Source organism: Hydractinia symbiolongicarpus, chromosome 1, assembly GCF_029227915.1.
Source record: "Hydractinia symbiolongicarpus strain clone_291-10 chromosome 1, HSymV2.1, whole genome shotgun sequence".
Classification (NCBI taxonomy): domain Eukaryota; kingdom Metazoa; phylum Cnidaria; class Hydrozoa; order Anthoathecata; family Hydractiniidae; genus Hydractinia; species Hydractinia symbiolongicarpus.
The window spans coordinates 5260755-5404933 of NC_079875.1; the positions used below are offsets into that span (position 1 = coordinate 5260755).

The window sequence follows — 144179 nt, forward strand, 5'->3', positions numbered from 1 at the left end:
CACCGACATATGTATACCTGTACTAGAGTGCTCCACATGAATTTACGGTTCTTATTTATTGCGCTACAGGGTTTTTAAATGATGGGTAACCCTTTTACTTGTGGCTTACCTCAGCGTGCGACGCCGGGTCCCCTAGCTAGTTTTACAAATTACTTTTATATTGGTTTGTTTAAGATAAAGGATATTTAAGCTGATTTCACAAAATATATTTGTTAAGCTACCATTTTTCGTAACGACAGCCAAAACCGCTCCATATCGGCCCGTCGTCAAGAAGGCTAAGTCAATCAGAATGCCTGAAATCCCGTATTGACTGCTTGCAAAATCTACATGGTTAACAATGGTTAATAATGTTGAAGATTTATCTATTAGCCACCGGCCAATTTATATTTAGGTTTACACTATTCTTTCTATACTTAAAGCCTCGCAAAAACAATTTAATTTCTCAAAGCGAAACTATTCTCGAAGGTTTGAAAAACGATATTCCCGATTTTTGTGCTATTTTTAGAATTTGGTCATTTAAAATATTGAAAACCGGAAAATCTATATTTTAAATAACTTTTTTTGTCTGCCAGACTTTTTAAAAATTGTAAAAACTTGTTCTAGGCCGATGAAGTCACAATAAAAGTGCCGACATTTTTTGTTGTTTCGATACTGTTTTTGTTTCGTACTGCGCCAAATTAAATCAATATGAGAAATCTGTAAAATGTTATAAAGAGGTCGAATCAATACCTTCCCTCTGGCAATAATGCGTTCAAGAAATCCGTCGAAATAGAGTTAGGATTAGTAAAATCGTTACATTGTACCTATATTCCTGCTAATAACCTTGAAACGGATGAAATTACGTGACATCACATTCAGCATTGGTTACAGCAAGCTGACTAGAACTTTCTCAGGACCTCATCGAGTCATTCTCGAAACCAACAAACTTTCTTTCTGGTATTATATGTTTTCCAAATCAATTGAATTTCTTACTGGCCATTTAACTAGTTTCTTATAATAAGTACGATAACTTTGACTGTGCAGTAGTAATTCCTGTCTTTCTTCGTCATATAGGCCAGGTATAATAAAAGCAAAAATATGTCGGAGTGATTATTGCTAATTATGTAGGCTGAACTGAAAATTTATCAGATATTGTTTTTATAAAATATAAAAAATATGGTTTTTGGTGCAAGCTAACATTTTATAACCAACTGAAAGGTTTAGCATTAGAGGAATGGTAAATAATTATTTGATAATGATAGTTTGATAATGATGATGATAATAATTTATTTATTGTACAAAACTGTTGCAATGCTTCCTCTCGTAAATAAGACATGGAGACTTCTATTGGTAAATTATATTTACTAAAAGACATACCATCAAACGATGAGTCATTACATTCGCTTAAATCTCTAAGAAGAAAGAAAAAAGTTAGCAAAACATACAATTTGTGTTGGTATTACAATGTCTTTCAAGCATATTGTAAACTTAAATTAGCATGCAATAAAATCCCAAGTAATAAAATCATTTTATTTTAATCGGATAATTTGTCTAGCCAATTAAAATTGTAAGCAAAACTTTTGTAAAACACAGAAGATATTTTTGGGGATGTTTTATAGACACTTTTAAAAATAATTGTACAAAATATAATCCACTTGGCCTGTTACAGAGAGACAGGCGCAGTTCTCGTACACTTAAGCCTTTTTAAACGTCTATTGTTTCTATTTTTAAAAATGTAATAGAATTACCTACTTCTGTTCTGAAAAACATTTATCAGTAAATTCCCAATAATTATTACAAAATAATTTTTTAAATATTTTCGATGCACCTTAATACAACATGCCTTTACTTCTGGGTGAGAAATAAATATCAACTATCAAACTTCATATCGCTGTATTGCATGAAAGAAGTTTGGGCAAAATGTGTCACTTTTTATGGAAAATTTGTGCATCCAAAATATTAGCTACCTTCGGCGGATTATGTCCGACAGATTTACATACAAAATTGACACAGTTGAATACTACTTCCGTTAATAATAATTGCTTTTCTAGATTTTTTCCTGATTGCATTTTATGTTAAATAAAAATTAAGTTTTTGATGATTTAAACTAATTTTTATGATATTTAGGTACGGCAGAACTGTACAAGACTTAGTTGGTTTTAGGTCCGACAAAAAGATCAGAAAAGGCCTTTGTTATGTTTACAATGAAAGTATATTTTGCCTCGAGACACGAAAATGTCAATAAAAGAAATTCTAACTTGTTTTGTTGTGCTTCCAAATCATAATTTCCATCTCCAGACGAACATCCCTGTCCTATGAAAAAAAAAACACTTACAGGGATAGCATGGAGGTAGAAATAAAGAAGGAGATTGAACTCTTTTGTTTCTATTGAAATCATCCGTGATGCAATCAGTTGCAAACCTATTCATGTTGTCTTTTTTAAATTCTAGCGCGTGTCACATTTAGTAAATTTCATTGGTCGAAAAAACAATCGAATGGTAATAATCCATAACATTACGTTATTAATTAGCGGATCAAACAATAGTTCATTTTAAAATGGCTGATATGTGTTTTGTGTATCAGTAGAAATGGAAATAGGTCAAACAAAATTTTATTAATGAAATTACACCATTTAAAAAGAAAAATAACTATTAACTCTTTTACTTTTTTCCATATTTGACTCACTTTTGACTCACAACATTGTCATGATAAATTTTAGTAAATCTTTGAGCATATTCTGCTTCATACAGATGGTAGAAAACCGGTTAAAAAAGCTGTATTTTTTTAAAGAACGAAAATAATTAAACATTGTTATGACAACTCACTCGTCCCCTGAGAGATAAAAACAACAACATCTCCAGAGTAGTGGTGCTTTGCCTAAAAATCACGTTTTTTTACATGTAAACAAACGGCATGATAAAGGATTACGTAATGTTTTTTTGGTAAAATCCAGTGAAATGCACATCGCGCATGGATATCAAAGGAATGCCGAATCAATAGCAATTTGAATAAAATTTTAATTCGCACTAAGATGAGTTCAATCTCCTTCTCTATTTCTCCCTCCATGGGGGTTAGAAGATGAAGTTACAAAAACAGAAATGTATATTATCAACACTTACCTTTCAAACTTTTTTCAAGGGACGTTGAATTATTAACTAATCGTGAATGATTGGCATGTGTATCAGTTTTGTCAACCAGGCAAGTAAAAACAGTACATTCACTAGGGTTCGCACCATCAGTACTGATATTATCAACTGATATGTCTAATTCTCCCAATGGATTTGCAGAGAACTCCTTATCGCTCATTTGACATAGATGTGAATAAAAATTTGGGACGGTTAAGTGAAAAGAGGAAATACAGCTAAGTTTCTTTTCGATTTCCAATTTTTCCGAAACTAATTCAAATGAAGATTTTGAATTAAATACTTTTACGTATTCTGAAAACTCCTTTATTTTGGTATTGTCGACCAAACCAGCGGAAATTATTTTCTTTCTAAAATCTGCTGATCTTTCGTCAAATGTTTGTAACAGACATTTACTTTCTGTATTTAACAATTTCCGATACTCTTCCATTTTTTTCAATTTTCTGACTTCCAATTCACAAACAAATATTTCTCTGCTACTTTTAAGATTCTTCAACGCTTCGTCATACTTTATTGTCAAGTTCTCCATTGAAGCTTTTGTTTCTTCAAACGATGTTATAAAGGATTGGAACCATTGCTTTGCTTCTTCTCCAAATTCAACAATCTTTTTTCTTCTGTGGTTTTTGTGATCTCTGTATGTGCAATACACGCATACTAACGCATTATCACAATCAATACAGGCTTCTATTGCGAGCGATTTATGTTGTGTACACAATGGTTGGATTTCTTGCAATTTTTGATTAAAAATGACGTTGATATATGACTTGTTGGCGCAAGAATGTATGATTTGACATTTGCCGCAAATTTTTGCACTGCAGGTTGTACAGGAGTAGCTGATACTTTGTTTATCATGATTTATCGATTGACATAAGTAGTTCCCTTGTTCCGCATTTGATCTATAAAAGAAAAGCAATACGATAGTTCTTTACTGTTTTTTACAAGAAAGTCTATTAAACTTTACATTCACGAAAGTGGCAAACTGGTGCTTTTTTAATAACATAATTTTTCTAATTTTTATCTAAGTAATAGTTGTCTGTAAAGGCTGACAAATAATGTCTTAATCCTCCGCCGTGTAAAGAAAGACAATAAAGAGTCTTTTGAGAAATGCACTGAGTATTCTCTACTAAAAACATAACAAACCAAGATTACTGATTAATGTTGACGATAAGCATAGTCCAAAAATATTTGCACAACAACTTATCATGGTCTTTATTTTGACCACCTTCCAGAAATCTGAAAATTGGGACATTCCACACCAACTACATTACTCTCCACCGTTAATTTATTTTCTTATCTTGCATAAAAATAGACTTACACCGCACCCAACATGTCAACCAACGGATAATTAGTAATTAATGATGATGTTGTCTCGTGTTGGTCTAACTTTGTCTTCTTGGGACATCTTAATGGACAGGGCATTTCAGCATTTCCATCATCTTGAAACACAAGGATACCATCTAGACAATCCTGACAATACGTATGTCCACAATTTAATAACTTTGGATTGTGGTAGATACCTAAACATATCTTGCATTCCAATATTGTTGAAAGTTGAGTTATTGTTGGTATTGATAAAGCCATTTCACTTTATACCTTATATGTAAATATATCTTAAAAAAAAACATAAGAAATAACTTCTTATATTGGCTTTAAGAAAGAAAAGCAAACATGAGGACAGATTGTGTAAATTGAAAAGAGAGTTGTTGAAATAAAATAGTTTTAAAACGATTAAAGAGCAATAGATATGCTTAGTAAATCACCAATTCCAAGTTTTGAGTTCCTACATAAACTCGCGAGTTACTTTTTAATTTCAAAACACTACTTGTGAGTTGTAAATTTACGAATTGGTACAATAATTTTACGAACTGGTACATAAAATCAATGATTTGCAACAAAACTTTCACGAGTTTCTTTAAAGTGCGAATATCAAATTTAAAGCGCAATTTGTACATTAAAAGTGGAACTTAGAATTTTATATTTAACGAGAGAAACAGCAAAATTTCAAGTTGAAAATTTGAACTTTGATTCATTTTAAAAGGAAATGTGTTATATACTCAAATTAATGTTTTTCCAAACCGTTTTCCAGTTATAACTTCATATTTTTTTCTTATACATGAAAGTGTACTTAAAAATATGGTATCGTTTTAATTAATTTTAAACATTACCTTTCCCGCGGAACAATTAAAAAACGCTGTGGTTTACATTGTTAATATATCTTTAAAATGTTTCGCAGCTAATAGCGTTAAACGTTAGTGGATTTACTATATCCTAGAATGATTTAAGTGCGTTAATCTACAGACAACCGCAACCTAAGAAAAAGAATCTAACAGTCGAGAAGAGTTTCGCGTATCGAAATTAATAAATACAATATACTGTACCTGGAAATACCTAGAAAATATTTTAAAACCAAGAAATTAAATGTACTATTTTGGAATCAGAACTAAGGAAAAACTCACAAAAAAAGTGTATATATAAAATATATGTTTCTAATAGAAAAATCACACTATAAATTCCACTTGCACTTGCAAAGCAACTCGTGAATTTTATGTACCAATTCTTTGCATAATAACTTTCTATTTTTACATGCTTTCAGATGGACGTATATTAGCAGCATTTATAAATAGAACCAAAATCTTTTCCATTATTTACAACACTGTAACTTCAATCGATCATAAACATTAACGTATCGCTAGTTTTTGTGTCTAAGCATTAACGTATGACTCGGTGTGTTGTTGCGATATGAAAATATTTTTTAAAAGTGCAAAAGAATAAACATTGTTGGTAGTTATTAAATTCCTCTCTATTGTAAAAACTTTAATCCAACTCTTTAGTTTTTCATGATGTGCTTTAAAATTTTTGTCAAATTGCCAAATTGCAAATTCCAACTACATTCCTTCTAGTGTATTCATTAGCATCCCATAAGATTAAAGATGATATCACTTATTCTTTTGCAATAAGTACTAGTTATCGCACAGTGCCGAGAAAAATATCGGCAATATTTTTTAAGTGTTTTTATGTTCTTGTTACATATTTCACGAGTCTTTAGGCGAGTGAAATATACAAGAACATAAAAAACGAAAAAAATATCAGCCGATATTTTTCGAGAGCATGTGCGATAACTTGTTTATCATATACTCTTAATTCATGTTAATTTCACATAGTCGGTTGCACACTGCTTAATTATGTTCACGATATTAACAAGCATTGTTATAGAGGCCAATAATAAAATCACTGAAGGTAAGTTATTTCATTTATATTTATGAACTTATAAATTATTTGAATTTATGAAGTCACATGCGATTTAGATCATTATAACAAATTATGTTCATGACACGCTTGAAATAATTTGAATGGAAATAAAAACTACGAATTTTCCAAAAAATAAATTGCCATTGTGAAGCCAAATAACACAGAACTCCATCGTCGTGCTTTTATATTATTCTTTAGAGTTGACTGATATAATTCCATTGTTTTTCATACCCGGTGGAGAGCGCGTGCTCTATGATTAATGAAAATTTTCGAATCGTAAAGTCTATATTTGTGAAAATAAATTTACCGACAAGTTTTCGTTGTTAAGAACACAATAGGCTTTTCCTACGAATTTTCAACTAATCAAGGTAAAAATATAAGCTTTTTGCACGCTAAATCAGCCAATCAAAGGAAGAATATCATTTTGCACTCTGTATAAGTAAAAATTGAACTCGTTTCTTGGTTGAAAAACAAAATACAGCATATATTTCGTGCAGATTAGCCAATCAAGTTGCGAGAAAAACTCAAAGTATATGATAACATGTGATATTATAATCTCAATATTAAGGATGTTTCATGTGACGACTGATTATATTTATTTATTGTTCATTTAGATCAGATTTTCATTGATTTCAGCCACATGGGGTGGAAATCAATAAATGTATAAATCATGTGAAGAAGGAAGATATATAGAAACAGTCTTGACCTTTGACGCATAGGACTGGTTGTTAAGACTGTTTCATTCACCTCGGGCCTTTGCAATTATCATTCTATAGGAGATCACTATAAAACATTAATTTCAAATAAATTTTACAGCGTGCTACAAAGAGATTGTAATATCACATGTTAGTATGACTAGTAGCCAGAACATAACTTAGTAAAAGTTTTAAAAGGACTCATTAAATCCATTCAAAAGATGTTTGAAGATCTATTGTTGAATCCGAAACATATCTGGTAATAATCCCTAATTCCAATTGTACAGTGCAACAAGTATTTAGTGGGGTTATTCTGTCACCATAATTGTGTAATTAAGGTATGTAGTTCTTTTCTTGAGATTGACAAGGGTACGATTTCTTCTAATTTTTTGTTTTTTTTAGGGAGCACAAATAGTTCGCATTTAAGTCTCAACAAAGATGTTTTCCCCAGCTTTAATTAATTTTCTACAGATATTTCTGAAAATAGGTGTTTTGTGGTTCTATTAGCGCTTCTTTCGATATGGGATTTGATGACGTGGTCACCAAAAATGCTAATGTCAACAATTTTCTTTGCCAAATTGTTTATTAATACCTGGACACACTTATGGTAAGTTTCAATCCACAACAATTACACAAATTGCAGGAATCGGGTTAACACAAAAATAGGAAATGTCATGAACATAAACCCAATGAAAGAGTCCTGGAAATAAGGTTAAAAATAGATCTTGCTTAAACATACGTGGTTCTCAAAAAATTAATAGGTCATGTGTAATATTTGAAGTGTAATTTCCAACTAATTATAATTTATAATTCTAAGAAGTGAACAAACATGTTAAGTTACTCATTTTCGGACATATTAAGATATGCATTGTAGTATAATAAACCTCACAAATAATTTAAAATCTGAATTGTAAAATTGGAATATGATCCGTTTACTTAAAATAAATGGTATTTTCTTTTTCCCAGCCAATCTTTATAATTACAAACCAAACCTTGAGTGCCCTACAAACAAACAATTAAGCAAAAAAAAAAGACGCAAACAAACTAGAAAAAAAAACGAGCAAAAAGTACTTAAAAATGTTATTTGTTTACATCTAGTACATTTTGTCTGCATCTATGATTGTTTCAAGAGTCAAGGCCATTATTTCGTCAGATGCTTTTTCTATGCGATTCAATTGACTTTGTAACATTCGGTAAGTTGTTGCAAAGGATATTCCACTTGCGATCAATGTACCTAAACCATGAATATATCTAACAACCTTTTCCGCTGCCATGGTTTTCGAAAATGTGACAAATAAGCGTTGCAATAGACTCAGACTTCCTCAAGAATGTGTCCTTTTCCCGAGACTGGATAAAGTTTCCTGACTTATACCTAACTGCTCTTCGTAAAACATAAGTTCTCTTACTATTGGTGCCGTATCAATAGCTATCGATACACCACCGAATTGTATAAAGGGACTGGTAGCTGAAATAGCGGACACGTACCATATTTGTTTGTGCAGGATATTTCTCTTTGCAACAACCATCCTGTTAGAAAATGCATGTAGTGAAAGTGTCATCGCTTCTTTTTTTAAGTGTGGCATAGCATCAATTAACTTTATGCAAAAAGACGGAGAATCGAACTTTTGTGGATAGAAATTTTGATATTAAAAAGACATCAGGCTTATTAAACTCGGGTTGCAACTTGTCAACACAATCTCTTTGTATTGCTTTCAATACTGCTGCTTCACTGAAGTTGTTACGACATCGTCTTTCATTGAATAAATCTTGATCAATTTTACTTCGCGTAAAAAAGAAAGATTTGCCTGACCTTCGAAATTGTGATGCATGCCAAATGTCATTTTCCAAAAAACGAGTGCCTGTAACAATCAGGAAGAAGTCATATCTACAAAAACGAAAGGTATATAAACAGCAAGATCAACAACCACGGCAACAAAAACAATAACAGCAATAACAACAACAACAACCACAACAACAACTACAACTACAATCCTTCGTAAATAGTTTTCATCTTTTGAAATTCCCGGGGTCCCGACACCTGATATGTCCCAATACTGCATCATCGGACTTTTTGGGTCCGGATAAGATGTAGGTTCAGTTGTACATTCTACAACACCCACACTCGCTGCATTTTCATCACGAAGAGTTAGACCCCGAATTGTGTTTATAAAGCTGGATTTTCAAGGGACAGAAGAACCAGTAATGCCACAATTTAGAGGTTAAGACTTCCAACCATCTAGCTTAATTTGATGTCAGATTTTACATAGTCCAAGCCTTCTGTTTCCATTTGGCGTTGCATTTCTTCCACTTCTTTCCTTGGTGTTATCTCCCATTCCCTTTCATCGTCTTCAAGATGTAAATCAATGTTGCTCTAACGCTATAAAGTTTGTCCTCTAAGTTTATCCTTAACTCTTCTCAGTTTGAGTTACAATAGCCAAAACAATGAGTCATTGCTTATTTATAAGTTTTTAATCTTCTTGTTTTGATTGTAAAACTACAATTAATAATTGATTATTTCAATTTCCGAGAAACGGTTTCAAAATTCAAATGCACAACAGGGAACAGAAAAAGGGTAAAATTAGCATTATTTATATTATTTTATTTCATTTTATTTCAGTTGCTATAGAAACTATTAACTTGATCTTTGCTCCTGTTTCAATCACCCTACAAAAACATATTGCGTGCTCCATCTTTGTGATTTTACCGCTCTACTAGATTCAAGGTATGTAACTAAGGTATATAAGCACAACATTAAGGCATTAAACACAATACTCGTACCAAACGTTCATTACCGTCCTCATGCCAGATGCCCTGGGAATGAGGTTGCTAATTTGACATATGAAGACATCATTAACCATGTTTGTTTATGCTGCTATTGAGCTTTTTATTGATAGTTCATAAAAAGAGATTCCAAATTTTAAGCTGGTAATAAATAAGGTGTTACTTCGCGCCATCAACTCAAGCGTCGGTTACAAACAAATAAAATCTCTGCAATGGAGCAGAACCAATAACAAACAAACACTTATAGACACAGACCATATAAAAATCAACATTACGCACGCCTTCCTTTCACGCACGATTTGTTCTGGCAATAAGATATCTATTATGGTAAGAATTTTTTTTAATAAGATAGTTTAATCAGCCAAGAAAATGCTTTTGGAATGTATAATATTTTATTGACTTCCTTTAGACAATCCCTTATTCAATTTCACGAATAAAAAAATATATATACTTATACGTATATCCGAAACCTGCATGCGAGAAAGTGATTGTTTTATAAAGAACCTTTCTATAACGGCCACATTTCGTATTTTGCAATATCAACCGTCTTAAATGACTTCGCATTTTCATCGTGTTGACATCTCCAATTATAATAATAAAATAATGACCGGACACGAGTCCGTTATATTGCTTTTTTGCGTACCTAAGTGACGCTAACATCTAAAATAATGTCAAAAAACGTCGCTGGCTTCCTTGTTTTTTCAGTAAAACAAACTTCATCCTGGATTATTGTAAAAAATTGTATTTCTGCATGTGACACAAACTCTGCTTTTCAAAAGTTCGCCGTGATATAAAATTTTAATTTGCGCTTTTATGCTTGACCGCTGGCGGCTTACGGGGAGGTGGCCTTGTGCAGTAGCATTTGCTTAAAAAAATGGAGAGTAGGCCACGTCTTTATAAAGGAAATACATGTACGCACAAAGCAACCTCATTTCGACCGTCAAGAAGAATAATTAAGTCGACGCCTATTCTATGACCATAATTAAATTGATAAAAGTTAATTTTACGCAAAAGTACTCTCTTCTGGAAGTATTAGAAAAAAAGCATCAGGTTCCAATTAGACGCGTGATCAGTTTTAAAGCAGCAATACCATTATAAGTAAGATATAAATAAGTTCTCTTTTAAAAAAACTCGAAACATTTGTGTGATAATTCTGCATGAATCATTCTAATTCAGATGAAGTGTTGTGTCCTGATACTGTGTATACAAACTTATGCTGTGCTAGCAAATAGCACTGACCGGTTTGTTGACAACAACAACTTACAAATTAGTTTCGGTAAAGATTGTTACTTATTTTGGAGAGCAGATTATGGCTATCGAAAAAACGGGGAGTTTAGATGCGTTTCTAAAGTCGGTGATACGATGTACGTTAAGAAGGCGAAGAATGGTTATTATTACATTGGAAGCGACATTGGTCCTTCGTTTTGGAATGGAAATCGCGGAAACACAAAAAAGGTCAATCGCCCAGCGATATATTTTGGATAAGAAAGCAATCAGATGAACTTTACGCAATAGGTTATGAAAATTGTTCTTTATATTGGCGTGGAGATAAAGGCGACGTTAAAAATGCTGAATTTCGATGCTAGGAAGCGTCGTCTTTCACCGAATACATGATTTCTCTACCCATTTATATGAACATATAAAAAAACAAAACAAAGCTTTTAAAAATACCTTAATTTAATAAGATAAGCTTTAATAAGACAAAAAAAGTGAAGAAAACCAGACTTACGAACATTAACGCCACAACGCCAACGCCACAAAATCTTTCTTGAACTTTTAGGATAGTGTGACTCATTGTTATGCCCATAGAGTAAACTTTACAACGGGACCACATGCAATATGACAAGTGGAACAACTTTTGTAGAATTTAAAGTGCGTGTATTAAGTTATTGCTTTGTTCCTGACATCCTGTTAAAATTTTCTCGGCCTACGTGTAAAATGTGAAGTAATTTTTACAGGGTTTATTGACATTAGATTGAAAATTTACGTAGGTTTATGACTTTGGGTTAAAAAAATTATGATAGGATGATATGGTTTTCTGTTTATATTGTTTGTGTTACACAGTGCTGTTATTTTTAATTTTGTGTTAACTTTTATGGTAATAGACCACATGCAATGTCCTTACTCTTGCATGTAATTTTTTTTAATGAAAGGGTCTTTTTGTTAAATTCTCATCAACACGAGAATGTGTTCGAAAAGGTAGTTATTCGTCCAAAACAATGGGGTCCTAAACTTTAAAGTTTACGTTTACAAGAGACACCATCCGCCCCGGATTTTTAAAACAAAATGCAGTAATAACATCTTACGAAATAAAATTTGGTACAAATTGCTTTATGTTTACAGAGAAATTAGGCGTATGCAGCAAAAAAGGGTCTGTTACATTAAAAATTTTTAAACTACAGAAAATGTGAATAACCAGGCTTACATTAAACACAACGAATTATGCGGCATTTTTTGCGTATGGTAACAAGTCCGTGTCGAGAAGCTGTTAAGGGATTTTAGGTCGTTTTTTAAAGTAAGAAAATTTTTTTACGTACTTTATGGTGCGCATTATTTTTGTTTCTTGTTGTCTTTTTAAAATATATGTACTTTATTCAAAATTGATCTCCGGTTGTGTTTAGCCGCGAACTTAAAAATATGGTGGCGCGCGGTGTTTATAAACAAATTACTTTATTTTCTTTTTCTTCGGTACTGCAAAAAAGTGCGCTGACACTTTGACAATTTAAATGGGATATCGATTTGTGCTTCTCTAAGTAATAACTCGTCAGAGGTTTGTCGTTATTAAATAGTGCTATTTTACGGCATATTCTCCGAGTGAAACTTTTCAAAGCTTACTTGCTGTTAATTTGATGTAATGTGACACCACATTTAGAAAAAACAAAGTTCAAAAAGGGACATTTACAATGACTACCGCTACACTGATTTCCCATCTAGTAAATACTGTATCCAAGATGCGATTCCATGCTTTTGATTTCAAGTGTATTATTATTATTATTATAAACAATTTTTATACAGGATATAGATTTTCAATATATATAATATTGCTATTAACAAACGTCCTGTCTTTAAAAATAACAATCAAAATATAGTAAGGTAAAAATATATATTATATTAGCAATAAAAATGAAACTAGTTAAAAAGTCTTAAAATTAGCTAAAACTGCCAGATTGTGTGTGACATGATAGAATAAACAGCAAATGTCTGTTTATGAAACTAACAGGCTACAAATAAAATATCACAACTGAAGTAAAGTCTCCGCAGAAAAAATAAGCACGTAAATCAAACAGAACACTCTGTATTATCAAATGGAGTATGGGACTATCGGATATAATCAAATCAAAGGTTAAAAATCTTCAAAACATTTTTCCTAAACAAATTAAAATTTTCAATTTTACGAATATTTAATGGTAGCTCGTTGTAAAGTGTTACACCCATTGAAAAGAAACCAGATTTTGCATATTTGAGTTTTGTGAATGGAATTTGTAATCTATAACCATCATTTCTTGTCCCCCTACCATGGGACTGTACTTTGAAGTAATCAATAAAGTTTGCACACGTTTTCCTTTCTAAACATTTTCGCACAAGTAGAATTGAATGTTTCTTCAATACGTTTTCAACAGGTGGTTGGCTTGTTCCAGTGACCGTTTCAGCTAGATTATCAATGGATTTAAGCTTATTTCTTTGCGTTTGGCTTAAATTTAGGTTTACCGTACCGTATATTATGCAAGGAAGAATCATTCCATTATAAATCTTTCTTTTTGATGAATCGTCGAGATAAGTTTGAAGAGAAGACAACATACGTAATTTGGATACTGAACGCTTGTAGATTTTATCAAAATTAGTAGAGAGTGAAAGTGAACTATCCAACGTAGTTCCCAAGTATTTGTATGTTTCAGTAGCCTGTATCTCAGTGTCATCAAACAACAAGGACATATTTTTACCACAGGATGATAGTTTTTTCGAGGTACCAAAAAGCATACTTTCGGTTTTGCCTTTATTCAAGTTGATAACTAGCTGGTTGATTTGGAAATATGTTGAAATCAACTTCAAGTCCTTATTTAGCTGGTACTCGATTGATTCCTTGTTCTTTCCCTCGACATAAACCACAGTGTCATCAGCAAAGTTCAAAGAATGCGTGTTTTTTAAGCATTTCTCAAAGTCATTAAAATAAATCAAGAAAAGAAGTGGTCCCAAGATCGAGCCTTGGGGCACTCCACAGGTGATCTTCATACGTTCTGATTTACACTTCTCAACAATACAGTATTGCTCCCTATCGAAAAGGTAGTCAGCGAACCAATTTCGAGCAGAACCTCTGATTCCAACACTTTTCAACTTTTCCAGGAGAATTGAATGGTTTAAAGTGTCAAAAGCCTTTGATAAGTCAATATAAAGTGCACCTACCAAGTTGCCTTTGTCTACAGCTTTGCGAATATTGTCTGTCAGCAGGATGGTAGCTAGCTCAGTTGAACGTCTTTTCCGATAACCGAACTGATTTTCTGATAAGATGTTGTTATTCTCGAGGTAATCAGATAGTTGTTTATGGACAGCTTTCTCGAGGATTTTTGATAAGGAAGAAAGTACGGAAATCGGTCGATAATTGTTGTTGCTGTCAGTTGCACCTCCTTTGTGAATTGGGGTAATTTTCGCAATTTTCCACTCAGTTGGAACCAGTCCAGTGGAAATCGACATGTTGATGAGGTGAGTTAATGGACTCGATAGGGGTTGGGCATCATCTTTCAGGATTCCTGGAGGTAGATTGTCACAACCAGCAGCTTTTCTCCGTTTTAGTGATCTCAGTTCTTTTTCCACAAATATTCGACTAACGTAGCCGAAAGTAAACACTTTTTTTGACGTAACAAGTTTTGGTGGTATCTCCCAGACGAAATTTCTTAGCTTAAAAGCTTTGGATTTAATTGATTGTGCAATGTTTGTAAAAAACTTACACAATACGTTTGCAGTATTCAGGTTCTTTTCCTGATCGATGCTCGTAGTTGCAGAAGCTGGAGGATGTTCTTTTGTTGGAAATATTTCTTTGATGCATTTCCAAAACTTAGCCGGGTTTTTACAATTCTCGTGTAGAAGATCCTATTCTAGTGTTTTCTTGTGTCAAATATTTCTACAAATATAACATTCCTGCCACTTTAGCCATAATAAAAAATATAGTCTAATAAAACCTATTATTACCCCATCATTGCAAAAATAATCGGAAAATTATTTGGAGAAATAAGTTTCACTGAATGTTCCAAAATTAATGGAGATACCGGACTGAGTGCTTCCTGCTGGTAAACCGTATCGCACATGCGTATAGGCGTAAAAACTTTATCGGTTAAAATTAATCACAGAAAACCGCTCGTCGTAGTCCAGCTAAAAAATCAGTCAACAATTTTATTTTGCGGAAAAACGTTTTTGTGAAATTTGAAAAACTGTCAGTTAAAACGTAACCACATCCTACAGGCTACGCTTACAGAATTCCAGTAAAATAATAAACCTCAAGTATCACAGCTTGTTCTTATATGAATCAATAATATTTAGATTTTTGCCAAAAGTTATATTGCAGTAAGGGGTGTAGCTACCAACCTGCCTGATTTAAAACAATTTTTTGCAACCAACCGTATTCGATATTTAGCTACTTTCCCTTTTAACCAAAGGTAGTTAACAGCTAGCTACAATCCTGGCCAAAATTGGTTGAGAAAAGGCCAAACACATGTGGATTTATTATCTTTATTATAATTATTTTTGTTTCTGTTGTCCCATGTGTAGAGATTCTCTGTTTTGTTGACATAAACTAGCCAGCAAAATTGTGGTATGTGTATACTAAAACAGTGCAGGTTTTCACTTATAGAATAGTAGCTAGTTTCCAGTCCCCTCTCCCCCATTTCAATGTTGAAGTCATTGTCACATTGTCACAGTTTGAAAAATGCAGTTGGCCACTCAACCCACAGCCAGCCATTGGCTTCAACATTAAAATGGGGGGAGAGGGGGCTTGCATCTTTGTTTATCTTATAAGCTTATGTTGCATTGGAAATTTTATCAACAATTTTGGCCAAGATTGTAGATAACCCCTAGTTGCCGCTTAGTAATAATCCAATGGAGAAAATTAACAGAATTAGAAATATGCTGACTAAGAGCAACAGCTGCCATATCAAACATAATGATAAGGCTAGCTAGCTGGCTATTTTAGTATGCTTCCTCGAAATCTACGTTGGTAGCCAAATTATTAAAATTGGTGGTTTAGGATGTGTACAAGGCTGAAAAACGTTACAATATATTTATCTGAACATGTAAAAAGACATAAACAAAAATAAAAAGCTTTAATAAGAAAAAAAGTAAAGAAAACCAGATGTACCACCATCAACGCCGCTGCTTTCAAAATGACCGTAGTTACGCTGGCTCAGATTGTTTCAAAGTCCGTTAAAATGGCGTTCTGCGGGAATTTTCTGGATTTTACAGAAAATGCTTTTAAGCACATAATGTATAAAAATGCAAAATAAGTTTCAACAACTCTAAAATTGAACTAAAATATGATTCGCTGTTTTGCAGTCTTTATCAAATCAACCATCTCTTGTTTAACCACCCGCCTATTTGCTTATTTTAGTAAAACAGCCAAATATTAGCCTACTTTAATAATGAAATAATCATAATTCGGCTCTCTCTCCTTTCACAACATTCACTTTTAGTATTTGACCATTCTTTAGATAGCTAACTTTTAGTGCTACACATATGTGGCCCACTAGCCAGGCTGAAGGGTGAAGGGAGGTGGTCTCTAGCTAGCTAACATTAGGAAAATCGCAAAAATTTATATATTTATATCATTGCATTTTTATTAAAAGTTTTTTTATGCAAGAACCAAAAATTGTGGCAGTAAGATAATTTATTTGAAAATAAAATTAGTAGAAAATGTTCAGCGAAATATAAATTATATATATATTAAATTTTTTTACAAAAAGCTGAATTGAAACTGGAAATAAAGAGCCTAAATAATTATTTCATAAAATGAGATGATTTTTCATCGTAATATAACTATAAAAAGATTAACGCTATAAGTCAATTTTAGAATGACTGTGCAACAATTATATAAATTTTAATAAAATAAAATTGAAGAGAAACAAATTTTAATAAAAAAGTTAAAAATATATAAAAGTTTATGTCTTCACTATTTTATTTATTTTTCTTTTTTTCAAGAGTGTATACATTGTATATTGCATTATAATTTATCATCCGCAAAAGTAGAAATTTTTCAAATCTTTTGTCTGTTACTAAAATGTATGCTCTCATACATAATACTAAAGTTATTATAAATACAAAGACATTTTCGGGTATATCTGCGAAATTATGTTTCAAAACATTTGCAGAAATACATTCTACAAAACAAGATGAAAATGTATTTTTCCCATATTTATGGCATGTTTTTGTTTGATATAAACATTCCAATACTGAAAAATTATATAAAAAAATAAAAATAAACATTTTTCTGTCATCATTTTTCTTTTGAAAAAATATCCAAACTGTAATTTTTTACAAAAATGCCTTATGATCTCAAACATTATTTTTTTTATGGCATCCTGATTACAAAAGTGTTTCACAAAAAAAATTTCATGCACATCGGTCAAAATTTTGCACATCGGTTATTGAATCTAACTTTTCTGTCAAATGTCAAATTCAGTCAGGCTAACAAGTCTATTGTGTATTACGAACCTGATTATACGATGCAGGTTGGCTTCGTATTAACTCAGTTGGCAGGTCAACCTGCTTTGAAAAAAATCATTCTTTATGGGAAAAGTCAAACCCAGGAAATGATCTATATCTATTGTTCTATGTTTTTGAAAAAAAGTAGCAGATCAAAAGTGTAAACAAATCAGCAAATAAACGAAAGATTGTCATTGCGTATTTGGTTTAGCTACCAACGGTTAAAAAGAATTTTAAAACATAACATGGTTGTTTCTTTTTTGTTTTAGCTTGCAATGGGCATTCTTTTGCTTTTTCAACCTAACACTGGCTTAGCAAGTGATATTATATGAATCGAGTGAAGTCGCCGATTCAACTCATCCTGAGTTGGAAAACCAGCCAGCTGGCTTTAGGAGAGTTGACTTGATTTATATAATGTCAAAGAAGTTTTTAGTAATGGTCTATTTTATGCCAGCTGGTTAACTTAATCACAAATGGGTCAATCCATCTTATATAATCAGGCTCCAGGCTGGTGTAACAAAACAGTTTTCACAGAACTGACTAGCTAAGCTATGCCTATATAGCTAGAGAGAGAGATACAAATGCCATCTTTTTCGGAGTCTTGCAGTAGTAGCAGTCACTCTGGTTAAACTTATGATTGAAAATATCAGCTCGTGATTGAAAACGGCAATATACTGGATAAATAGTTAGCTAACTAGTGTGCTAAATTTGTACGTATAGTGGCAATTTTTGCCAATTTTTTATGCGATCCACGAAAAAAACGAAACATTTGTTAAATAAATTTCATTTAGCTTTCATAAAATTCAAACAGACTACAAAAATTCGCTTTGGAACAAAAGTAATTAAATTTTAAGCAGATAGTGGCATTTTTAACAAATTTCAAGCTTCTAATGACGTCATAGAATATGTGCTGACGCAAACAAAAAATTATTGCTGCCATTTTGTTCCTTCTATGACGTACTATAAGTGTGCAAAGTTTGAATTAATTTGAACAACCGTATGAAAAGTTATTGAGGGGGGATGACCCCCGGTATGTTCGAAGAACCCCGGACCGAATAGGGTTAAAACAGTTTTAATGGAACTGACAATTGCTGTACATTAAGCGTGGGACTGTTATCACGAATATACATGGCCTCAGCTATTTCTCTCTCTTTAAAGTGGTGAACATTAATATATCATTAATATTAATATATCATTTTACTTGTGTTTTTTTTTGTTTGTTTTTTCATATTTTATTGACAAGATAATTTGTTTTTAGAAATTGTTTAAAACCACATCATTAAAATTTTCAAATTAAGTTCTTAAATGACCCAGACATAATCAAAACAATATTTGCGATAATTAATTAGTGTTATTATTGTGAAGCGTTAAAATTTTAATTTTGCATTAATTTTATTATAATGGAATGATTACAGAGATCAAACTGTATTCAAAAATTTAAAAGTTGAGTGAAAAGGATGTATCTACTCTCGAGTACCCTAAAATCACCTATTGGAGAGAGGTTTCTCTTGAATTATCAATTTTTTATTACTTTTGATATCCTGACTCGTTTATTGCATGACTTAAATTGGAAGCACACTCTGGTCATTTACTTATGGAGTTCGTGTATTCAAACTTTAATGATATGTGAAATTATAAGAAACTATTCCTGCTTCTCTGTAATGTCTTACTGAGAAAGTTACCCAATTTTAAAAATTTTCTCCAATTTGTTCTGATACCAAGTCTTCTAGTTAATGATGTGTTTTCTGTCATATCTTCAGAGTCAGTGCTTAATTAAGGACAAATTGTTTTCAAGAGAACCTTTAATAGTTGTACTCCTGCACGCTTGGTTTGACGTCATTCCATATGTACTAGTAACCACATTAAATGTCAATCACAATGTTTTCAACATCATTTAATAGGAAATAATAAAAGTAATAATTTATGGAAAGAAAATTATATAAAACAAAAGTAAAAGTTATTTCAATAATAATAAAAGTAGTTTTCATAAAACGAAAGATTGATAACTATGATATTATCTCAATACATTTTAACCATATAAACACGTCATCACATTACTTTTTTCACTGGTAAGTACATGCGAACGTTTTGACATTTTTTTATTTATTTGAACGATATTACAAGAGATGGGACAGGTGTCACTATTAAAGTTTCCAAAAATTTCTTTTTAGACTAAACTTTTAAAACGAGGGACATGTTTCTAATTTTACTGTCCCAGTCCCACTTTCAACTTTAAAATTTTTTTTTTTGTTCATCAAAAGAATTATATTTTGTTTTTGGTTTTTGAAAAAAATCGAATGTTTTATCTGTCTTTCCAAGTGATATACTGACACTGTTGTAAGTAATGTTGTTCGTTTGAAAAATTTACAGTTAATTTAATGTTTTATTTACCATTGATATTTTACAAAAATTAAACCCATAAAAGAATATTTATATTTTTTCACTTAAACATTTTGGTTTATAAAGTGCTCAAACTTTAACCTTTTATACCCTATTTTATAGAAAGATTTTTAGGACCACTTTTCCGGCCCTTTGAGCATCCTAAATTATTTTACCTTAAGTTAGAATCCAAGCTACTCAAGCTGCTCTCTAAATGAACGAATGTGAAGTGTTCAAAAAAAAATAATCTTTTATGCACAGAATTTTAAAAAGAATTATTTCTTTCGGAAATGGACTATCGCCACCAAAAGTTATTAAAAAACCTGGCATTTTTAATAACAAATACACTACATTGCATGAGCATCTGATTGTCTGAACTCAGTCACTCTTATATTAAACACTTGTTGCTTCTGTGATCGTTAAAACAAGTTCAAACCAACGGGGAATTAAAATCTATTTCTTTTTCTTTGTAATTAAACCTTTTCAGACAGTAGTTGATTTTCTAGCTTCATTTATAATCGATGAGAATTTGCGAAGAGGTACAAAAGACTAACACAAAGGAAATCATTTTATTTGTTATATAGAATTACATTTATCTATGGAATTTTAGAAGCACAAGAAAATGGATTTACCAACAGTTGAGCTTGCTGCGATATTGGAATGCAAGATTTGCTTAGATACATATTACAAGCCGAAAATTCTTAATTGTGGACATGCTTATTGTCAAGATTGCTTAGATGATATTCTAGTGTTTCAAAATGATGGAAGTGCTGAACTGCCTTGTCCATTAAGATGTACAAAAAAGACTATTCTAAGCAAGGAGGAAACAACATCGTCGCTAACAGCTGTATATACTTTTGCTGTCCTTTTGGACAAGATGTAAGTTAAATTTTGTGCAGGAATTTTGCTGAACGGTACGCAAAACATTGTCCGGCAAACATACTCGGTATAATATGCTGCCAATGATAAATCTGTTTATCAACACTTTTAGAATGCTATGTTAAGTTCATAAAACAGTCTACCTAGCCACATTCTCAGAGTAAAAAACAGAATCACAAATAAGTGAGAATTCTTTGTCTTGCTGTTTTTTTTTTTTTGATTTAGGTAGCTGAAAATCACAATTAACATAGTTAGTATGTTAGCTAGGCTTATTTTAGATCATAAAATGAAAGAACCTCTTGTTTTCTAACATATAAATAAAATTGATTTCCTGGGTGTGATCAAACCATATTTAATTTCTCGTGGTTGCGTGTTCTAGCAATCTTGCAAATACCCTCGGTTAAAATTTAGATGCACATGAAAAGTAAGCAGTTTTAGATTGGTTAGGAAAAAAAACAGCTCAGTGCAAAAACGCAAAAAAAGAATGCCTGCCGGATTAGGATTGTGGGATCCGCAATAACAGACGGTGACTATGTTGCACATGCGAGCTGGGGACTTTTAGTAACATAGTGTGCCACAAATAGATTGGAGTGTTTACAACAATAACACACTTACAGCGATACAGGGTTTCGAATGTAATACATTACAGGTTAGAATCTGTTTTAACCCTGTCATAAAAAAAACTGTTGGCCAGAATTTTTATTTAATTTAAGGAATAAGTTCCCGTAATAGTTTAAAAAATACTTGCGCTAACATGAAAACCGTGTTGCACATACGTGTTTCGATTGCTTTTACCAGCAACTTCTACAGTCGCAATACCCCTTTTTTTTAAAAAAAACAGCTAAGCTTTAGTTTACATAAAAGCAGGAAACAGGCGCGGTTACGCTGTGCAAGTAAGATAAATATGCAGCAATTTTAATTTGTAGAATAAGGTTCATCATCGTTACTATCATTGTCAGTTTAAATAAAAGCGAATTGGTAAGACTGACGTAGACCGCTAGGAGCCAAATTGCATTCCTCCCCTTGTTGTTTACAAATATTATTCAATTCAAATTAATTGTAAGGGAACAAATAATTGCTGCATATTAAGCGTGCATCACGAACCTATATGGCCTCAGTTTTTTGTCTCCTTTTATATTGGTGAACATTACCTATTAAAATACTGCAGTTCTTTAGTTTAGCAGGTGGGCGATTCTCATTGATTGAATTTCTTAGGATTTCAGCGTGCTATATTTAATTTAGGTTACTCAATGGAAAAGAAAAATTACTGTGTCAGCAAAGCAAAGAGTGCAAACAGATTATAAGCTGTCACTGTACCACATGCGGTGCAAAGATCTGCGAACAATGCCGAATCATGCATTCCTGTGCAGAAAACAAATATGTTGACATATTGTTTAATGAAAAGCTGCAAGAAATTCAACCATTTTGTAAGCAACATAAGTCATTTGCCAAGTTTGTCTGTACAGACTGCGATAATTCCTTCGTGTGTGTGTATTGTATACAACGAGATCATAAGACTCACAGAAAAAAAAAGATTGATGAAGTTGGAGAGGAAACAAAGGAATGGTTTAAATCGCTTGTCACCTCATTCCACAAAAAAAAGTTTATGTTGGAAACGTTAACAGGAAAATACAATGACGCTTTAAAAATTTTTAAAACTGATAGAGAAAAATTTGTTCATGAATTAAAAGTGCGAAAATTGAAAAGAATAGAAGAGTATCTCAAAATGTTAAATGCAGAAGAAGAAAATTTGTTGAAAGAATTTGACAAAAAAACAGAGCAGTTTAAAGCAAAATTGATATCTACTGGTTTCGTCGACGATAGAAAATTAAGAGATTTTTCAGATTACGTGAACGTTCTTAATTTAAAATCTCCTTTTGAAATAGTTTCCGAAAAAAAATTACTTGAACAAAGATTTTGCCGCCTATTTTCTTTTCCAGCAAACATTCCACATTTTAAATCACAATTTTACGGACTGAATAAACAGGAAGATTTCAAAAATCCATTGGGGCAAATGCAAGTCTCTATAACAGATGTAAATGTTGATGGTCTAGATCCAAACACAATTTCAATTTACAATAATTTGATCGTCAAAACTCAAACACAACCTAACCAAACACAATTGGAAGCTGATTTGATGAACTTAGTTGAAGATGTGAAGGGTATTTTTGATACTATTTTGAATTTATTTGCTGCAATGTTAAGATTAAAACTATGTTTTATAAATATTGCTTATATTTATAGAGTACGGACAACATCATACATATGTTAATCGTCATTCTGAGCAGCAGAAAATCTGGTATGGATATGCTCACCTTGTTTTTATTTTTTGAACATATGACATTTGACTTTACAACAAAAAGTCTAACAAGTTTAAAATTATAGTATGTTATTGGGGGTATTCAGTTGACAGCAAATTTATTTAGTTGGGGCACTCCCTTTATATTACAAATAATTAGCAAAGAAATTAATTTTGTGGGTTGCTTTTTAGGAATGTTGAGAAAAAAACACGAAGTTCAAAGTATTACACTTTCGAAGGTATTTAGTTTTTTATCCCATTTCTCTGCATTACATTGCCTGGAACAAATACATGCTAGGATTTCTCACTCGATGTAATTTTTGTTTGTCGCTAAATCCTTTTGTCTCTGAAGGAGTTTGAATGGAAATGGTTCTTCTATAACAGTTAACAGTTATGTAAACATACATTATTTTAACACATTGGAAACTTTATTATCTAGAAAACAGTTTTCGGTATATAAAAGCTTAAATAGTGTTTGTCTGAACACTAAATAAAATGCAAGCAATGAGGTAAAGATAATATGCAGACATATATAGCTATAAAACCCTCAGCATGCTAATGTCATTAGTGGAGAATCCCGCAATAAAACAATAGACATTGTCTCGTGATTTAAGCCGAGAGTAAAAAAATTAAAAATAGTGGAATGTTGAAACACGATACAGAACTATGAGAATAAAAACATTCAAAGAGCTTTGCTTAATAAGCAATTACAGAAGAAGAGAGAAGTGATATACTTTTGAATATGGAAAATATTTATGATAAATGTAGTTTAAGAAATAAATTTCCAGTTCCAAATCTTTAGAATATTTTTTGGGGTAGCTAACCAACTTTTTGCACATGTATAGCATCTTTTAAGTTACATGTTGATGCTCGTAAGTGAATAAACAGTTACATTGACTGGTTTTTATTTTCCTTGTAACACAGATAGCCTGCTTCGTGTTGCGTTCTGCTTTTCCTGCCATTTTGATTTTCCTTCAGGGGAATTGTCGTTGTCGTGGTTAACGCGGATTGTTTTGATAAAGAAAGTTGGGAACATTTCCCTAAAAATATAGCTGACTCATTTTTGCATTGCCCGTATATAATCGTAAATTATCTTTAAAGGAAGATGCGTGCTTCTTTGTCATGTAAGATATATAAAACTATTGTCAGATTTTCTTGCTTACATTTGGTTTTTAGGGGAAATAATTTTTTTTTTTTTTTTACTTTTAAACTCTTTCCAACTGTTCTACGTTGTTAACGCTTCCCATTGATCAAAATTATAATAATATTATCATGATATGCTTATTAGAACTTGTGGAAATCATTAAAAATGGTGAAGACAAGAAATTTCGATCAATTATTTGCAATGACCCAAATGTTATTTTCCTGAGAAGTAATCATGGAAATACACTATTGATGGAAGCTTCCAGGTACAACAAATTTCCAGTAGTTAAATATTTGATTGAAGCAGGCGAAGATGTAAAAGATGTTGATGATAGCAAATGGAATGCATATCATTACAGCACACGCTATGGTAGCCATGATGTGTTAAAGTTACTAATTAATCATGACGACACTAATATAAACGACGTAAACAATTACAATGAAACACCATTACATTTTGCATGTCGTAGAGGACTTCTCAAATGTGTTAATTTACTGCTGACTATATCACATTTAAATGTTAATGTCCAGAACGATAATGGTAAAACACCATTGCATATGGCATCTACTGGTGGTCATGTTGAATGTGTTAGGTCACTGCTATTAGCACCATATATCGACGTCAATATGCGAGACCATAATAATAACACGGCGTATGATATCACTCAAAACGAAATTATCAAAAATTTACTGGTGGAACATCGAAGAGAATAAATATTCGTTAACTTTTGTTCCAGCTAATCAATAACACAGACGTACAAAGAAGGCATCTATTTTATAGTATAAACTCCTTTTTAAGAATTTTTAAAGGAAGCAGGTCGTTATTTTTGTTTATTTCTTGATTTTTATATCGTTGAAAAGCTTATTATTCTTAGAATGCTTATTTTGAATAAGAAATATAATTTTTTGCACAAAAAAGATGAAAAAAACAACAAACATTTTATTCTAAGAAGATTAACTTGTTTGCAGTGTTTGAAACTCGATATTTAAAGAATATTTTCTGCTCTGTTAGTTATTATCACATTTTAAAAGTAAATAATACAACTGAGAAGCGTGAAATGCAACTTTACGATATAAGTTCAAAACTAGACCTTAAAAAAAGAGTCAAGTTATAGAACTCATGTAGAGTAAATTTAAATATTGTAACTTTTATGTCCTATGTTTCAGATGTCTGCATCTTTTAGGCTTGACTCTGAGCACGGATATTTTTGAAGAGAGTAGCGTAGCGAGCGCCAGCATGCGAATCCTATTTCCTCATTAAATAGCCAATTATAAGTGAAAAGTAAGTACGGTGGGGATTATAGCATTCCTATACGATTTCGTCCCTATACATCAATTAATCTACAAAGAGTTGCGGAGCGTGTGAAAAAATCCCCTAGGTTGGCAAGCGAAAAATGTTAAATGTCACTTTCGGTTGAATCGTATAAAAACCAAGTTCCCACGTGTTCCATGTTATCCGATCAAACGGCTTTATATTCGCTAAAATGAAAAAGGTTTAATTTGATGAAATATATTCCGGGGTTTCTGCATTACCAGTACCGCAGTGCGAATCTGATGTATCAGAAAATGATAAAAAATGTTAAATGAAACAAGAATGGTATCCAGCATCAGTGTAGATTTCGGTTCAAGTTACAGACACGGAAAGTATTTCTTTATCAGGAAATTAATTGAATATATATCGGGAAATAATTTCACAATGTAGAAATTTATGAGATTTCCAGATTTTGAAATTCTTTTCTCTTTCTGATGTTGTTCTCATTGAATCCAAAAAATGAATGTTATAGATATGTTTAAAGATTTTCAGTACGTATTGACGATTGCACAAGAACCACTCCTTGGAAATTTAAAAAAAAAATGTTAATAAAAAATATACATTTTTATGTTAAAAATGTTTCCCGATATAGAAATATAGAAATAATTTCTGTTTCTGTAACTTCACACGCACTGGTGTGAAAAAGCCAAAAAAGGCTTGATTTCAAGACAACAGCAATCTGTTCAGTACACAGAAGTCTATGAGTCTACCTTTTGTTCAGAATCCGACGACCAAAAATTGTGAGCATGTGTTAAAAAACATGGTATCCATCACCGTGGTGCCCATCCGTAGGTAAATGTCTACTCCCCTGGTGTCGGTGATGTGTCCTAATTTCTTGGAAACAAGATATATGGCTAGTTACCTAGCTAAAATCACTGACAGAAAATATCCCTCTCCCTCACATGCCCTTGTCATTCAGTTTTAAAAAATAGCCTTTATCGTCCATACCATATGACCATGTCAATGTCACCTCATTGATCTTGAGGTAACAGCACATATTATCTGTGGGAAAAGTAGCCATTTGTTTTGTTGATTTTGCTAAGTTTTTTGGTCCTTATCTTAAACTTTCCCAAGACCTAACGGATGCAACTACCAAGCATAAGCTATGCGATGGACATTCTTAATTAGAGCAGGATTATGTTACTCACTGTGAAGTATGATGTAGCAGCTAGCTATCTCAAAAATCTGTCAAAAGTTTGAGAATTGCTTAGTTTTCCCTACATAATTGCTTTTGTAGGGAAAGCTTTCGTCTACCGTGTTTTCGATTTAAAATTTTAAGTATTTAATTTTTGAGTATTTAATTTTTTCAAGGCGCTCATTTGGACTAAACGATTTTTTGGCCACTGAGTGCTTTTTATAAAGTTTGAATAATAAGCATTCTAATACACAGAAGTAATTTGAGATACGGATCAAAAAACGTTTTTTTATCCTATTAAAAACAACAACAACAAAACCAGCGCACAGTACACACGAAGCATAATGCCTGACCTGCAATGTAGCATCTTCGAATTTGATAAAATAAACATTCGAACGTTACAACACAACGAATAAACATCGTTTTGAGTTTGATTTCTTTGTCATGTTATCATTAGATAAACCAACAACATCAAACTACACTGCACTTGTTGCCTTTGACAGTTACCAATCGATAACAATGAAAATGACATTCTATTGTTTTTCCGCTAAGCTAAGTAAAATTACAAATCAAGGAAACGGTACAAGAAAAAGAATTTTTTAACAGGTTCATTACCAGTGAGTAAATTTAAAATTCTTTACATTTTATGTTAAAGAATATTTTTAATCACCTATTACTATCGTCATCGAATTCTAAAGTATAAACGACATGGTCTTATTGTTGTGAAAAAGGAAATAAAATGCAGGTTCAGTACTTTGTTGGAAAATTTTGTTAGCTAGCTATAAAAAAGATAAAACAAAAGAAGATTAGCTTTTCATCTAAGAATGTTAAAGTAATATCGTTACAAACCCGAGTTCATATCTTCTTTCTCCCTCTTTAAAGCACAGACTGTTATTCTATAAACTTAATTCAAGAGCCATGGTAAAATACGCAAAAATGTTAAACTTTATTAATATTCTTTTAATTCTCCCTACTCAAATAACAAACCTTTCTGCTCTTGTGCTTCACTTCTCTTAAAAATATTTGAACGTCGTTAGGTGTCTTAATTTTATTTGCATATTTCGAGCAGAAAAGTCACTTCAACCACAGTACATAGAATCAAAACAGGTACAATTTGTCAAAAAATCTCTTCCTTGAATTACGCTTATAGGTATAATACTTTTAAATTTGGAGGTCATAATCGGAACTGGACTAAAAGTCCTAAGTGGACAACGGATTACCTTTTTAAACAAGTTTCTTTATATATCAGATATATTTTCGCTCCCTTTAATGGAAAATGGACTTAGCTCCGCAATTAACAAAAGAAAATGGCCACAGATAACACTTTCTGTCAACCCCAACACCAATGTTTACATAGACATTGACATGGTCATATGTTACCGACACCAAAAGTCACATGGGAGAAAGGAGAGTCATATTTTCTATGGGTGATTGTAGCTAACTAGAATAATGACTGGTTTGTTCGTTGGGTATTAATAGGAAGTTGATTGCTTCTTCGTTGTCTGTAAGTCTTATTGGATATATTATATTTTCATAAGAAAACACGTTAATAGATATATTGTTCTGTTTCTGGAATTTAATGATGTCTTTAATGGTTACTGGGAATTCAATGTTGTTGAAGTTGAGGTCGACGAAGTAGTTTTTATATTTCTTTTGTCTTTGACGGTTTCTCTCTTGTGATAATATCGCGTACATAAAACATTTGTTGTCGGTGTATATAACGTTTGCTTTTGCCATGGTTTTGTTTAGTTTTTGTGCTAGATCGATATAAGTCGATCCTCTTAGTAGTTTAAACATATCGACTTCCATATCCATGCCTAGGATTTTTGACATTATTCAACCTGATCCATTAGAATCACCTAGTTTTTTTAGTCTTTCTAATATACGACGTACTAATTCCTTCAATGTATCATCAAATTGACTATTGTTTAAATATTGTATCGTGTTCGAAAATATTGTTTGTCAATTACCCGTGCTTGGGTCTAATTTTTTCAATTCTAGTATCACAATGAGGGCTACTGTATGTTCATTTTTCATAATTTTTCGTAAGCCTCTTTTACATACCCTTATATAACGATTGACATTGGGCCTTTGGTAGCATCAAAGTTGTAGGTTTTCACAGCATTACCTATCGCTGTTTTTACCAACCTCGGTTCGTCCCAAAAAAATATCTTCTTTAATCCCTTGATTAATCCTTTGTGATATTTTTTCTCTATTATAAAAGGTTTCATTGCAGACCAGACGGTATTTATGCTGTTCGGTTCGACGATTTTTTCAAGTGTTGATTTTGCGGCTTGTTGCATTTCCTTTAACCTAGAATTTTTACATTCGAGTGCAGTTTTCTATTATAGACTTGTCATTTTTGCTCCTTTCCTTATAGGAAAGCAGGGTGGACAAATCCAAACCCTTAGAACTCTGAGTAGGTGTGGTATAGGGGAAGGAGAGTAGAGTAGAGTGGGAGGGACTGAACTGTTCGAACACATTTTTCTCTTTAGCTATTAACTCACCGATTTTAGCGCATCTGATAACATTCTGGAATTATGATATCCGAGTGGGTGGAGGGAGGAGTCGATGTTGGCCTGACCTATGTTGTTTCTAGGTATAAGCATGAAATGTTTCTCCATAATGGTTTCGCCGTAAGACTATGCTTTATAGCGCACAAACCCTGTTAAGGTGGTTTCTAGGTATTGATAAAGTTTATAGGCGTTGGTTATAAGTATCGGTCGCACATGTTCGGAAGGATCTTTCCGTTTTCCACCATGTAACAGCTTGCGAGAGCGTGTGAAGTTGGTTTTCAAATGCGCAAATTCTGATGAGATACATGAAATATATGCCGAATTACTAGAGAAGATTAAATCCAATTCCATGTTACCACTTCTTGGCGTGCTACAAAAACAAGTTGTTGCACGTCAGGAGAACTATCTTCATGCCCATGTAAAAACAAACAAGGATCGCTTCGGAATAGCTTTAAGATGAGTTATTTTTGTTACTTTTTTTTTGTTTCTATAATAGCGTAGACTATGTGTTTCTCCTTATTTGTTGCTATGGCCAGAATGTTTTGTTTATAATCTTAGCTAACCAAAACGTGCCGAATATTGGACTGAGAAGAGCACTTTTCTGTCAATTTAGTGGCGAATTTAACGATATGTGGTTTCAGGCTGCCACATTCTTTGTTTAGCTAATTTTTAGCGTTTAACTATAGTCTAATAAACTGAACTCGGCATTTTTCCCTTTTTGATATTTTTGATGAGAGCGGAAAAGAGAAATACGTATCCTTTCTACTTATAACTACTATTCACAAAATTTATGAAAAAAGTTGTATATTGTTGACATTTTAAGTAGGCATCAAGCTAAAATATTTGTTGAGATTTTATTGAAGTCTTCTTAACCGAACGGGTTAAGCAAATCATTTGTTTTTGTTAGCTTTATAAGCGTTTGAGAGATTCTATTTTCCAAATAAAAATGACTTTAGTTATCAGAAAAGTTTACTTCGCCTCACATGTCATTAAAAAATTTGTTACGATTTTAAAATCCTGATAGGTTTAAATTCTCGCAAATTCAAGCAGATCGGGTTAAGAAACAATGCCATAGCGATCAACCGTGACTAATGTAATAAATAATGTTCCTATTTTTCGATCGTTGATTTGGCATTTCTGTACAGAAAATGCAGCAAGCACTTGCAACATTAAAAAATATGTTTTATACTTTTAGCTGTAACAACGAGAAAGGTGCCGAAGAAACCCAACTCTGCAATCAAAATGTTCAAGAATATTTTTTAGGAGTAATATGGATTACTAAAGCTTAAATAGAACTTAACCTCCATACGGCTTGCCCGTGTGTCCCGACCTTTTTGAGGAAAACAACATAGTTAATTAATGTATGTAAAACTCGTTTTAGTAGCGAAAGGTTCTGACGCTATGGCGTAGAACATGCCAAGACCCCAAGCATTATTTTTATATAAATTTACCGCTCTGACAAATTTGGTTAGATCCGCGTCTGATAACCTCTTGTTTCAGTTGTTATAGAAACTATTTATTTTTTCCTGCTCCTGTTTCAATAACCCTACAAAAACATATTGCGTGCTCCATCTTTGTGATTTTACCGCCATTCTTCACGAGATTCAACCTATGTAACTAAGACATATAAGCACAATATTAAGACATGAAAGTTTGAAGAGAAAATATCTCGTGTGTAATGCCGTATATGAATATTAAACACAATATTCGTACCAAACGTCGATCACAGGGTTTTCTTGCTCAGGTAACCTAATCTTGTCACTGTCCTGATGTCTGATGCCCTGGGAAGAAGGTTGCTAATTATCATTTATATAAGACATATTGAAGACATCATTAACCATGTTTGCATATTCTGCTATTGAACTTTTTATTGGTAGTTCATAAGAAGAAATTCCAAATTTGCAGCTGGTTTATATAATCTCTACGATGGAGCAGAGCCAATAACAAACAAAAACTTATAGACACAGACCACATAAAAAACAACATTACAAACACTGCCTTCTTTTCTCGCACGATTTGCGCTGACAATAAGATTTCTTCTACGGTAAGAATTTTTTGACAATTTTAATAAGCCAAGAAAATGCTTTTGGGATATATAATATTTTAATGATTCCTTTGGTAAATCCCTTATGTAATTTCACGAATAAAAGAGAATAGTTAAAGAGATTAGAATAAAACCTGCATTACTGTGGAAACATAGAGAGAGTGACTGTCTTATAAAGAACCTTTATATAACGAACATTTTCCTTTCCTTCACCCTAAATAATTTTGAATTATTTGTAAAACGTTAAATTTTTGCCTCAAAAGTTCAGCGTGATATAAATTTTTATTTTGTGCTTTTATACTTGACCGCTTGCCGCTTGAGAGGAGGTATCCAGTAGCATTTGCACAAGGATATCAATTTAATTAAATTGATAAAAGTTAATTTTACGCAAAAGTACTCTCTTCTGGCTTCCAATTAGACGCGCGATCAGTTTTAAAGCAGCAATACCATTATGAGTAAGATATAAATAAGTTCTCTTTTAAAAAAAACTCAAAACATTTGTGTGATAATTTTGCATGATTTATTCTAATTTAGATGAAGTGTTGTGTCCTGATACTGTGTATACAAATTTATGCGGTGGTAGCAAATAGCGCTGACCGGTTTGTTGACAACAACAACTTACAAATTGGTTTCGGTAAAGATTGTTACCTATTCTGGAGAGGAGATAATGGCTATCGAAAAAACGGGGAGTTTAGATGCGGTTCAAAAAACGGTGATCCGATGTACGTTAAGAAGGCGAAGAATGGTTATTATTACATTGGAAGCGACATTGGTCCTTTGTTTTGGAATGGAAATCCCGGAAACACAAAAAATGCAGAATTTCGCAAAGGCAAATCGCCCAGCGATACATTTTGGATACGAAAACAATCAGACGGACTATACGCAATAGGTTATGACGACTGTCCTTTATATTGGCGTGGAGATAAAGGCAACGTTAAAAATGCTGAATTTCGATGCGGAAAACCTATTTCTGACACTTTCTGGATCAAAGGTGATGGTTGCAAAATATCAAAGATACATATCATAGACAACGGGAATGATGCATCTCCCGATGGGGAAGAAATAGTTGGCCTAACGACAGCAGGAAGCTGCTCAGCTGGAAGTAATACCTTAGCATTAACGACAACACAGGAAGTTACGGAAGAAGTGGGTATAGAAATATCGAGATCCGTTGAACACAACTGGCAGGTCAGCCAAAGTGTCACTGTCGAAGCAAGTGCTAAATTTCTTGGCTCTGGTGGATCTGTGTCGGCTACGGTTGGAACTTCTATCGGAGGATCAGTAAGTTATGGTAGTTCGAGAAGTAAAAGCACTTCGCACAGTACTTCGTCTCGTTCGAGTCACGAGGTTTCTTATTCTACACCTGGTGGAGCGTTAATTGTCGGCTTCGTGAAGAGATACACGTTTGACCGATCCAGAATACCTGCAAAAGTCACTGTCTCCTGTAAAGGTGGCTATCAATTTAAATACAGCACAGAAATTAAATTAAAATCGAAAACATATAGCCATGCGTTCTTCAAGTCCTCCAGAGGAACGTTTTTCCCTGGCAAATGTAACGAGAATCGCGTTCATTGTATCTACAGTGATTCTTACAGAAGCTACAAAAGTTTAATGGAAGCTGGAAGAAAATTTTCACAGTGTTTTGAAAACAGAGCTGGAAAAATGGAAAAACAAAGTGTGTTGTAAAGTTATATTAATATATTTCAGGTGATAGAAATACCTTCTATTTGTTACTGTTTCGTTTTAAGCACGAGGATATTTCTCGAATAATGTTGTGTAAGATTTTGCTTTTCAACGAAGTCCAGAATACGGTTCTTGTGCAGTATTGTGCATAGTTGAAAAGAATACGCATAAAAAGCTTCTTCCATGTTTGCCGTCTTGATTCATTAGGATAATGTAAAAAAACACTTATGATCAACGGGAAATCTTTCCGCTATGCCACTTTTCCAATGACAATGTTTTTTTATCGTGCTAGAAATCGTCGTTTCTTACCGAATACATAATTTCTTTACACTTGCATGTAATGTTTTTTTTAATGAAATGTGCGTTGTGTTGTAGTAATAACATCTTACGAAATAAAATTTGGTACAAATTGCTTTATGTTTACAGAGAAATTAGGCGTATGTAGCAAAAAAGGGTCTGTTACATTCAAAATTTTCAAACTACAATATGAATAACCAGGCTTACATTAAACACAACGAATTATGCAGCTTTTTTTTGCGTATGGCAACAGGTGCGTGTCGAGAAGCTGTTCAGGGATTTCAGATCGTTCTTTAAAGTAAAAGGGTTTTAAAATAGAAATTGTATCTACAGACGCCCCATTACGAAGCAGGGCTTCCTTTGATCGAAGATCCATTCTGCCACTAGATCGGCCGCTAGGCTGTCACTGTCTTATTTTAAGGTGCGCGCATTACAATTTGGAAATTTTTTTGTTTCTTGTTGCGTTTTTAAAATATATGTACTTTATTACATATTGATCTCCGGTTGTGTTTAGACTCAAACTTACGTAAAAATATGCTGGCGCGTGGTGTTTATGAACGAATTGTTTTTTTTCAGGTACTGCGAAAATATGCGCTGATACTTTGACACCTTGGAGGGGATAACGATTTGTGCTTCTTTAAATAATAACTCGTCAGATGTGTGTTGTTTTTAAATAAAATTAATACACGGTTTATTCTCCAAGTGAAACTTTTCAAAGCTTATTTGCTGTTAATTTGACGTAATATGACACCACATTTAGAAACAAAGTTCAAAAAGGAACATTTACAATGACTACCGCTACACTGATTTCCCATCTAGTAAATACTGTATCCAAGATGCGATTCCCTTCTTGTGTCAAATATTATTACAAAAATAACTTCCCTGCCACTTTAGTCATAATCCAAACATAGTTTACAACCTATTGTCACCCCGTCATCGCAAAAATAAACGGAAAATTATTTTGAGGAAAAAGTTCAAGTGAAAGTTCCAAAATTAATACAGACACCGGACTGAGTGCTTATTGCTGGTAAACCGTATCGCTCATGCGTATAGGCGTAATACCCTTTTGAAAACAAACACTTTATCGGTTAAAATAAATCACAAAAAAATCACTTGTCGTTGTTCAGCTAAAAAACCAGTCAGCAATTTTATTTTGCGGAAAAACTTTTTCGTGAAATTTGAAAAACTGTCAGTTATAATATGAGCACATCCTACAGGCTGCGATTGCAAAATTCCAGTAAAATAATAAACCTCAAGTATCACAGCTTGTTCTTTAATTAAATCAATAATCTTTAGATATTTGCCAAAACGTATATTACAGCAGGAGGTATAGCTACCAACCTGCTCTTAGCATCATGAAGATTTAAAACAATTTTTTGCAGCCAACCGTATTAGATATTTAGCTACTTTCCCTTTTAACCAAAGGTAGTTAACAGCTAGCTAGATAACCTCTAGTTGCCGCTTAGTAATAATCCAATGGAGAAAATTAACACAATTAGAAATATGCTAAGATCAACAGCTGCCATACCAAACAGAATAATAAGGCTATTTGGCTGGCTATTTGAGGATGCTTCCTCGAAATCTACGTTGGCAGTCAAAATATTAAAATTGGTGGTTTAGGATGTGTACAAGGCTTAAAAATGTTAAAATATATTTATCTGAACATGTAAAAAGACATAACAAAAATAAAAAGCTTTAATAAGAAAAAGAGTGAAGAAAACCAGATCTACCACCATCAACGCCGCTGCTTTCAAAATGACCGTAGTTACGCTAGCTCAGATTGTTTCAATGTCCGTAAAAATGGGGTTCTGCGGGGATTTTCTGGATTTTAAGGAAAAACTTTTGAAGTTTCAACAACGCTAAAATTGAAGTAAAACCTGATTCGCTGTTTGGCAGCCTTTATCAAATCAACCATCTCTTGTTTAACCGCCCACCTATTTCCTTATCTTTAGTAAAACAGCGAAGTATTAACGTACCTTTATAATTTTTTAAGTAGCGTAATCTCAAATTAAAAAGGATAAAAACGAAGTAAGGACCTCAAATAACTTTTAGTTTGTTTTACGCATAACCAAAAATTTTTTGAAATAACTAGATGAGTAAACCGGCATTGAGCGCTAAGTTACTTAAGTGCAGATAAACCATGTCGTGCTTTTTTAGTACAGATTTACAACATGTCGCAAATTCAGTGGCGCACTCACAGCGTTTTGGGTGTACTTCAGTCAAAATTAAGACACTAAGAATAACTTGTCGTTATCCTGTCATAGCATAAAAATCACACATAACTTTCTCTTTTGCGAAAGTTTAAAAATTAATTATGAGCAAAAACAAAGTAAGAACCATGTTACATATTCAAGTGAACTTTTAGTCGACTTTTCCAAAAATACCTTTTTGCAACTTCAGTTTAAATAGAAACACGAGCAAGACCCGGCTTGTCGTTGATCTCTCTAGCAAAAACGGTCACCTGGCACGTTTTCTTTACGGAAGAATTTGTCATTCCGCAACCAAATTTGCGAAATATACGTATAGTTATAGTTATATATAACTTTGGTTAAAATAAAAACATAACTTACAACCGGTCGTTAAAAATATATTGTGGGTGAAGAATATGTGTTAAAGTATCAGAGCTTAATCGTGACTATTGTTGAATTTTGAAGTGAATATAGCTGTTCTTTTACTTTTAGCTAGATGATTTTAGTAATAATATTTGATCAATAAAACCGGTAACATTGGCTAGGGAAAATGGTACAGGTACCTAGCGAAATACATACCATAAGAGAACCTCATAAACACAGCCAGCTACCTAACTTAGCTTTGGACCGTTTACGCATCATGTAACCTTCTAGCTACATTTTTAGTCAAAATCTTAGAATGGAAAAAACATTATAACGTCATATAGAAGCGAGTATATTCTTAGCAACGTTTGAACAGCCAAAGCTGTCATCGACGGGTAGCTATATGCGGCATTTCCGATGTCGCAAGATTATTGTAAATAGAGTTTCGTTTCGGCTCTACGAGGAAGGGTTATGGGGAGCAAGCGTAGTAGAGTAAGGGTGGGATATTAAAGAATACTTAAGAATACGGTCTTTCGGGATTTGACTCACATGTACATCAAATTGACTGACTCTTTACAATCTCTTTTCTTAATTCTCTTGATGTAATTGTTCGGAATGGTACACAAGGCATTGTTAACGAAGAAGAAGAAAACGACAGAACGAAGACGCTAAACAACAGATTGGCCTAAAAAAGATCCTTAGTATATTTAAAGTCCGGGTTTTTCCAACTGGAAAATAGCTACGAAGATGAACTTTTTTGGCCACTTACATTCAATAATTATTTGGTGAGACGAATAAAATACCAACCAGACAAAAACGAAGTATAGCGAGCAGTTTTCCATGACATAATGCTACTTTACCCTAAGAGTTTTGACATAATTGATAAAAAGAAATATAAAGAAATTCAGGATATATGTATTTTTAGTACTCTTTGGTTTAATGAAAGGTTACTGTGTTGTGTTTAAGGCTGGAATTAATATAAATTAAAAACATCTTTAACCCCTCAAAAAAAATTTAAAATGCGTCTTCACTTTTATTTTTAATAGTGATGATGTGACTGATGTGCACAAGTTCACAGTATTGTCAACATTGAAGTATGAGAAGGACGGAAATCGTCACGCAAATTGAAAGACAACTTCTCAATTTCAATCTCAATAATATTCGTGAACTAAGAAAATTGTTGTTAAACGCTCTTATCATAGCATAAGAAAAATGGTTTGTACGTGTAAATAACACACAGGTTAGGCCAAAATGAAAACAAATGAAGGTCGTAGTTACACCTTTTGATTTTTACATTTTTTATATTTATGTTAGCCTTAATACTGTAATGTTTATATGTCGGAAAAGATTCATGTTGGAACACTTTCTTTGCCCAAAATCGTGCATTTCGGAAACTCATTTCTGCTCATATTAGGCTAGGCGCCCGGATAATTACTTGACTTTGTGGGAAATTCAGTTACCATTCAGAAAAACCGATGTAGAGCGTTTAAAATTCGCGAGATTTAAAGGTAGAGCCTTTCCAAAATGGTAGCCACGATCACCCAACTGGTCAAAGGTAATAAAAGAATTAAAGACCATTTTTCGCATTATGGTCACCGTTAAGTTAACCTTTAAACGTTTTGATGCACGAGATGATTTTTAGACAAACGCTGTAATTGAAGCTGTAATTTACACAATGAATTACCACTGTTCTTACGAAAAACTTTTATTATAATGTGTTTTCTGTCATTCGTAGCTATACTTTTTTTTTGCTATAATTTACATATTTTTTTATTTTATTTTTTTTCCAATTTAAATTATCTTTACATTTTATATTCAAAAAGAAAAAAGTTTCGCTTAAAAATAAACATTTTGCGGAATGCAAAATGTTAAGCTGTTTATCATTGTTTCTGTTTTCTAGCTATATAAACACCAAAATTGGTTTTTACTTTGTTGAGAAGTCAGAGTAGAATTAACAAGAACTTTTCAAAGTTATAACAAGAACTTTGTTGCTTTTTTTCTCTTTGTGTGAGAACAATATTGCGATAATGAATCAATATTGTTGTTTTTGTGAAGTATTGATATTGTTATTTCGCATTTATTTTATTATGATAGAATGTTCACAAAGATCAAACAGTATCCAAAAGTTTACAAAATTAAACATTTTGTTTTAAGTTAGGTGAAAAGGATGTATCTACTCTCGAGTACCATAATCATCCATTGGAAGAAGGTTTCTTTTCAATTTTCGATTTTTTTTATTACTTATGAAATTAACATCTTCTATTTTAAAAGTTAAATGGAAAGCACGCTCTAGTCATTTAGTCACGGTGTGCGTTTATTCGGAGTGAAATCAAAGACACCTTTTCTGCATTTTTTTAATGCCTTGCTGAAAAAGTTACCAAATTTTCAAAATTTTCTCCAATTTGCATCTGGTACTAAGTCTCCTAGTTAATAATGTGTTTTCTGATAAACGAAAAAGGACTCGTATCAGCTAAAAGGCTGCGTTTGCTTTTTAGAGTCATGTCTTTCAAAAGGTTAGTGCTTAATGAAGGATAAATTCTTGCGAAAAGAGCAATCACAATGTTTTCTATATTAAAAATGTTATTTTCGGAAAGAAAATAACATTTTTCACTTTTTTTTCGTAGTTTTAAAAAAACGAAGATTGATAAAGATGATATTATCTCAATAACTTTCAAATATTTACACTCGTCATCACATTACATTCTTTCGCTGGTAAGTACATACGAACATTTTGACATTTTCGCACGATATTACAAGAGGTGGACCAGGTGTCATCTATGAAGTTTTCGTTTCAGACAAAAAAAATTTCAAAATAACGGAAGTATCTTTAATCTTACTGTTCTAGTTTTAACTTAAAAGTTCATCAAAAGAATAATATTTTGTTTTCTTCTTTAAAAAATGGTGCTATTGATTTATTTTTTTATTTTTTGCAAATGTTATATTCACACTGTAGTTTGTTTAATCTTAAGTTTTCATTTACCCTTGATCTTTTATCAAAACCTATTCCATAAAAGAATATGAATATTTTTGCACTTAAATTTTTTGGTTTAGAAATAAAGTATTCAAACTTTCCCCAATTTTATAGAAAGAATTCTAAAACCACTTCCCCGGCCCTTTAAGCATTCTAAATTCCATTTTAAAATTAGAACCCAATTACTCGAATAACTTCCGGAATAAACGAATGTGAAAATTTCCAAAAATTTGTTCTCCAATGCACGGAATTTCAAGAACATTGAAAATGACGAGCACTTTTTGCGCGAAGATTCCTTAACTATTTTTTCCGAAAATGACTTTTTGCATCAAAAGTGCTTCAAAAATCTGGAATTTGAAATGAAAAATACACTTTTAAATGCGCGAGCATCTGATTGTCGTAACTTAGCCACTCTTATTATAGAAACTTGTTACTTCTGTGATAGTTAAAAAATTTAAACTAACGGAAAATTATAATATATTTCTTTGATTTTTTAACTTGATCAATAATCGATGAGATTTTATTTGTTATATAGAATTATAATTTTATAGAAGGACAAGAAAATGGATTAACCAACAGTTGAGTTTATTGCGATATTGGAATGCAAGATTTGCTTAGATACATATCATAATCCAAAACAGTTATATTGTGGACATACGTATTGTCAAGATTGCTTAGGTGATATTCTAGTATTTCAAAATGATGGAAGTGCTGAAATACCTTGCTAGGATTGTCCTGTATCAGTATATCCCAACAAAGTCAGCTTTATCTAATTACACGTTACCACATTTTGATCATGGTATGGCAGAACAGATATCTCAGTGTAATTTTAATTTCCACGCTGTCTCATTCAAAATGTACATTTGGTGAAAGTTTTACAACATACTTCAATAATCAACACAAATTTCCATGTAGATTTCATTCCGAATAAACCGTATGCAGCATAGCCGTTTAGCATCAGCTATTGCGTTTTTTACTTCTTATAAGAATCATTAATTCTTAAGCACTTTTTAATGCCTTTGTGCTACATATAAATTCAGAAAAAGCTTATTAAAGTTATGCACTACCTAGCTACATATTTACCCTAGGCCATACTTACGCAACAAACTTCAGGTAATATTCACAAAAAGTTTTTACTTTTTCTTTTTGAATAACGCACAAGCTTATTCTGTGAAATAAAAAGAGCTCAGTGATATTTTAGGCTACATCAGTGTAATGACAGGCTGCGACTTGTGTTTTAATCCTCTCATGCGCGTACAATGCAGTGTCATATATTCAGGGCAGAAATAAACCCGCTTTCAATATCTAGGCAACCACTTGACCTAAGCAAAGTAAATCTTGTACAATGTTGACCCAGGGACAAGAAATTATATAATGTACAACTGACAAAAAAGATCAGTGGTTTAAGAAATTTTTTGTTTAAAACGGTACGTTTTACATAAAATACAGCTCATATAAGCTTAGTAAAATTTCAAGTAAGTCAGATAACGCCTCAATAAATATATCATGGTTGCGTTGTGTCACTTTCCCTTTTGTTAACATTTACATTGTTTGAAAGATTTTCATGAGGTGTCTCGCATCTCTCTCCGTCTGACCCCAACATTTCAATCGTGAGAATTGATACATCTTTGTTAAAATTGATATTGAGACGAATGATAATAATGAAAAATGTTTTTGGTATTCATCAAACCGGTCTAAAAATATACCATACCAAAATTTAATTTATTTTTTGAAAACAGCGAGGTTTAACCTGCTGAAATATGTGCCGGGGATTCTGTTGTAGCAGTACTGCAGTCTGTTCCGGACGCAATATATCGCGGGACAAAGATACATTTTGCTTAAAACCTGATGTATCAATAAAAGCTAAAAATGTTCAACAAAACAACAAGTCAAGTCAAGTTTAAGAAACAGAAATTATTTATTATCGGGGAAGTTATTGGTATATCGGTATATTATTTTCTGTTTTAGAAATAATGACATTTTCCGATTAGAAAATTTTTTCGTTTTTCTGAAAGTTGTTCTGAGTGAACCCACAAAACGAGTGTGTACAACATGGCAATTTCTTCCACCACAGGTCCTTTGTAACTTACATACAATATAACTACAATCGACCACAAACACATGGCTTTTCACCCCCTTCCGTGTCATTCAATGTTGACAAATGTTAAAAACGTTGTGAAATATATTGAAAGCTAAATTTATTTATTTTCCAGGTACAATTAAAAATAATTAAAATTATTAAATGTTTTCCCAGTCGTGCGATTATACTTTGATCTCTTCTTTCTTGTTCATTAATTCGTAAAATTATCGTCTCCCCCGAAATTCGTTTCTTTCTATATAAGCACTGCTTGTATTTAATTTCATTTATGAAGGCAAAGAGTTTGTTTAGCTGAACATAGAAATTTAAATTTTTTGGATAAGGTATGTGTAATTTTCTGTTTTTTACACTAACATGCACTATCACGAAGTTCTCTTTTAATAAAATTAAAACATTTGTGTGATACTTTTGCACTATCCATTGTAATTTAGATGAAGTGTTGTGTTCTCATACTGTGTATACAAATTCATGTTGTGGCAGTAAGTAGCGTCAATCGCTTTGTTGACAACAACAAATTACAAATTGGTTTCGGTAAAGATTGTTACCTATTCTGGAGAGGAGGTAATGGCTATCGAAAAAACGGGGAATTTAGATGCGGTTCCAAAAACGGTGATCCGATGTACGTTAAGAAGGCGAAGAATGGTTATTATTATATTGGAAGCGACATTGGTCCTTTGTTTTGGAATGGAAATCCCGGAAACACAAAAAATGCAGAATTTCGCAAAGGCAAATCGCCCAGCGATACATTTTGGATACGAAAACAATCAGACGGACTATACGCAATAGGTTATGACGACTGTCCTTTATATTGGCGTGGAGATAAAGGCAACGTTAAAAATGCTGAATTTCGATGCGGAAAACCTATTTCTGACACTTTCTGGATCAAAGGTGATGGTTGCAAAATATCAAAGATACATATCATGGACAATGGGGATGATGCATCTCCTGATGGGGAAGAAATTGTCGGCGTAACGACAGCAGGAAGCTGCTCAGCTGGAAGTAATACGTTGGTATTAACGACCACCAAGGAAGTTACGGAAGAAGTGGGTGTAGAAATTTCGAGATCTGTCGAACACAACTGGCAGGTAAGCGCAAGTGTTACCGTCGAAGCTAGTGCAAAATTTCTTGGCTCAGGTGGATCTGTTTCGGCTACGGTTAAAACGTCTTTCGGAGGATCAGTAAGTTATAGTAGTTCGAAAAGTAAAAGCACTGGTACGGGCGTCAACGGAACTTATTCTACACCTGGCGGTGCGTTGATTCTCGGCTTCGTGAAGAGATACAAGTTTGATAAGTCTAGTATACCTGCAAACGTCACCGTCTCCTGTAAAGGTGGTTATCAATTTAAATACGGTACACACATTAAATTAAAATCGAAAACATATGGCCAGACTTTTTTTAAGCACTACATGGGTACATTTTTTCCAGGTAAATGTGACAAAAGTAGCATTAAATGTATCTACCCTGACTCTTACGGAAGCTACAAAAATTTAATGGAAGCTGAAAGAAAATTTTCACAGTGTTTTAAAAACACTGTTGGAAAAATAAAAGAAAAAAGCTTGCTGTAAAGTTTAATCGAATATAATTCAGTTGCTAGAAATTAATTCTCTTTGTTAGCATTTCGTTTTAACCTTGTCGATATTTCTCGGACGACGTTGCGTAAGACAGCGCTCTTTAACAAATTCCAACAAGAGATTTAGCGTGTGTGTGTAGCCAAAAAAGGGTCGCTTTTATATATAGGTGAATATTTATCATAGCACATCCGTATTTCATTCTCAACAAAGAATGCTTCACTCCGATCAGACCTCTGATCATGACGGGCGAGTATAATGCGTGTAAGTCATTTTGAAGAAGAACTACTTTGTTCATCACTAACATACTGCCAAGAAGTGAGCGGGATTCGATCCGCGGTCCCCAGAACTGGGAGCCGCAGACGAACCCACTACACTACGTGCGGCAATATGTTAGTGATGAACTCAGATAGTTTATCCGGATGGTGTGTATACATATAGGTGAATATTTATCATAGCACATCCGTATTTCATTCTCAACAGAGAATGCTTCGCCCCGATCAGACCTCTGATAATGACGAGCGAGTATAATGCGCTATTTTACTTATCCCCTGTTGAAAAGACCCGTACCTGGCGTGCCGTGCCCATTACAAATTAACTTTTTTTTTGTTGTCTTTATAATATATATGTGCTTTAAATTGATGTCCGATTGTTTTAATACGGAGACCTACTTGAATATATGGTGACGCGTGAAACTAGTTGCTATAGTTCTTATTATGCCACTTCAAAAATTTGCCCAGACACTTTCGAAGCGATAACAATTTGTGCTTCTCTGAATAATAACTCGTCAGAGTTTTATCGCTATTAAGATTGCGCTTTTGTACGGTATATTCCCCGAGTGAGACCTTTCAAAGCATTTTGCTGATAATCTGTCACAAAACTTAAGTACTTTGGTATTTGGTGCTTTAGAGATCTAATTATTGCCAATGTACCCTGTTGATCGATTCGCACATTGCGCATTTTCGAATTCTTTTAAAGAATATAGTCCTGCTTAAATTCGAATAACAAAACAAAGAAGAAATCATAATATTAAAAGAGTTATACTTTACAATTTTATCTGCTGTTGCGTTTCTTGTAGCACATAAAGTTAAAGCGAAAATTACTATTGTGTTGGAGTTTGTGATATTCTACTTTAAGGACCAGATAGTTTCTCCTTCTTACCCATTTTCTTTCTTCCAATTGTGCCTCAATATCGTGCAAGATGATTTAACCTCCGAAAAACCCGTTTCGCTGAATTCACAGCTGCAGCTATTAAAGAAGATAAGCGACCTATAATGGGTTGGTAGGTAGGCGTTATTTAGTCATATTCCTTAATTTTTAAATGATTCTTTGATCCAACTAGTGAAACTTTGTGACGATTTTGAAAATAATCTTTATTTAAGGCGTTTTCTCCTAATCCTTCAAAATTTTAAAATGTCCGATTTTTCAATCCAATTTTTTCACTAACTTTGCCAGCCTTTTAGATGGTTATTTCTACCAAATATTCCGTAAAAATTCAACCAATCGAGACAACTTTATTTCTGCCTTTTTACGGTTACCCAAGTCAGCGTACAGTTTCCGTCACGTGATATATTAAGGAGATTTGCTAATATCACGTGGTCTTTTCGCAGATACATAACGCGTCAAACGGAATTTGCCGTGGTAGTATACGTGACGTTTCCAGTTAAGATGAAGTTAACATACAGTTCTAGGTACGGGATTTGCAGGTTTCTTTTACTAATTTCACGTGACCTGTCTTGAGATACATGGCGCCTTAAAAAGTCCATGTATTAATACTAGCTACTCGCAATGGACGGAAGGGCAATTTTAGGAAAACGAAGAAAGGCTATGTTTAGCTAGTATATCACTATTTTCTTTTACATGTAATGAACTTCTTTTTAGACTCACTCACACCTAACGCTAGCTAGAATAAAATTACCAACATAGCTGGCATGAAACTGGCTGATTAGTTAGAGAGCAGAAAACTACCAATTTAACTAGAAAAAAATTTGGCTACTTCACCTAGCATAAAATTAGAGCAAGATGTTTGTATTACAGAGTTCTTTTGGACAGATTTTCTAGCTTGCTAGCTTTATACTTGCCAGTGAGTGAGATAATATTATTCTGTAGGAATATCCCATAAAAGAGCTTGTTCTAGTTAGCTACAATCGTCCATAAAATATGTTGACTCTGGAAGTTCAATTACAAGGACCAAAAAGTTTTGCAAAATCAGAAAAATCAAAATAGCTAGCTACATATTCTACAGATATTACTTGTATTGTAGTTATATTGTAGGCAAAGGACATAGAGTAGCACATCATGTTTTAAACATTCGTTTTGTGGGTATAATCAGAACAACTTTCAGAAAAAGAAAACGATTTCTGATCGGGAAATGCCATTATTTTTTTACCACGAAGTAATATACCTATGTATCAAAAATTTCGCCGATAATAAATAATTTCTGTTTCTTTAACTTGACTTGACTTGTTGTTTTGTTTAAAAATTTTAGATTTTATTGATACATCAGGTTCTAAGCAAAATATATCGCTGTCCCGTGATATATTGCATCCGGAACAGACTGCAGTACTGTTACAACAGAATCCCGGCGCATATTTCGGCAGATTAAACCTTTATCGCCTTTTTATCAAATGATGGTTTTAGACTGGTTTAATAAAATGGAGCATTTTTCACTACTATCATTCCAATGAATATCAATGTTAACAATGAAAACAATAAAACCAATTCGCACGATTAAAATGATCGGGTGAGATGGAGACAAACATTTTAGGAAAATCTTTTACACATTCTAAATATTAACAAAAGGGAAAGTGCATTACACAACCAAGACACATTTATTCAGACATTATTTGACTTACTTGAAACTTTACGAAGCCTGTATGATAACTCATACAAAACGTACTGTGTTAAACAAAAATTACATTCCTTTAACTACTGATCAGTTGTACCTTATATCAATTTCTCTTCTCTGTGTCGACATTGCGCAATTTTTTAATTTGCTTAGGTCAAGCCTTGATATTAAAAGCAGGTTGATTTTTGCCCTGATTATAAGACCGTGAATTTTCCATGCATAAATAGCATTAACATATATGATTTCACAGAATAAGCTTGCGCATTATATAAAAGTAAAAAGTATAAACTGGTTGTGAATATCACCTCACAGTCAAACAATTGTGTGGCTGAAAAGCCTTTAGGATTTGTTCACAAGCTTTATGTCATTGACACTTAGTTTATCAATACCTAGTCATAAGTGACTAAATCGATTAAAAAACATCTACCTATAACATTATCGGTAGGAAATAACACACTAATAAAATATGCCAAACCTGAATAGAACATGAAACTGCCGCTACAATCCCAGTCAAAATATATTGGCAGTAAGCTACAAAAGTGCAGTATAATCCTTTCCTACCACCTCTCCCACATTATCAATGTTTGGAAACATGTTAGCACAACTTTTGAACCTTGATACTGGGGAAAAGGGGGCTTTGTACTTATCTTGCTCTTGTTGCACATGTAAAAAGGGTTTACTGCCATTATTTTTGACCGGATTGTCTGAATTTCAAGAAAAAAAATTGAAAAGAGTTGTGGTCTTTTTCTTCCTAGAGAAAGTCAAAAAACACGTAGACTTGAGCCTAGTGTCTATGAGACTACTATTCTGTAACAAATTCAGTGAAATGATGAGTAAGGTTAGGTACCAAAATTTGAAGAAAGAGAAAAGGAAATCAAATAATATTCAACACAAGAAATAAGCTCTCATCCTAGCCTAAAATAACGTATTAAATAAAGTATAAAATACCTGTCAACGCCTAAAAACCAGTTTGCCACTGACATGGTTATAGGCAAGGACAATTCCATGCCAATTTTGGCTGCAAGCAAAGGTTCAATTACACATGTTGGAAAACTTAATCAGAGAAACCAACGCGAAACAGATATGATGAGAACAAGGGGGCGAGAATTCAAATTCATTGAAATCCCAAAGGAATCGATGAAAGACAGAACATTGTCCGCACTGTTCTTGCACAACCGGTTATCCAAGGTATGGATGCCTAAAATGTATTATATATATATATAAAAACTATGTTCGTATTTAAAAGTTCTTATATTCCATGAGTCACAAGTGTGTCACATATGCGTCACAAGCTATCTAGTACTATGTTGTGAAAGAATTTAATGCGTCACATGCGCCACTTCCAAATTTTTAAAAGAATAGTATATATATTAGCACAACTTTTGAACATTGATACTGGGGAAAAGGGGGCATTGTACTTATCTTGTTCTTGCTACACAAAAAAAGGGTTTACTGCCATTACTTTTGAAAGGGATTGTAGTAGCCTAGATTCTTGCGTAAATATGGGCTAGCACAAACAGGTAGCTTGGCAGTGCAATACTTTAATAAGCTTATTCTGAATTTATATGTAGCTCAAAAGCATTAAAAGCTGCTTAAAAATTAATTATTCTTACAGGAATTAAAAAAACCAAAACAGATGATGCTAAACGGCTATGATATACACCGTTAGTTCGGAATCTACAAGGAGATTTGTATCGATTATTGAAATATATTGTACAACTTTTTACTAATTTACGTTTTGAATGAGGAAGGTTTGGAAATGAAGATCACACCGCAATATCTGTTCTGCTATACCATTGTTTAAATATCTCAAGCTTCAACTATGTCTTCTGTTTAAAGCATCTAACACATTAATGTGCAAATCGTGCATGAATTCTCTAGAAAACTTTCTCCAAGTAGTTAACAAATCCCGCTTTGCAATGGATTTTGTAAAATACAAATTTTATTTTAAAACTCCTTACTTTTGAAAGTGCTCAAAAATCCCTGAACAGCTTTTATTTAACTTGTCCCTGAACAGCTTCTCTTTTACGTAAGAATTTATAACAAAAATCTTCCTGTTCTCCAACACACAAACCTGTCGCCATAGGCACAAAAACTGCCGCATATTTCGTTGTGTTAAATGTAAGCCTGGGTATTCATATTTTCTAACGTTTCCTATCACAATAAAATAACATTGTGTCTACGGCAGAGAAGCCAACGGAAATATTACACGTTAAACATAAATGTTTCATATATTCCTATTGAATTTTGACTAAAAACAAAAGATGCTTTTTATGCTTATTTTCCGCAGCTATGCACTAGCACACAAGAATAGTATGTAGGACTTTGTTAAAGAGCGCAGTCTAGGCAACATGCACGAGAAAGTCCTCGACTTTAAAACGAAGTATTAACAAATAGAAGTTATTTCTAGCACCGGAATTATATTACATTCAACTTTACAAAAAGTTCTTTTTTGCCATTTGTCCAACTCAGTTTTTAAAACACTGTAAAAATTTTCTTCCGGCTTCCATTAAACTTTTGTAGCTTCTGTAAGAATCACGGTAGATACAATCCACGTTGTTTTTGTTACATTTGCCTGGTAAAAACGTACCTCTGTAGTGCTTGAAAAAGGTATGGCCATATGTTTTCGATTTTAATTTAATGTGTGTACCGTGTGTTGTCTGGCGCTACTGTTTAATTGGATTTTTATAATTTACAAAGAAGTATTGCAAAGTATTTCGACTGATAGCCTTGTGGTAGAGCACTCGCTTCCAGTGCGGAAGGTCTCGGGTTCAAACCCCGGACGGGTCATGTCAGAGACTATAAAAGCGTGAATCTGTCCTTTCTGCTTAGCGCTCAGCATGAGAATAGGATTGATATCTTAGGCAGTTGTCTAGTTGAGCGATTGCTGTGCTTGCTCGACTTTATTGCTCAAATGGAGCTTTAAATACTTTAGGACCCCCTTCGCAGGACTCTCTTGGAAAGCAGTGCCAGTACGAACTAAAGAGGCTATCCTGGAAAAATAATTTCAATACTAATAATAATAATAATAATAAGGTAACATAGTTGGTTTCAATTTACGAAGTCGCAGTGCTGCATTTCACTTTCTTAAGTTAGCTCTGTAGCAATTACCCATACAAGTGAAAGGGAAAAAGATATGGTTCGTCGCCGTATAAGTGTAGAAACATTTGCATTGTTTCAGAACCAAACTACGATTGTTTCTGACAGATCAATTTCCGTATAATTGCACATTATAGAGTGAATAATTCCAGTCCTGAAACTGTTATCAATAAAACAAGGTAACATAAGCTTGTATATTGCTATTTGTCACTAACTTTTGAAAACATTTTACTTTAAGTTTGCATAAGAAATAATTAAAAGCATTACATGTCACGCAAATGGATTTGGCGCACGCTAAGCAGGTGTGCGATGACACAAAACTGTGTTTGAGTGATTTTGCGCTGCTTTAGTGGCCCGCGACATGACCAGCAATCTCAGACTTGGAAAAATTTGGAGAGAGAATTTTTGAACGAATTATTGTCTTAGAAGGGCCGACATTTCACGAAAATGAGCTTTTTAGACTGCAGTTACTTCTTAAAAGGCTGTGCCTTTGTCTTACTACTAGATCTAAGCAAGACCATTTTGTTGAAATTTTAAAGTAGCTGGGCGGGCCCTTTTAATATTTTTATTAAAATTATTTCTTTCTTTCGTCCATTTTTCTTCTGAAAATTGTGCATCAATGCCTTGATCATTCAATTCAAATAAACGACCAGAAGATGATTGGCAGCTGCAATCAATGAATACTTTTTTAGTTTGACACCCCCTAAGTTGAGTTAAAAATAATGAACAGATGAAAAACAAGATAGAAATTAATTTTATTTAACACACTAAGATGTAATTAAATTAGTATAACTCCAACCTGTGGCGTTATTTCGTTAATTAGGTAAAAAGCCATTTGCGTTAATTTTAAATTACTTTTTATCCAAATATGAGAGACTTCGTAAAGAGTGGAGAATCAGCTTCATTTATTGTTGTGTATTAAAATTCATTCTCTTTAAAATAACAATAAATGAGTAATACTCGAAGAATGGTATCTAGAGAATTCATGCATCATTTGTACCTCAATTAGCAAAATCAAAATGGTATTTTTCTTTTTATGTTCCCCCACTAAAATGTGGCTTAGAAAAAAAGTGAAAATACTTAGCTTGATTCAAGCAGACCTGATGTTTTCAGAAGGTGCTTGTATTTCTCTAACTTAAACATTCCTTGACATTAGATGTGTCAATTCTGTTTGCTAAAAAAACAATTAATTCAATTTGTTATTCAGAAGCTTCATTGTAAATCACAAGCTTTTCTTTAAATAAATATATCGACTAGGATTCTGTTTGTTTAAACACATTTTATCGAAAAATGCACTTTTTCTTTGATGAAGTAAACACAATTGGTTATTAGAAGCTACATTATAAAATTTATTTTGAAAAAAAGAAGTTAAAATGAACCTTCTGAATTAAGTTTTTCCAATTAAACTCAGCAAAGTTTAATGCCAAGAAGGTTAGAGATCCAGATTTTCGGGACGGATTTCAGACACTATTTAACTTTAAGAATGACCAAATCATTCAGGATTCTGTTTGTTTAAACACCTTTTACACAATAGGACACCTTTTCTTTGATGAATTAATCACTTAATTCTTCTAAGTTCGCTTGCTCCTGCCAACTGATGATGAGTATAATGAGTGTATTTGAACGAAAAATTCCTGTATCCTGCTATGTTCAACATTGAAATACGCAAATCATGACGCAATGAACAAAGTATTAAAGTAATTAATAAATAATATCCTAATATTTTGAAACTTTTCATTGGCTTTGAGATTTTTCTTTCTTTGCCGTAATAGAACATTTCCATATTAAAAAATCTTCCACCATTAAAAGTTATGACAAGACAATTTTTTTTTGCCCTTTTAAAACAATAGCTAAACACTATATGGAATATTTATTCTATTCATCTTTTCTCCATATTTTCAAGCATTGAGACTTAACTTGACATAAATAAATCTTTAGAATACCGTACTATTTATTACAGTGTAAACAACGAATTTAATAAACTTACATCGTCAAATTAAAAGCGCACAAAACATTATACAATATTTTATAAAAACATTTATAGATGTTGTCTAATAATTTTTACATAAAATCAAAGTGGTTATATTTATTAAATACTAGCTTAGTGAAATATACTAATTGTCAGAAAAAATGCTTACCCTGAAGTTGGAGATGAAACGGGTAACATGTTAAAATGTGTTAATCAAAAAAGATGTGTTTTTTATGTGTAAACTCTCTGCTTTATATTTTTAAGTCTTTTGAAGTTAATATTTTTCAGTTTGCTAAAGAATTTCTAATTAAAACAAAACTGTTAACCTTTTTAGAGCATTGGAATAATAAGAAATATATTTTAGGTTAGACTAAAATGTTCCCAAACATTTCACTGGCTGTTTGGTGTCATCATCTACCTAAATTTTTAAACAAAAAATTGCAAATTTTTAAATTAGCTCAAATAATTCGTCGGTTAAAAATTTATTGCTACGTAAACTATTTTTAAAATCAGTAAAGAAAATGTTTTTCCATCGATAAAGTAGGTTACCAAAATATGCACCATGGTATCATAATCTTGAGACACACCTTTCTTGTATCACCACAAATTTAATATCCCCATGCGAAAACCTTCTTTAAAACTCCATTTACCGTAAGATAAACGCCGTGTGAGGAAACTAGAAACAAATAAATCAGAGTGATAGATATTATTACAAATTCCAGACTGAATTTACCAAGCCGTTCAAAGTAAGATCTCTGTGTCACTGATGTGAACTCCATCCTCGCAGCTTTTGAATAACAATGTAGTAAACAGACAGCTCGAAAGTTAAAGAAACTATATACATTTTACAAACTATATAGACAACATCTTTACATCTTTGTAAATTATTACTTTTTTATAATGAATTTGCTACTTTTTTGTTGCGACCTTCTAAAATATAGAAATACTATCTTTTTAATATTTTTATTATATTATCGGCGCTAAAATTAGTCACGGTCTGCAAATTTTAGTAGTAAATATAACAGTAAATAACAGTAAATAGAAAGCTTGTTTTGATAAGAAAACATCTGCAACACGAATAGCTCTACTTAGTAGAAATATCGTATTACTATCTTACGTAAACCTCTAAAAAAGGATTTAGAAAAGGATAAGTTATTTTCTCGACTTTCTTGCATATTTATATCTAATATTATAAGATCTAGCTAGTTTAAGAAATAATCGAAGTTCAATTCATTAAAAAAGATAAGTGCTTCTATTGAGAAAATCATGGATGTTAAATAAACGCATGCCGTTTTTCCGTCATTTTCTGTTAGATTTTGCTGTTTTGCTTAATTTTAAGGTATTTTTTTAACCTCAATGTTCATAATGTTCATTGGTTTATCGCAACTAGTTTTTGTATAAGTCAAGAAAGTCAAACATCCGATCCGTATCCGCGTAGAATAATTTCTGACAACTAATGCTTAAAAGCCTACCTTGAACTTCTGATCCAAACTGAGTCTCTGTTTTAACAACCGTTAAAGCCATGTTATTAAACGACTGTGTGTGAATGTTGCTTTCTTGTGAAAACACGGAATTGTAATCAACATCACTGAGTGGTTTAATACGTGCAAGCTCCCCATAAGTTAGTTTTAACTGAAAATAACTTTTGCCACGATTCATTGTGCCATAAATGGATTCAGAAATGGTGGAGTAAAAACGAATGTTTGTAATCAAGGAGTCCATCGCTAAAAAAATCATATCACAGAACGTACTTAACATCTCCTGCGATAGTACTTTCAAATTTCCCTATCCACAACTCAGTTTTAAGGCATGGAAACATAAAGAAGTAATTTACCTGTCCATGACTTTCCATTGTTGTTTGAAAAGAAGCAGTTGTACGTATTTCCTCTAAAATGAAAAAATTAGAACTATTTATCAATCTAACAATATGATCTATTAAATATATATCTATTAAAAACAGCATAAGGTGAGCTAATGCTCGAAGAAGAGATAATGTTGCTGTAAAAGTTAGAACTATTAATTGTTATCATTTGTGGAAGAGGGAAAAGTTACCAAATTCCTTTGCAACAGTAACTTTCAATCAAGTCCATTTTAATTAGAACATGTTACTTTTTAACGTCTACTATTTCTGAAATAATTGCTTAGAACTGTGCTTTAGAAGCAGATATTTGTGTTTGTTCGTGTTTATTTTGTTCAGTTTGGTAATTCAATTTTAAATGGAGGGGTTATGAAATTTTTATTTTTGTACTTTTTTTTGTAATTTTTCTTTTTCTTTTTTAAGTTTAATATGATTTTATCGTTGGTTGTGGTAATTTGAGAAAATGTTTTTTTTCCTTAATTCGTTATTTCAAAATTATCGTAAGGGAACTTACTCCCATCCGACTTCCGCCGACCACTTCTGGTTGCAACGGGCGTCTACTTCACCCCTCTTAAAAGCCTCTTTTGGTCTTCCTTATTCCATATTATTAGTAAAGTGAAACATAAGAAACTTACTTATCGCCTCCTGGATTGCAAATAAAAACAGTGTCACCCAGTGGTGTTGTTGCTTTGAGTATAGATCTCACGTCAAGGTTATAATCATCCCAACCTGTTGTCATGAATATTAAAAAAGTTTCTATTATCTAATGTTTCGAACAGACATTTGTATAAAGTCTTATATAGCCTCTGATTTTCTCGACATATTTACTGCAATTTTCAAACATCCTGTCACAAGAGTGAGAATATTGTGTTGAGGAGTACTTGTAAACATAACGCCAGAAGATTTACCAATAATAGAATACAGCGAGAAAGCTTAAAAAACGTAGACAACCTTGGAGGGAGAAGTGAACAAAACTAATTAATCTGTGTGTATGCTCCCAAGGTGCCTGTTTTTAGCTTTAGAAATATTACTGCTTACCATCAATCTCACTGAATAATATAAACATTATAAACAAGCAAGTTGATACTAGGCTACAGCTAATGTAGGGTAATATTAATTTCCCCATGACATGATAGTATTTATGTTAATTAAGGATGTTTTGTACTTTAATCTACTGAACGGAAAATCGTAAAATTTACTATGCATTTTTTTATGGCTGGATATTTCTGTTTATTTAGTGACCATTTTATTCTCTCTAAGATTAATAAATTGATTGATAAAAAAGCATTCTAAACATTATTTAAGGAGTTTAATTATGGGGTCATTACTGACATCAATAAAATTGTTGATAATCTCTCTTAAGTTTGTCTGTCAAGCAATTGGATTTAGTCACAGGCCATATAATTAGTCTATAATAAATAAATAAAACAAATAGGACAGAAGATGCTACTACCTTCCAGTATCTTTACTGTAGTTGGCATAACTCCCCTCCATGATGGACAATGAGTGCTCAATCTTCTACCATTGACAGTATGGAAAATGAAAGATTCGTTTTCCATTAGACAAGAGATGCTTGATTCATGACTGTATTGAACTATGTGATTGTCTCGTAAGTAATACAATTGACTGCGTTTAGTGGTATCAGCGAAATAACTATATTGCTGCTTGTAGATAGTTTGCTTGGAGTAGAGATATCTACCAGTGTTTTCATGAATCAACAAAGCATCCTTGGTATACTTAAATCCACTTTGACATTTGCTGTTGGTTGTCACTTTCAGATCGTTCTCACGCACATCCCAACATCTCCCGCTGTTCACATTTTTTATTCGAAATTTCTTGTGTTCATCTTAAGACGTTTTATAATATTCAAAGTACATAATAAAACAAAAAACAACAACAATAACAAAAACAGCAATATTATAACAGAAAAACAGCAATATTATAACAGAAATATTATAAAAACGATATTCTGGTGTATTAATAGTCCAGTTGTGTTCTTTTTAGTTTTCTTTAAGGTCCTTCTTAACATCCCTTGAAATTTACCATAAAGGATTTTGAAAGTACAAAGAATACAACTACTTCGTTTTAAGACGTTTACTTATAATAAATTGTATTTAATTACATTTACAACAATCATTTTGTAATAAGAAGCACAATCAATGACAAAGTGGATCCTTGTACGGTGCAAACAACTGGTCTAACACACTAACATTCTGCTTCTGTCTGTACTTCTGTCTGTGTTTGGTTTTTAAAGTTAGTGAAGCTATTGTAATTCCAAATTTGAGGCCAAATAACTTAAAACGCATAGAGATAACTGAAATCATGTCCTACTTAGGTAACTAGCGACAAATCGGGACAAAAAGGATAATTAGTCGAAACTTTACGACGCTATACATTAGCGTTTCCAATCCTGCGTAATAGTGGCAAAGGGTTAACGTATTTCTGTTAACTGGCTTACATATCAGAAATTAAACCTTCGTATCTCAGAAACGCGTTCGGTAAAAGCACACGTCAAAATAATCTCTTGACTTTATAAAAAACTCCTTGTACAAAAACGTCATTAAAATGTGTACAGTTAATATCTTTTGCATTCTTCTATATCCTAAGTGGAATTTCCATGGTTCTATCGACTTGTATTAAAAATAATAATAATTATAATTACAATTGTAATAATCCTCTATTACTATTTTTAATGTATGGTTATTCGTTATCAGCATACATATCAACAGAGCCTCGGTAATCTCTTTTTTAACTGCTAATACACAAACCTTATTCGACCGAGTTACAATTTTATAATGCCTAGCATGGATTAAATAAACAATTTTTTCGCACTGAAAGCCAATAAGGTTTTTAACGATCGTTTTTAATACAATTTTTCCTCTTTAATTCCCAATTAATTCTTTTTTTTTTACATCATATTTACATTTTTAATGCAGTACGATTAAGGGAAAGATCAAAATAGGAAATAGATGAAAAAAGATAATGTTTTTGCTATGCTTGTCTCTTTGCAGCGTGCTTTTTGTGTGATAAAATTAGAACATCAAGGTTGCTTATCATTAACCCACGTGATTGCTTACTAATATCAGTTTCTATTGCACTAAATATCACGTCGTTTTCATAATTTTTATTGTTTGTCGATACCCGCATGCAACAGCTAGCCTGAACTTCGAAAGCAGCAATAATACAGACGTCTTTATGAGAGAAAACTCGAATGTACAAGGCAACAGACTTATAACGCTGGGAATTGCGGAAAGGAACACCTTAACATAGGTTTAACTTAAAAAAAGTACAAAAATTGCCTTTGCTCAAATGATTAAATTTAAAATGAAGTTTCTTACTTAGTTTGCTTCGTCCGAAAAAAGTAAATCCCCATTTGAATTCCTTCATTTCAGCACGTTTGCCACTAACATTGCATTCTTGATAAGGACAGTAAGTAAGAAGACCATGAATATAGTAATCTATCTTTCCTCGTATGGTTCTTAGTTCTTCTACATTCGCTTTCCACTGTATGTTAACAAGACAGAGGCGCATTGCAGGATCAACTTGCGTAAGCTAAATATAAAAAATGTTCTCACATCGTTAAGATGAAAGACTTTCATACACTTGGAACCAAAAACGGAGAATGTTTTTGTAGCTACAATGCAAAGGTAGAATCTGATTTTACAACTACCTTCTTAAGGTTTGCATTTTCACGAACTTTTTTAACATATGTAGCCATTTTTAGTTGTTTTTCTTTCTTTCTTTTCTTTATTTTTTTTGATTGACTATTTTTTACTTGACTATTTTTATAGAGGTATTTGTTTTGCAGAAAAGGGAAAAATTTCAAAGTAAGCTTTGTCTTTTTTAAACAAATAATATCAACCTTCACCAAAATAATGTTCACTATAAAAACCTCATTATTATTTTGCACAAAATAAAATAAGATTCTAAACTATATAAAAAGAAATCGTCTCTATTTTAACTAAAAACCATAATTTTAATGAATTTGAAGTGATCAACATAAGTTCTTTCTACCTTAATCCGCAATACATTTGTGTCTTGATCTGTAGTTAAAAAGTTTGATCCACATTTCTCTTCCAAGGATTGCATCTCATCATGTGCCAATGTGACAAATGGCGGGAAATAAAATTCGAGTTTATAATTTGTTGCTGTTGCATTTCCATCGTTTACAATTTTAATATTGCGCACAGTATTTAAGTATCTAAAACATCATGTTATTAGTAACGGAAATTTATTTTTTTTCTTTCTGACGGTTACCTTAAGGGAAATAATTGTTGTGAACTAACATTTCTGTCAATGTCACAAATGTCCCGCTAAAATTATTAAAGAACTTGTGATTTGAAATTATCGGCAAGTTTGGATTTTTTTGTTCTTTTCAAGAAATAATTTTTCTTCTCATTTAACCAGTACTTGTGTCATTTTTTTATGACTCTTATATAGAAAAACCATAACAAAGAATGTCTCTAATTCATTCTTCGCTAAATTCGTGATATTTAATCCTCGCGAAATACTACGAGTTGCTAACTTGAATTAAAATTAATTCACGAAAAAGTTGATATTCTTACTAAATACTGGCTTGATACAACATGTGACAAAAGTATGAACTACAAAATATGTAATAATGTGCATATAAAATTTCTTATTTCTTATTATTTTGTGAACATCTTGGCAGCTTCAGAGCTATTGACGTCAGTTTTTGGCAATGACCCCAATATTTTCCATATTTGTTATTTCATGGTTTAGTATTTTGTTATGTTATGAATAAAAAAAATGATCCTTATTTTTTTAATAAAATATTATCTGCTAAATTGGACAAGTGAGGTAAAAAAATTCACTAATCCTGTTCAAAGGACTTATGGAATTTTGTAAGGTAGAAACTAAAGCCATTTCTGATACAAATTTAAAAATAAGATTTGGAAAGAAAAATAATTTATGATGTTTAAATGTAAAAAAGAATAACAAAAAAAACTTTCCGACAGACATTAGTTCTTTCTAGGATAGTAAAATTATGGATAGTTACCCAATCGGTTGTGTGGCATGATCAAAATTGATTGACGGAAGTGGTTTCAGTAGTAAAGCGCGAGAATAGTTATTTCCTTGTTTCTGCTGAATGAATGCATGACGAATGTATATACCATAATCATCTTTGTGATTTACAACAAACGCCACAAACAATATATCATTACTTTCCGAAGCATCTCCCATCTAGTGTAATTGAAAACCATGTTTGAATACTATTGTGCTAACTGTTTATCTAATGCAGTGATGTTTATTTATTTATTTTTGGATCCCGCGCATGCGAATAAACTTTTAAAAGTGACACCCGATTGTCTGCTTCACTTCAGTTTAGTGAATTCAACAGATCTTTCTATGCATTAGCGACATTGCTTTGAATTTCATGCCTTGACACTGCCATACTGTTAGATGCTGTAATCAAGCGCACCCTGTTATAATTCAAAATATAACTGTTACACCCTGTTATAACTCAAAATACAAGATTTTTTATACTTCTTTAATTTTGTTACGAATTTAATTTTTATGAACTTTAAATAATTTTTTATATAAGTTTTATTAAATATCATTAAAAAATCATTTAGTTCTCTTTTCGTTTTCCCTTTCACATTTTTATACTCGATTAGAAGAGCACCCGTAGATAAGCGCCCCTAAGATAACGCAAATCAAATTCATACCTGCGCAGCGCTTAGCGGTACGCTTGATTACGTATTTTCAGTATATGTATATGCTATCAGTATGTTTGTGATGCTTTATTTCGTATGAAATTTTCTTTATAATTCTTTAAACATTTTTTAAAACAAGAATGTATTGTTTTTTAAGAAATGGAAGCTTTAATTACAAGAAGTTATGACATCACAAGTAACTCCATAACAATTAATTGCTTTTATCAATCATAATTATAATTTCTGACTATAAAAATGATGTAAAATGTTAAAAACGCTATCTGAAGAGTTAAAAATACATATAACCAACCATGAATGTACTAATAAAACTGTTGAAGACAACAATTTAATGTCCGAACTGATCAGGGGTTTTTCAAGAATATATATAAAATTCTAAACATCATTTCAAGATTTTTTGTATGAAATCAACTTTTTTCAAAGTGAAAAGTAAGCTTTTATTCTGAGATTGCGGCTGTGTTGTCGTATAAAGAGAGTCTAGCCGACATTTCAACTGTTACAATTTATAGAGAATTCCAGAGACATGAAATTGCCAGAAAATCTGTTACAACGGGTTCAAATTAAAGAAACTTAGCAAAACAACAATAAACTCGGCAGATTTGACTGCATTTTCCGACATATCATAAAATCATGCGCAATTTGAAAAAAAAATCCAACTGGTTGAGAAAATTCTTTGTGCTTTTAAGCAACAAAGTTAAATTCATACTACTTTAGTGGCATTGCTTTTCTTTCCAACATCAAATAGCCAATGATATTCGAGTATTTTGCCCTATTACGGGATTTCGCCAATCGTCAACAAAAATTAAAAAAATCAACAGAAAGTTTATACCTTAATGTTGCGATAAAACATGCTTGCTTAGAAAAGTTTTCTCTTGATAAACCACGTTACCTTAAATGTTGTTTTGTAGTGAAACTGATTATTTGTAAGACGTGTTTTGTCCAACAGGCGTATCTCACGTGGCGCTCCCGAAGATTGATATTGTATCCCAAATTTATCATAAACATTAGACCATGATATTCCTGTGTTTGGAAGGTTTAATCCGTTACCATTTATAAGCGAAAATCCATCCAAACCGAAAGCTAAATTAAATATAAAAAATGAAAAAGGAGAAACTTAATTGTAACCTATTCGGTCCGGGGGGGTTTCGAACATACTATGAGGGGGGGGGGGTCAATTTGAATCAAACTTGGCACACTTATAGTACGTCATAAAAGGAACAAAATGAGAGCAAAAAATTTTAGCCTGCGTCAGCACATTTTCTGTGACATCAGCAATAGCTTGAAATTTGTTAAAAATAACCCTATCAACCTAAAATTTAATTACGTTAGGGGGGGTGCGGAAACCCGGCCCGCCCCCGGACCGAATAGAGTTAATGTATTACTCGTTTGTTCTTAGTGGACCCAACTTACGTCTTTTTTCTTTGTTTGGAAGGGCTGTCCTGTATAAGCACTGGTACGTTCGGTCGAAGAGGTTAGTGTAGGAGATACTGAAAACATGCTCAAAATTTTTACCAACTTCTACATGATGTTGATCAGGTCTTTTAATTAAAGTTAATGATAAGTCTAAAGTATACAGAGTAAAAAATCAAGTTTATATTCACAATGTTTTTCTAAATGAAATAAAACGAAAAATAATATACATATTGAAATATATGGAACGGTTTTTGTTACACGGCTTTTGTGAGGACAATGACCTGAAAATTTTATTCCTTCTTTTCTTTCAAGATAAACAAAGCCGTATCCAAACCTTACAGAAAATAACAGATAACACATCCTGTTTGGTTTACTCTGCTCTTCTGTTTTAAGGAAATACCTCTTTTATCCCTGGTACACTTAGGTTAAAGAGAAAGCATAGCAATAACTTCATGCAGGAGTTTAGATATTCCTCTACATTTTACAGGAACTTGTTCATTAATCGTTCCAAACTTCAGCAGCATATCAACCCACTGAATAAGATTTTCTGGTAGCGGATTTTTAAAACGAAAAAAGTTTGAAATATTTCAAGCATCAGTTCTTGTCATGCCTATTTTCAAAGACACCACATCATTATTATATGATTTATTGATACTGATAGATAAATGAGATATTGAATAATATAAGATACTGATAAATAAGTAAATGCAGCCTGTCTTTTGTGTGTTTTTCGTATCCAGCCGATAAAACTTCCCGCCGTCCGAAGAAGAAAAGAGACAACAGGCACGGGGCAAAGTGCTTTAATTTATTTAAGATCTTTAACTATGGATTTGCATAATGTACAATTTTAAATAATTTAACTCCTTTTAACGTATCCCCACTACGCTAGAGGGCGTTAATGTTTTCAAATTATTATTTTGATTGGCATCAGCAAAAGTTATTTCTAACAATCATTTCAGGCATAATTTTGGCAGACATCATGTCTTTTTTCTTACAACACAACATGGAAAGGTAGGGCACCATAGTTTCCTTGTGTTGGGCTGTAACACAAGGAGGGGTCCTTGCCTCAAACTCCAATCGCCCCTTTCCCATACCCCGTCTAAATCAACTTAAATTGCATTCTGACTTATTCTTTAGGGAAGAACTTCTAGATCAATATTAGTAGGTTCCTCAATATTTTTCCAAACACCATCAAACGAAATTGGAAATGGAGAAACGGCAAGTACAACTGTCTAAAAAAAAGGTGCACATAAAGGAAAGACTTCGTACTACTTCATTGTTGTGATACTGTCGTTCAATTTCATTTCATAATTTTATCTTTTATTTTTTTATTTTCAATATATTTTCTGTGTTTTTATTTTCTTATTTTTTTTAAGCTTATTTAGAACTTCGTACCTTCGACAAAACGTCCAAAGAAGCATGCCTTTCTTCCGTCCGGATTAATCCCTGTAATGTCTGTCATATTAGCGACACAACTGCAATTTCTGTTATGGTAAAGAACGCCATTGTAAAATCGTTTGTAGTTTTCCATTTGATACCGAAAACACTTTTTTACACACTCCAGCATGTTTCCGACATGCATAGCATATGATGATACTGATGATCCAGCTGCGGGAATCCCATCTACCTCAACACACTGAGCTAGAAATTGCAAAAAATGCCATTAAATCTATGTTTACTGAGGTGTACTCCATCACCACTTTTGAAAAAATTTAAAAAAAACGCTGCTTTAAAATACTGCTTCTATAGGATTAAAAATTTGAAAAAATGAGATCATTAAGCATGGTCATTCCTTAAAAATATTACCACGTATCTGTTTAGTCATTGTCACTAAATAATATACTTATTATCGTGTCATTTAAGAGCAAGTACACATCATAATATCTATATCATTCACTGGTCATAATTTTAGTATTGTCACAAAATTATTATATTGGCGCATATTCAGTTATTGACATCAGGTTTGTACACAGACCATTGGCAATTGATACGCATTCAATATCCGGTTTACGCACAAACCAATGACAATGCATATGCAGTCAATATCCGGTTTATGCTCTAACCAATGACAATGCATGTGCAGTCAATATCCGGTTTATGCTCATACCAATGAGAATAAATATGCAGTCAATATTCGGTCTAAGCACAAACCAATGACAATGCATATGCAGTCAATATCTGATTTATGCTCGAACCAATGACAATGCATATACAGTCAACATCCGGTTTATGTTTGAATATATGACAATGGTTATGCAGTCAATATCCGGTTTATGGTCATACCAATGAGAATAGATATGCAGTCAATATCCGGTTTATGGTCATACCAATGGGAATAGATATGCAGTCAATATCCGGTTTATGCACAAACCAAGGACAATGGATATGCAGTCAACATCCGGTTTATGTTTGAATATATGACAATGGTTATGCAGTCAATATCCGGTTTATGGTCATACCAATGAGAATAGATATGCAGTCAATATCCGGTTTATGGTCATACCAATGAGAATAGATATGCAGTCAATATCCAGGTTATGCACAAACAAATGACAATGCATATGCAGTGAAAATCCGGTTTATGCACAGATCAATGACAATGAATATGCAGTTAATCTCTGGTTTATGCACAAACCAATGGTAATATATATACAGTCAATATTACGTTTATGCAATAACCAATGAATACTAGTCAGCACTTGTTATTTTAACTGCTCTTATCTCGCACGTTTATAATGACGATTTCTAATCTTGACCCTCAACCATTTTTTAGGCTGTTTTACAACCCCTAATCTCCAAATAACTAATATAATTGAAATTTATTCAAATGTTTTATTTTTCCTTTCGACACAATTAGTATAGAAACAAGCTTGCATGTTAGTTATAAATTAAACATCCCGGCTTTAACCCTATTCGGTCCGGGGTTTTTCGAACATACTATGACCGGGGGGGGGGCGGATTCAGCCCCCCCTCAATAACTTTTCATAGGGTTGTTCAAATTGAGTCAAACTTGGCACACTTATAGTACATCAGAAAAGGAACAAAATGGCGCCAAAAAAAATTTGCTTGCGTCAGCACATTTTCTGTGACGTCATCAAAAGCTTGAAAATTGTTAAAAATGCCACTATCTGCTTAAAATATAATTACTTTTGTTCTAGAGCGAATTTTTACATTCTGTTTGAAGTTTCTGAAATTTAAATTAAAGTTATTTAACATATCTTCCGGTTTTTACATGGATCGGATGAAAAATTGCCAAAAATTGCCCGAAAATCCGTTTTTTTCCGATTTTCGGGTAAAATCCGACAAAATCGGGAAATCGGATAGTCACGTGTTCAAATTATTCCAAATGATTCTTCTTGATGAAACAAAGTTGTGTTGCAAGTTTCAAGTTCTAAGGAGAATCCTAACAGGAGTTATTATTTTTTCCCCATTATAAGGATTTCATAGAGATTTTTAGGGGTAGTTTCGAGTAATGGCCAATATCATAGCCTCTGAAAGGTATGGGACCTAAAAAATTAGCATGCAGGTGTCTAATAGATAAATGTTGAAACTCAGTAAGTATCATAGCCATATAGCAAAGCAATCAGGAGTTATTAAAAAAAAACCGTCAGGGGGGGCGGAATCCGCCCCCCCCCGGACCGAATAGGGTTAAAAGCCTTAGAAAGAAATCTCTTTTTAACAAAAACATTCTTGCAAAGTATGGTGTACACATTCTGTCAAGAAAAAACCCAAATATTTTAGGCATCATTCAATATTTGTACATCATAAAGTTTGAGGTAGCGGATATTAAAAATTCATAGATACTGGAGTTTAAATTTCGATCATGAAAAAAAGGTTCTTCCGAAATGGTATATTGTTGCAATGCGTCAGGACTCTTTAAACTGCTTTGGAGTAGCGGATAAACAGTAGGACGGAATAAATGTGACAGAGGTAAATTTATTGCAAATTAATAATTATTGTTTGTCTACTTAAATGACATGCCAAACAACTTGGATTCTGATAAAATGGTACGTTTTAATTTGATAACAAACTAAAAAAGGATGGCTGGGTGTATTGAATTTGCTATTCTTTTTATATATCGGGGGAGGGTAGTAACAAAAAACATCTGAAGTTAGAAATGAGGTTAGGAATGATTCAGTATTTGTTTAGTGTCTATACAAAAACATTGATTTCTTTTTCTTTACCCCTGTCACGTATGTTTATGCGTTTTTTTAAAAAAAGCATCTAATGTTTCTAACTTTTATACCCAGGGGACAAGTCTCGCCTTTAACTGTTGGTCATAATTTATCTCTGAAACGTTAAAATTATGGTGAAAAATGGAAATTCAGTAAGCAAATATTATCTTGAGTAGAATTTGCGCAAATTTTACAAAGATAACTTACGATGAGCATGTAGTAACCACATCACATGTATCTAAAACAATAAAATGAGTTGAACATAAAAAGTTAAAAAAGTTCACTAAAGAAGAAGAAGAAGAAGAAGAAGAAGAAGAAGAAGAAGAAGAAGAAGAAGAAGAAGAAGAAGAAGAAGAAGAAGAAGAAGAAGAAGAAGAAGAAGAAGAAGAAGAAGAAGAAGAAGAAGAAGAAGAAGAAGAAGAAGAAGAAGAAGAAGAAGAAGAAGAAGAAGAAGAAGAAGAAGAAGAAGAAGAAGAAGAAGAAGAAGAAGAAGAAGAAGAAGAAGAAGAAGAAGAAGAAGAAGAAGAAGAAGAATACTTACCGTTAAATAAATAACAAACAAAATCTTTTGTAAGACTTTCATGCTTCTTTCTCGACTACTTGGTTTAACTGATTAAAAAATTTCACCAAGTGTAATTTTGATTCTATTTTAAACCCATTCACCATTATACTGTTCTTCGATCCAATTTATCTGGCACAGAGTAGGCATGTTGCAACATTGAATACCCTCAACTAAAAACAAAAACAACATCAAATAGTTGTTTACAAAAAACGTGAAGGTGTTAAACTGGTTTAAAGAAGCAAGCATTCATGATAGATATGAATTTATTTTAAATTGTTTACGTTTTAGTGGTCACGAAGCTTCACAATTTCGAAAGTTTTAGTCACGAAGTACAACTTGTTTTTCATTCTTTATTCATACGAAACGTGACGCTGTGTAAAGAGGATTTCGTCACAAATATAACTTTTTCTATTTAGCTTAAAATCTGAGTAGTAAGGTGAAAGGGTTGGAGACGGCAAAAGATTTCAAGAAAAAAACTTTCCCACAACGTCTTATTTTCAAAAATCCTTGACAGTAAAACGGCACTTTCCTGGTTACATCCAGCAAAGCTGTGGCAGCAACCTCGATCCTAGGGCTTTTTTTCTCGCTGTCACTTATATCAAAAATGAAAAAAGCCCTGGAATCGAGGTTGCTCTAACAATTAATTTGTTAGACTAACTTTGGGCAGGGCGTATTTAGTCACTACCCCACCACCAGAGTGTTGTAATCTTAATTATAGTTCTATGATAAGTAATATTTCGTAGTTGTTTTCAGACGTAGTTAAGTTTTGTACCCCAACATTTTCCCTCTATTAGAAAAGCATTGTGTCGCGAGCGCTTTTTGCGGAGCTAAACCAGCGAGCAAAGCAAGCTGAGCGCGAGCGCAAGCGCAATATTTATTTATTTATTTATTTCCGAATTTATATACAGGATGAGTATGTCAGTAAAAAATACTGTTATAAATATACGTCCTGTTTATGCATACGTTAAAATCTAGTTAGTAATATATATTAAAAATGCAAAGAAAAGTATCAAACTGAAAAAAATATAATATCAAAAACTGATGGGAAACGCAAAATTAGCCAAAACGTGCGAAAAAGTAACGACCAAAAGAAACAGTGGCAGGAAAGAAGTAGTTGCCATCGAAAAGAAATTAAAAACTAGTTTACACATACACACAATCACACAAATAAATCAATATAACCAAAAACTAAAAATTCGACGAACTATCTCGGCAAGTGTAACTTAGAACAAGTCGCCATGAACAATCTAAAAGGTGTATTACGAGAAAACTTAAAGTATAAAAAATACTCAAAGAATTTATCTAAACTCAAAATTTAGTAACTTGTTACTAAACTCATGTCCACTCTGCCGGATCTCCTTGGGCAAGGAGTTGAAAAGCCTAGCTCCTTGAAAGAAGAAACCCGACCGAGCAAACTCAAGTTTTATTTTAGGAATTTTTAAAAGAAAATTCTGATTTCTAGTTGAAAAATTATGGGAGTTTAAAGTAAAATAATTATCAAAATTCGAGCAACAATCACCATCCAAACATTTTTTTACCAACTTAACAGCATGTTTTTTAATCATGTCTGATGTGTTGATACTCGCATCTTTTGTTATCGTTATTGCTCGTCTATCCAACGATCGTAATTTTTGTGATTGTGTTGCTGTTAAATTTAAAAATGACAAGCAATTATATCGAATAACAGATTGTATGATAGATCGATAAACACGTCTGATAGCTTCTTCGTTCAAGAAATACTTGAGTTTACACAACAACCTTAACTTTGACGAGGACTTTTTGTACATACTATCAAATTGCGGACCAATATTAAGAGTGTGATCGATTACTGTACCAAGATATTTATAAGATGTAGTCACATTGATTGGTACTCCGTCAAAAAGCAATGCAAAGTCAGCTTTTGACATTGCTAATCTTTTTGCTGTCCCAAATAGCACGCACTCAGTCTTTCCAGGTTTTAAATTAATCACAAGTTCATTTTCACGAAAGTATGAGCTGATGTTCTTTAAATCATTATTTAACAATTCTTCTATCTGAGAAATTTTGTTTGAAGAAACGTAGATAACAGTATCATCAGCGAATTCCACAACGTCAGCTTTTTTCAGAATGTCCGGAAAATCGTTAAAGAAAATTAAAAACAGTAGAGGTCCAAGGATAGAACCTTGTGGCACCCCACACAAAACCGGATAAGGATCGGATAACACATCGTCAAAACCAACAATTTGTTTTCTGTCAAACAAATAGCTCTCAAACCACTGAAGTGTGACATTGCTTACCCCATATTGTTTTAACTTTGCTAGAAGGGTTGCGTGTCCAAGGGTATCGAAAGCTTTCGATAAGTCAATGAATATCGCGCCAGTAATTTTTCCTTTGTCTGCAGCTTTTCTTATATCATCTAACAATAATGCTGTTGCAAGCTCGGTCGATCTCTTTTTACGGTAGCCAAATTGCTTCTCTGACAGTAAATTGTTGGATTCTAAATATTCACTCAATTGGTTGTGGACAGCTTTTTCCATAATTTTGGACAGCACAGGCAGTATTGAAATAGGGCGGTAATTATCAGGATTTGCTCGTTCTCCAGATTTGTGAAGAGGTTTGATCAAAGCAATTTTCCATTCAGTTGGCATAACTCCGGTCTTTAAAGAAAGATTTACAATGAATGCCATTGGTTTTGAAATCATCTCGGCACTGTCCTTTATCAAGTTAGGAGGTAAATTATCAAATCCAGTTGCTTTGCTACGCTTTAACGATTTCAGTTCTTTTTGGATGTACACTTTGCTGACATACGAAAACTCAAAGACTTCCTCAGTTCTAGAGCGATTCTGTTGTTGACGTTTCCAAGCGAAATTGACGAGTGGTATAAAACGATTCTTCAAATCCCGAGCAACAGTACTAAAGAAATTACAAAACTTGTTTGCTTTCGAACGGTTACTGGCCTGGTCGTCAACAGGTTTTACTAACGATTCAGGTGTTTTATTGTTGGACGGAAAAACTGACTTTAAAGCTTTCCAAAATTTTTGAGGATTGTTTCGATTTTCGTACAATAAATCTTGATGGTAAGTTCTTTTTGCTTTTCGAACTAAATTGTTGCAGTGGTTTCTGGCAATTTTAAATGAAGTCCAGTCGTTTTTATTTTTAGATCTTCGCGCTTTGCGTAACAATTGATCTTTATGATTAATCTGCCCTTTTACTTCCTGTGTGAGCCATGGACAATGTATTCCCTTTACTCGTTTGGTTATCTTGGGAGCATGCTTGTTATATACCGTTGTTAAAATATCTTTGAAAAATGTCCATGCACGATTTACATCAGTCATATCATAAAGTGCATTCCACTCTTCCGATTCAAGATCACGGCACATATGCGATTTGTTGTATTTTGAATAATTACGACATGTAATAGTTTTGAATTGGTATTTAACGTGATTCATTTTACGCACGCATCCTATCATGTCATGATCGCTGAAATCTAATGGTGCTACATCAACCGTAGATATTAAACTTTTGTTGTTAGTTAAAATAATGTCAATTATAGTACTCGTATCTTCAGTCACTCGAGTTGGTTTAGTTATCAATTGAACAAAACCGTGCAAAGTAATCAAGTCTTTTAATTCTCTGCATATATTTCTATTTCCGTAGTTAACATTGAAGTCCCCAAGGATTATAGTCTCAAGATTTGTACTGTTAATGAGAGTTAACATATCATCGAAAATGTTGTTAAAATGTGCGTGAAGATAATTTGACCCATCCGGGGGTCTGTAAAAACTCCCAACTAAGAAACTTTTTGAGTTTTTCTGGAATATTTCTATAATGATACCTTCAACTTCATCTCTTTCAAGATCTTTTCTTCGTTTCCAACTGATTTTATTTGATATATACATGGCAACACCACCGTGGGTACCATTTGTTCTGTTCTTTTTAATGAACTTGTACCCCGGAATTTGATACAAACTATCGTCATCGTTAAAACTGTGAGAATGAATATGTGTTTCGGATAGTGTTAATAAATCTACGTTTTTATACAAACCAAAAAACGATTGGATTTTTTCAAAACTTTGTAATAACCCTCTGATATTTTGATGAAATATGCGTATTCCTTTTTTCTTTATCAAATTCTCCATACATGGATTAGGACCGGGACATGTCTCCACATCTCCACATATGATCAACAAAATGTGTAACAACGATCTCGGTTTGAATTTCGAATAATTTTTCTTCTGTGTAAATAAAGATGATAAAGCAAAGTTCTCCTGCTCATACATATCTTCTGCATTCATCGTAATGCTAACACCATCGTTTGTACAAAAATTCTTTTTGCTCACTCGGAAAACCGTAAGCCAAACTATGAAAATAAAAACTGCTAGCCACAAGCCAGTGACCGCACGTTCCGCCATCTTAGAATGAAACCCATTTGCCATTTAAGCAAACGAAAATATTTCTTACCGAGGAACTTTTTTAAAAAGTTTGTCAGGTGTCCACTTATGAAGTTTAGTTCAGTTCCGCTTATGACCTCCAGATTACAAACTGGCCTATTTCAAAAAAAGATTTTTTTTTTCGTACTGGGTATGAAGTGACTTTTCGGCGCGAAATGTGCAAATCAAAATAGGAAATCGAATACAACGTTCAATATTTCTTCTTTTAAAGAAGAAAAGTGAAAAAAAAAACACGTAAACAATAAAAACTGAGGGAAGTTATAACGAGTTGTGATGTGAGCAGGGGAAAAGAAAAGAAAATTACAGTTGACTCCCTCTATTTCGAAGCTCTATAATTCGAATATTTCTATAATTCAAACGAGTGCTCAGTCACCGTTAATTTTCCTTGAGAAACTCTTATAAAAAAACTTTCTACAATTTGAATTTCTCTAATTCGAACACTTTTTCAGTCCCTTCAGCACGATTCTCTCCCAATTCAAACAAAACAGCATCAGACGATTAAAGAGGTTATGAATTCAATTTCAATCGTACAGCATTTTTACATTGTGTAGTGTCGACCAACCTCGTTCCCAGCGCCTGTTGTCTCTTTTTTATCTCGGGACGGCGAGATTAACATTCTGGCTAGCTACTTTTTTAGTTATTAAACATTCCCATCTATTGATTGAAATATTTCCATGCAAGCAGCATTTCTTTGATGTTTTATTTTGTACTCTCACTGATTAGTGATGCTTTTTATTAAATTTTTCACTTAAAAAAAAAAACATGATTCTAATACAGCTGTATAAGTATCATGTTTTCACCTCCTCCATTTTAATACGAACAGCTTCCTCCTGTTTGTCACAGAGTCGCCGCCTCGCCAAAATGTTTTGTATGATGTAATAATGATGTGACATATCCGCATCAATCAGGTTTTATAACATACCAGCCTCCTTCAGGGCCATGTTCGTATCGCCATCTGATGTTAGAAAAGATACAAGATGCCCTGGGGACGAAAATGTGAATAACTTTAAACATGCTTGCCGCTAAAGATTTTTAATTTATTCTTTTTTACTGTTATTGATTGATAACTGTCAACAGTCAACGCATGCAGGGTACTTCAATGTTGTTGCCTTTATCAGATGAAAACGTAACAAAGAAATCAAACCCAAAACGATGTATATCCGTTATGCAACTTTTGTATGTTTAATTTAGCAAATTCGAAGACGCTGCATTGCGGGTCAGTGTATACTATGCACTGTTCTTGATGTTGTTGTTGTTGTTATGACTAAAAAAAAAATTCCGATGTTTATTGCAAATAGCTCTGCGTAATAGAATGCTTATTCTGAAAACTTTTTAATAAGCGCTTAAGACCTAAATAATCGTTTAGTCAATATGAGTCATACTATGACAAATAGTTCAAACCTAAAAACATGAAGTACAGAAAGGCGCAATTATTTGTAGTATTTTCTATAAAAATTTTTTGCAACGTGTATGTCGTTTGCACTTTCTGAAAAAGGAATCTGTTTATAACAGAGTCATGATTTTTAATAACTTGCACAGAACACTCTGGCACCTCGACTCTTATTGTAAAAAGAAACCTGGAGACCAACCATTATCGAAAAAGACCCCTAGGGAGTGGTTGTTTGAGGACTTGTAAATTGCTTTAAGTATTTCTTGAGAGCACCGTCGAGCAAAATATTTTGCTTGCCGACTGTTCCCGCTCCGCAAACCTTTTGCCGACAGGCATCCGGCGGGGGCAAAAGTACATTTTAGCAATTCGGACGTATAGGTAAGCAACGGCGGCAAAACTGTCATAATGGCAGCCGCATTTGTAAACTCTTTTGATGCTGTTTGTTTGTTTTTTATTTTAGCTAGCCAGCTAATATCATTTTTCCTTATAGTTTTTTACAATTAGTTTCAGAAAAAAATATATATATCTCAAGGTTCGACTTAAAAGTCTTTTCTTAATTTTTTTGCTAGACAAACTATGTTTCTTTTTCCAACTGTAATATATATATAGCTAGCTAGCTAGCTAACTAGAAGAAAAGCCTCGCAAAATTGTATGCCATAAAATGAGGCATTCTCCCTCAAGTGAGCTTCAGACACTTTTCTTATTTTGCATCCTACTAATTTGGTATATGTGATTATGTTTCATATATAATTGTTAAGTCTTTCTTCATTTTGTTTACCCATTCCTTCTTACATTTATAAGAGACGTCCTTTACCAAACTTGCCATGCTTTCGACCTTTTGGTTAAAGTTTCAAACATGCATATATACTTTTAAACTAAAAAAAGGAATGTCAGGAATTGCAATTTGTATACTGCTAATTCAATGCTGAACTGTTTTAAAACTTTTACCTCTTTTTCGAGTGGTTTCGTTTCTGCCTAATCTAGGAGACTTAAGACTGGGCACGGTGTTTTACGATGGGGCATGAGGAGCCCAGGTTAGACCTATCTTTAAACACTTTTTTTTAAACTTTTTAGAAAGCGCTGCACGCATGTGTTCTAGCTAGCTATATTGTTTGCAAAAGCTTAGTGAAAATTCTAATTTTTATATGTAGGGTCTATAAACAAACACAAATTCGCTACAGTACTGCCCTAGGACCAGACTGATTAGAGTGAAAAACTGTAGCTTTTGTATATATGATGTATTAAACGATTATAAATTTAGCACTTACATATAATATTTAGATAGCTTTTAGTAGCTTAATCTTTTTAAAGAAATGTTTATATACCTTATCATTTTATCAATGTTTACGTTTTTCTTAACCTTTGATTTGACTAACTAGTAACTGAAGCCAACCAATGATGTGGTTAAATATTTTCAGTTTCTTGTACTGTGAGCTATATAGTTTTTACCTATTTTGTGATTAAAATGGTTGCAATACTTGCCAGCTGGTCTTATATGTAAATGACTGCTTCGAACATCAACATGTATCTTTTTCTGTTACTTGAAAAACAGTAATATTAGGAAAAGTGAATTATGAAAAGGATGAGGAAAGCACAAGTGGCTATGAAATATTTTTCTTAAAAGTATAATAATTAGGTTTGTATGATTGATTACAAAAAAAGAATATATACATTAAAAATGTCATGGCCCTACTGTGCCTACAATTTTTTAAATTGTTGTGCTACTCTAGCATTGTTTGAATTGTCTATTCTGTAAATTACACTAGTTTCAGTAGCAGTAAAATTGGTAAAATAGTAGATCCTAGACTTAGGCTGGGGCTATTATGCCACATCCATACAGTGTTACAGAAAATACGTAACTCTATTTACTCTCATATTGCAAAAACTAATAAATTGTAATCTCTGTTTTTCAGACTGTTAGATGCAAAATTATGGATTTTTTTCAAAATTTTAGAAATATATATATATAATATGGCATCAGCTAGTGAAATCCAGGTTCCAATATTGGATGAGGAATTAATACTTTCTGTAATTAAAGACATTACAAATGAGCAATTTACCGCAAATGATTTGAAAACTCCAACTGTAAGTTTGGTTTGGTTTCTATTTGTTTCATTGAATTGACATTGAAATTTTTATGAAAGTCCTTATTTAAAAGTTGAGTTTATTAAATCACACATACGGAGTAGTGTGATATGTTGGTTTACCTTTTTTTCGCGGCGGTGGCGGGTGTCTTCGGTAAAGTTTTATCACACTGGATTCGAGTCATTGTTATTGCTCATTTCATGGGATAAAAAAACTCTCTACTATTTTCTCACCTGTAAGCAGAAAGCTGTTGTGCTTTCTTGATATAAAGTTAAAACACAAGACTTTTTTTATTGAAGCATGGTGCTTAGTTAAGATTAAGAAAGAAGCTGTTGTTGCTGAAATTTTTCAAGAAAAAGTGAAGTAAAGTAAAAACGTGATTTAAAAACCATTAATTTTATGATGACTTGAAGGAACGCATGTTTTGAAGTGTTTTTATGTTACAATACGTAATATAATAACAAGCAAACCAATTTTCATTATTGTATGTAGGAAAATTATGAAAAATATAAAGTTTATGTTTTTTATTTTATTTTTTCACATGGAATAATTGAAGTGTTTGGAAAGGTATACTGAATAATATAATAAAATTGATTTTAGTATAACAAGTTGTATCCTGTTTACAGTGGATTTATATGCCATCTATTAAACGTGTCAAATGAACAAATTTCCCAGGTACATTTTTTGTGTTTTTGAATTTAATATCTTGATTTTGTTTTGTGTATTTAAGCTGAAATGATATTTCAGGTACCTCTACATGTTATGGAAACTGTTGCCCATCCAGAACTGTGTATTGAAGAAGCCACTGGACAATTACTGTTTATAAAAGCTTTGTAAGTTTACTTCTGAAACTTTGTTTTATTACTATTTTTATCATTGTGAATAGATATTACTAAATAGAATATTTCTCCCAGTAAAAATATCTATGGAAATTCACCATTCGCCTGTCATTAATTATAATAATTTCTAAATTAGCTGTAACGTTTTTAACCAATTGCTATTATTTCAAATTCATAACATATTTATAGTGCACTACGCTAAAAAAAATATTTTCCAATTTCAACTGTTTAATAATCCAACGCTCTAAATAACCTTTTGTTGATTATAAACCATTTTCTAACACTAGGATGGATAATTAAATTGAAGTTTTTACTGTTTTTTTTTTCTGTCTTTTTTTTTTCGCATTGACAATATTGTATATATATATAAGTTGTTTTTCGTATTTTATTTTAGGGAATATCTATTCAATGCATGCTGTATAAACAATTTTTCTATGAGTGATTTGATTGCACCCAGTAAGTGCATTTTTTCTTTACACATTTTTAAATACCTTTTTGCCTTGTTATAGAAGTTGTTTATATTTTCACTATGTGCTTAAATTTATGTAATTCTTAAGTTAGGAATGCTAGACCTTGACCAAAACCACCCTGAAAAGTTTGAGAAAAGATGCACTTAGCTCGACAAGAAGTAAAAAAATTTTAATGATAGCCTGTCTCTGTAAAAATAATATTTATTTTCCTGTTGCATTAGTAGGATAGATATATTATCTACTATATTATCTGAACCCAATGGTTTGGCTCTATCTTAGGGAATATGAACAATTTTTGTATCCATTATGTGTTGTTTTTGTAAATATGACATTTGTTTATTAATCTATTTTTTTTGTATGTATTTAAAATTTAGCTAAAAAAAGAACTAGAAGGCTGCTCAGGTGTGTTGTTAGCACATTATTTTCCTGTGTGAGAGCATGTTATATATGTTATAACTGTAGTTACACAATTACTCTGTATACTCAGGTTCTTATCAAAACAAACTTAAGGCATTATCTGTAATTCCAGAAACTATTTTTGTTGTTTGATTATATTTGTATAGGCTTTTTAATAGTCTTCTAATATGTTCTACTAATTTTTGGTGAATCGAAATGCCATTTTTGCTAATCACTTTGCGAAAAAAACGATAAAGTTGCGAATCGAATATTTTTAGTGGCAATAGAAATGCTTTTTTAGATAGCACTTTAAAGGCTTGAGAACGAAGAATTGTGATAGAAAAGGTTTTTTAGGTCACATTTTAAAAACTTAAGAACGAACAACGGTGACAGAAAGGCTTTTAGATTGCATTTTAAGAACTTCAGAACAAAGAATGACGATAGAAATGCTGTTTTAGATCGCATTTTAAGAATTTAAGAATGAAGAACGGTGATAGAAAAATGGTAATTGATCTAAGGTGTTCCCAGGTCACATCTAGATGGTGGTTTACTTCGTTACAGAGTGCAGAAATGTTTGCAAACCGACTTTACTTTTCTAATTCGAACCCTGTGTAGCCTGTCATGTGGTTTAAATGTGTACTTAATTGATTTTGTGACTCCATGGAGGGAGCTGTAACCACATAGGACCACTGAATTAATAAGTCTTTCATCCTCTCTATGTTGATTTTTTTCTTCTTTAGTGCAATTGTCAACTTTGCGCAATTTCACTTGCAATATGAAAGTGTGAAAACTGAAGTGTCAAACAAGTTGGTGAGATCTTTGTTTTGAATTTAGTTTTTGCTGGTGTTGAGTTTTTGCCTCCATGAAAGTGGATAATGTATTTCTATTATTTCTAAGGAAACTTTGATAAAAGATCAAGAAATATATGCTAAAAGAAGAGATCATTTAAAAGAAAAAATTGCTCTACTCAAGTAAGTCAGCCTTTAAAGTTTTGGTAATTAAACTTTTCATCATACAAATACTACAGTACTTCATCATGCAAATACTTTAATGCAATTTATTTGTTTCGCTAATATTAAATCTATATAAAATTCATAAACATTCTTTTACTTTACCCTAACAAAAACTTAAGTTAATGACATCACTATGATATCATTTTGATTTTTTACATGCAACGTGTAAATATCCACTGTTGTATTTGGAAGAGAGTGTTTATTTCAGTTTGTTAGCATAGAATTTTATATTAGAAAACACTTTTCTTTGGCCACATCTAAAATGCCATTTTGTATTGTCGGTTTGGTTATTTTAGCATTAAATAGGTTTGAAAAGTGCCAAAAAAAAAATTTGCATATATAAAAGTGTTGAATATACTAATTTTTGCATGTATTAAATTTTTTTTTTTTGAAATTGCATCTTACTTTGTATTTCTATTTCAATGTGCGCGTCAGTTTCTTTGTTCTATATGATGAGTCAGCAATATAAATTCTGCACGATATGCATTTTGTATTTATTTTTTATATTAATATACTATCATTTATTTAAAATATAGAGCTCAAAAGATTGAGAAACAGAAAGCTGTCCAAGAGGTTTGTATTACCTTCTTTGGTTTAGTGTAGCAGTCCTAAACTTTTGGTCGAAAAGTTTTAGTGTATATATTTTTGGATAATTCTCTAAAATTAAAAATTATTTCCAAGCAGTGCAAAATGATCTGACATGTCAATTACATTTGGACCAATAAGAACCCAGATTTTTTTTTTTTTTTTTTGCTAAAATCTAAAATGTTTGTTTTTTGTATACTGCAGTCTTAATGTCTTGTATTTAGATGAACTTGAGTGCACTGAAAGCTAAACAGCAGGAGACAGATGCCCTGAAAGTAAGCATGTTACTGCTTATTTTACAACTTGTACCTCTGTGAACATGTTGTGGTGCAGAATCATCACTTAACTCAACTCAACAATTCGACTCATAGCACATATACAAACAACTTGAACGACATTACTTAAAGATATTTTCGAATAAAAAATTTTTAAATTGCTGTAACTGTGGATTAATTTTTCAGCAGGATATAAGCTCTCACTTGGCTGTAATACAGTCACTTTATATCATCTTAAGAATCCTCGAATTCTTTAAATCACATTTAAAAAGCATTTAAACATTCTTCGAAACTCTTTTTGGAAGTGATGTTGAGGGCAAAAATCTAAATCTCAGTCACTCTTTATTTTGAAGGAGCAAACACAAAGAAGTAATCTCGCAGTAAAAAGTGAAGTGGAAGAATTACAAAATGTTTTGGTAAGTTCTCTTCCTCGATTTCTTTTTGGAGTCATGTGAATCCTTGTGTAAATAACGGTTATATAGGTTGTTTTTCGGGATTTAAAAACAAAATGTAAAGCATAAGAAAACCAACTTTTTTAATTAAAATACAAAGTAAATAAAGTTTTTTTTTTGTTTTCCCTACAGAATTTACTTTTTTTGAGTAGTATAATTCTGCTTTTTTTTCTTTAAACATTTCGTTTATTAAACTAAGATCTGACAAGCCTAGGGAAAATAGATAGATTTATTGTCATACATATTCTGGAGATATTTCATCTGGCTACCATCTTAAACAGGATATAGGTATTGTTAGAGGAGTAGCTGTGGATAAATCTTATTCCTTTTTCTGCAAATCCCAGCCAATTTACATTTTTGTGTATCTGTAGCACGACTTTGAAAATCGTGCAGAGACAAACAAAGAGTATTATTTGAAGAAAATAAGAAGCTTGTTTAAGGCATGCATTTTTAAAGTATTCATATTTACAGTAGCATGTGATGTGGAGACATTTTGGAAGCATACTGCAAGCATACCACAAACTACTTCTCATACAACCCATATTTCTATGTGGACTTTACCTCGATTATTTATAATACTTCTAATTTGCTTTTATCTTGCTATATTAGACTGTGGCCAAAGCCTCGAAGTTAATTCGTCAAGGCAAAGAGGCTGTAGAAGAGCATCTTAACCGTGGTCACACGCTGGCTGTAAAAGAGAAGATATATAATGGCTTTGGTGAGGTACGTAATGGTTTGAACATGGACTTTTTTTACTCTTACAGTTTGATTAGTAATGATTTCAAAGTAACTTCTGTTGTTGACACTTGATATAAGCATGTGTTTTGATGACCAGATTGCTGCAACTCCTTGAAAGCCTTTACAAAACTAAAGGCTTAAATAAAGGGTAGATATTCTGAAAAATTAAATTAAAATTTCTACCGTATTGTTGTGTTCAAATATTTTACTATAAATTCTTTTATATTTTCTTTTGTGCTGTATGAGACTGACTGCTTGTTTGCACAACAAAAGCTAAAAATGCATTACATGCACAAAATAGTTCGAAAACCCTTTCTCTCACAAGTTTCACTATTTTTTTAGGTTGCACCTTCGGCTTTGAAACTAATCACCAACATAAACGAAGATACAAACGCTTGCATGTATGTGTTTTGATGTGATGCTGTGTTTATCTTTGTCTTGCAACTGTTGAAATATTCGATTGCTCACAAGGAGTGGGTTTCTTGTAATGTGACTGAAGGCGATCTAAAGATATTTTATGTCTATATTTCCATCATAATTCGATCACTTTTGAATTACATAATTTTTTTCATTCTGCTGTCACATTACAGTTACAGTTTCTTATTTATCACAGCAGTGTTTTAAAAAAATGAACGACAAAATTCTGGATCAATTACCTTTACAATTTTTTTGATGAAAACCAATTTAACTCATTTCCCGAACAATGTTATTTCTGGTATATACCAGTTTGGCTGTTCGTTCCTTCTAATGAAAACATTCAATCTAAGTTGTTTAATGTCTGCATAAGACGAGCACTTCTCTACAGAGTACTCCCAACTTTGATAGTAATTTTTATATGTTATATTGTTTTGTTTTTTTATGTATTATTTTTTAAAGGGTTGCCACAAGCGAGATTGAAAAAATTCGAGATCGAACAGTTGAACAATCGATTAAGTTGAAGAACTTATCAGCTGACAAACAAGTGAGTATACAACTATGATGTATTGTTTAGAATAATGATTTTTTAGAATGTCATGCTAAATTTTTGTCATTCCCAATTTATTGATACATGCGTGTTGTTTAAAAATAACTCATAATATGATTTACAGCTCATTTTTGTTAGCATTTTTTAGCAGGCAATACGCAAAACCATTATTAAAATGTATCTCACAATGTAAACAAATACCAAAAGAATAAATTTATAAAATGAGCTAACCTAGATTTTCTTTTGGGATTCTCTTTGTAAACAGGTTTTCTGAGATGGAATGTATACCACCCATATGGCATTGGTCCGTGTGCCATTTAAATTTCACAGGTTAAAAAACTTTCAAACTTGTCAACAATTATATAGTTATTTAAAGTTATTTTAACTTCTTATTTTGCAGATGTAGTCGAACATAGTGTAACAAATACAAAGCAGTTTTGATGTGCCACTGTAAAAAGAAAAGTTGCTAGTAAAAAAGTACTGCCCTCACCAACTCAACCTGTAATATAGAACACATTGTTGTAAGTAAGAGTGAAAATATAAAACGATTTATTAAAAAATGAATAACAATATATTATTATGACAAAATCGAAAATCAAATCAGACTTTGTATTTGGACAGCTCAGCACCACAAATTGTTATTTTGTTATACCTAATTTTTACTAAATCACGGCAAATACAGTTTATATACCGAGGCTTGTGTTCATTTATATGGATATGGTTATGAGATGTTGTTGTTGTTTTTCGTTGTAGAATCTTCAACGTTTAATTCAAAGTCATACAGAGAAACGAGATCGTTTTACTTCTAAATACAACAAGAAAATGGAGATCTGTAATGAAACTCAAAAGAAACTAAATGAGTAGGTTTTAAGTGTGATTTGTTAAAAAAAGGTTTGTCGTACCTTGACAACCTGGTATTCAGACTTGTTGGTCTTCGATAAGGTTCGACAAAAACTCATGCCTGTTTCAAATTTTTACTTCCAGATCTTTTGTATCATAATCTTTGTCATATCTTTTGTTTTAAAGGTTATTTTTCTCATTATTTAATATATTTTTTTTTAAATTTATCATCTTGTAGACTCTCTGAGAAACAGAAAAAAATGAGAATTTAGTTTAAGCCAGGAAAGGGTTATACATTCTTATAGAAGTGTTCTTGAACTGTCTATATTCTCACACTTTTGATGTGGTTGAGCAACGATTGGTTAAGATTTAACTTTTAACCTTACTATGTGATAAATTGGACTTTAAAAGATGGACGCTGTGTGTCGTTTCGTCTCGACTGTAGGTAACAGTATGCGCGTACAATGATTGCTTGTGTTTTTATTTTTTTAGAAAAGAAGCTAAAGTACTCTCTGATGTAATGGAGAAAAATGAAAAGTTGAATCAAATTCGAATGGAAATGAAGAATTTAACAGAACAGGTTGAATTTTTGATAGGATCGAATTTGTTGTTTGTTTGTTTTTTGTTGATGTTGTTTTCTTGCAAATTTAATACTGCATAGATTGGACAATTTTTGGACCATGTTCACATTATACCGGATATATTTTTATGCCATTATGAAAATCTACCCGGTATAGTGTGAACAGAATCGTTGCATGTCGACATGTGTCGTTTATAGGTGGTCACATTACAATTTTATGACTAAATCATCCCTTGTGGCACAATTTTAATTCAAAGTTTGTGGGTTAGGAATAAAATGATCACTATTCCCTTTTATTGCTGTTTGTTTTTTATTGTTGATAAAAAATTGTGTTACATTGCGTTATGAAGAAGTCATCTTAACAAAAATCTCCGCCACAATTTTTTTTAGGAATTACTTGAGCAGAAAGAGCACAAAAGTATCATGAAGATGATGAAGGACAAACAAATTACATTGCAGAAAAAGGTATACACCTTGCCTTGCATACAAAAGCTAACTCGGTGGTATATAATGTGTTGTGCGAAAGAAGTCGTGAATGATAAAATTTGTTGCAAGCGAAGGTTTGGACATGACAAAAGTTTTTGTATAAATTTTTGAACTTTTAATAAAACAGCTCCCCGTTTTCGTACTTTAAATAAAACAACTCGCCATTTTCGTATTTGAAATAAAACAACTCGTAATTTTTGCCAAAATTCAACTTGATTACGTTATCAAGGTGCCTCCCCAACCTTGAAAAACTTTGAATACTTTTAGAAATAATTCTGTGTAGTTACAGTACGTGTCTTCTATGTTTTTGTACGCTTACTTTCCTTTCTATTAGTCTAAATCCCGCTATCTCATTTTTGGGATTGTTTTACATTTCCCTTGATTCTGCTTAGGGATTTTCGTTGTATCTGTGTATTAAAAAACTTAATTATGGCTAAAATTAAGGCGAACCTTAAAACACAAGCAATAAAAAAATAAAATAATAAAGAAGAAATTGCAAATACTTGACAGTCACTATGTCAGGCATGTTGATTCACAAATTAATTTTCATGAACATTTAAGGGACTACTTTAAGTTGGCTGCTATGTTGCACTATGTTTATTTAGATTGCTGTTTACCATGACAGTATAGCAACAGAATGTGGTGAAGTCTCGTACAAACTGGACCAATTAACAGTGTGCGATGTAAGTTACACTGTTGTGTGATCGAAGCCTGTTTACTTCATAATACCGTTAACAGTTTCACGTGTATGTATTTACCACGCCAGAGCAATCTGTACCTATGTAACCTTTACCTTGCCCACCGAACTAACACACTTCTACCCCACACTCGCGCATCTATATTTATCCGTGAACGCGCGCGCTAAAGTATTAACACGCTGTCATTAGCATGCGCGAGTCCAAGTTATCTCTAACGTGTCCACCCACCCAGCGTGTTAGCCCGTCTTGCAATGTATATATTTTGTATTTTAACGTAGACAGCCACAGTATCGTCATGAATTATCCCTCAACCAATCGTATGTGAATGAAAGGCGTGTTTGACCAATCATCGTGCAACTAAGACAAAGCGTGAACCCATCATTATCCAAGAAAGAAATATGTATACAGCAGCTATTACAAATGTGTTGAGACAATGTGATGAGCAAAAGAACTTGTCTTTAATCAGAATATGTATGTATATATAAATAATTCTTTCTTAGTAATGTTGATAACTAAATACAGTGAAATAGTTTTTTTCCGTTGAAAAAAAAACTTTAGAGTCTGCTTTCCAGTTTTGTTAGTTTAGATTTTTAAATATTCCAAAGCATTTAAGTATTCAGGCAAAATACCAAATGCGTGTTTTTTACTAACATCTGGCTTTACAGTTGTAGGCACAATTAAAAGTTATTTTCACTGCATATTTATATGTATATTTTATGTTCTATTCATGATTATTTATGTTACAACTTTTGTTACATATTATATATTCTATTCATGATTATTTGTGTAATACAACTTTTGTTGCAAAAAGATCAACCTCGCGCTTAGAGGAGTAATGTAGTTTTTTTTATTGCTATGTATCAAAATGGCATAAAATCATTACCTATAAAACTACCGTAATGATCTGATTAAGCGCCCAGCATTTTTTAAGCGCCTCCCTCGATTAAGCGCCCAGGTAATTTCCTCAATGTTCAATAAGCGCCCAGCACTTATTAAGCGCCCCCTCGAATAAGCGCCCACCCGATAAAAGGGGGCGCTTAATCGAAGACTACCCTGAGAAACTGAGCGCTTATTTGAAAATTTTACTTTCTTATATTGAGAACCCTAGAAAGCCTAAGTTTATTTTTTTACATCATTTGTTCAGTTTTATTTTTCAGGAAAAAACAAAATTGAAAATTACCGTTTGTACAAAATTAGGAAAAATTTATAAGCGCCCAGCATTTTTAAGCGCCCTCCTCGATTAAACGCCCATGCAAAAATTCCAAAAATCTAATAAGCGCCCAGGTCGTTTGTTCGGATCATTACGGTATTTGAATATATTAATACATATAATATATATATATATATATATAGTGCTGTTTAAGCATATGCTGCGATATATATTGTGATATATGTTGCGTTTGAGAGGTTTTTGGATACAGCTTGTAAAACTAAGCAGGTTGTTTTTTTGAAAAAGATGTATTAAATAAAGACAGTTATTGGAGGGATATGCACCAATAGTTGGCAACCTTGATTCCAACGTCAATGCAGAAGATACTGGGCTCGAGGTTGTAAGTGTACATGGAGCACTCCCATAGTTACTCTAATACTTTCAAAGTTACTATTTGCACACTTCTGCTATTCCGTTCAGACAACGGTCTAATAATATCACACATACAGAAACCGGTTTTTTTAAATGGAAAGTTAATTGTTAAAAGAAATATGTTTTTCACATGCAGATATTAAATTTACTCTACTCAATAATTATTTGTTAATTGTATTTTGTTTCTTCTATTTATTGTAGATTTAGTATTAGTTTGTTTTCTCGGTTGCCATATAAACTGTGAAGATGGGAGAAAATGATATTAACTTGGTCACATATCTATGACCCGATATTTGCAGGGTAATCATTGGAACTCCTGAAAATAAACATACTCCTTCGAAGAACTCATACAAAGTTTAACAAAAAATATCTTATAAAAATTATTTTTCGTTCAGGTTATGGGAACCAACCACGTTTGAAAATAAAGAGAAAAAATATCAGAAGTGTCCTAAAATTTACTTTTTAAAAATAAGCGGCAATCTTGATAGAGGATTTAAGGGTGGTCGCAACCATTTCGTCATGCCGTCATCATAATAACATTTTATCGCCTAAGTGTGCGCAAAATTAGATATTTTGATTTCAATTCTATAGGCGCGCCAAGTCAGCTACTTCGTCTCCAATCCATTCCATTTTAGCTTGGTAACACCTTTTACCACCCATATAGTGGCTACTTATGCGTAGTGTTCACAACATATCCTTTTGTTTTGCTTAGAACAGATTTTCGTGAAGTTGAGATCAGTCTATGTTTATCAGCTTTCTTTGAGCTAAGCGGGCCGTCCTCTGTTGTGAAATAAACATTCTCTGCTGCTAGTATAAATGACAACGGCCGTTCTTTTGAGTCTGTACGCGTACTGTAGGACTTCATACTAAGCTATAAAGTAAACACAGTTGTTGACATAAAAATTTGATTAAAGAAACGCACAACAGCAAACAATGACGTAAACTTAGTTGTGGCTTACCCCTGGGGTTTCAACTTAATATAATAAATCTTATGAAAAAAGAGGTTGAGTATGGCTTAAAATTGCAAATTGGTTATTAGTCACCAAATACAAAGATATTATTAGTATGATATTAGATATTCTTAGATTTTTAAACTTCCATTTAAAAAAGTTTTGGAAAACAAAATAACTAATTTTTCTTCCTAAGAACCAGTTATTACAACTTTTCTGGATTGTTATTCTTAAGTGCTGGGGGAGATTACATGAGTCGGTTTGACTGGTTGCAACCGTTTTTTTTCAAATGTTTTTTTAGATACTGCATCTACCATAATTCATTCAGTTTTAATTCATGCAAAAATCAATGGTTTTGTTTTCATCAACAATACAAAGCCAACCCAGGTTGTTATTACTACATGAATCCAGCCAACTTGCTATATTGAGAAGGCTAATAAAACCAGCCAGCAGGCATCCTACTTTAAATGGTGCCATAGCCCCTGAGCTGCTATTACGGCGCCACACATCAAAATGCCCTAGAAACGAGGTTGTTCAACTTGTAAACTCCAAACATGTAATTGCATAGGATCGGATATAGTTGGTCTTTGACTTAAACGATGCCTTGGGCTGTCATTACGGAGTCACACATCAAAAAGTCAAAATACTCTGGGGACAAGGTTGTCCTGCTTGGTTGACTCTACACATGTAATTACATAAGACGGGTACAGTGGTCTTGGTTTTAAGTTGACAGACTCACTCGACTGCAAGCGAGTCAGCACCAAGTCAACCCGCACTACCTGATCCACTACTTTACTAACTGGTTTTATCACGTCATAGTGATTACACGAACCAATAAGAATACTTACAATAAGTAAATGACCAATCAAATAAACCAACAGAACAATACCAATAACAATAAGAATTGTCTTTGTGGAGTAGATAACTTTTTCAACACCTGAGGTATTTTTCATCGTGAACGACAGGATCTAGAGAAAAGTGATTTTTTTAACGATGGCAAAAATTTAAATTCAGTTCGACTGGATTTACTAACCGCTAAAGCTAGTGAAAGTATAATGACTTGTGACAAGCCTGGGGAAAAGGGGACTTTCAAACATCTTATGGTCACTTCTTTTTCGTTAAAACGTATTAAATTTCCAAACAAATTTTCAGTCTTTTTATTTGAGTGTTAAATTTATGTTATCACGAAGTAAGCAGCGATTTTATGTAAAGAGAATGGTTTTAAAAATGGAGGGGACAGGTGACTAAGTTGGTTGGTTGGTTAAAATTGGCTACAGATCCAATATAAATCCCAAAGCGTTGCTGCTTTAGGATGGATAAAAAAAGTGTTGGAAGCCATCTATAATGTTACCTCTGAAAAAGCGTAAGAGGGAAGATAGGGGACGAAAAAAATCGTCAAACCAATTAAATTTAAATATTACCTTTTGTTCGCATCATTTAACCTAGAAATAATTATGAATGCCACTGGGTTTTCTTAGATTTCTTCTTAAAAGAATTGTCAATGTTTATTTAACGAGATTTATGGATATTATAAGAACCTTTCTCGTCCCCAGAGCTCTTTCAGATAAACCTCGAAATTAAGAGCTCTGGGGCAAGAAATAGTAATAATAATCATTGATTTGCTGTCGGTGTAGAACTCAACCTCGTCCCCAGGCCCATTTTTCTCTTTCTGACAATCTCGGACGGCGAGAAGAAATGACCCTGGGCCACACTGGTCAGTTTCGAGATCTGATTGGTTTCTCAAGTTTCCGTTAATTATGAAGATAAATTAATTTATGCGTAAAAAATTTAATAATAACAGAAAAACAATAATGGCGGCTAAGTTTATGTGCGAAAGGGACGCTGGAATGTTTATGTTCTGCTGGACTTAATTTATTTTTGTGAAAATAAAATATTCCGCATTGTTAGTATAGCTTAATGTGTAAACAAAATTAAATAGCGTTTAGTTGTGTTCAGAGGCTGTTAAAGTAAGCTTCTGTTTTTTTTTGAAGTGCAGTTGAGGAGGTAGCTACTAGACTAGAAAGCTAGCTATGCTAGCTTTTGTGCACAGGGTGTAGTAAAAAACACAATGAAGGTTTCCTTGAAGACATGTTTAGCAGCTATCTAGCTAGCTCAAATACAACACAAGGTATATACAGGTATACACAACTAATCCTATTTCTCCTGAACAGACCTTCTTTTACACTCTAGCTAATATTCTTTCGAGGCAGAACACATAAACAAAAAAAAATCATATGCTGTTGATTTGGTTGAAAAAGATTACTAAATAGTTATACGCTTAATTAAATCTATTTTTCAGATTAAATAACAATTTTCTCTGACTGCATGAAATGCAACATCCTATGTTTTATGACTTTTAATCTCTTAGTAAAGCAACAAACATAAATTCATTGAAAAAGTCAATTGGTTTGACCATAGTGGCCATTTAGTTGTAAATGAGTTTCCAGGAACGCGTTTCGTCAAAACCGAAAGTGTAATGTGATAAAAAAGAAGGATAAAGAAAAAAAGATATTGAGTTAAAACTTGTTAGTAGATGCTTTTAGGCTGGTCTGATGGGATTAGCATAAAAAATGATCCTGTAATAGCTATACTTTTTGAATTTAGCCAATTAAAAGCAGGGCGATAATATTTTTTTTAAAGACAATTATAAATTTTGACCTAACAATTGTAATTTTTTAGACAATACAATTTATTTAGGTGTATATGCACGTTACGACAATGGCTTTAAATGCGCTAGGACTCCCTTCGCAGGACCCTTGTTGATAGTAGTACCAACAGGAACTAAAACTAGATATTCTGGGTAAATAATTTCAATAATAAAATAATAATAAGCATCTTCAGTAATTCTAATCACAAAACCCTCTGAAAATTCTGTGGCTTGGAAGCTAGCTATAGCTAGCTAAAAGTACTTTTACTCCTAAATATAATATGAAATAAAGATACCTAAAAATCATAATTAAAAAAGTGTATAGCTAGCTTGGTTTGCACAACCTTTGTAGCTACAAAAGTACGTCTTGGACCTTTGCTAGTTAGCTAGCATAGATGGCTGAAAACTTTAAAATAAATATATATTTAAAATTGTTTGTAGCCAAAAAAAGCGAAGGCAACACTGCAATCATGTTTTCTTGAAGCAAAAACTCAAAACACTTTAGCTAACTTGTTTCTGATTAAAATTCAAACTCTATCCATGATTTCGATCCAAGATTGTTTTGCATAAATTATTGCAATACGGTGTTCTCGTCGGTCCGCATGCAATTCTTAACAAAATGACCAAATTTTGCATAAATTAAAAATCAGCACGAATCGTGCTGATTTTAACCAGCCTGGCCCAGGGTCATTTCTTCGCGCCGTCTCGGATATCAAATAAGCGAAAAATTGCCCTGGGAAAGAGATTGTGTAGAACTGATATTATGTTGCATAACCACTCATATTTTAAAAATTTATGTTCTTCCCTTGTTATATATTGGTTCTGTTATTGGATGCTAGCCTTTTTTCGCCCGACCACGTTTTCGCATTTTATACCAGTTTAGATATTAGTCGATTTTTAACAGTTACTTCAGAATCAATCAATTATTTTAGGCTCTTTACACTTACCGTATAACGCCCAATCAATGCGCCCTTATACAGTTTTTTCTCTGCCGCCAGTGTCGCTTTGATATCCAGCGTTGCGCCTTTAGCACCTTTTGTTATCGCAAAGTAATCCAAAGTTACTTGTTCCGTATTTTGTTTTGCATCAGCACACATTTCTTTTTCATTAGCAAAAACGATATTGTTGTAATCCTGTTTTATTAGATGTGAAAATCCGTTCCGAAATATATCCATACTCGGGCATAGATCGACCCACGTTGTATTTACGTTGATTGCAATGTGAAAATGATTTGGAGCAGCAAAAATACCTGTAAAAAAATCATTTTATTACAGTCTCTTCCCCAGGTCTTTTTGCTCCTCGTCTTCGTTGGTTTTTCTTGTTTCCTCGCAGTAAAAGGTATTGGAATGGGAATGGTATTGGTCTTTTGTCGCAACTGTTAGGTTAGAAAAGAAAAATTTTTTTCACTCATGCGTGTTTCTGTAAAACTCTTAGTTAAAAAATTCAAAATACGTCCCTAGAATTTTTTTATATTTGTTTTCAGTTTTAATCGATGTGGGGACTTGAGGCAGTTTCGTGACTGATACAAAACTTCGCAAAACATTTGAAGTTAAAACAAACATAAATTCTCGATTAGCAAAAAACAGAATGTGTGTCAGATCTTACTTAACCGAGAAAAAAAGGTGGCGTGGTAAAGAAACAAAAATACTTACTTTTAACTTGCAGAAGAAGAAGAAGAAGAAAAATCCTAGCGTTGTTTCCCATTTGAATGGCGAAAATTATTTAACCTTTGATGCAAAAAATTCTTTAAACTAAATGTTATTTTTGTAATTTGAGTTTCGCAAAATATGATATTCGCAATGAGTAAGAGCAAAAAAAATTATTTGATAAACGTGCAAATATTTGCTTCCAACAGAACCGGTTTTTACTTGCTTTTGTATTTAACTAATACGGATTTTAGAACTACTTATATATCTATGGACTTTAGAAAAGAGAAATTAGTTCCCAGTGTTTTTTCATCAGCTAATAATTATACTCTCCGCGACGGAGTGCAGAATTTGATGACGTAGACATTGTTTGTTTTGACGCAGTGTGCGCACAAAATAAACATACGCTGTGTATAATTCATTTCCAGAGAAGTTAAGTTTCATTTTGCGATTTACTGAGAATGAATTACATCTATCTTTTTGCAGTTTTTATTTTGGTTATTTATCGAGTTGAGGGAGAAACTCGTTTAAATCCTAGAGGGTAAGTTCTTTGTTACCGTTTTTTTTGCTCACTGCAACCTTGCAATCCAAACATTGAAACACTCTACTTATTTGACGTCAATGTTCCAGACTTCAAAGCCGGTGAGTTTGAAACAAGGAAATCCCGCCAAAGGGTTTTTAAGCAGGATGGTGGTTGTCTAGACTTTCTACTTTTTTCCGAACTTTGTCACCAAGAATAATAAATAATGTCGAAGAGAGGCCAGTAAATCTAAAATGAAACGGTTTCATAATTCATTTTTGAGGAAAGAAACAGTTGCTTTTCTGATTTGTTTATTTATACTTTTTTCCACCTTGTAGGAGACTTTTATGGTTTATTTTTTTCAAATTCTGCGTCGCCCTTATTTATAATGCTGTGTCACGGCATCTATTATCAAAAGCCGTAATGTTCGAAGCAATTTCAGGTGCGAGGTCAGTAAAATTTATTGTTTGTTTTTAGCAACAATGTTTGCAAACTGGTAACTTCGTATACTGCTCTAGCAAGTACGAAGACATCGTACAGCATTAAAACACCGTATAAAACATGTTGCAAGAGAATCGTGTTTTGTGTGAAGAGGTGCACTAAGTTTAGGTAGGTTCATGTTTCAAATACGATATAGGCTTGTCTGAGATGTGCTTTTTTGCATAAGGATGGGTCAGAATGTGTAAACATAGTGTGAAGTTGGACATGTTTTGTGCCGGCAAGCTGATGTTGGCATTTTGAACAACTAAACAACACGTGCTCTTCGATAAACTCTTTCCCGTACATTTCTGTGTTAATGATGGCGCTTATCATTATCGTTAACAGAGCTCTTTAAAATGAAGTTTTATGGTTTAGCTCCAAAAGCTATTGAAAGAAAAATGAGTATTAGAGCAACCTCAACCTCGTCCCCAGGACTATTTGCTTCTCAACGGCGCTCCGCTTTCTGATAGTTCTAGCGAAATATATTAAAGGTGCTGGGGTCAAGCTTCGCGCAACCTCAAATTTTTAAAACGCGCATAAATGATATGATTTATCAGGTTGTTGTTATTGTTTTAAGAAATAAGAAGATCTATTACAAGAAGACACGTATTACTGCGAAGTTAAACACGACATATCGTTGTTGTAAAGGTTATGAACGAACGCACCCAAGTCATACACAATGTTTAAAACGTAAGTCTTGAACGGCGCAAAGAAAAATATTTAAATTTAAGATTTATTCTTTTGTTAGATTGCCACAGCAGTAAGTTTAATCCGGAATGTTTGCATTTTCTCTAACCACTTACGATATCCTTAAGAAAGCTTTATATTTTAGTTTTTTTGTTTTTGTTAGCAATATGTATAAAAGGATGCGATGTGGGATCGTGCGTCGCACCCAACATATGCCAGATGACGTATGACTCCAGACTTGGATTTAAAGAAAGCGTGAAATTGCCAGGTAGAATCCACTTAGTCTTTATCCTTTTTATACTTTTCCTTCTAACAAAATTTCACATGATTTAGTTCCAATACCACCATCGTTAAAAAACAAGCACATATTCCTTTAGAACGATGTGGTGGCCATTTTGAAAAAGCGAGCGGAAAGATTGCTTTACATGGGAACACAACTCATCCCATTTATCGGACACGACTATGCCGGTGGACGATACGGATTCAAAATGGTAGCAAAGCCACGTTCCAATTTATTAGTTTCCATTTTCACAACGGGACAAGTTGTGCCGAAAGCGTCATAACTGTTCGACAAGAAAACGCGAGAATTTTTTTCTTTTGTAGTATCAACGCACCTAATAGTCAAAATAAACTTGTTCTTGGGGCCGGAGTTTGGACCATCGAGGCAGTTCAAAATAATTGGAAAGAACGTGATGGATTTGAAATCACATTTGAATCCAAAAAAAAGAACGGTGTTTAACCATAGCACCATAACTTTGACCTTTCTCTACACAGGGTTCCCAATCTTTTTTCAAATCAAAACAGTAGGAGAATTTTCATTGGTACTAAAAAAACAGGCGCTCCACGAAGGTTGGTGATATGTGGTCAAAGCACAAAAAGAATTTACTTACTCGACCATTAAACTTTGAAGAAATTCCAGCCTGATCTTCTCTTTCCCTTTGACGGGGAAGAGGTATGAAAATCTTTTCAGTTTTTATCATGTATATAATTTTCCTCAAAGTTTCAATTCTCTTTAATTTTGACATTTAAAAACAGACCGGCAACCCTGTATAATTTGTAACAAACATTTTTTATTCTCAAACACAGAATTTGATATCGTAAAACATACATAACAAAGACAAGCATTCTAGTTGAAGAAAAACATTTACAATTACAAAATATTAACCTGCTATGTACAATCCAACTTTAAAATTATAATAAAAGATGACGACATTTTACAAATGTCCTATTTGCTTCGAGGTTGAATAAAGCTTTTAAAGAATCTCTCGATTCCGCCGCCATGCGAAGTTTTCACCAGATTGATCCATCATTTCGCTACTACAACTTATTATATATTCGACAGCAAACGCTAGCTCATTTCCCTTAATTGGTCTTTGACCCATAAGAGTCTTAATACGTATTTACAATCATAAACGCCACTTCTCGCTTGTTTTGTTTACACAGCAATTCGTGCCCACACTACAAGTGATGCGTAGAACTAAACGTCAAGGAAAACAACCGAACATCCGCTCTCCACCACACGTTCTTTACTTTTAGGCGCATAATCACCCTTTTCAGAAAAATTAACACATACATTTTTATTTATTTTAATGTCCAGGACAAGTTTTATCCTGAAAATTTGAAGATCTAAAAGTTACTAGAACTGGAAATAAAGGTACTTTGTTTTCACGCGTTCTACAATTTTTTAAAATGTTTGGCCAGATTGATTGCACAATTTTTCTCAACTTTAAACGAGGGAGAGTGCCCAAAGTGAGACTTTAAAGATAGTTAGATAAATAATTTGAAAGCGTAAGATAGGAAATTCTGAACACAATATATACAGGCGATACTTTCTCCATAAAAAGCAACAAACTCTTTGAACAAAGGAGCACCATTGCAATTTTTTTATAAAAAGCATTACGATGGAAATGGCAAGCTAGCAAGCACGTGGTCGATTTTGCAGTGCGTTTATGATCGTGTGTATATAATTAGGGTGAGTTTGCTATTTCAGTAAAACATTTGAACGTGTTCTGATCTTCAGTTTTCAATAAGGTTCCAGGATAATGTTTTTTCATCTATTATCTGTCAGTTTTTACAATAAAATAGGGATCTCAAAAAATTTGCCAGCAAGATGATTACGCGTGTTTGATTTGTTACTATACCTGCTTAGAACAATTTGGCTAAAAAACTTTTTTTAAAAAAAAAACAAGCAAAAAACGTAAAAAGACATATTATCCCGCTAGATTTTAACATTTTTTTTAATATTTTTGTATGTCGTTATATTTCAATTAGCCAAAAAAAATATACTTTGTTAATAAACAAAGGCTTAAAAATTAGTGAGAGATCTCTATTAAGTTCTAACGTACATTAACCTATTCATTCTGACCTACATTGAGTCAATTGAAAAGATATAGATTCCATTCGAGTTCTTGCTTCATTACTCCTGATAAGATTAATTCCACGTTGTAAACATCTGAAATTAAAAACAAAATACAATTCGAACATGACGATTCGAAGATTAAAAAGTACTTCTCACAATTCAATGATGCGTGAAAATTAATACACTAAAGGTTCGACCTTTTTTTTACCGCTCGAACAAAATCTACTACTACCGCCACTACTCTCTTTTGGGAGGAATGCTGAGGGTGACACTTAAATTAAGTATGGAGGAACGCACCGTATCCTTCTTTTACGACATCATTCCATAATTTTTTATCGTCCATGCAAGAAACGAGGTAGCTGTTGTACGTCTGGTCCTAAAACAAAAGTATGTCAAAAATTCAAGCTAGGTTAAAAGGGCGTTTTAAGGCTGTTATCTGGCTGGGCAGAAATTTCTGTCGGTCTAATGGGAATTTGGATTGGCATGGCATATCCTACAAAATTAGCGAGGTTAGCCATAAAATATACACGCCACACTACTACAAATAGTATATGGAAAAAAAGACGTTATGAACGTTGCGGAATAGAGTGTAGTTTGACGACAAAAATAACATACCTTCAGAACGTTCACCAAAAATATATTTTTTATATCCTCTACTGTCTTCACCTCCGTCATCTAAACGTGAAAAAAAAATTATTATAACAATGTTGCAAACTATCCACTAACGCCAACTGAAAAACTTAATGCAAAGTTATTTTGCATTACATTACCTTTCCTCCAGCACACTCGATAATTTCTTTCATTGCATTCGGAGCAGGTAAGATGGAGGGAGTCACGTGGAAATGAAGACCCTGAAAAAAAGTATCAAAAACGTTACCAGTGTGAATAGAGGTTAAGTAGAAAATACGTTACCAGTGTGAATAGAGGTTAAGTATGAAATACGTTACCAGTGTGAATAGAGGTTAAGTATGAAATACGTTACCAGTGTAAATGGAGGTTAAGTATGAAATACGTTACCAGTGTAAATGGAGGTTAAGTATGAAATACGATACCAGTGTGAATAGAGGTTAAGTATGAAATGTCGTCAGTCTCCAAAAATTGACCAAATTTGGTCAAAAATAGTTCAGCCAATATGTTTGCATTTTTAAATTCATGTAACCGACTAAATTTAACTTTTTTTAAAGTTATTGCAATAGTTTTATTAAGAGTCAATATAGAGTTTTACCACAAAAAATAAAGTTAAGATTTATTCGGATTAGATGTCGAGATATCATGGCTCAAAATCGCCATAATATAATTTCTGGTTATTCTTAATGTCTGCAGTGTGCACATGATTGTTGTTAGTTATTTTAAAAATTAGCAGAATTATCTATAAAACAATAATAAAAAACTATAAGCGTTAATGGGATAGGCAGGAATTTCAGCCTAAAAATCACTTTTTACCTAATCTCAGCACAATTGAGCAATCCATAATGGTTGCGGCCTTGGGTCACCCATTATGACTTTAATTTTTATTTCTTTAGTCTATCTGATTGTCATATTCATATAACATGTGTACATTATTAAAATCACAACCCAGCCTGAAGGGTGTTGAGTATTTAATACTTAAAAGTATGGAATACGTCATAAGTGTGAAGAGAGAGTATGGAACAAATTTGATTGGCTATCTGCTCATTATTCTTTTGCATTATTAATTTCGCCGTTCTCGACCGCATGATAAATTAAAACGATTTCAACTTTCACCATGAATCGGTTTTATTTCGATTTTAAATGGAAATTCACCTTCTCTGCGAAATCACATTTTCCAGATTTTTCAGCGCCGACTGTGATAGATAATACGTCGTGTAAAGGCTAGAAAGTTCTTAATTTGTTCCGATATACCTTGCAAACCTGTCTTGTTTGTGCACGTTGTAAAGATCTTGTTAGTTTGAAACCAAACAAATCTTCAGACTCTGGATCAACCAAAGTGTAGTTCGTTTCCTCTAAATTGTAAAGAAATTAGAATAACAAGTAACGAGTAACGAGAACAAGAACAAGAACGTACCGACATAAAAAACAAGAAAGGCTAATAGGCTAAAATAAGAAAAAATAAGCAACGAGAAAGAAACGACAATACAACGAAATAAAAGAACGAGAAACAGAAAAGAACAGAACAGAAGACGTGAGGACAAAAATATGAAAACACAAACCAAAAAAGAGTTAAAATACCAAAAAAAAGCGACGAGAACACGACACGAGCAATGAAACTACACCGAATATCAAAGAACGAGAATCAAAAACCACTGATATTGAAAATATAAAAGACTAACAAATCACAAACTCTAAACATATGATAATTTTTAAACTTCTATTTAAACATACAACCTACCTAAAAAGTTCCTCGCCTCAAATGACTCGTCTACCCAAGCAGGAGCTACAAGAAACTTGCAAATAGAAACAGCCGATAAAAACTTCACCGTTCGAGTGATCTAAAAGAACAAATGACGTAATGCTACCCTTTAGTTCCTGAATGCCTCAGATCTCCTATTTACGGGTTGTTTAAAAAGCAGAACGTAGCAATGACATTCATAAATATCGGTGCGTTGCTTAGAAGATTAGAGTTTTTAGAACATTGTTGTAATCAACGATACATGTTATAATTAAATTCTAAACTATTGTTTATCAATACCGTCAGCTTACATTTGAGTCTTTTTAAACAAACTTGAAACCAATTTTAAAAAAGAGACAAGCGACTTTAAGTGATAATAAAATCACGTTTATACATACCATACTGAAAAGAAACGCCTTCTTTTTTCGACATAAACAAATCATTAACTTATTGAGGAAGATGCTTCACTTGTAAAAATTTGACAACAGAATCATCCTCTCTTCCTTGCAACCAATTATTACACACAAAAACAACAATCAAAACTAACGTAGACAATGTCACACCGACCAACAGTATGATCAATTCAAGTAATACCATTACTTAGCAAAAAAATTCCGATCCTATATTAATTATCTACGAAACAAAAATACCTCGGTTCGTTATGAAGTTGTGTCCGGTTTTTGTTTCAGTTTTTGAGGCTACTTAAGTTGAAGATGATGCACATGCTCACTTTGTGAAAGTGGCGTGTGAAAAAAATGAAGATTTTGTTTATTGGTTGAATAAACAATAAGTATAATTTTCTGAATGATTCGTTGAGTTTTCTTAATCAATGTTTTCTTTCCACGATAAACAGAAACAAGTTAAAATGACATACATATCACGAATACAAACAAACAAGTTTTTATAAAGCTTATGTTCTTTTGAGTAAATCCGAATTTATCTTTCCTCAGAACAAATATTTTTTTTAAATAAGAGATCAAGCGAAAAACCTTGTAATTCACAATCGTCTTTTGAGAGAATGGAAAATAATAATGTTTTAATTCCACTAAATATGAGAGAATATTATGTTTTAAATGATAGGTAATATTTAAATTTCCTAACACAACGACTACAATCACAACCTGTAAAATGGTGAAACATCGAACATCGATTACGAAGAAACATCGACTACAAAAAAACAACGACTACAACGAAACATCAACGACGACAAAACCACCACACAACATAACGTGAACAACAAAACAACGACTACGACGAAAACATCGATTACGACGAAAAAATGACGACAAAACCACCAAACAACTATGACGTCAACAACAAAACTACGACTACGACGAAAACATCGATTACGATGAAACAACGACGAAAACATCACCAAAGAACTGACGTCAATAACAACACTACGACTACGACGTCAGTAACAAAACAACAACCGGCTTATATGCTTGCCGTATATTGATACACCATGATACGGAGCAAATTTTATAACTTCGTATGTGAATTGCAAAGCTATTGTCATTGTTACTTAATGTATTCTCTCTTATAATAGTAGCGCCTTTATAGAAAACTCACTATTATCCATTCTTTATTTTGAGTCTGACAATTATATTTTTGTGTTTTTTACATATGTACAGCCCAATGTTCGCCTCATTTCACACAAAGAATATTTATTGTGGTTATACATTCACTTTTAAAAATTTACAGTACCGCAAAAATAGGATAAATAACTCGCAGCGGTACAAAGAAAAAGATGACGGTCATATACTAGTCGAAGGTTATGATCAAAAGTTAAAAAGAAACGATTGATACCTAATATTGTTTTTATTTGTACAGTTTTATCGTTAACATGTATAGCAGCTACTCTCGCTATCATATACTGTCAAAATTATACTGTACTGCAAAAAAAAAAACTGATCGCCTCTTAAGATAGCCACGATATCAAAAGAGGCATCTCATCATCAACTTAGAATACCATACCATAAATCCCCCGGGGAAAGAAAATATTGCAGCAAAGTTGACATTGATTTTACTCCTCTTATGGCTACCAATTTAAAAAAAACTTTAATTTTTTTATAAGTGCCATCAATTACACAACAAAACTGTATCTACTGCAGAGGCTTTTTTTTACTGCGAGGGTTGGAGTAAAATGCGTTGAAAAAATTCCTTTGCTCGGTATAAATAACACTCTTAAATAAAAATGACAATCATACCTTCGGTGCAACAAGATGGGTGCAATCATTAACACCCTTGGCCAACTCGCCTTTCAGTTTCAATACATTCTGAAGAAAAGAATCAGATATTTCTAAGTAAGTCCTTACTGAGCAAATGTCACTATAATAAAATAAGTATAATTTGATCATGTATTTTCATGTTTGAGGATCCCGATAAGACAGAGAAATAATGTAATGAACAAGAAAATTTCAAGAAGTTTTGTTGAGATTCTCCATCGTTTCCGACGTTTGAGTGAAAAACAAAAATGTAGGTTTATGGTTGGCTGATAAAAAATTTAAAATTCATATTTATATTATCTTATAGATAATTTCATTTCTTTTATATCCAATAATTTTATAATGAATATATTGAATTTGTGTGTGAACCATTAGAGTATCCTTTAACCGCTTACACGGTTTTATTTTATTGTGAAAATGTATGTTACTCTTTCTCCTCCAGTTTTTTTGAATCAGTGGTACATTTCAGAACGAACACTGAGCTTAAGGGGAAGATTTTGGAACTTTTGTATTCGGTGTGATGAGATTTAAGTTGAAAGATAAATAGGTTTTGACCTCGCAATCTTTTCATAATTGTCAGCATTCCATGTTTAATTTGTTTGTTTTAACATTTATGCTACATATAATTTATTTTCATCGTGTAACTCTTCATACTAAATTAAAGATTGTAGAGAATAAAAAAAATACCTGACGAAGACGATGTACTGTCGCTCCTGTTAAACCAGTAAATAAAACTCTCTTCACGTGTGGAGGAAAATTCAGTTTTCTAAAAAAAAGAAAAAAATAAGTTTTAAGATTCAACCTGGTAAATTAGTTCAACGCTCAACTGGCCTTAAAATCTTCCAAAAAACCCAAAATGGTGGAAAAGATGACTTTTTTACCTTCTAAATAATGTGAATATACTTTAAAATTGTGTTTTTATTAGGTATAAAAATATTATAAGAACCCAGCGTACAAACACCTTTATTATTCCCAAGTACGAGTTGTTAAGAATCAATGTATGAATTAAAATTTAACTTATAGTTCTTCAGGTAAATTTTTATATAAACCACTGCAAATGTTACTCTTGTTCGTTCAACCAACTCACCCACCTTTGTTTCTCAGTAGGTTGTAATTCATTGCTTTCCCCATCCTAAAAAAATAAGCATGTCTTAAAAAATAAATACCTTATAATGTAATTTGTGAAGTCCTGTAAATGTTTAATAAATATGTGTTATTCTGGTCGCAGTTGTGTAACACAAAAAACACTGACTAGCTTTATTAACTTTTCTTGTTGGACGTGTGAAATACGCCTTGCCCCTTTGCTGAACACTGAAGCTTAAATTTTTGTGTTAACATACTTGAATTTCGGACAGTTTTCTCTTTCCTGATGTCAACAATTGTTCCTAAAGAAAGAAAAAATCATTACAGCTTACTACTACTAGCAATTTGGCTTCCAGAAAAAAAAAAGAAAAGCACTAAAAATGCAAAATTATTTAAAAGAAATACATTTAGCCCAAAAGATTTCCCACTACAGAAACACTTGCTCAGTTTATTATGCACGTGAAACAGCTTTTTTATGCAATGTTTATGAAAGTGAAACGGTGCACATAAACAAACGTGTTCAATAAGAAAAATTCTTTTTTAGCTTGTAACAGTTAAGAAAGTTATTAATACGAAAATGTTTTACCCCAGAAAAATCTTCATTCCAAATATCTAAAACAAGAACAAACAAAAATAGATTCATCGTACAAGTGTAAAGTAATGAATTCAAAACAAGGAAATTCAATGAAACTTTCATCTAAAGGTTGGTTTCCAATAAACTCAGTATTGTCGCGCAACAGTTGTGCAAATGTCGGGCAACTGTTGTACAACTGTCGTGCAACTGTCGTGCAACTGTTGCTCAATACTTATGCTAATCAATGAAAACCGACCATAACATTTTCTGGACTTTTAAGTTATCTACTAATTTACCCTAATTACTGGCGTAAAAAAGCAATCATAACCAGGTATTGACTTTATTGGTTTTTTAAAAATTCGTAACAAATGACTGCTGTGCTGCGACTGTTGTGCGATTGTTGTAATTGTTGCACAATACTTTTTTTGTTAATGAATGGAAACCGACTATAAAAATTTGTGGATTTTTTATCAAGGCCAAGTATTGACTTTATTAATCAGAAAAATAAAACAAATCACCATACCAGTGATATGTGTTGAAAAGGTTGGGTTTAATCCAAGTTCATCAGGTGTATTAAGGACAGCATATTTAGATTTTCCTTTACATGGGAACGCTTGACCAGCTATAAAAAAAAAATATGATGTTACACTTGACCACCTATCAAAACAGAGATATGAAGTTGTTATTGGTTTTGCATAGCCTAAAGTTAACACTTTGAATGTTACTCCTATAAAATGTCTAATACATTAACAAAGAAAAACAATAAAAAGTCACACAAGAAACACATACTCTGTATCATGTCGCCTAACCATTTTGGACTGGTCACGGGTATACCCCATTCAATGGCTTTCTTGTATTTTTCTCCACTCGGACTAAAAAAACGACATAAAAAAAATTAAAATTCGGCTTTTTTTATGATTTACACAGTTAAAATTAATTAAAAATAACATTTAAGACTTGCACATCTAGGTCATAATCTTTAGGTTTAGGTCAACTATTTTGCTTTACGTAACTTACGCTTTACATATAACTTGCGTATGTGCTCGAGCCATATGTCCAGTGTACTGTGCTCCGAGAAAATTAATCATGTGCTTAATGAGAACACGTTCACGCCCATCATAACCGCTTACTGTCATAAGCTAAAATAATAAAAATTATGTGATTTCATAAGCTAAAATATAAACAATGTTTTGATCAAGCACAACGTATTTTAGTCCTTTTTTAATTTATTTACAATTATGAAATGCAGCATTTGCAGTCAACGCAAATTTGATCAATTTGCTGGCAAATTAACTCTTATTATTATTCAACAATACACACATATACCTCGTAACATATTAATACAACTAGTCACTTATACTTTTACAAATTTATCTTTTCTATGACTTCGTTGTCTTAGAGACTTGTCACAGCAATGTCCCTTGCTTTTATTCATATGAAACAATGTATTTATTTTACAAGACTTAATTAGTCTAAAGTGAACTTCTAAATATAAAGAGAACCTGAACTATCACATATTTCCTGCAAAGGCTTACTGCTTTAGATTTTACTAGGTCAAGTTAAAAAAAAACAGAACAAAGAAAAGGAAGGGAGACTAACAGGTATTAAAAAAAAGAGAACTAAATTATTGATGTTAGATTTATAACTAGTTGCTTGATTTGAGCATTTAATTCTTTTTTTTTTAATGTGGAGTGCTTCCTTGATCCTTAAAAAAAAATTCATCGCTTGTTAGCCACGTTGATATTATAAAAATTTAAAATTTAGGCTTGGATAATGGTTTAAAATTTAATCTCCTGTCCATTTTTAGTATCTTTGTTTTATTATTATTATTTGTCATTTCTTCTTCCCCTAATTAGTCTCTCGATATTTATTTGTTTTATTTTTACTGCTTTCCAAATAAAAAAAAAGATACCGAATTCTTCATCCCTGGTATAGTATCCGTGAATGGGACAGGTAAATGAAGTGGTGTCCGTGGAGGAAAATACTTCTTTGCTACAAGAATATCGTTCAACCAATATGCAGTCGCAATTTTCTTCCTATCTTGAAGTGCCTATAAACATAGAAGATCAAATTATACTGTGAATTAAAATATTACTTTGCTATATTAATATTCCTCAGTTATTGTACTAAATTTTTTAACAGATTTAATATTTTGACAGAACTTTTATAAAAAGCATTCCACAATTATTTGGCATTTTAAAGACAGAACAAAATTACGGAAGTAACAAGTTTTAATTTTAGCAACACTAGTAGTAGGTGCCCAGATTATAACTAAAAAAACAATTAGTATGAAAAAATAAAGCTTTAACGGGAAAAACAACACTAATTCTTTAAATGTGATATATAAACACAAACCTTTTTAAATAGAGCACTTTGTTGATGCAAACAGATTAGATGTGTAACATCTGATGTGTAAGATTCTCGAATGATTCCTGAGGACTTTTTAATAACCTGCAATGACAATATTTTCGTTACATACCAAAATAAAATGCTGAAAACCTCATCGATAATGAAATATTTAATTACATGCTTCATAGGAATACCAAGACCCTTGTTAATTAGAAGAAATAATGTTTAAAAGAAATTAATGTGTTAAATGCATTGCTTTTATTTTTGTGATATGAAAATAATACTTTAAACAAATCACTACTTATGCACCTCTTCCCATATGGCAAACGTGTCTGGTGGTAAACGTTCTTCGTATCCAGAAAAAAGAATGACAAATCCTTTCAACAAGTCAGCTGTTCCTGAAATTGATCATTTAACATCAAAACAGATAAAATTAATTCTTTTTTAATTGTATAGGTTAACTTTGCAATGACGTTATGACTAGTCTTAACTCGACAATAAAAGGCAAGAAAATGTTGCATATTCAGCAAACTACAACAAGTTTCTTATACTTGCGCCACACTGATTAGGTGTACTTTCCTGAATGATTTTTGTTTCTGCTGAAAGTATTTTTCACCTTTGAATGTTAAAGGTTGCATCATGAAAGTTGCCTAGAAAACACTTGATTTAGATGAATCTTTACCTGATACATCTGAACCACCAATTCCATTATTTTCTTTGTTTTCTGACAGCATTTTCTTGTCACCTTTTGGTAACTCATTGTTATTTGGTGTAACAGGTGTCATGAATGTGCTAGCAGTTGAATTCATAATTTCAGGAGTCATTTGCACATTTCCAGATGGACTGAATGGCTTCAGAGGACTTCGTTGTGGAGAACCACCACTGACGGGTTCATATTCAGCCTCGGGAAGAAGGCGGTTAGCAGAAATGCTGTCTACAACCCATTCTGACGTTACAATTTTTATTTGCGGTTGAAACTTTGAAGCAAATTCATATTTCCGCTATAAAAAACACAATTTAATGTTAGTTATTACTTGAAAGTGTACTTCAGAGTAAATAATTTGATATAGAGGACCAGTAAATAAGAGAGCCATTCGCAGTGCAAATCAGATTGAAAAGGAGATCACTTCTAGTTTCTGCATTACTTTTTTTGTACCACTTACACTTCAACATAATTTTGTTTTTTCTTCCATTACGTTCTCTTACTATATTTTGACATGACATGACATGATATGACATGCATAGTTTTCAGTCTAGCGATTAAAGTTACCTGCTGATTAAATGGTAACAGTCAGTTAACTTTTACCACATGCCTTGTTGAAAAAAAAACAATTCTCTAAATTATCCTTATACAGCTGGAAAAGTTCAACGGTTGGATAAGGGGTGAGTTACAGCAATATTAAAAAACTCACACCAACTGGTTTGCCAACAATAAGATGAGTACAACTGGCATTCAAGTTTGTTTTGTATCTACCACCATAATAAATAATCATAGCTAGCAGAGGGTCTCTCTCGACAGTTGGTATCTAAAACAGAGAACAGTAATTATGAGAACAATAACAATAACATATAGAAATTTTTGTTGTCCTGAAAAATATTGTTTTAATAATACATGTTTTGAATCTAATTTGCCCGTCCCTTTCCAGCCTATAATGGAGTTTAATTTAATTTTATAAAAAAACTCTTTGTGGTGTTAGCTAGCCTTGCATTTTGTTTGTTAAACAATTTAAAATACTAGTTGACAATTATTTTAAATAATGAACAAAGCTGATGTTTTCGCTTCTTAAAACCTACATATGGCAAAGTCTGCTAAAGATTCATCCATTTACATTCTATATTTTCTATTATTCATCAATGAAATAATCGAGGGCTGTTTCGGATTTTTTTTCTGATGCCATCATAGGCTTTCCTCTAGGAGACTCGAAAACTTCTTAATTGGCGCCAAAAGGCCCGATTTGTTAATTTCTAGCTAACATCCTGCATACTCCTGGATAACTGATATCAATCCATCAATGACCAAAACTTTAACACAGCTGGCACTGTTGCAATGTTTTTATTTTAATTTTTGACATTCATGCTTTATCACAGTCATCATTTTGGCAGGTATAACCAGTGCTACCATTCTCTATAGAATGTGTCTGCTTCGTAATGACGACGACGATGATGTATATTGTATTAATAACATTTACTTTGCTTTCCACGTGTATTTTTACAATGGTTAACTTTTGTCACAACAATGTGTATCTATTACAGGTGCGTGATGCACCAGGTGAAAAACTTATGACCAGGCCTGATTATAAGTTTTTTATCATTTTAGCATCCTCGTGGTGTTGTACTTTAAACTTTTAAAAAACATCAAGTATGTTTGGTGTAGAAGTTTTATATTTAAAATATTTTTATGAGTCATTTTTAGCCATGGTAACATTTGACAATTGTCTCAAAATCAAATGTTTACAATGCGTTGGTAAAGGAAGAATTTTTGCAAAGACTTACTGCATATGTGAAAGATTTCGCTGCAGATAAACTCAATTTGTTTTTAGGGGGTTTTATAAATTTGTGAGCTAAAATTTAGACTTACTTGAGATGGACAAGCCACAATGGTACTAAATAAACCATCTTTGATTTTTGAAAAAGGACGGTATCTGAAGATCATCAAGGAAAAAAAGTCAGCGCATACCAAACATGTATACAGAAAACAAGTACATCAATACTGTTTTAAATGACACAGATAAAAATGTCAACATGGAAAAGATACGGCAACAACGTCTCACACTTGATAGACATATGTATCCAGTTGGTCTAAATAAATGAAAAATTTAAAATAGTTTAAAGAAGGATGAAGATAATAATTAACTATACTTTTACTACATGCATACCCTTAAACAATGAGAAGGACCTTCATCTCACACAAACAAAACCAAAAGTTTCTAGCTTAAAAATCAATCTTTCTCTGATCAAATCTAGAAAAGGTCAAATATCTTGACCATATGAATACAACCATTTTGGCTTTCTCTCTATCCAAACTAACCAAACAATCTCTTTAAAAATAAAACGACCTATCTTTTCATGAACAAGCTAGTTTATTTACTCACTGTTACGATTGGAATTTTGAAATCAACAGCTTGATCATATTGAGGAAAATTACATGTATCAGATATAACAAAATTGACTAATTGAGTCACATAATACTCCCGATGAGCACCGCCTTCCTTAAGAATTTGCTTCAGCTAAAACATAAAAATACACAATAATAAAAATATTGGAAGCACCGAAGCATAGTGAGTAGTATAATACGGCAGTAGATGCAATTAAAAGTAAACATTAGTTGAAAAACTCCAAAAATATATACACATAATATTGCACGAGGTATGTGCCTGAAAAAAATGACTGTTGATCCAATTAAGACAACACTTACAGAATCGTTTTCTTCAACCAAAAAGTATTTGACGTCTTTGAATATTTTTTTTACTTTGTCCGTAGCCATGTTACAAGCCAGAATTCATTTTTATCTAACAAAAGTATACAACATGCATGACATTATATCCAAACCAATGTGTGTTTATAAGGATAATTGTATAACACAGAGATATCTCTTTTATAACAAAATTTCACCAATTTTTTCTGTGTAGGCTCTGGAAACTTTTAAAAAGTGAGGTTGGGATAAAATGACAAAAAAAATTTTATTTATAAACTATAGGAAGCCTGGTACATTTCCATATAATTATATCACAGCATCTTTTTTATATACATAAAACATGAAAATCAAACCACTTGGCCCTGGACAAAAGATAATATTTTTAAGGAAAAAGGGGTACAGAGCTTTTTTTGAATTTTAAGAAACTTAGTTGAATTCCAGGAAGTTTTTTTTAATTTAACATATGTCATTTAGTACAGATAAAAAATAAATAATAACATGTAATACACAACAATTATGCTACAAAATTCATCCTTATAGATGAGATGCTAATGTCACTGCATTATGTAAATACTAGTTGGTGGCCCATGGAAAAATCCACGGGTTCGCCCGTCCTTTTTATAGCGCATTGTGTCTCGCTTCTCTTGCGGTACTATTTTTGTGTGACAGACAGACGTATACGGGTATCATAATATAGAGCAAAACTTATCTATTGCAATACAAATTCAAGATTTATGCATAAGTTTATACAACCCTTGCATATCCAAATTATGAATTGATTTCAAAGCAAAAGAACAAATTGAAAACGACTTTGAAACGATATAACATATTGACAACAAAATGATAACACAACAAATTTAAAAAAAGTTTTTAAAACCATTTGCATAAACATCTAAACAAACTGAAATATGCAAAAATATAGTTTAAACCATTTTAAATTTGTTTACATGTAATTTTAACTACAATATTATTTATAACTCAACCAATTCAAACACTAAGTACTTTTCAGGCTCATCATGGAAACGGCTCTTCAGGAAAAAAATGTGATTCTTATCCTTCAGAATTGACTTGTGTAGAAGTTTAAACATCTTTTTTGCTTATTTGATTATATAACTCTGGGAGTTTCACGAAGAAAACAACGCACATGCTACAAATCGCAAGCGTGAATCCATATTGGAGAATTTGTGCATGTCTTTTTTTTCTTTTTTTTATTACACTTTATAGAGAACTTAAGTAGTGTAAAAGTGTGACATATATTAACAAAACACATTGTTTTTCTGTAGAAAGTAACTTTTAACGAGTATATATATACTGCATGATGACAAACACTGCTGAACAAAGAGAGCATGCATTTACATTGTATTAAAAATAAAACAGGTCCCTCAATATGTTGTGGCAAAAAAACTTTATATACCGTTGATTTGCATAACATTTCAAGATAAAAAAAAAGAATTGAAATAATTCTCACACAAGCATTTTTAATACAGTTAGGTGTTTGACAATAATATAATTTCTATGAGTACATGTAAAAAAAAATAATATTGAAATTATACTCAAGAATAATATTGGAAGTTGTAAAACCACAAGAAGACACAAACAACGCTTTAATAAATAACACTCAATTTTTAATCGAATAGTAAGAAAAAAATGTTCTAAAATAGCTTTGCAGGCGAACATCCTAATTTTTCATGAAGAAGTGAATTTTTTACACATGCGATGGTTCACACATCTGGATAGCATTTGCATGTATTTGGGTCCAAGCGTGTGCGATCGCATGCGTCTTAGGGAATTCCCTGTAACTTCCTAAATTTTGGAAATGAATTTTATGGACATGGTTAGAGTTAGTTTTTTAATAATACAACATAGTAGCTAAATATAACACATAACACGACACTTTTATGTCACAACTATCTTATTGAAGAACAGACTTTCCAAAATAGTGGCATATAAAAAGTGAAAACTTAGGTAATTTAGGATACTGATTTTTAGGAAAAATGAGAATTTTTTGACTGAAATAGAAAAAAATAGGATACTTAAGACCAATGGATGTCCTGTGTTTCGATTCCTTTTATATAATCTAAACAGATATATTTAAAAATATTGCTTTTCACATAAAATCCTCTGAGTGAAGCATTTCAATGATATTCCTCCTTTTTGTATTATACATATACAATTTAAATATTTTGTATATACAATTAATAACTTGAGCAACTTTAACTAATTCTAGTATAACTTCTAACTAATCAACTCTCTTTAACAGGGGGCCTTTTTGTTTGCACTTCTTTTCTCGGTAGACAATTGATATTCTTGAGTGGCTTTTCATTTAAAGAGGTTGGATTTTCACACCCCATCACGACTATACTTGGTGTTGAATCAGTTCTGGGTATTAGCTCAACTGTTTTTCCTGGCATTTCCATACCCGCAACTGCAGTCAGAAGATCATAGTTCACCACTGGTATAGGTTCTTCTTTTTGACTCCATCCAACAGGTGGCGAGGCCGGTGGAGATATGAGAAACAGTTTTTCTGCTTGAGGTAATTTCAAAAAATCCTCTCCAACCTTTTTCGCCTCTTCTTTAAAATAAATCTTCAAAGAGACACCTTTAAATTCTTGTCCATGAACCATTTCTTTAGCTAGTAACATGCTGTTAATTTTAGTAAAGTTAATAATAATTCTTTGAAATCCTGGAAGGTACACAAAACTCACATCCCCAAAGTGTTTAAATAGGTTTTCAAATGCTGTTTTAGTGTTGTCGTTTGTGAATATATTATTTGGAAGATTTCTGGCTATTAGACTTGTAGAATTTTCTTCACATTCAAGACACTCTGCTGCTTCTCCTAATGCCATTATATTTATTTTTTTTAACTGAAAAATAAATAAAAAACTAGTCACACACTATTCCACATTGCTATGACTGCCAGCATTAAAGTAATGAAATTAACTTGATCAGGCAGTCAAGGTAAACATCTAATTAGGCTACAGTTGCCTATAGGCCACACCACAGTTATTTCAGTCATATCACATATAGGAGATGTAGCTTATAGACCTTAATAATTCTTATACTTCGTGCAGAAGACGGGAGTTCAATTCAGTGCCTAAACATTAACCCCAGCCATGTGATGGAAATGAAGGAGATAGCACATTTTGTTGGCTGTGATTCTTGGATCAGGCCGCTTGCAGTTGATTCTTCAATCATGGTAAATCACTGTATATATTTGTATCACGCCAAAAATAATTCACTATTACAAAAAAATTAAAAATATAAAAATATATAGTTGAAGTATTTATTTCATTCATTACAAAACCATGTTACGTATATACTCACAAGAAAGCATTGTGGCTTCCTTCACTATTTCCAGGCTAGCCTTGTTTCTATGGTATCAAAACATGCAATTTTTAATTCTTCGATTTACTGTGTCTACAATGGAGGAGGGTCACATCAGACACGCAGTTAATATTTTTTTGTTGCAAAGGAAAAAAATGATATATAGTATATATGTCTAACTAAATAAATGTTTGGACAAACTCGTTCTGTTTTGAATTATTAAAATAACTAGCTGTCAAGGTGAAAAGATAAAGTACTTGCATGCTCAAAAACTTGCTTTTCTTTGCAGGAAGAATTTTTCATGTGTTGTTTTGAAAGTTATACAGCAAGAATTATTCCCAAAAGTTACAACATTTTGTGTGTCTCACTACTGTGCTTACCATTTTGCATGACAGACACAATAAGGTACTGTAATATAGATATACTAGTCGTTGCCTGTGGAAAAATCCACGGGTTCGCCCGTCCTTTATATTTACCCGTCGCAACAAAGCGGATAAAATATATCGCATTTGATATTCGTGTTTCCGTAGCTCGATTTTTTAACTCAGCGGGGGGGTCCGCGCAGAGACAGACAAAATACGACTATTATAATAGAGACTAGCAGGGGGACCCGGGCGTCGCACGCCGGGGTAAGCCACAAATAAAAGTGTTATTCAGCATTTAAAAAAACCCTATTGCAGAATAAATATAAGAACCGTAAACTATGACACACATTCAGGTAGAGCACTCTAGTACAGGTATACATGTCAGTGAAAGCTCAAAAATCAATGTTACTCTGGGCAGTGCGCTTAGTACAGGTAAACAATGTCTCACATTTAAGTAGGTACAATACCTTTTTCTAAAAAGAAACTTAATCGCAGCTTCGGTTTAACAGGTCTGGCTGAATGCAGGAATCTTTTTTAAATTATTTTACATTGATTTTAAATTTTTTTTAAGACGAATGCTGCTTAAACGGGAGAATATTCTTTTAAACAGGAGTACGGGAGGGTATGCTCAAAACCAGGAGTCTCCCACCTAAAACGGGAGGGTTGGAACATATGATATACTGTAAATATATAAAACTTTTTTGAAATACTGAATAACACGGAAATCGCACATTTTAGTTTCATTGCAACAAATTACCATGAATGAGGTGGCCTTACAATGAATAGCCTAGTGTGACTATGATTTAAAAATGCTTTTACAATTCCAGGTAGCTTTGCAGTCAAGTTATTGCAGAACGAGAAAGTAGACACTTTAGGTTATGTGTTATCTGCCATATTTAATATTTTCTCTGCTAAAGTTTGATTATTTGAAGCCCAAGCCAATTAAAAGGGGCAAGAGCAACCACTTTTGTGCATCAAGAGACACATCTAATTCTGAGAAATGGGATATAAAACTAACTGCTCCCTACAGTTAGCTTAGCTAGCTAGCTATATCCAAATACCTTTGTCATTTTTGTTTACAATGATCAGAAAAGCCATATGTTTAACCAGGAGGCAATAATAGGTTGGCTCATTGGCTTGTTCGCCAAGCTCTAGCTACTAAAAATAAAACCTATAGTCTAGCTATATCTGTTGGAAACAGGCTAGAATGTATAACATTATATATAAACATAAAACATAAAAAAGCACAAAGTATAAAAGAGCACTCTGTAATATTTTAACTATTCCAATTTAAGGCGGCCATTTTTATTTAGTATGGTCATGCGTTAAAACCCTGGCGGTCCAGTTTTGCACAGGAAACCTCTTGCGCCCAAATCACTTCTCGTTTCCACCCATTTTTGTGACTACGGTATTTGACATATGGGCGTATATTACAAAGAAGAGACAAAGTTCAAGACTGGTTACAATTATCTTATAGCGTTCTATATATCGCCGTGGTCAGTTAGTAGGAGTAATTATATCAAGAATGGTTCAAGAAGGGAGTATTTCAGTTGTGATTTTGACAGTAGTGACCGGAACTTTTTTTTTAAATAAGTTTGCATCGAATTCCAATCATTAATGCAGTGACAAGTAACGGATATCTTTTCATACGCAGTTGTATATGGTAAAGTCATATTGTTTCGGGGGAATCTGGTTTGATGTTGGTGGGATTTTTTAGCAGAAAGAATAAATTCATCAAATAACGTTAAGCAGGTTGCGTTGTTAAGAAAATCGTGTACGAACAGACAATTTGAGATAGTCACGAACTCTTAGAATGTTTGATAGTTTAAATAGTGGTTTGGAAGATTCATAATGTTTTTTAAAATGTATAATTTGAAGTGCTTTGTCTTGAATACTTTAAGAGCAGAAATTTTCGCGGGCCGAAATTTTGGCGATTTTCGCCCCTTTTCGCGAAAATTTCTGCCCTGTAAGAAATTTAACCTGAAATTCGCGAAAGTTTTTTCCAAGTTTAAAACCCGAAAACTCTTAATTAACGAGTGCTCCAAGGACAAGGGTAGAAATAAGAGAATCACAACGGAAAAATTACTAACCCTAAAAATGGCTGCAAAGCCCTGAACCAATTGTTTGCCACACCCCTAATTCCATAATGGGAGATTTTCTTTAGAGAGAATGTAAGATGCTAGGTTACATTGAAGAGGGACGATTCCAACCCCTTCCCCCTCCCCTTTCCCAAATTGAATCAAACTTGGCACACTTGTTACGTTAAAATAAGGAAAAAAAATGGTAACAAATAAATTTTTGCTTTGTCAGCACTTTTTCTGTCATCGAAAGCTTGAAATTTTTTCAAAATGCCACTATCTGCTTAAAATTCAATTATTTTTATTCTAGAACGAATTTTCACATTCTGTTTGAAGTTTCTGAAAACAAAATGAAAGGTATTTATAGATTTTTACATCGTTCGCATGAGAAATTGATAAAAATGGCACGTAGATCCGGTTTTAATCACGTATCCATCACGTGTTTAGAAGGATTCTACGTTTAGGTAGTTAGCCACTATTAAAGCCTGTGAGAGGTACGGGACCTAAAATTTTGGCATGCATGTGTCTAATAGATAAATAGTGAAACTCAGTTAGCATCATAGCCATGAAACAGCATAAAGGAGTTAAAAAAAACTGTCAGGGGTGGCTATCCAAGCGTTTGCTTCGTATACGAACGAGATAAATTAAACTAGAAAGACACTTTTGGATTTCTTCATCCTCGTCCCAACGGCTTGTTGCCTATGCCAAATCTGCTAGCGCTTACTGACGCCCACCTCGATGTCAAAAAAGCAAAGAGCCCTGGGGACGAGGTTGGTGTTTCTAAGAAAGACCTGCATTATTATCTCTTATTTCAGTTGATATAGGAACTTTTTATTTGATTTCTCTACCTGTTTCAATAACCCTACAAAAACATATTGTGTGCTCCATCTTTGTCATTTTACCGCCATTCCCCACTAAATTCATGGTATGTAGGCAGACATACAAGCACAATATTAAAACATAAACTATAACTATTAAACACAATAATCGTACCAAACGTTGATTACATGGCTTTCTTGCTCAGGTCATCACAATTTTATCACTGTCCTGATGTTAGATGCCCTGCAAACAAGATTGCTAATCATCAGTTAAAAATACACATGAAGACATCATTAAGCATGTGTTCTGCTCTCAAGCCTTTTTTTTGGAGTTCATAAAAGTGATTCCAAATTTGCAGTTGGTAATAAATAAGGTGCTAGTTCGTGCCATGAGCTCGACCGTTGTTTACTTACAAACAAAGTTATAAAATCTCTGCGATGGAGCAGCACCGATAACAAGCCTGCATTTATAGACACAGACCATATAAAAATCTAGTTACGCACACATCCTTCTTTTCAAACACGATTTCTCTGGCGATAAGATCTCTTCTACGGTAAGAATTTTTTTTAATAAAATAGTTTAATAAGCCAAGAAAATGCTTTTGGGATATATAATATTTTATCGACTTCGTTTAGTCAATCCCTTATGCAATTTCACGAATAAAAAAAGACTTAGGTATAGCAGAATAAAACCTGCATCTGGCAAGATGTAAAGAACATTGTCTTATAAAGAACCTTTCTAACGGCTAACTTTCTTCTCTTGCAGTATATCAGCCGTCTTAAATAACTTTGCATTTCGTGTTTACATCTCCAATTATAATAATAAAATAATGATTGGAAACGAGAACTTTGCTTTTTAAAATTTCACCGTGGTATAATTTTTCTATACTGTGCTCTTAAACTTGCCCGCTAGCCACTTTAGGGGGTAGCCTTGTGCAGTAACATTTTCACTAGAAAAACACAGAGAGTTAGTAATCCACGTTCTTATAAAGAAAACGCATGTACGCACAAAGCAACCTCGTTTCCAGCGCATGGGGACGCGGTTGGTCACAAAGTTCATATGTTGTATTGTTTGTTTTTTATAAGCAAATGAAATTCAAAATTACGCTGGGTTATGCTTATGCAAAAAGGACAATGAATGAAAACACGTTATTCTCCTTAGTGTTATGCGTACATGTTTCTTCCTAATTTGAATATATCTCCGTAATGTTTGGCTAACCTTCCTAAAATTGTCGATCTCGCGGAACAGAGGAGTACCACGACAAAACTAAGACGTTATCCGCTTACAGCTGCTACCGTAAAAAGGCTTATAGTACGTCTTATATCATAGAGATATATAATAAATATTTTTATGATGTTAAACAAAAGAACAGCAGCAAGACTGAAAGTAGAATTAAACAAGTAGGTCATAAGACAAGTTAATCGGCATAGTGGTGTTAGAGTTCATTATATAAGGAATTATATTTCCAAAGATAACAATTTTATTCAATTTAGCACACCAACCTACAGATTAATTTAAACAAAAGATACTAATGCTTTTTATTTAATATGTCTACATTTTTTCAGCCATTCCAAACCTCATTTTTTACGAATATATTTAAATAAAAATATTTGCATGTGAAAATCGTTTATTAGACCAATTGTTTTATATTATTAATGGCATCAAAATATTTGTTCAAAAAGGCGGGAAAATATTATTATTATGGGAGGTGGTTTTCTTTAAAAATTATGGAAAAATAAATTTTCATCATTATTAAAATTGCGGGAGAATGATGTTTTTTTATTTGTATGTTGACATTTTGCAAAAATATTTAACGTCGAAACGTAGCCTAGAATGAACTCGCTTGTTTATGATATGACAATATTAATCAATGACTGAACAGATCAACCTCATCCCCAGGGTCTTGTGGCCCCTGAGCCGTTATTACGGAGTGGCCAATCAACTTCGTCAACAAGGCAAAATGCCCTGGGAATGAGGTTGTGAACAGATAAGAGGTAATATTTTAAAAGTTAAATAAAATTCCGATGGTGTCAGCAATAACTCATCCTTCAAGAAATTTATTTTTTGGGAAATTTTTTATATCCAATTGCCACTATTATGTACAGCTCTGAACATTGTTCAAAGTAATGTACATCCAGTACATTACTTTCATGAGTTTTCGACAAACGATTAAAGAGATATTATAGTTTAAAAAAAAATTTTATGACGTCATAATTTCGTAGCTTCGAATTTTTGGGAAATTTACCAACTTTTGCCTTGAGATGGTGCCACATGTTTCTAAGTTGTTTGGCCTCAAAGTTATTTTTGGTTGTGATTATTTAGACCACTTAGTATTTAATAAGTGATTTTTGCAAACCATTTTCCCGACTATTAAATATTTTTTGTTTTTTAAACTAGTCGACTGTAGAAAAATTCTACGAGGGGATCCCTGTTAAACATATTACTTGAATTGTTATTTCGTGCATCTTTGCCGTCTGTTATGGAGTAATGAAACTTACTTAGACGGGGGTTATTACTATGACTATAAATGCAATTATAATAACATTTAATTATAGGACTCTTGTTTTTTAAATTGGCTCACAGACAAACAGAGAGCATTATAAAAAAGATATTCTCTCATTAAAACAGGGCCTTTTATGGAGCCAACTAACCGGTTTGGGAAGCCATTATTAAAATGGTACCATAAAAACGTAAACAAATAAAAAATACATTCCTATAGCACAAAAAAAATACAAAAGTCTTTTCATTCCATTTCACATAAACAATATTTCAAATTTGTTTTGCGTACTTACAGAAGTTTCAAATTAAACAATCTTGAATTCCAAATGTTTCAAAATCGAAAGTTTTTTTTTCTACCGTGGTGACTTAGAAAGAAAAGAAAGATTTTTCTTTTGTTTACAAAGAAAATTTATTTTTCATATGAGATGCAGTCAGGTAAAAAACGGATACTGACCGGTTTTGATGTTGTACTGTGAAACACAAAGTTTGAAGTCAAAATTGCAGACCGAGCCTGCGATCTGTATCGGTGTCTGTTTAGACGAAATAAAAGTCACAGACATGACAAGAGATATTTTTTTATCGAACTAATTGGTTTATTTAAAAGTTCGTCTCAGCACGCGAGAGGTATTCCATCACTTTTTTAAATCTTAAAACAAGTTTAAATTGCCCAACTTTTTAGTAGCTTTAAGCCCAATTTTTTATTAAAATATTTTATTATAATACTTATGTAAACAAAGCTTTTAAGGTGGTTCACCACCAAATAATGTCTAAATTTCAAGAATTGTTTTTTACCTTTTTTCTGACAGCAAATTCACCTTAGAATACCGTGACAAGTAGTTCTTATGACAAATTTCCGTTTTTATTGCGCAATCTGGCACTTTCTCCAACCAACCGCAAATATAAGTGCATAGCAACGCTCACAGCAACCATTTTCGCATTCTTAGACAGCTTTCTTGTCCCGCCGTGGAGGTTTAATGCTTTGCAAAAGCTGGATGATACTTTAGGGCCTCCTAAGACAATATATGACAGTTATGAATAATAAATGTGGTGTTCCACACGCAGTCAGAAAGCTGTTTTAACGATCCACCCTCCGAAGTGAACTCGTAATCAATTAGACTTTAAGACTTAAGGTCTTAGGTATTTGGTTCTGGTCAAAATAGTGCTGCTGTACACCTTTTGTCGATCCACAAGTCTAGAATGTCCATAAAATAATCTTTAAACACGTTTTTGGCCTTTTAAGTTCGAAATCCACGCAAAGCAAGAATTCTCAAGATCGAAGCACACATGCTTTACAATTTCTTCTGTGGATACAGACATTAATATTACCTCGGACTTAACTTAAAGCGATTCTCAAATCAAAGTTTTGTCTTTCAATTATTTTGTCGATGTATCGCCAGTTTCGCCCTGTTTTAGCCTTTTTCCGTCTAAGAAATACCGCATCAGTTGTCTGGGTGAGGAGTCAGCCTCACGAAAATACGTTTCAGTCAATCCCTACACGTGACCCTTGAGAAACATACGCGAACAAAAAGGCGCTTCAAATAGCGCATGTTATTCAGTTATTTGGTTTAGCGTCGAGCAGCAAATGTCATATTTTGCTCCTATTTTACGTAGCAACGGGTAACCATGGCAACCAATCAACTAAATTTTAGACTTAATTTTGTCGTACTGTCGCCTACTTTGATATCCTCATCAATTAACTTTAGAAAAGACAATCCTCTGCGATATAGGTTATTTGGTGGTGTATCACCTTAAGGTAGAAAAATTACTTAAATGGTTTTATGCATATATGATATACGAAGTACCATTTCCTTCTTTTTAGAAAATGTCAGTGTGCCAGTCTGAGTTTGATAACAAGTTGTATTATCATCTGACCAATGTTCCAGCTGTTGTAGTAATATGTATACTTCAGTTATATACATATCGACAAACGAAAAAGTTGAAACTGCTGCTACCATTTTCTTTTTTCACAGATAATGATCACAAAAGGACTTCCACTGTTCTGGCATTTGGAGCCATAGCAAATACATTTATCAATACTTTGACACTCGGAAACTTCATGTTAACATCACAGAGCTGGGTATGGGGACCGTTAACAAATCTTATCTCAGTAGCAGAAATTGGTTTTCTTTACTTCCCCATATTCACCTGCATCCATTCTCCGTATGTTACTTTAGCATCCGTTCTTGGTTCCATTTACACAATGTTTATTACAATTGGGATTTTTGTCCGCTTGTTTCATGTCAAATGTGAAGGTGAATCCCAGCTGGGTTCTCAAGTATTGTCAGGATTTGCGATTTTACCAGACATTGTATGTTCTTTTGGGATTATGTTCAAGTTCATTCATCAAATCTTTAAAAGCATAAAAACAGGTGTTCATGAAGAACGTAAAGATAAAATACTGAAAAAATATCAGCAACAGTATGTTAAAAAACTGTTCAACCCGTCTCCCATTGAAGGCTCTTTAAATTTAGTTGCCAAATATGTTTGGAAAAATGATCCTTATTTTAAATTTTCAACGATCATTTTATCATCTGTGATAATTTTCATCACTTTATTGTATCGGATTGCAATCAAAGGTTTATACTACTTGCATATTATGAGAAAATGGTCGGTGATTAAGAGAGCATTTATTCGAAGCGCCGTTATATTAGGTGCCATTGTGTTGTTGATTGGGGTGTTACAGTTATATTTCTTCATGAAGACTCATCGAAAAGATATGAAAAATGTGTACAAAAAAGGTCCCAAAGAAGTTGAAATATCAAATACTTCGACCATTCAGCGAAATCTTTTTTTTCCTGGTTACTTTATTGCCCATATGGTGTTTGGACAAATTGTGTGTCTGTTGTTTATCTTATTCTTCACAACACCTTTCATTTTTTTAGCACAGGTTTGTCCTGATTGCTATAAAGAAGTTATTGTTCCAGTGTTAAAAAATGTTTATGGTCTTTTTATCATACCAATCGTGATTTACATCGTTCAACGCTGTCTGGTTTTTTTTGTGTTCAGTCCGAGAGTCAACGATGAGCGAGCATTCATCAAAAAGATGGGATTTTACCACATTGTTCTGTATTTTTCAATGTTCTGTAATTTATTGCTTGGTGTGTTCTCGTGTTTGTACACCGTCTTCTTATCCGCCATTGTAAGTCTTGTTTGCTTGGGAAGAATTGATCGTATTGTAATGAATCCAAAATATTTCAAACGCTTCCATCGTGGTCATCTGGCATACCTTAGCTTTTTGAAAGTGGAAGGAGTTCATAAGAATCCGATTATGAGATGCTTCTGCTCCATTCTTTTTGCCTTGGTATCAAATCAACGGTACTTTGACCCACGCGACACCAAGATTTTCATGATTTCTCCTACTTCATACAGAGTATCACGAAGAGCACTCAACCGATGGCATCTTGCAGTTATGTTACTTCGAAATCCAGCATTGATGCAATATCGAATAAAGGCAAAGCAAAAAACCAAGTACGGAAACTTTGCATGAAATTAAAATCTCTGATAGAGGCTTCGTAAAAAACTCTCTATTTCTCTGCCGAAACGTTGCGTCGCCCAAAGAGAGAGGTGAAGATTAGATGATAGTGTAACAACTTAACTACATAAGCAAATGTACATTATTGTAAAATTTATTTTTATTTAATCACTTCAAAATCTTGGATAAGTGCTGCTAATAAAATAAATGTCACCTGAACTAAATGTTGAGTTGGGGACCTGGAAAACTTAATAAACGTCGTCTTGAATATGAGCTATCATTAAAAGTGCCCCTCGCGAAAAAAACAAGTTGATTTTATATAAAAGGATTAACATAACATAAAATGCAAATCTTTATTGGTTTCTGATTTTTTGTAGAGCACGTATTCACGAACATATTATACATTGTATATATATTGAATAATTATCGGACGTACTTATTACTTTTTTTCATTGGTTATTTTTAAATGAATTTTGTTATTAATCTTTGTTAATTTACACAGCACATGTAAATATCTTCAGTATTATTTTCTAGGGCAGTTAGACCACGTTTTTGTTAAGCAAGCCGCTCTCTCTCTCTCTCTAGTCTTACTATTGTTTTATACCGTCTTCTTTTACCTAATTATGCGCAATTATGACGTCACAAGTTCGATGTAAAGAAGCAGTTGATGGCATGAATAATAATCAGGATAACTCAGTTTTAATATTTATGTAAGTATGTTAAAACTGTAAAACTTGACAGGTAAAATATGGTTACATCACCAACAATAAAACAGCACCTAATTTTTTGTATAACATTATGTCATACATGAATTAGCATAATTATCAAAACTTCTGAGTCAAGAATCTTGGGAACTGATTGACATTTTTCAATAAAACGCATACTTGGCTTTTTTGATTTTCATTAGCTATTTTATTGGAGGACTAACTTAAATTTTTATTGGCTATTGGTGGGCAAACTTTGATTTTTAATGGCTATTTTGATTGGATTGAAGGGTAACTTTAATCTTTATTGGCTGTTGAAGAACAAGTTAGCTTTACATTATTCTCTTTGATGTAAACCGTAAAAATTTTTAAAGAACTGTTTTTCAAAGTGATATTTTTCACGACAAAGGTTTTGCGATGGCTTTATAAAGATCTTTTCGTCAACCTTGTTCCCAATTCTTCATTTGAACTCGGGGAAAAAGCTAAGTCTCCGTGCAATATTTTTGACTTGAAAGGTGACACACGTTATTTTTTCACCTTGGAGACGGAATGTGAATTTTTATGATTTCATGTAACCGAGGTCGCGAATTCAATAAATGTTCGCCCGATTCTGGGGTTTTCCGGTGCATTTCTCCAAAAACCAGCTCATGTAACAACCAGCTGTATCAGATTAAGAATCCTGTTCCTTAAAACAAGACAAAAATGGTTGTTAAGGCGTTGATGTGGCTTAAAATGGTAGCAAAAAAGGTTAATACGTTCTGAATGACACATTTTTAATTGAAAATACCTTAAAATCTTCTCTTCTTGGTTAAATTTTAAACGACAAATTGGCGAAATTTAAATTTTTTAACCACTTACTACAAAAAGGGAAAATAAAAGCGATATTATATTCTGCTGTCATTAAAAAAACGAATGATTTTTTTAAAATTCACTAAAAACACGGAACATAGAGTGCACATTTGGGGGTATTATTACGCAGGCTAAAAACACTTTATGTGTATAAGGTGTGTGATGACAGGTGAAGTGTTTGAGTTCTTTATTGTATGACAAAGTAATTCATTTATTGACAAAGAATACATTCAACATACGGTAGACGTCCGTTAATTCGAATGCCGCTTAATTCGAACTTTCCGTTATTCGAACAAATTGCCAAGTCCCTTGAGTTTGGTTTAATAAAGTCTTATATTTTGACATTCGAACTCCTCTAATTCGAACATTTCGCTAATTCAAACAATTTTTTAGTCTCAAGGCTACATTATGCTCGTTAATTCGAACTTTTGTGTATCGATAAATAAAATCTGATGGGAAAATAAAAAAAAACGTTTTCATTTTTATTCATTTTAATTGCATCAATGGTGGAAAAATTTCTTTCAATTTATCAACTAAATTGGCATTTCCAATAAAATGAAGTTTACAAGGAATTTGGAAGCCTCGCCCATGGCTAAGCAAAAAATGTTAAAAGATTTTCATAAAAAGTTGTAGTAAAGTTGTAATAAAGTTATATTAGCATGAAACCTTTAAACGTTTATTAAAATTCTTGTTTTTTCTGAACTTCCGATAATCCTAACATTCGTTAATTCGAACAAATAATTTAGTCCCTTGCGTATTCAAATTAACGGACGTCTACTGTATGTATATTATGAAAGTCCCGTTTCAAAAAGGAAAATAGCCACTTATAAAAGGTAAAATGCAAATACTCTATGTATCACGACACAATGCATCGACTTTTTCCTTCATTCATTGAGGTTGGTCTACAGAGAAACGTTCCGTTTCACCTTCTTGTGTGCTGCTATTATCTCCTTGATAACGCTGCTATGAGCCACCTGGTACGCCTTGGATAGATGTGAAGGTCCAAAAATTTCATTTATATTTGGGATTGACAGCAACAGCATTCCACATTATCATTGTATGAAGCGTAAAACAATGGCGTATGATTGTACTTATCAACATTACTGATTTTCTTAGTTTCATGGTTAGTCAAAATATCCAAAATATCATCAAACCCATTCTCGGCACATGTGTGGTATGCGTTTCGTCTCAATTTATCCACGGCCCAAACATTACTGTCAGCATTTATTAGCGCTTTTACCATGCGTCCTTTTCGGTTTTTCGCAGCGAGTATTAATGCTGTCTGTCCCATGTTGTCTCTTTGTTGGACAATCTGTGAATCGTTAGATACGATGTTTAGGAAAGATGTAAAGCCGTCATTTTTGATAACTGTTTTAAGATCTAAAATATAAAGCACATATTTCAGTTTCTACACGCAACCAGTTAAAAAAAAGAGGCCTAGGGACGGGGCTGGACATCCGGTGTATGCTGCAATGACCGCAGTCCTTGGACCTCTTGCAATGCTAGAGATAGAAAAATGCCGATCCTAGGACAATCATGTCAAATAAGCGGGCATCCACGTTAAATCAACGTAAAAGGTCCATAAAATCCCTTAGCACTTTACCACTCCACGTCAAATCATAGATCATGCCCGTTAAATCAACGATAGAGGAGTCAATAAATCCATGAGCACTTTACCACTTTACGTCAAATCATAGATCATACCCGTTAAATCAACGATAGAAGAGTCCATAAAATCCGTTAGCACTTTACCACTTTACGTTAAATTATAGAGCATGCTCTATAATATCCGTCCAAAACCCCCTCCATCCCCCACCCCCTCCCCGTCCCATGGGTCCCTCCCCACCCTCCCCTGTTGTGTCCTATAAATTATAGTGATATGTGTCTATAATGTCCTCTTGCCAGTGTGGTAATACCATCTTCCAAAATTATGCGTTTATCATCATCGGCATTGAGCGCCAGTTTATTTGTTTTTATTGTGTGAACATCATGCTTAATAGATCGAAATGTCATTTGGGTTCTGTAAATGTTCTCACCCTCAAACAGGCATCTCTTATAATCAGCGAAACCTATGGTCTCCCTTACCACACATTTCTTCACCCCCTTACACCTCTTATCCTCCTTACCACATAGTTGTTTGTATGCATAGGTCTTAGCTCTTAGGGCTACAAACTCAGTCATCACCTTACCACCTAACTCGTCCTTCATCAGCCCAATGATCTTTTTATTCAAACCTAATGGTAGAGGTCTACCATCTTCCTTATCATACCCCGATGTGTCAAATCTCTCAGACACATCATCAGCGATATCCTTGTAGAAATCGCCCGTTTTGATATGATAAACGAATGAATCAGTATCCATATAGCAAAGTTTCACATCATCACCATATTTCGGTCTCATATAGTCATAGTGAAACTCGTACATAATCATCTTAGACATGTCCAGAATTGCCAGTCCTAGGTAGGTTGGTTTATTCATTTTGATCTTGATCTTGGACATCTCTACACCCATCAGTGTTTCCGAGAACCATGTGCTACCCTTGAAGTTTGGCTTCATCACCAGCTTCTCATACTGTTCCTTCTTCGTAGCCAAGCGTACGTCTTTGTGTTTACGCTGATTCTCCATTGTCTTACCAAAGAACGAATTGTTCATCAGCTTGAAAAAATCCTTCTCAAAGTCATTCTTCGACTCCGTGCGCAGCTGTGTATTGAAGTCTATATACGACTTCAGCCACGCACTCTGATTAAATCTCAAGACTCTATGAACCTTATCAAGAACAATACCGTGATTCAAAGCCTGAGCAAGCGCACGGATATGGATGATGTAGTTTGTCTTGCTCGAAAGACATGGTGTCAGCTTCTCGACCCCATTGATAACCTTCCTCTCGGGCATGAAAGGAAGATCGTTATGTGCGTCATGAAGATCAGGTGGATATCTAACATCAACCTCAAGCATGTACCCCTTTTCACCGTTTTCCACAGCCAACTCTGAAATGAGTTCGGGTGTAAATTTACCGGAATGATCCCACTCAAACCCTCCGGTGGGCATCTTCTGTATCATGGCCCATCCATACAGATTGTTAGCATCAAGATACTGCAAATAGGTTGTATCTTCCGAAGTATTATAAATATCGCCCATATATGGATTGTTGGCCTTGGCGTGGCGGTGGACGGCTTGACACAATCCACCCTTAATACCGCTTTCAATGAACGTGACCATCTCAATATCAGACAATAGATCTAGACTAACCCCGGTCTTTTTCAGACATGCTTGCCAAGTTAATCCAGGAGTTGTGTAAAAATGCGCGGGATCTAGTTTGTAGTATCTCAAACACGTCTCTCTGAATGTCTCAAACACACCGGCGAGCAATAGAACATCTGTATTGAGATAGATGTCATGATATTCACCTAGATCCTTAATATCAAAGGCTTTCCAAACCTTCTGAGCATGCTCATAGTCAGCATCACTGATGTGACTCATGTTAAGCTCGCTATAAAAGTCATCCTTTGACGGGAGCTCAGTTTCATTAAACCTATCGAATGAGTTAACATACTCATATGGGTATACACCTTTTCTCAACAGCAACCTGAACTGCTCATCGTTTCCCGTGTGCATATTACGGAACTTTTCAAGTAAACTCTGCTTATCAAGATTTCTATTGCAACCGACATCGCATTCACCACATTTCCCGTGAGCAATATAGTTTTCATCAATATATTCAAACGAGCAGCCTGAGCTACACTCATCACATCTCATGTTGTTAACACCCGCGAGATTTGCACTAAAATTGTTCAAGCCGCTAGACATAAATCTAAACGAATCTATGAATCTTAGCTTTATCTTTTTGTCCTTAGTCTCACCATTTTTGTTAACATATTCGCCAACCTTAACATCGGTCGAGAAAGAGATATATTTCTCCTTATTCTCTGCGATTACACCCATACCATCCTCTCCGTACTTCCTTGCAAGCTCCTTAATGAATAAATGCGCATCATATCCGCTAAGATTGTGGAATACAACCGGAATATAATTAGGAACCTTGTAACGCAGATTACATTCCTGATGGGCGGATCCGCGAAACTTACCAGTGAAATGACAGTGATCCCTAACCTTGATGTCATCATCACCATCAAATTCCTTCATACAAATGTGGCAAACCTCGGATCTATTGAAACCGTCACGCTCCTCATCCGTCAGTGGATCCATTTCTTTCTGAGGAAACATGTTATATAACCTTTCAGCCTCGGAAACCACATGATCTACAAAGCGCAGAACACAGTCCTCACCACGGTAAAGATTAAGAGGGTTGGGAACTTCACCATGAGCATATTTACTATAACAACAGAATCCGGTTGGGACATGTTTACCAACTTTCTCGGTTGATGATCCGCCTTTTCTCTCATCCTCGGGCAATTCTTGTGTAAAAGCTTCGAAATCGGCATAAATGATGAATGGAACCTTGACCTGAAACTTACCATCAGTGAAGGTTAAGGTGCTACCCTCTTTAGGGAGTTGAACCTTAGCAGCATCATTATCCTTGCAATACTCAAAGTGCTCATCCCTTTTCTGTTCGCTTGGAAAACCAGAGAGACAATTCAAGCAATAATGCTTTTATGTTCATGCTTTGAGTTGGCCTTGCTCAGGACACCGCTCAAGTTCTTAACAGCGATATAATGTCTCTTATCCCCATCACACAGTAAAAACAAAACAACTGTCTCCTTACGATCCAGATGCTTCGACCTACGGCACATGTAGACACCTTCTACATCGTCTTTTGTTAAAACATGCACAGCGATATCAGGGTTCCTTCTCTCAAACAAATCTATCTTGTTTAGTGCCATTGGGAAAGATAGACCATTCCAATTCATACTTCTTAAGGATTGAGATTCGTTCAGGATGATTATCTATCTTATCATGATATAAGGCAGCTAAAACAGCCCATCTGAAACATTCATCATCTTCTTCATTTTTAGGATTAATCACAGAGAATTTTCCACTGAAATTCTTAGGTAGTGGCAAGTAAGAGCTGCCTCTCGTTAATTTCAGTTTATGAAAGTCCACATGCATGTGTAGGATCCTTTCGATTGTGAACCCGCTGGCGGGTAGAGCAGGGTTTTCAATCTGCTCGATTATCTTATTACACATCCGATCGAACTTTATCGACATGTACACACGGGGCATCAGCCGAGCTGGTGTCCTCCCTTACCCACTTAACCCACAAGGTCGCCTGGGTCTTCAATGACTTCTTCTGCCCGAGCACGTCACTCATCAACCTCTTGACGACATGCTCGACCTTTTCGAGAAAGACCTTGACATTCTTCTCACCGTCAGGGTTTATCTTGAACCTTTTGTAGGAACCTACAAACGCTTCTTCAATAGGAGTATGAGGATTTTCCTCTTTCACCTCTTCCTCCTCTTTCACCTCTTCCTCTCCACTGTCCTTTTTATACAAACCCATGATCTTATCCTTCATGGTTTTGAAAGCTTTTGTTGTTTTATCCTTAATAGCCTTAGGTACATGATTTATTAACCATTCCCTCCATTCATTCAACTTGCTTTTCACCTGAGGTCTAGTTTTAGCCATTTCTTCCTGCTCGAACATATCCATGTCCGTACCGGATCTCAAGGGTCTCGGTGCCGGTCTCGGTGCTGGTACGGGTATAGATCCACCGGATCCTAGAAACGCCTCCAGAGATTTGTATCCCGGGTCTGGTACGGGTCTAACCGGTGCTGACACGGTAGTGGGTGTCAATAATTCGATCAGATCGGCCTTTCTGAGCCTTGAGTATCCATGTAGACCGCGTTCCTTAGCGAGTTTTCTTAATTCAGCAACCGTATTTCTCGAAGTCATGCTTGTGTATGATATACGATTTTGAACCTTTAAGATGGTTTTATATAATCATGAAACTATAAAAAGATTAATTTGTTACTCGATCGAGTAACAAAGATCCATGTGATCACATTATGGGTAACCGTACTGATAATGCTCCCTGACGAGTTTCTTTAGTTGTTCTACAGTTTTCGATTCGGATGGTGGTGTGCATGCTAGTAACATAATACTATCGGTCACCAATTTGAAAAGCTCATTACGCCCGAGATCTCGATCGAGATCCTGTTCGTCAAGTATTCCGAGATACATAGCGATAGCTATCAGTTCGAGAACCGTTAGTTCATTGCTAATGTGCCATATTAAGTCCCGATTTTCTACTAAGACACATGTGTCTCGGTGGAAGTTACAAATCGAAGTAATAAATGTCGATGTCATGCTTGTGTATGATATACGATTTTGTAATCTTTAATCCATTTTTTTTAAATCGTGTCGGAGGGCCGTGAGTGTCATTGTTTGTAATGCAACCATCACGCTAAAACACACATACATCGATACACCATGGGTACCCACCCACCAGCACCTCGAGGGTCCATTTTTGTTACTCGATCGAGTAACAAATCCGGGTTGTTCAATCATAATCCTTCAACACAAAGTAATACCGGCGGCCATGGAATCGGTAACCCGATTTGTCAGATATCTCCTTGAAGACACCGATACCCGAGGTGGATAGAATCGGAAATATTTATCATAATGATATTCATCATAATAATTCCTACAACAACGAATACAACTACGAATCTTCAAGACAAGCTTCCTGTCAACGATGGGATTCACCCTGTACTCTTCGGGTATATCCCACACGGTAAAATTTTCGTAACTCGACAGCTCTATGATAACAGAACTACTACTCCGACATTCATCATCGTAGTAACGTAGGGTTAATCTCGGTGATGTCTCTCCATCCACATCAATGTTTCGGAATAAGTTCGGGTGCATTTTGTTATCAACTGTGGATGTCATGCTTGGCTATGATATACGATTTTGTAATCTTTAACCCAATTTTTATAAATCGTGTTGGAGGTTCGTGACCTGTACACTAGGGTACCCACCCACCAACATTTGTTACCCGCCTGAGTAACAAAAAAAATCTCCAATCACTTGGATCTCTTGTCGTTATAACGTTTTTGAGATTTTAGATATGCCTCCCTGTTTTCCGACCTCCACCTTGAACAGTATCCGTACCATTCCTTCTTAGTATCCAGATCGATGGTGTAGGATGGGTCGAGATCATTCTTCTCAATCACCTCAATCAATTTAGCTTTTTTCATTTCAGCAATATACTTCACCCCACGGGATGCAACCTCTCGCAACTCTCTCAGTTTCATCAATTTGTAATCTGGTGTGGTATTCATGTCTGACATATTAATATTAATATAAATATAAATATAAAAAACTTTAAGCACTTTTATCGTACCACATCATAACAAAAAGAGATAAATAAAGTTGTGCATAAATAAAACATGTCAAACTCTAAACTTCAAGAGACTATCAACCTCAAAATTTATGGAAAGGACAAAAGGCTGTTCAGAATTTAAGAGGATTCGGTTTCAAGCCAAAGGAGATTAAGAAGTGGCTATCAAAACAAGCATTTTGGCAAGTACATTTACCCGCTCCAAAACATGTTGAAAGACCACATTATGAAGTTACCACCCCTAATGATTTACATCAATTCGATTTATTGTACATGCCCGGTGACATACTGTATGGTAATAAATATAAATACATTTTGTCGGGAATCGATGCTGCTTCCAGATACAAAGTAGCCCGACCTTTGAGGAGTAAGAAAGCCAAAGAGGTTGCCGCTATGATTGAGGACATCTACAAGGCAGGACCATTAACTTATCCGAAAACTTTCCAATGTGATAACGGTTCAGAATTCAAAGCAGATGTGACAAAGCTGTTGGAGAAGCATAAGGTTGAAATTAAAAGGGCGACTACAAAATATAAGCATACGCACACAGCTTTTGTTGAGGCGTTGAACAAGATACTTGCGGAAAATTTATTCAAAATACAAGATGCTCAAGAACTGAATGATTCGGAAAAGGTATCATCTACATGGGTTAAGCATCTGTATAAACTGATTGATAGGCTAAACGATACAAAGACGCAGATGATTGGTATGAAACCAAAAGATGCTATTATAATGAAAGAGGTGCCTCTTGCTAAACGAGAGAATTATCCACCTGAAGTAGAATTACCTAAAGATGGCCTGTATAGATATCTACTACAACCTGGTGAAGAGCATGATGATGGGCGGAGACGGGCAACCGATAGAATATGGTCGAAAAACACATATAGATTGCGTGAGGTAATAGCGCAACCTGGTAACCGTGTAATGTACTATGTTCAAGACGGACCCAGACGGGCTTTTGTAAAAGAGGAATTGATGTTAATACCTGAAGATACAGAATTACCTCCTGATTATGTGCAAGGTTGGTGAAAAAGGGGGCGATACATAAAAAGTATCTTTACCTGTTTCTGGTAAAGATGACGCGCGGGGCGGTCGGCAGATAGGGCCGCTATGGCTCAGTCTTGGGGGACGATCGCGCCACATAATGTCACAAACCGCCTTACTTTCAAATATTAATTTTTCAAATAGCACACGAAATATGCGAGTGGTGTACATGCGCATATCACTAACCTTGTTCCTGATTTACCGTCTTTCTGAGGCTTTGGACCTCGGCCATTAGACTTTTTTCAAACTGGTTGCGCGTTTCGCTCTCCATCTTTCTGTCGGTTTTCGTAATTTTGTCCAGAGCTTCGTAGTATATACCGCACAGGGTTTGAAATTCAATGTGACTAATGTCATCATTATCCAATGCTCGTGAGAAAGAGTTTTCAAACACAGAAAGCGCAGATGTTACAACATCACATAATTTCATGACTTTGTTTAGTTTCTTTTGATATCTCTTAATCGATGCCGAGATAATGGTACAGGATATAGCTCCACCTATGGATACACTGGAAAGTCCTATAGAAATGGGAATTCCAACAATGGCTAAGGTTTCTGAGATGTAGAGTGAAATCGTTAATTTTTCTAGTGCTTTGACATATTTATACTCCTTGTCCTGGAATATCCCTTTTAATTTTATCAACTCGTCAAGTTGAGAATTCACTATATTTGTGTTAAACTTGTCTTGCTCGCTCGAATACTCGGGAGCAGTAGGTAACTTTGGATAAATCTTAAGATCGGCCATTTCTATTATCTTAAGAAAAAACTATCCTCTAAATAAAATAAAACATGACAGACATTGATATTGATCCGTTTGGTGACCATGGTCAAACCGATGAGGGTCCCGATGAAACCACACCTCTGGTACCGAAGGAACGCACACGGGTACAGATACACACACCTGATGAAAAGGAGACATCATTCGGTGGAGGCTCCTCTCAACGCGCTAGAGTTACTAGTGAGCGGGTTAAATCACTCTATGAGGTGCTATTAACTAAATATCCAAACGAGAACCCGAGCGTGATACATACCGATCTGTTTGAGATTCGTGGCGGTGAATTATACTACAAGGGTGATGACAGACCGCTGACACATGGTGGATCTCTAAGGTCTACCGGTACCATTGCAGATCTACTGGGCAAGAAAAGGCTGCGCAGTTTGGGGTTCGATATACCGAAAGGTAGTATAACCCCCCGACAGGCCGCTAGGCTAAACAAAATAGAAGAGAGACTACCGTCACCGGATAAAATAGAAAATGCGACTGATATAGAATTAGAAACTATGTCTGGAGATGTGGTAAACAGTGCGGAGGACCTGGTATCGCTGGTCGATGATGGTGCACTTAGAGCTGAATATCACCCGCGGGATATTCGCGGATTGGATAATTCGGTGCAAAAAATTCGGGGAAGTCTCCAACTCTCGACCGCCAAAAAGGTAGATATCGAGAACAACATCCATAAGGAACAAATGAAGTTGAAGGAGTTGGAAGATCCGTCATACACGGATGAACAGAGGGAGCATGTGGCCGAGAGGTTGGAAAAGCTAAACGATGAGTTGGAAGCCAACCAGGATGCCATCAATATCCTCAAGGGTGAACTTAACACCCAGATAAAAAGCATAAAGGAGACAATCGCCAAGGTACTTAGCAAAGAAACTACATTGGGTGAAAAGATACGAACGCTATTCCGTGAGCAGGGTATCACCGTTGTCAGTGTACTAGCGGCATTCGGGATGGTGATCGGACTTTTGGTTGAAACTTTGACGCCCGGAGGTGGGGGGTCATCCACCGGTAATACAAAAAATCATGAAAAAACCGAGGGCGGTGCGAGGGAATGGATAAAGTACAAGCTGAGCGCGCTGGGATCTCTCCTGGGTAGATTAGCCGGTGCCGCAGCCGCGTCCCTACCGGGTATAATTGGATCCATCGTATCATGGATCCTAAATAGAGCAAAGGAAGCCGTCGGTTGGTTGAGTCAAAACCTGTGGGCTTTGATAGTTGGAATCGGAGGTCTGATATACACCTACATGGTTACAAAGCGTTAGTGGAATCTGGAATATATGTTACATGACACATGTAACATAATACCTGCGGTATCGTACTATTTTTCGAAATACCACACGGCACCCCCGACACCAATCATGCTTAGCGCGATAAATGCCAATTCCCGTTCATGCTGGCCATTGGCGGGTGTATAAAAGTCGCTCAATACGGGTTCGCGCGGAATATCCGTGAGAGTTGATCCTCCAAACACTTTTTTATATTCACGCATCGCATCATCCAGCTCTGTGAATTTACCCTCAGCCTTCTTCTCAAGTCTGAGCTGCTTATTGATAAAGTCCACCCTCTCTTGTCTTTTACGTTGCCATATAACCTGAGCCTTTTGTAGCTGTTCTATGGCAAGATCATGTCGCTTCCGTTCCTTATCTATCCTATCCTTGGATAAACTTGAAAAGAGATAGCTTGATCCGGTGAAAGCCAAAGCGTTCGCGAAGGCACCTCCCAACATCATTGCAATTGAAGCCATGTTTTATATAATCCGGTATAATTTAGTGGCGTTATTTTAATACGATAGCTTCGGAGTCTATGACATCGGTATCCTTGTATTCCACCTTTGGTAAAATCCTCTCAACTTTCTTACGTTGACATAAAACCCAGACCAACCATTCCAGTATTCGCAACATTATATATTTATAGTTTCAGGTATAATTTTTTGCTTAACCAGATATTCTCTTGACATTTCACTTGCGGCGACTATGGCTACAAGCTTTCCGGTATCTTCCAGGTCAAACTTCTGAATTGAGGGTGGTGTCATTTTTAATACCTTTTTCCCGAGCATTGAATAGCCTACATCGAAAACGCATACGACCGATGCCTTATAAATATCGTTGACTATACTTTTCTTATCCATGTTTTATATACTTCGAGATTATAATATCGCGATATTATCCCTTTATTCCATTTCAAGTTTACCTATTCTCATAGTTTTTTTATTACCTGAGTTACCTGAGTTACTTGGTGGGGTACCCTTCACCTTATAAATCACCAACGCACCAATTAGTACCATAACTATCACACCACCACCCATTATTGTGTAGTTCACTCCACCATGTTTAGGACCATCTGTCACAGAATCCTCAATGACAATATCCTTCGGATCCTCCAACTGTGTCTGAGGTGCCGGTTGAGTTTGTGTCTGAGGTGCTGACTGCGCCTCCGTCTGCGCCATGAGCAATCTTTTATATTCTTCCCTATTTTTACGGTTGTATTCAGCCAGCCTCTTACCAGCCTCAACCTTTTTAGGGTTCTTCGTTGTCACCTGAACTGGAGTATCCGACATCTTTAGTATCCGTATCGATATTGTTTAAATTTTTTCCAGCGATATAATGTCTACCTGTGATTAAACCTACGCTGATTGGTGATAGTAGTGATCCGAACTTATAATATAGATCACATGTGAACCTTTGGAGTGCCGAGTTTAGGAATGGGTCATTCTCCAGGTCATCACTCAGCGCTTTTTGATTTTTTATACCTAGGGCTGTACAGGCGCCCATGGAGTACATGTGGATTATTGACTGTCCCAAAGACTTTACCATTTGACCGGATAGTTTAGCCTCGTATATAGTGAAAAGTTTATCCACCTCATCATTCTTGAGCTTTTGAATTTGCTCCTCCGTATACATCTTCCCAAGATATAACTTGCTATTTCCGGTCAGCACGCACTCGAGCAATTTCTGTCTCTTCCCATCATCCTGGTCCTCGATAAAAATTAGGTTGTCAATTGCGGTTTCAGCCATTTTCAATAGCGATAGGTATTTTTTAATACAAAAAAGACAAAAACTAACCAATACCAGCAATAGCACTACAGCTATCACCAGTAATATGAAATTTATATATTCTATCATTAGGATAGTACTGTAGTTTTTCTATAGATTTGTTACAAGACTCTTGTAACAAAAAACTTCAAATCTAACAAATCACGTGGGTTCTTGGATGTTCCATCCTCATGACTAAATGTGTATATTTTCCATCTTTTAGCCTTTCCTTAACCTTCTGGATCTCCGATGATTCAATGACATCATTCTCTTCGTGGATAGTTGCGAGATCATGTCTATCCTTCGGATACCACACATATAACATTTTCGCCTGCCTTCGTAAGTTCTTCGGTATCGCGGTGTATGATTGTGTGAGTAACCACATTGTGTGGTTTCGATGCAGACCGCTGATGGCCAGCTCCAGCAGTGGTTGCCTCTTTTTGTCCAGTTTCTCATCCGCGATGATGTCATCGATCAGGAATAATGTTTTGTATCCGGCACAGAAATCCGTCATCTTTTGGATCCATTCATACAACATACCCATGGGCTCAATTAGAATCACATATTTATCCCTCCAGAACCATTTTCGACACATATATGTCTTGTTCCATCTTAATGTTGGACATATAATCACAATGAAATCGAAGTGATCAAAGTATTCACTCTCTAGCAGCGTTACAACGCGTTTGGATTTTCCGCAGCCCGTTGGACCGACGAATAGTGCCGTGTGAGGATCTTTCATGTAGTCCATCTTAATATAGTACATCCATAATTTCACCGTTTTGAATATTTAATTGAGCATCCATGATTAGATATATGTAGGCGTTTAAGGATCCCGCTGCCTCGGCCGTCTTTTCAACTTGCAGTGTGATGCCCTCGCTCGCATTTTCAATCCGTCGACCGGTCCCGTGCAGTGAGTTTTCATCTATGGTTCTGAAATCCAGCCATAGAGCATATTTTGTAGTTAGGTAGTCGGAGACTTTCACATCATGTAATTGCAAATGTTTTTGTATTTCACCAGCATTGCCATCCCTTTGCTTGCCCTCCGCAAAATACTTGCAAATTTCACCATAATGCTCAAACGGTTGCATTCCCTGAGCAAAAAGTTGGTTAGGCTTACCCTCAACTATGGCGGATACTTTTTTGATTTTAGGATTGTAGAACCTACCTGTATCTCGTTTGTAAGCTTTCTCTTCCTCAAACAGAACCAATATACCCTTCAGGGACTTGCATGGTGTAATGAATGACCAATTCCACGTTGTGTCTGACTTATCCACCCTAATTTGTCTATGTCTCAGAAATCTGTCATAGAGCACGGCCATGTTTTCATATTCATTTGAGATGAATCTGGCAAGTGTGGGTTGTGTCACAATCTCATATTCCAGAGATATGTTGGAGATTTTGTATTTAGCATCCGGTGCCGGTGCCGCGGAACCCGAAGGTTTGGTAGGTGTTGATAATACTACCCTGTCATAATTGTTGAATGTTATTTCATAACACAGCCTACTACCTAATCCAGCCTGATAATATGGGATCGTGCTATCCAACATTTCAAAATCCAGAGGTATGGTAAACTTGTTTTTATACGCATCATAGATTGCTTTGTCCGCTACCTCCGATGTATCTTTATCCGCGGCTCCAACTCTCAGTTTCATGCAATTTTCCGTGCAACCATCATCGGATATGAAACCCTGTCTGATTGAGTTCCCCTTCTCATGCTTTGTCAGCCATAAATCTCTGTAGCACCCGAAAAGATCAAAGTCATCAATGCTCAGAATCTCGGTACCCTCGAACTTGATAGCTAGCTTTTTAACAATTGCCCTCCCGATGTTAGAGACCAATGTTCTCTTCGTGTCGGCTTTTGATTCGAGATCAATGTCGAAACTTAGTTTCGAAGTACCCGGAACAATGACATCATCGTTACCTAAATTAGGGAACCTAATCAGGAGTAACTGGTTCTGATCAATCTCACTTGGGTTGTGAGTGACAATTACTTTTGATGCGTTCCTTTTACGCCATGTGCGATTCTAAGTGAACGTTCTGGGTTTAACTTTTTCCCGTATTCCATGCTATTCCATATTACTTTTATTTTATTTTACTTTAATTCGGTTAATGCTAGCTATATGTATCATCCGTCCACCGTATCTCTTATGTGTAGGGTAACTGTTGTCTTCATACCGCCCCATAGCACCTTACCATCCTGACCCGTGACTCTCATGGTAAGTGATTGAAGTAAACCTTTCTTTAGTTTCTTATATTGTGGGTTTTTCGGTTCATTAAATGTGAAATCACCATACTCGGATATATGATATGTCATCAGGTTGTTGCTATATTTACCATCTTTAAGATTTAATGAATTATCCAATTCATTAAGATTAAAATGTAGTTCCGTTATACCCCCTAGATTGAATATTTTACCCAACTTAGATTTTATAGCTAGTTGTGTTGATTTTACATCACCTCTCACGATTGAATTCAACTCCCTCCCCGTGTAGTGCTGACCCTGTAGTAACCTAACCTTGGTAACTCCATCAACCAAGAGTATATCTATTGGATCTGCAACCACATATGTGACATTGTCTGAAAACGTCTCCACGATCGCAACCTCCTTTGTACCATGCGAGTTGTCTATCGGTTGATACAAATAGATTTTCTTCTCGCTATTTACGTCCTTTATTGTGATATACATTATTATATTAGAGATTGTGAATATATTTAAATCAAAGAATGGATGACATTTTCAGATATAACCCGAATGCGACATATAAACCAAATGGAGGTCTGGATCTTCAAATATTGAGCGCTAGGGATCTGTACAAACAGGCTATTATTGTGTCTGAAAGTGGTTCATTCCCCGCTTCCTTTCCTAATATTTTTACCAATTATGAACTTAGTCAAAACGCGCAACGTATGAGAATTTGGAATGAGCAACCTTTTAGACTATGGCAAACCCAGCTAAATTTCGCCACTTGGTGCGCTTCAAGTGCCTGTGGGGTAAGTTCCGAACACCTTAAGGATGGTAGATCTATGGTCAGGTCAATATATCGTTTTCATGTGTATTATCACATTAGACGAATCATTAAGCGCCTGCAGACACCTCTACCCTTTGAAAATAGTTTTAATCAATATGATAATCCCTATTCAAATGAGGAATTTCTAAAAATCTGTGGCGAGTATGATGTTGATTCCAACCCCATGAAATACAGAGGTCAGTACTTTTTCAGTTCATATCAAAAACGACGTAAAGACTATCCAACTCCCGGGTTGAGTTATTTCACTAACGACTCCATGACGCGGTGGATTGTGGAAAAATCCGATGGATTTACAAAAACGGGCCTTGTGAAGATCTCTAGCAGTGTTAGAGCCTATGCCTATCTAGTTCTTAGTTCTCAGGCCTCGGCACGCTCCTCCATCCTTGGTAATGATTCAAGTGCTCTGACCGCCCAAAGAGTTTTTATGAATAACCTTGAAGACATTGTTAACCGTATGGTTGATATTCAGGAGGATATTAAGCGTTATCAGGATACGTTAAACTACGCTTCAAGTAAGGTTGATTATTCGGTTGGACAAGGTATTTATATGATACCTAGTGACATGAATCTCAGAATTAAGACCGGTGTGGTGGGTTACAACAACAAGATTTTGATATCTGGTGAGGATCTTACCATCGGTATTAATCGAAAGGTCAATGTTACCGAAAAAACAACCGAATCACATAAAAAGATAACTAAAAAGAAGCCGGTAACACCCGATCATCCTGATATCCATCCTGATCATCCTGATAAACACATTACCGTACACCACGTGGATACTACAGATAAACACATTACGGGTACTACCGGTGTTAGTGATACTAGCGCTACCGGTGGTAGTACACATGAAGATGAGAAGATCGCTCTTATTTTATCTTTGACAGCAGCATTTGGTATATGGTATGCTTTCCGATAGAATCTTGAAAGTGGTATAAAGAGATATAATCGTGAATATAAACACAATGGATTTTCCAACAGTTGAAGAATTTGAACAAAACATAGAACAAGTTGCTCCAATCATAAAGTGGAGGGATCTACCTGAAAACGAGATTTACCTTGTTAAATATGTGAAAGAGATGGAAATATCGGGACCTGGTGCTCTTTCTGAAAAATCTATGTATGCGGAGGTTCAAGATAGAATAGGAAATAAATATAAGACATGGTTGCCCACAAGACTTTGTGTTGAATTGAAGGATTATGGTTGGAAGGGTGATGCCTTTGTCAGATCAAATGGTCTCAAACAATCTCAAAAGAATCATCAAAATCGATTCTTCAGTTATGACATTATGTGGCGCTAAACCTTGCAACATTGCAATTATCTTTACTTGTTTCTGGTAAAGATAGACACATATCACTATAATTTATAGGACACAACAGGGGAGGGTGGGGAGGGACCCATGGGACGGGGAGGGGGTGGGGTATGGAGGGGGTTTTGGACGGATATTATAGAGCATGCTCTATAATATAACGTAAAGTGGTAAAGTGCTAACGGATTTTATGGACTCTTCTATCGTTGATTTAACGGGTATGATCTATGATTTGACGTAAAGTGGTAAAGTGCTCATGGATTTATTGACTCCTCTATCGTTGATTTAACGGGCATGATCTATGATTTGACGTGGAGTGGTAAAGTGCTAAGGGATTTTATGGACCTTTTACGTTGATTTAACGTGGATGCCCGCTTATTTGACATGATTGTCCTAGGATCGGCATTTTCCTATCTCTATGCTAAAAAAAAAATTCGAAAAAAGAGTCCTAGAAAAAAGTTTAGGCTACAGTTTAAACCTTGAATTTACTTTATTAATATCAGTTTGTATGTAAAGTTGAGATAAATTTTATAAAACCTTCTGACGAATGTTGTGACATTCGATTACTGCAACCATTTGTTTTCTTTGCTCTAGTTGCTGCCTCCCTACAAAAATGAGCTATAACTTTTTACGATAAATATGATATAAATATAAAGAATATAAATGACATAAATATAAGCAGAAGTGTTAAATTAATAAACAGAATTTTAAGCATAGCATATTTTAATGGTAATATTTTTAATAAAATTTGTGATGCATATATTAATTGTACTGTTGCTGTCAACCAACTATATATGGTTTGCCAAACATATCCATATGGTCAGTTCCATATTTAGGATATGTCTAAAAGTGTGTTTACTCCCCTATCGACTAAGTTAAAAAAAATATCTTGCTTGTATACGGAATGTATACTGAATTTCGAAGAAAGACAAAAAAACACACGTGCGGACCGAATTTTTGTAAAACACATCAAAGATTTTTTAAAACATTTGAATCTATGATTCGACGATGATACTTTGGAAAGATGAAAAACTCCAAATTTCTTTTTTGAAACTTTATAGTTAAACACGGTAATCTTTTCTTTTAATTGAATTCCTGTTTGTATGCTCAATATGGTTTTCAGTTCACAAGAGTGTTATAAAAACAAAAAAATAATTAAAAGATAACCAATCAAATCTGTTTTGTTTTTGAGCGGGAATCCAACTTAACAGTTTCGTGTGCCATCAACTTAACTCCTTGGTATATATCTACCCTTAAATAACTTCATTTCACTGTGATCTCATTCACAGATTCAGAAGGCGTTTGTTGACAACAATATTACTTGTTGTTATTAACCTAATCGAATAATAATAATATTGTTAGGGATTTCTTCAATTTTCGTTACTTACTTTACATTGTTTGCTTCACTGCTGCTCCCTTGGTCGTGATATTCTAAAAAAGATTATTAAGTGAAAGATTATATACGATGCTATGCAGCCGTGATGGTGTCAGCAGTGGGGATTACTTAACCAAACAATCTGACAGTTAAAAAATTAAAAAAGGCGACGCTTGTGCTACCGTAAAAAGGTGTCAGAAGAATGAAACTTCTCCGAGAGGATCTAAGAAAAGAAGACTTCACTTTCAATAATCTAATAATAGGGTAACCTGACATTGAGCTATTAACCGAAGGCTATTAGGACAATTCGTACCAGACGTATTACAACAATTGATACAAAAAAATAAGTTAATGGACAAACAGATACCTGAAAGAGAATAACTTGATTGCGTTGCCATTCGATAAGGAATTTGTATCATGAAGGTTGGAACTTACAATAACAAAATCAAGACTATTACTGATGTACCGCAATTTGAGAAGCTTGTCCGACGAAAAAAGAACACCCAATTCTCAAAGAAGAGGAAAGAATCATATTGGAGTTAAAGTCAATGTAAGATGCTAATAAAATCTCGTGGGCTTTTTATAACGAAATGAAACCAGTAGGTAGCCAACCACCACGCTTGTATGGTCTAGCAAAAGTACACAAGAAAAACACGCCCCTTTGCCCAGATCTATCCATGCCAGACTCTGTGCATTATAAAATCGGTAGGCAAGTCTCCGATTTGTTGTCAGTGGTCGAAGAATGTAATATCAATTCATCAATATCAATTCATCAAAACTTATCAGTTTTGATGTGAAATCCTTGTACACTAACGTACCACTCAATGAAGCCATAGAAGATTGTACCGAACTGCTATACTCAGGCAAATACGAACGGCCACCCGTAGATAAAGAAACTTTTAAGTCTTGTTTCTTTATGTAGCCGCCACGTGATTATGTTGACACACGACGGTTATTACAAGCAAAGTGATGGCTTAACTATGGGAATCCCACCTGCCTCACAACTAGCAAATGGATGGCTAAGTAAGTTCAATTCTACCATAAAAGGTAATGCTGAGTTATACGCAAGGTATATGGATGATGCTTTGAGAAACATTGACCGTAATAACAGCGATAAAAAACTCCAACAAATTAACAACCTACATCCTTCACTTGAATTTACTATAGAACGAGAAGAAGGAATGCATCCATATCTTTCCTAGATATGTTAATTTGTCGTTCGAATAACGGTTTATCGTGCAAATGGTATACAAAGCCTACGGACACTGGCCTCGCGATGAACTTTCACTCATTAGCACCAAAAAAATATAAACGGTCAGTCGTATCCGGTTTTATTCATTAAATTCATCGAGCTTGTAGCACATGGTTGAATTTTCATCAAAGTTTGGAATATGCTAAAATAATTCTTGAGAAGAATCAATACCCAAAGTCCTTCTACAATTCAATAATTGCAAAAACGATGTCAAAAATTGTTGAATATACTAACAATATGAATGCACCAGTAGAGACGGCTTTGAAAGAAGAACCCGAAAAGACGCTGATATGCATACAGTATCGCGGACGAGTCTGAGAGATTTTCGAACAGTCCTTGAGAGAACTAGATGTCCCGTGCAAAGTCATCTACACTTCGAGAAAGTTCAAAACGTTGAAGCCGCAAGTCGAAAAATGTTTCAAAAGTCCTGTGGTCTACAAAATACAATGTCCACGATGTGAATCGTGCTATGTTGGACAAACAAGCCGACATTTGGCCACGCGACTAAAGGAACAAAATCGAGTTGGTCCTATGGGAAAACATTTTAAAGAATGTAATTCTATGTTATCAATGGAAGATATGTCGATCTTATGCTCCACAACACGCTCCGTATATCATTTAATGTCTCTCGAGGCGTTAATGATCAATTATATAAAACCTATTTTGAATACAAAAGATGAGTATAGAAGCCGAGCGTTAGTAATCAAAATTTAATTTAGCTTTCATCATAACGTTGGATGTAGTTTGATTGTTGTATGATATATGTATATAGGAATTGGGAATATTTTATACCGTTTTTTAACCGTTTTAAATTTCTTTTAGACCTGATGATGGATAAATTTATCCGAAATATATTGTTAATAAAGAAATAATAATCATTGTTGGTTTAATTGTTAAATAATAAATGTGACGCCACAATGTTCTTATCATATAAGTTAATTTAACTTACTTTTTAAAAGTTGTTCCAGTTCAATTAACTCTTTTTCAAATTCTGTATAATTCTCCAATTGTATTCGATCTTGTATAAATGTTTGATTTATCAGGTTGGGGTTTGAACATGCATCATCGACGCAGATCTTCTTCCAAGTAAAGCTTTAGAAGTAATGCCTTCCGTCATTTCTTGTAAGCAGAAATTAAAACTCGGGACTTTTGAGAGGACGAAATAAAGCTTTGAAATCTTTTTTCAATTCGTTTTTCTCGGCACTTTTCACTTTATTTATTTAAATTAGTCTTTTCATGAAAATTTACTATAGTGACGTGGTCAACAGAAGAAAGGCTACTTTTACCCCCCAATATTTATCATGGACTGAACGTTTTTACGAACTAATAGGTTTACTAAGATGGAAGCACTACCCTCTGGAGATGTAACTTTTACAGCCACTTTGGATTTAAACCAGGGACTGATTGCGGAGCATAGCCCTCTACCACTAACCCGCTACTGATGTATACCTTATTGGACTATTTACTTGAAATTTGCATGGAATTTAATTTCTTAATTTAACTAATAACTGATTACAAAGAGGATTTTACCTGTCTGTCTGTATGCTAAGAAGATCTATAACACGTGCTAAAGAAAAATTTGTAGTCAAAACCTTCGTCGTTTTGTTACTTCCAATGAAGTTGATCTGCTCACACATTGGGCAGGTTATTGTGCCGCTACCATCATCATTGAATTTTATCAGTTGATCCAGGCATTGTTTACAAAAAGTATGCCCGCACTTGGACTGTTCAGGACAATGTAGGACATCTAAGCAAATAATCCATTCAACTGACGTTGCAAGTTTGCTATGATCAATGGATTTCGCCATAACGGTGATTCTAAATTTAAATTAGTAAAATTGTAAATCAAAATTTAAAATTTATATACAACGAAGCATTTCGTTAGTAAAACTAAAACATAGGGTACTAACAATGAAATTGTTTTGTTGTAGAAAGCTTTCAATCTGATGTACGGTATCAAAAAAATAGAGCAAAATTGGTGTACCCCCTGCGATGTCTGATAAAGTGCATTCAGACACTAACTTAAAAAAAAAGCGTCTCGAATAAGACGTTTAATCGAGGGATGTGCTGTACTGTTACTTATTTTTGTCATATATGATTCCATTTTCGATGACATATCGTATATATAGGCACCACGAGGTTGCTTACTTGGGTGGTGCTCTGAATCAAGCGTTAACCGTATGTTATAAAACTCCATGTATACCTGGATGATTGAAATTACAAAACTGTAAAAATACATGTTTAGGTTTAATGTATAATAAAAATGCAGACTCAAGATCTGCTAACCAGACAAAAAAAATCTGTCAAAGCTAATGTATTCTTAGAAAGCCATTCTTAAAGTGAATCGGTGCTTAAAAGCAATTAAAATATTTTTCTAATTTAGGTAATTTACCCTATTAAGTTTACGTTTCCCTATTCGCACGTTCAGCTTTTAATATTTTTATATAGACTTCCTTGAACTTTAATCTTCTTAAATTTCTTTGAATTTGTGAAAAAAAAAAAAAAAAACGCGTATGAATAAAAAATTTAGGATTTCCCTGCTCCTTCGTCCTTACTTTACATGTATGTGGGGACATATCGTTTGTAAAGAAAATTCGATCAAGGACATTAAGCGATAGGTCAGCGAAATTCGATGTGTATAGTACAAGAAATATGGTAAAAGTTAAAAAAGAAGTGGCAACAATAGAGGGGAAAGAATAATACCTAATATTAATAAATACAAACAAAGATAAAATTTTAAAGGTATTCGAGGTAAATAATTTTCTTTCAAAGAATACCAAAATAAAACTTTCTTTATTTTTATTAAACTGTCAATTTTAAGTTTTAGCGTCTCGTTTATAGCAAACAAAATATGGAAGTTTATACTGACCGGTTTTTGTTTTTGTTGTTGTTGTAGTTGTTGTGTCTATTCCTGATCGAGGTATAAATGCATACACAGTGATTTTTGTTGCTGTAATTATATAATACTAACTCGCAGAGGTTTGTATCTGAAACAACCAACGTAATAGGTTATAATGTAACAACATTAATAACAAAATAATTGCGGGTAAATGAAAAATGATTTCAAATTCAAGTCACTGTAAGTAGGAGTTTATCTCCACCGTTTAGGTTCAACGTTTCTCTCCACCGTTTCTCTCCACCTCTGAAACTTTTTTTATCGCGTTAACGTTTCACATTGCTCTGTGTCTTTGATTGGATTTTTCAACATCTGTTTAAATGCTGGAGACCATTATTCGTCTAAATCAAAAAATTCTTCCTTTAAAAATAATTCCTAATCTCATTTAGATTAACAATGGCAAAAACTTTACCCTTTTCTGTAACCTTCATCAATAGTATATTCAGTTACAAAGTCTTCAAAATGATTGAAAAATTGACTTGTCAGGAATTACAAAAAGGAAATTTTCTTTTTTATAGAATGCAGTCTAACGCTGCGCTCTGTTAACAGTAAGAGCATAAACTTTTAACACTGCAATATGCACGTTTTAACTAGAGAACTCCTAAAAAAAGTGCTACAATTTAGCGCAAAAAAAAAATGAGAATCAACATCACCGAGTTGTTTTTTGTTCCTGAACATATAGAAAGAACAGTGTTGGTGGAGAATGTTATGTTTTGTAAAAACCAACGTTATGCGGTTAAGCTAAACTTTACAGGATTTGTAAATCTTATTTTGGAAGAAAAAGGAAAATTATGGCGTTATTGAAAATGTAATACCTCATCTAGAAAATAATCGTGGAAGAAAATTTTCGTGAGTAGCAAATCATTCTTAACATTTAAATTCACCCCGGAAGTACGCAAGATTGCAATTTTTCCACATTATTCTCGACGTTTCCACATTTTTCTCGACGAATTATCTCCGATAATGTCAAATAAATAGATATATATATATAATAAACAGGGTATGCAGTACAAGGAAATAGAGAATTGTAGTTTTTCTAGCAAGAACATAGCATTTGTAAAACATGCTTTATTTAATGGCTTTTACTTCGTTTTTAAAGGTGTTATAAGTTTTGTGTACTTTTCACTTCTATAACTTAACTTATCAACCATTAGGCCGATCTGTTGAGACCTCTTGTATAAATTGACAGGATAAACTTTAAAAGATATCCGAAACCTAAAAAAAATATGAATTTGTAAACTTAGTTCTAAGTGAGCTCTATTTGACAAAATGAAATGAAAAAAAAATCGATATATCGATAAAATTTAATGGCACAAAGAAATTATTTCTTCTATTGTATATTCAAAATGGATGCTAGTAAAGTAAACAGGTTACTCCGTTGCTAAAAATGTTATTTTTTTTGCTAAATTTTTTAAACGAACTATTTTAAAATAAAGTGTCGTTACACATTGGGTAAGCATCAGAGCGCATAATAAACTTAAAGGTTGGTATACTCTAGGCTATTGGGGCTTATTTCAAAGAGTAGTGGATGGACTTTAACCAATCTGTTTTTGTAAAAAGAGAGAAAGTTAACATTTTTTTATAGTTAAAATTGACTTTAAGTAGTACTATGTTTGATAGTCTTTTCTTTGTATTTTTAATTTTATCTGTCCGCTCAAAGCAGAACCAGATATATTTTCCCGTTGGAAAGGATTATGACTAAATGTTGGAATAAACCTCTGAAAAATGAGGCCACCGAAGCTTGGTAAATAAGTTCTAAATACAGTTGAACTCATGTAATTCGAACTCCTATAATTCGAATAATCATAGAAATTGAACGCATTCTCCGGTCCCGTCCGAGTTTACTCTAAAATCCTTGTAAAAAAATCCTATAATTCGAAACTCATGTAATTCGATAAATCATGTAAATCGAACAGTTTTCTTGATCCCGTGAGCAAATTTGGACACGTAAAATTTGCGTCCGTTTAAAGTTCTAAAACTCAAATTTTTCAACAATCGAACGTTTTAATAAAATTCTTAACAATGAAAGGTTCCCATAAAATTCGAATTTTTCAACAATCGAACGTTTCATTGAATAGAGACTCTGAAGAAACTGACGTTGTTTGAGACCGATCCAAAGTTTGATACTCTGCTGTCGCAAATATCCGATAAGATCAACCATAGAAGATTGATTAATAGGAGACGGAGCAAAATCATCAACTTTTATGAGAAAAATTGATAATTAAAAAATTGTAACACTTGTTTTACATGAAAATAGCAACTTAATTCTCAAATACTACGCGTCGTTTTACTTCATAGGATGTTCAACATTGATAATTAATAGCGCCGTAAACCCGTTAACACTTCCCCACCAAATTTCGGCCGCAAAAGGTCAAACTCCAATAATTCGAAACTGATGTAATTCGAACAAATTTTGAATCCCCTTGAAGATTCGAATTACATGAGTTCAACTGTAATTAATTCAATAATTATCATTGGGTAAGCCCAACCTGTTCCATTGCCATATGTTTTGTATGTAAAAAAATTGTTTTTTTTGCAACAAGACCGAAGGGAAAAACAAGTGCAACATATCCTCTGCTTTATTTACGTCTATCAGTAAATTTAACAGAGTTTTATAGAACGTTTTGGCACTTACTGCAGCACTAGGATCACAACTTGATAAAGAACCTCTTTTAAACATTTCTTTCCCCTGGGGTCTAATAATTTTTTTTATTGTTTCAGGTGGAAAAGATGGTTAGCCAGTCAGCTACAAGTTTTTTTCCTTTCATCAGTTGTACTATCTAGCTACCACAGTAAAACAGATTTAGAAAAGTATTGTTACTGGATTGCTATATAGTTAATCAATTTCATTACGAATACTTTTAGAGCAGCATTTCGTGCTTGCATAACATACTGACAAGTTAATGATATATTGACCTTGATCAGCTACACCGAAAGACCTCTAAATGTAACAAAATTGATCCACCTTTCAAAAAAAGTATGATATTTCCGATTTCTTCCGCTTAATTCAACAACACGGGTTTGTCAAAGTAGATATTTTACTAAGTTTTAGTTCCGCGTGGCAATATCTTTCGTGGGTGTTCAGGAAAGGGGTCGACAGTCCGGGAAAATAGGTAAATAAACGGTAACTGTTTCATAAGACGACACATCTAATTAATAGACATGTACAGTTTAATTACTCAGACACAGTTGTGCGTCCTATATACAGGTGAATGGTTACAGATATATACTTTAAAAAAAATTATAATGATACATTCAGACAAAAAAAACTTTGTTTCGTAAACATGTTTCCTACATTGTGCAGAGCTTGACAAAATAATATAATTCTCTTGTTGATGTTTGAGAATCTTGACATCCATAGAACTTTTCTTGCATCCTTCCTTTTATTCCAATCATCCTTGTTATATTTTTGTAAATATTTTTATATCTGCAAAAAGTTTATTCAAATTTTCCCTTTCCCATATTGTTTGTGATATAACTCTTTCTCCTGAGGAGCCAGTTAAAGCAGAAGCAATCAACAACTGTACTCCCAAGACATGGTCTCCTTTTCTATTAATACTTGCCTTGTCAACAGCAATAAAGAGAAAAAATTAATACGTTTTACCCACAGTTCGGCTTGTTACAGTTTGATACAACTCTCTTTACACAGTGTATTTTGCCACGCCTATCTATTTTACCTGATGAAGATCAGTTAATAATTTTAATTTGTTATGAAGGTATTGTTAAGTCTGGTGTAAATGAATAAACAAATATATCTGAACAAAAACATGGGTTAAGGTGTGTATGTATCATATCACATGTATGTACATTTCATCTTCATTATCCTGATCTTTCCATATTCTTATTGTTTTTGTTATGATTGTTTTTCGTTTTGCTGTCCATGGCTGGTGTGATCATTTGATTCACCTAGTCATGCTGATGAAGCCTGATATTGGCAGAAACAGCAAGAGTTTATAAATATTGAAATATATTCACAATTGTCTCACTTTATTGTAGTTAATCCCTGTTAATTGTGCTTTTATCTATCTAAAATAAGACGTGTAAGACGGAGAGTTGATTCTTATAAAAAATGTTCCTAGGAGATTTTCTTATAGCTTAGCGTTTCTTTTTGTCAATTTTATTAATAACTAGATAAATCGGAAGACAATTTTCGGCGATTTTTGTACCCGCAAAGCTTAAATTAGCGAAAGTTTCTGGGAGACTAAGTCTTAAAAAGGTCTGGATCCGCCCCTGGCATGGGTTTCGAGCAGAGGTCCATAATAAAAAACTAAAAAAAACTGTTTAAACAGATCGCTTGTTTGCTGTATGATTCTAAAGATTTCACATTTTATTAAGTTTTAAGCGAGGATTTCAAAAATCACATTCATTTTGTTTGTAAAGCTTAGTTCTCACTACGGGCTGATTCATTATCGCAAATATTGTTTTGACGATGTCTGGGTCATTTTAGAAAATTAAATGCAAAACTTTGATGTCGTCGTTTTTCAATAATTTTTAGTTAACTTCTAAGGTACGTTCTAAAAACAAATTATCTTTTAGATGAAAATAAAAAAATTAACGAAAACACACAAAGACAACAAAGTTCTTGTTAATTCTGCTCTGGGATTCAACAAAAGAAAAACCAATTTGGTATTTATATTAGAAACAAGAAAACGGAAACAATGATCAACAGCTTAAAATTATGCATTCCACGAAATGTTTTTTTTTTTTTTTGAGCTATTTTTGACTATAAAATGTAAAGATATTTTTAATAGGAAAAGAAATAAAAAAACTAAGAAAATTATAGCAAAATGAAAAGTATAATTACAAATAAAAAAACTAATAAAAGTTCGTAATTACCGTGACAATCCGTTTTATAAATATCTACTTCTAATAAGTGCCACATTTTAAATTGCAT

General features: G+C 33.6%; 10 protein-coding genes, 1 long non-coding RNA gene and 1 pseudogene across 14 annotated transcripts in view; 6 read left to right on the forward strand and 6 right to left on the reverse strand.

Annotated features, from left to right (window-relative positions):
- The window catches only part of LOC130633207 (tripartite motif-containing protein 45-like), a 7710-nt gene extending 2978 nt beyond the window's left edge, over positions 1–4732 (reverse strand). Inside the window, exons 1-4 of the mRNA XM_057444534.1 lie at positions 4438–4732; positions 3099–4018; positions 2238–2292; positions 1357–1391 (exon numbers count right to left, since the gene is read on the reverse strand). Coding sequence (XP_057300517.1) covers positions 1357–1391; positions 2238–2292; positions 3099–4018; positions 4438–4703 — 1276 coding nt within the window. The 5' untranslated portion in view covers positions 4704–4732. The remainder of the gene's footprint in view (positions 1–1356; positions 1392–2237; positions 2293–3098; positions 4019–4437) is intronic.
- Positions 4733–7229: 2497 nt separating this feature from the next.
- Positions 7230–9517, reverse strand: LOC130643223 (interferon-inducible GTPase 5-like; annotated as a pseudogene).
- A 10990-nt stretch (positions 9518–20507) lies between these two features.
- On the forward strand, positions 20508–25144 carry LOC130648867 (uncharacterized). Its single transcript, XM_057455359.1, has 5 exons — positions 20508–20791; positions 22034–22953; positions 23036–23090; positions 23283–23329; positions 24379–25144. The coding sequence occupies exons 1-5, from the start codon at positions 20535–20537 to the stop codon at positions 24945–24947; spliced, it is 1848 nt and encodes a 615-aa protein (XP_057311342.1). The 5' UTR covers positions 20508–20534; the 3' UTR covers positions 24948–25144.
- A 5411-nt stretch (positions 25145–30555) lies between these two features.
- Positions 30556–33335, forward strand: LOC130643534 (uncharacterized). Its single transcript, XM_057449604.1, has 3 exons — positions 30556–30602; positions 31132–31240; positions 31775–33335. Exons 1-3 carry the CDS (start codon positions 30556–30558, stop codon positions 32924–32926), a joined length of 1308 nt encoding a protein of 435 aa, XP_057305587.1. The 3' UTR covers positions 32927–33335.
- A 17312-nt stretch (positions 33336–50647) lies between these two features.
- Positions 50648–64134, reverse strand: LOC130633223 (uncharacterized). The gene is made up of 13 exons (XM_057444535.1): positions 64009–64134; positions 63675–63705; positions 60688–60933; positions 59290–59442; positions 58769–58959; positions 57204–57388; positions 56198–56384; positions 55522–55735; positions 53637–54029; positions 52819–52912; positions 52160–52212; positions 51798–52049; positions 50648–51001 (listed from the first exon to the last, which is right to left on the reverse strand). Exons 1-13 carry the CDS (start codon positions 64048–64050, stop codon positions 50934–50936), a joined length of 2109 nt encoding a protein of 702 aa, XP_057300518.1. The 5' UTR covers positions 64051–64134; the 3' UTR covers positions 50648–50933.
- Positions 64135–71652: 7518 nt separating this feature from the next.
- LOC130633265 (uncharacterized) lies at positions 71653–82061 on the forward strand. Its single transcript, XM_057444539.1, has 18 exons — positions 71653–71934; positions 72535–72609; positions 72682–72767; positions 73168–73229; positions 73618–73645; positions 74380–74449; positions 74537–74610; positions 75189–75225; positions 75462–75512; positions 75866–75928; positions 76574–76687; positions 77045–77103; positions 77579–77663; positions 78420–78526; positions 78999–79086; positions 79477–79551; positions 80178–80255; positions 80549–82061. The coding sequence occupies exons 1-18, from the start codon at positions 71821–71823 to the stop codon at positions 80567–80569; spliced, it is 1287 nt and encodes a 428-aa protein (XP_057300522.1). The 5' UTR covers positions 71653–71820; the 3' UTR covers positions 80570–82061.
- Positions 82062–82166: 105 nt separating this feature from the next.
- LOC130633317 (uncharacterized) lies at positions 82167–87309 on the reverse strand. The gene is made up of 4 exons (XM_057444543.1): positions 87102–87309; positions 86397–86698; positions 83651–83770; positions 82167–82723 (listed from the first exon to the last, which is right to left on the reverse strand). The coding sequence occupies exons 1-4, from the start codon at positions 87151–87153 to the stop codon at positions 82520–82522; spliced, it is 678 nt and encodes a 225-aa protein (XP_057300526.1). The 5' UTR covers positions 87154–87309; the 3' UTR covers positions 82167–82519.
- A 100-nt stretch (positions 87310–87409) lies between these two features.
- Positions 87410–90020, forward strand: LOC130633281 (uncharacterized). 3 transcript variants are annotated; one of them, XM_057444542.1, is made up of 6 exons: positions 87410–87636; positions 87954–88064; positions 88673–88785; positions 88946–89050; positions 89160–89273; positions 89386–90020. In XM_057444542.1, exons 1-6 carry the CDS (start codon positions 87557–87559, stop codon positions 89637–89639), a joined length of 777 nt encoding a protein of 258 aa, XP_057300525.1. In that variant the 5' UTR covers positions 87410–87556; the 3' UTR covers positions 89640–90020. The 3 variants fall into 3 exon arrangements, with proteins under 3 accessions (XP_057300525.1, XP_057300523.1, XP_057300524.1); XM_057444540.1 differs by lacking the exon at positions 87954–88064 and adding an exon at positions 88093–88224; XM_057444541.1 differs by lacking the exon at positions 87954–88064 and adding an exon at positions 88093–88224 and having other exon boundaries at positions 89160–90020.
- Positions 89892–103278, reverse strand: LOC130633239 (PAX-interacting protein 1-like). Of its 2 annotated transcripts, XM_057444538.1 has the most exons (24): positions 103159–103278; positions 102836–102970; positions 102499–102542; positions 102322–102385; positions 101156–101269; positions 100426–100744; positions 100053–100141; positions 99750–99845; positions 99307–99444; positions 98412–98533; positions 98184–98266; positions 97918–98016; positions 97407–97432; positions 97078–97122; positions 96829–96869; positions 96425–96503; positions 95720–95788; positions 93510–93609; positions 93023–93123; positions 91912–91992; positions 91757–91816; positions 91439–91517; positions 91174–91234; positions 89892–90253 (listed from the first exon to the last, which is right to left on the reverse strand). In XM_057444538.1, exons 1-24 carry the CDS (start codon positions 103225–103227, stop codon positions 90241–90243), a joined length of 2127 nt encoding a protein of 708 aa, XP_057300521.1. In that variant the 5' UTR covers positions 103228–103278; the 3' UTR covers positions 89892–90240. The 2 variants fall into 2 exon arrangements, with proteins under 2 accessions (XP_057300521.1, XP_057300520.1); XM_057444537.1 differs by having other exon boundaries at positions 89892–91234.
- A 690-nt stretch (positions 103279–103968) lies between these two features.
- On the reverse strand, positions 103969–106054 carry LOC130633382 (calcipressin-1-like). Its single transcript, XM_057444547.1, has one exon. The coding sequence runs from the start codon at positions 106002–106004 to the stop codon at positions 105402–105404; it is 603 nt and encodes a 200-aa protein (XP_057300530.1). The 5' UTR covers positions 106005–106054; the 3' UTR covers positions 103969–105401.
- Positions 106055–109265: 3211 nt separating this feature from the next.
- LOC130633350 (stimulated by retinoic acid gene 6 protein-like) lies at positions 109266–116696 on the forward strand. Its single transcript, XM_057444545.1, has 2 exons — positions 109266–109282; positions 114063–116696. The coding sequence occupies exon 2, from the start codon at positions 114066–114068 to the stop codon at positions 115728–115730; it is 1665 nt and encodes a 554-aa protein (XP_057300528.1). The 5' UTR covers positions 109266–109282; positions 114063–114065; the 3' UTR covers positions 115731–116696.
- A 20734-nt stretch (positions 116697–137430) lies between these two features.
- On the forward strand, positions 137431–137783 carry LOC130633398 (uncharacterized). Its single transcript, XR_008982132.1, has 2 exons — positions 137431–137511; positions 137730–137783. It is a non-coding gene; the product is annotated as an uncharacterized LOC130633398 (long non-coding RNA).
- Positions 137784–144179: the final 6396 nt, after the last annotated feature.

Excerpts from the sequence above, each read along its gene's own strand:
- LOC130648867 (XM_057455359.1), top strand. The coding sequence starts at position 20,535 with ATGGATTTACCAACAGTTGAGCTTGCTGCGATATTGGAATGCAAGATT. Across the intron at positions 22,954-23,035 it reads CTTAGTTGAAGATGTGAAGG|AGTACGGACAACATCATACA; the intron begins GTATTTTTGATA and ends TTATATTTATAG. Across the intron at positions 23,330-24,378 it reads AAAGTATTACACTTTCGAAG|AACTTGTGGAAATCATTAAA; the intron begins GTATTTAGTTTT and ends TATGCTTATTAG.
- LOC130643534 (XM_057449604.1), top strand. The coding sequence starts at position 30,556 with ATGTATGTAAAACTCGTTTTAGTAGCGAAAGGTTCTGACGCTATGGC. Across the intron at positions 30,603-31,131 it reads AAAGGTTCTGACGCTATGGC|AGCCAATAACAAACAAAAAC; the intron begins GTAGAACATGCC and ends ACGATGGAGCAG. Across the intron at positions 31,241-31,774 it reads ACAATAAGATTTCTTCTACG|ATGAAGTGTTGTGTCCTGAT; the intron begins GTAAGAATTTTT and ends ATTCTAATTTAG.
- LOC130633223 (XM_057444535.1), bottom strand. The coding sequence starts at position 64,050 with ATGAAAGTCTTACAAAAGATTTTGTTTGTTATTTATTTAACG. Across the intron at positions 58,960-59,289 it reads TCCAAACAAAGAAAAAAGAC|CTTTCGGTTTGGATGGATTT; the intron begins GTAAGTTGGGTC and ends TATTTAATTTAG. Across the intron at positions 52,050-52,159 it reads CAATGGAAAGTCATGGACAG|CGATGGACTCCTTGATTACA; the intron begins GTAAATTACTTC and ends TGATTTTTTTAG.
- LOC130633265 (XM_057444539.1), top strand. The coding sequence starts at position 71,821 with ATGGCATCAGCTAGTGAAATCCAGGTTCCAATATTGGATGAGGAATTA. Across the intron at positions 74,611-75,188 it reads GAAAAAATTGCTCTACTCAA|AGCTCAAAAGATTGAGAAAC; the intron begins GTAAGTCAGCCT and ends TTTAAAATATAG. Across the intron at positions 75,513-75,865 it reads AGGAGACAGATGCCCTGAAA|GAGCAAACACAAAGAAGTAA; the intron begins GTAAGCATGTTA and ends TTTATTTTGAAG.
- LOC130633317 (XM_057444543.1), bottom strand. The coding sequence starts at position 87,153 with ATGGGAAACAACGCTAGGATTTTTCTTCTTCTTCTTCTTCTGCAAGTT. Across the intron at positions 86,699-87,101 it reads TCTTCTTCTGCAAGTTAAAA|GTATTTTTGCTGCTCCAAAT; the intron begins GTAAGTATTTTT and ends ATTTTTTTACAG. Across the intron at positions 82,724-83,650 it reads TGATTGGTCATTTACTTATT|CTTAGTATGAAGTCCTACAG; the intron begins GTAAGTATTCTT and ends TTTACTTTATAG.
- LOC130633281 (XM_057444540.1), top strand. The coding sequence starts at position 87,557 with ATGAATTACATCTATCTTTTTGCAGTTTTTATTTTGGTTATTTATCGA. Across the intron at positions 88,786-88,945 it reads TCATACACAATGTTTAAAAC|CAATATGTATAAAAGGATGC; the intron begins GTAAGTCTTGAA and ends TGTTTTTGTTAG. Across the intron at positions 89,051-89,159 it reads AGAAAGCGTGAAATTGCCAG|AACGATGTGGTGGCCATTTT; the intron begins GTAGAATCCACT and ends ATATTCCTTTAG.
- LOC130633239 (XM_057444537.1), bottom strand. The coding sequence starts at position 103,227 with ATGGCTACGGACAAAGTAAAAAAAATATTCAAAGACGTCAAATACTTT. Across the intron at positions 100,142-100,425 it reads TGGTGGTTCAGATGTATCAG|GAACAGCTGACTTGTTGAAA; the intron begins GTAAAGATTCAT and ends GATCAATTTCAG. Across the intron at positions 97,123-97,406 it reads GGAATGAAGATTTTTCTGGG|GAACAATTGTTGACATCAGG; the intron begins GTAAAACATTTT and ends TTCTTTCTTTAG.
- LOC130633382 (XM_057444547.1), bottom strand. The coding sequence starts at position 106,004 with ATGGCATTAGGAGAAGCAGCAGAGTGTCTTGAATGTGAAGAAAATTCT.
- LOC130633350 (XM_057444545.1), top strand. The coding sequence starts at position 114,066 with ATGTCAGTGTGCCAGTCTGAGTTTGATAACAAGTTGTATTATCATCTG.